The sequence below is a fragment of the Tyto alba genome, unplaced genomic scaffold (genome assembly GCF_018691265.1).
Source record: "Tyto alba isolate M040663 unplaced genomic scaffold, T.alba_DEE_v4.0 Super-Scaffold_18, whole genome shotgun sequence".
In the NCBI taxonomy this organism is placed as follows: domain Eukaryota; kingdom Metazoa; phylum Chordata; class Aves; order Strigiformes; family Tytonidae; genus Tyto; species Tyto alba.
Genome location: NW_024881280.1, coordinates 18,867,284 through 18,989,179, shown reverse-complemented (window position 1 = coordinate 18,989,179; position 121,896 = coordinate 18,867,284). Strand labels below are relative to the sequence as shown.

The 121,896-nt window shown below is 36.2% G+C and overlaps 2 protein-coding genes across 4 annotated transcripts; both read right to left on the bottom strand.

Annotated features, from left to right (window-relative positions):
* Window positions 1–1,913: 1,913 nt before the first annotated feature.
* Window positions 1,914–56,667, bottom strand: SCFD1 (sec1 family domain containing 1). Of its 3 annotated transcripts, none has more exons than XM_042790803.1 (26): window positions 56,600–56,663; window positions 52,279–52,349; window positions 51,319–51,407; window positions 50,240–50,330; window positions 49,288–49,410; window positions 48,598–48,685; window positions 43,839–43,928; window positions 42,606–42,661; window positions 41,546–41,631; window positions 39,629–39,728; window positions 36,098–36,237; window positions 35,672–35,762; window positions 35,246–35,319; window positions 32,792–32,873; window positions 25,679–25,775; window positions 22,397–22,467; window positions 21,404–21,483; window positions 20,779–20,841; window positions 19,665–19,740; window positions 17,424–17,477; window positions 12,643–12,695; window positions 10,251–10,284; window positions 8,953–9,018; window positions 8,406–8,483; window positions 4,907–4,975; window positions 1,914–3,968 (listed from the first exon to the last, which is right to left on the bottom strand). In XM_042790803.1, the coding sequence occupies exons 1-26, from the start codon at window positions 56,628–56,630 to the stop codon at window positions 3,945–3,947; spliced, it is 1,977 nt and encodes a 658-aa protein (XP_042646737.1). In that variant the 5' UTR covers window positions 56,631–56,663; the 3' UTR covers window positions 1,914–3,944. The 3 variants fall into 3 exon arrangements, with proteins under 3 accessions (XP_042646737.1, XP_042646738.1, XP_042646739.1); XM_042790804.1 differs by having other exon boundaries at window positions 22,397–22,464; XM_042790805.1 differs by lacking the exon at window positions 8,406–8,483 and having other exon boundaries at window positions 56,600–56,667.
* Window positions 56,668–57,338: 671 nt separating this feature from the next.
* G2E3 (G2/M-phase specific E3 ubiquitin protein ligase) lies at window positions 57,339–80,820 on the bottom strand. The gene is made up of 16 exons (XM_042791089.1): window positions 80,605–80,820; window positions 77,841–77,892; window positions 76,702–76,799; window positions 74,571–74,672; window positions 73,845–73,969; window positions 71,953–72,118; window positions 71,193–71,299; window positions 70,042–70,158; window positions 68,641–68,765; window positions 68,405–68,537; window positions 67,583–67,708; window positions 66,141–66,451; window positions 65,291–65,472; window positions 64,940–65,112; window positions 62,441–62,640; window positions 57,339–61,853 (listed from the first exon to the last, which is right to left on the bottom strand). The coding sequence occupies exons 2-16, from the start codon at window positions 77,875–77,877 to the stop codon at window positions 61,621–61,623; spliced, it is 2,235 nt and encodes a 744-aa protein (XP_042647023.1). The 5' UTR covers window positions 77,878–77,892; window positions 80,605–80,820; the 3' UTR covers window positions 57,339–61,620.
* Window positions 80,821–121,896: the final 41,076 nt, after the last annotated feature.

The following is a 121,896-nucleotide window of genomic DNA, read 5'->3' as shown; positions in this document are numbered from 1 at the left end:
ATGTGTCAGCTTTTGCAGGATAAAGATCACTTCTCCACTGCCAAACCAAGAAAGCCAACCTATGTAATTATGAGAAGCTGGGATAAGTTCAATACAATATTTTTAAAATGTAAAATTTGGTCCTGCTTGGTTTTCAGAAGGGGAAGGACCCTGGCAGACAAAGCGAAAACTACAAAGTTCATAATTAGAATTTCAAATTTTTGTGGCAGTTGAACTACCTAAGGGTTTTTAATTTTAGAAAAAAATTATGATGTGTTGGTAAATTAAACATGCAGATTTTTGGATGCCTTTGAAGAAGGGTATGTGTGTCTCTGACATGTGACCGCATTAAGGAACAGAATGTATTTGAATGTTGCTGAAAACGACTGAGGTGTCTACAGGGAGTAGGGTCACTAAACCATTTCTGAACAAACCAGAAGTGGGTCAAATCATCTACTGAGTCACTGCAAGAAAATTATTAACATTTTCTCTGAAGTTACAGAGAAACCATTGCCACTGTGGCTAATTTTTCTATAACACTCGAATGCTGACCAAGCTTGACTTTCTATGTGCCAGAGCTGTCTGTCAGCAACGAGTAACAACTAACGGATCGCTGAACCCAAAGACAGTGAGTAGGTCTCCCCACGGACTGTCAGTAAACAAGGTATAGGAGGTTGTTTTCATCCAAAATCTTTTAAGACCTGAAGAACTTCTGATAGTTTTGTAGTTCCTATGTACCTACTTATAAACCTTTTCCTCTTAAGATTGCTCCAGTCAACACACTGGACTCTAAGCATTAAGCAATTCCATTTTGGACTATAACATTTAAGTGAAAAGATAAGTGCTGCACTTCTTTCAGCTCTAATTGTGGAGTTCCATATGCATAGCAGTGTTGGCTCTGTACCTCTGGATTACAGCAGCGTTCCTATTATCTGAAGTACTGCTGTGTTTTGGGGAAAAAGTGCTATTTTACACTCCATTCAAATCGATGTAAACACCATCAATCTTAGCAAAATTTTCCTCTAACACATGAAAGAAATATTAATTTGTATCAGATAGTGTTATACTACTAAGGGCATTTAAATCAAGTGGTGATCTCCACAGGTTTCTTTTCCTCATTCTGATTGTTTCCTTGCTTTGTTATTTTTTCTTTTAAGTGTCTAATTCTGAAAAACAGAGGCATTAAATGAATCATTAATTCATAAAATATCCATCTAAATATTCTAAAACCTTCAAATTAAAACAAGAAAACAAGCAAAGGGTTATCATTTCAAACTATGAATTAATTCTGAAGTGACAAGCATATGCAGCCGTTTGTAAGATATGTCTACAGTTCCTGAAAGACAGATGTGCTTATTTTCCACAGCTGAAGACCTGACTGCTTGTTTTCTTCCTGAGAACAAGTACAGCACTTGAAACTCAGCCTTGTGCTGCTGCTTTTGTTTACCTAAAGGGGAAGGTAGATCCCAAAGGAGAATCGCCAGTCCCGTCGGGGAAGCTGGAGCTGCTCTGCCGGAGGCAGGCCTTGCTGTCAGCGCTGCCCTGCCAGCCAGCCCTGCCCGAGGTTAATTAACAAAGAGGCTAGAGAAATTCTAAAACTCCCTGGTCCCCCATGCAGCCACCTAAAATAGTTATTAGCAACGTGAATGCTGCCCATGCCGTTTTACTTAAGACTCACTGAGCCAGGCATAACCTCCAAGCACAGACCTTTGAGGTTGTGATGGGCATAGCGACTGGCTATAAATTGAATTAACTTGCCAGAGCCAGCTTACTTGTAAGTTTGTCTCTAGGTTAACCATGCAGACTTCATGTACAACCAACCTTCTACGTTCCTAATTCCATGAGAGGTATTCAGTGAAAAGGGCCACATAACAAAAACCAGCATGGTCTAACTTGGGTTGTGTCAGAAGGGAAGAAGCAAAAAGCGTACGCTGTGAGTGGTAAATCTGAGATTTTAATGGCAAGAGAGCTTTAGGACTACTAATACACCAAAACCAGAAAACTAGTTTGGAGAGGAAAGAAAATACTAACATTGCATTTACTAATTTTTTAAAAAACCCAAAACCTGAACTGACCAGTGCGTGCTCACACAACAGACCTGAAGATCCAGCTATAAAGCTGTGCACAAATGGAACCTGTCTCCAGAGGCATTGTAAGGACTGCAGGTTAAGTTTCAGAACACAGCCACCGAAGTAATTTCTGATATCTTCCCACAGTTTTCTGAAACAGCAAATTTTGTAAGCTGTGATTTAGGAGCACTCCTGGTTTAAATGAGCAGGGGCCATCGTATCACAGGCTGCCACACGATCAGGACAAAAAGCAGTCAGCAGATTTTTCAGAAGTTGGTTGTCAGCTGCCAGGTTAAAACTCATTGCAAAGGAAGCACAATTCTCTTGGGGATGAGTTATTTCAAGCTCCTGGAATGAACTCCCACTGGAAGCAATAAACACCTTAAATGTCATTTTCTTTTTCCAAACACAGTTGGACCTTGTTTTTACTAACAAATATAGTATATGTAGGGAATCAGAGTAACAGACTGCATTTCACACTGTAAATCCTTGCTGACTGAAGTATGGGAGAATGCTCACACACAACAACTATCATTAACATGATGATAAATATATTTAGTGACTTGGCAAAGGTAGAACTTTATAGTAGTAGTGTGGAGTAGCTTACAACACTCAGCTGAGATAATTAATTAACTGTATTACTTTTTGATAACGTGGTTTTTACTGTGATACTTTTAAGGAATAGATCAACTGCATTTCTTGTATAGATGTTCTGAAAGAAATCTGAGGAAAAAGTATTGCATTTAGAGCAAAAATAACATTCGACTTTGAAGAACAGTGCAAAAACATTGCTGAAAGATTTTACAGTAAACCAGTAATTCTTCCAATCTCATGGTTTGTTAATAAATCCACAAGTGTTTTCTTTTCACTTTTTGAGTGTATTAGGCCTCATTTGCAAGCTGTAGTATTGCTTCACCAGTAGCAGTGCTGTCTCCAGAGAGGCCATTTCTAGAGGCAGAGATGTACATATATATAGAAATTTCATTACCTTCTCTCAATTCCCGTATGTGCTCTCCAGCTCTGTCATTACTGGCAAAACTTATTTGTATCATGAGATTCTCTAAACTACTAAACCACCCCTACCTAATGCAACTGTTAAAAACTGTATTTCAAATAGGTGCTAATAAAACAGTTAAGAGCTATTCTGTGAGTATGACTTGTTTTTTTTTTTCCCCAAACATAACAGCCAAAGCAATAAAAGTTACAATAAAAAGTGCAGAGAAAATTATTAAAGATTTCACAGTTTTACCATTTGAAACTGTGACTGTGTAGGAAAGCAGTTTTCTCTTAAGAGAAAAACTGAATTACTGTATCAGAAACTTGTACTGAAGGTATCTTCAAGTACATCTTTGGACCATCAAGCAAAGACTGCACAAATTTAAGTACATGTATGATGACTGTGGTAAAATAAAAGGGTAAGAACCAGAAGCAGTAGTACTCTTGCACTAAGGCTGTTTGTCTGTGGTCCTAAAAGGCAGTTTTGTCCTTCCCAGTTCTGTTAAATACAGATAGTCTGGTTTTCAGGAAGAACGCATCTCCTAAAGACAGACTTGACCTTTTCTTCAAGCTGTTGCTTTGTTTACTGTAACAGAAACTATATATAAGAACTTGAAAATGCAAGTTTTCAGCTGGCTCTGTCATATACCACAGCTAATACTGCATTTAGAATGTAGTAATGTGAAACTGACCCCCACCAAAAATATAGCAGGTTTTAAGGTTTATTTCCGAAATGTTGATATACACCGTAGTAATTACAGATCTTTTTTTAAAGGTTATCATATTAATGAAATGGGTTAAAGTTTTAATATAATGACAGAATTATAGGTATGATGATGGCTGAATGTTGTTAACAATTCTCTGTTGTCACGTTGCTGTCCAGGTAACGGTGTTTCAGTCTTATTTCTGGCCAAGTTGGGACAGCTAGACACAAAGAGAGAGAAAACCATTAGGTTGCTAATCTTACTCTTTCAGTCAAACTAATATCCAGTTCACACAGTAAATATTTCTGCCCTATAAGCTTTGTTTATCTCTTACAACCAAAAGTATGCTGGTAATAGACTATTTAATGTATACCCTCACAGGACAGCAGCTGTGCTTAAGATTTGAAGATTTGAATAAATCTCAGAGGTGAAGGTGCAGCATATACTGTCAAGTCAGCAAAAAAGTTAAGCTGACTGAGGAGTTATAAGCTGATAGGTACCAACTGTCTCCTTCAAGTGCAGCAAGATTTAAGTTAGTTCTTTAAAATGTAGTGTTGATGAACAATTTATTCTCATCGTAGTAGGAAGTAAAACCATCAGTGGTGACAGCTACTGACGGGCTGCTATTTGCTGACCACTGTGAATAGTTTTTAGTTTGCATTTGTATTGGAATGAGGCATAGAGAAGTAATGGTGATGGTAATGTTTTTAACAGCACTAAAAGATTGATTTTAGTCCAGGTATGGACAGCATCAAGCTCCCACTAGGCCACGATTTATAAATAGCAAAGTTTAGGACAACGTTTTAAAGATCACAGTTGAATAACAGTTTTTAACTTGTAAAAGTCACTAGGATAGCCTGGAAAGACATGCGGTTTGTGAAAGTATCAAGAACTGAGTCATTGTTTTCATTAGGATTTATGTTAAAGCAATTACGAAGTGAACTCACACTGACAATACAGGCCTTCAAAAGGTAAAGAAAAATAGGTACTTCAAACACCCATTTCAATCAAGTGAAAACAGATAACAAGAATCTGTATTAATCTTTCAAAAATTAATTTGATTTTTTTGTAAGAAACCATGTAGAGATGTAAAGGTAAATAAGGCAACACACAGTTACAGAAGTAATAAATACTACCGAGGTTATCAAAAGCACCTACCTGTTTTATAAACTGTGTAGCATTAAAAAGTTCACTGCAGCCATACAGGACGTGTTTGCCTTGTTTACCCTAAAAGAACACAAGACAGGAAGAAATCAAGTGTTTAACAGCGGAGAATAAGTGGCTTAAACTAAATGTATATTAAAAAATTCTGATGATTTTGAAGTCTTACACTTTTGGCTGGAAAAATAATAGTTGTTTCACGAGAGGACAAAAACTCGTAACTAAATTGAAGTGGAAAACAAGAGACCAGAGACAGAAAGAAAGTGGTAAAAATGGGGCACTCCACACATTTAAAGTCACTAGAATGCCAAATTCTCTGACATATCTCTGAATGGCTTGGGGAAGCTAACTGGAGCAAACCCTAGCACCTAAAATAACCTGGCACTGAGCTAACAGCAACATCATCTTTACTGTTTCTGTTGTGTTAGAGCCTGAAAATGTCAATCTGTAATTTATTTCCATGTGAGGGTGATAATGTTAAAAACAGCATTTTTTTTTTTTTTTGTAAAGGGATTCTGAAACAAAATGTTGATTTCAATCCGGTGCATAATAAATCTAGTGTTCCCTTGATAGGGAGGCTACCCAAGTGCTATGTTAGCACTTTGGAAGTGAAAATTAGTTTAATACATACATAGCTTCAGATTGAATTTATTTGCAGTGTTGGGCTACTAATCCCATGGTTCCTCAAAGTTCAAGCTGTTCAATCTGTTTCACTGTTAAATTATTTTGCATTTTCCCCTATTAGTCAGGTAAAGCTTACTTTTTAAAGAGCAATAGAAACATAAGGCTTGACAAAATCAAAATGGTTTTGTTTCATATATATATTACCAATTGTGCTGTTTCAGCAGAAAGTAACAGAACCATATTTGAACAGTGCTTAGCTGGTGGTCACACACTAATTGGGGAGATGGTAATCCTGGTTCAGATCCTCATCTTTATTAATGTTGAGTGGTTTGCGGCAAGAAGCTATTCTTGTCGCTGAGCAGCATCTTGAGTTTTCAGCTTCTCACAGTTCAGGCCAGTTTTTTTAATCCTGATGCCCAAACAGGTCTGGTTTTGATCTAAACTGGTGTTTTGACAGATTCCACTTTCAGTAGTATGACTGAGTATCATTTGTTTCTGCCTAGTACCAAAACAAAATTTTTACCTATACAACTAATTGTGAAATGGGACTGTTGCCTTTCAGGCAGCTCTAAAATACATTAATGTACACTTCCAGTTTGTCTAGTATATTCTTCTAAAAGTGTAATTTTTAAAATGCATGCTTTTACTTAATTCAAACAAGGAGCTGTATCTCCAAATAATTACTGAAGCCAAGTCGGAACTGCCTAACATCTAAAAAACCCAAGACCTCACTACTTTTCAAAGCCCAGTATTTTATAATGACTAAAAAACTCTTCTGGATTTCACAGGTAGATTGGAACAGATTATCAAGCAGTACCTTTCTAACCATCTACAAAGGAACTGAAAGGACATGCTATAAATTCTTTCGTACAAAGCAGTATGCCAGTCTTCTCTTGGAGGCTCCCTACGGTTTGCAATTTTGATGACACATTTTCGGCATGTTGAACTGAACTTGGCCAATATATCTCTATTTTAAGGCACAATCTGCCTTACTGACATTGTAAGTATTTGCTTTTTGATGATGAAAATAGTCCATTTTAGCACAGAACTGCAAATAATTGGATTTGAGGGTTCCTCTTAATTCTACAAAAAACCCCCCAGAATGTGAAAGCTGCATGAACATTGCTTCCTGTTTTAGAAAGTTTTAAAATACTTTCTCTGTACTTTCAGAGGCAAACTGGCAAAACAGTTAGTGCTTACAAAAATAAAGCAGTGAATAAAATCTTTGTGGTATCTGCTTGCAAGAACGGAGCTGTTGATTTTTTTTCTTTTTCATTCTGGAGGAAGACTGAATATTATAGAATAATTAATAAACTACATGTTGTTTTAACTGATGTTGGAAGTGTACTGCATGATAGAGTGAATTTTTATTGCATATGCCAGGAAGAGTCACCCGGGAGAGGCAGACAAGTCTCTGGGGGGTGGGAGGTGGAATTAAGGCTTTCATTAACCTTTCTTGTTTTTTCACGAGCAAACGGCTAAGTGGAATAACACTGAAGGAGTCTGCCCCTTGGAGGAGGTCATCTCCCACTGCCCAAGTACACAGGGCCACTGGAGAAGCAGACAGCACCCTTCAGCTGTGACGACTGATGATGAAGAAACTTCTGTCCACAGGATCCAGAAGAAAAACTACGTCCAACTTCTGACTCTCTGTAAGATCTAACGTTACCATTCCTGTAGTTTCCAGTTCCTTCTGTCCTTCCCCTCTGTTTACCAGATGACCTCCTGTTTGCCCTCTTATGCCTCAGAAACTTCAGCTTCCTGCCTCTCTGTATGAAGTGTTGAGCATTTAACTTAGCATACAAATGCTCTGTATATACACATATATATGCATACGCAGCAAACTTCAGCTCTGTCACTACACAGCTACGTATCCGAGAAGCGTATTAGCCTCTAGGGGATTCAGAGTTTTGTTTTTAGTAGGAAGTAACAAATACACATCACAAATACAAATGTTGCTGGGAATCTTTTGAATTGATATGGCACCTGAAGTGGCTTTGGGTAAAGTAAAGAGTAAGCCAAATGTTTGACAATGCACTCTGCTACAGGCAGATGCATCACTGAATGCTGTGATTAGTTACCAAGAATAGTGGTAAGTGCTAAGCTGAGCCTAAATAACTTAACTTACATTCTTCTTCCTCTCCTATCCCCTATCCAGCCTGGCTCTATTCCAAAACGACTGCTTGTTAGAGGGGGAAAACAACTTGGCACACATGTTCTGACTTCGCATTCTTCAAGATTCACCTGGGCATACAACTCCTATGTGCTTGTTTTGTGGAAGAAGTGCTTTTCAGTGACTAAGGCTCCATATTGAGACTTTTAACACAAAATAAATCCAGTCCACCCCAGGACAGGACAATTGTACCATGAACAAGGTTAAGATCAGGAAGAAAGAAAGGTATGCTGCTGCTCTTAAATAACTTATTATCTGCTTCAAACTTTTATCAAGGTTCCTTCTTTTTTTATTCCTGGAAAGTGCTTGAATCCCACCCTTGCCCCCCAAGAACTCTAATGATTTAGTTCCTTTTCTCTATCCACTGATTTTTGGTATACATGTGTTCTGCTAGGCTGGCCAACTGGAACCAGAATAATTAAATCTCTTACACCATCATTATGTAGTTGTTTACATGTTTTCTTCCTCGTGCACTTAACATTTCTTATGATTTCTACAGACTCAAATGATGCAGCACATGAAGAATGAGCTTCCGTTAACTGACTGGCAAAAACCTCTAAATGTGGGAAAATAAGCACTCAGATATTGATCCACTCTGATCATTGCTTTGACAGATAGCATAGTATTTGCATTATGTTGGCTTCTGAAACAACACACATTACGCTCAAGGAAGATTGTTGTAGATTAAGATACTGTTACCTGTAGGCCTTGTTTTGAACTGACTTCATATTGCCAAGTTACATATGCAAAAGCACTGTAGTATCTCTTTTGTGAGATCTATGAAAAATAGACAATTCTAAGCAGTTCCTTACTTTCAAGGCTATGATATGCTACAGCTGCTTTATTTAACAATAGCAAACAAAAACTAGTAGCAGAACTCTCAAACAATATGGACAGCCAAACTGACAGCATTTGATGTATCACTAACAGAAGACAGGTTAATTCAGTTCGCTACATCTGCTGACAATTTTCTACCATGTGAGGGTGTATGAAGATAAACTAAAGCAGAACGCAGTTTATTTACGCAATTCAAAAGTGCAACATGACCAGAAATACCAGAAACAGTAACTCTTTGTTGGTCTGAATTAATAATCCACATTTTCTATTGATTTCTTACATGCTTTTTCGCATATAATAAGGATGGCAAGGCTAATTTAATGGACTTAATACTAAATGTTACGGAAAACCCACTAAAACTGGTTTCTATCAGTAAGTTATAGACTATAATCGACAGAAGTGCACGTACCTTTATGTAGTCAATAAGATTTTGATATTCAATATAGTTGCCACCTCCAACTACAAATACTATTGCCTAAAAGACAACACACACATCATCAGAGTATGCATTCAAATTCTTAATATTGCAGTAGTAAAATATACACCAAATCATTAAATCTACAGCAATTCATGCTAATCACACTGCAGTCTAATAAGAACTGTATACAGAAGCACTAGCTTCCTGCCTGAAATAAGGTAATAGAAGAATTTTATTAGGATGCAGAACTGCAAGCTGAGAGCTTTTAACATGTCACCATTTTCTACTAACAAGTACTTGAAACATAAGTTTCAACGTGTTACTTTTTTGTACAGAGATGTCTCTAGTGTCCATAGGAACAGTTAAAATATTTCCATGGTTGCTTAAGTATTACTTTGGGACACAAATAAAATACTTCTGTTATAAAGGAATATACTGTTTCATTATTTTTCCCCCCCTCCCAGTTACTACTGGTAATAATCTGTAAGATTACAGGTAAAGGCCATCAGTATTTTCTGGACTATGTTTAAAAGAGAACAATTAATGAACAGAAAAAGGAGACTTAAATGTTGCATCATTTTTGTTAATGTTCACTATCCAAAATTGTTTGACTACACTGTAGGAATTTTATACAGACGTTATGTTATTTCTGACATTGTTGCTCTGACACCACACAGCATTTCTTGTGTTCAGGAGGATAATTAGGACATTTCAAGAGAAATCTGAGACATTTGTATATTCCCAAGGCAAAGATTTTGCTTATGAAACGTGGTAGTAAGATCTGATAAGCAAGACTTCTATTATTTGCTAATATTTACATTGAAAAATACTGAAAGTTACTGGCATTTGTATAAAATGACAACATTTGTTATTTTGCTTTTTTCCTTTAATTACAGAGACTTTAAAATCCTGTCACTTAAATCAGTGGTCAACACTGCTGTTTAAGGCTGAAGAAAGGATTAAATTTAGAGAGCATTCTACTGGTATAAAAATGGGGGTTTGAAACTGTTGAGTACGCAATTATGATATTAATAAATCCCACTAATTACCTCTGGAAGACTTTGAGATTTTTTTTTTCTCCAGTATTAGTTAATGCTTACGCAGTCCTTTGAAGATGAAAAGACTTCTTCAGAAAAACAGCTAATTGTAATTAATACTAGATATAATTAAGTGGTTTTTGCAAACATGACCTCTCATTTTCTTAATCATGATCATAAAAAATGACTGGTACTTTTTTTTTTTTTTATTTAAACACAGGAACATTGAAACATAATTTCTACACGACTTACCTCCTGGAATGGATTTTTGTTTCTTGGAACTGAGCTAGAAGAAGAAACAAATAAACTACAACTTAAATTTTAGTAGACATTACTATATGCAAAGTACCATGTACACATCACGTTTATGGAATACTACATAGACAGAGATACAAAACAGAACAATAACTGCCCTTCTGCATTCATTTTCCAAGTATTTTATTTAAATGATTTGCTATAGAAAATCACTCATTCTACAGGACTGAGTATAGGAGTAAACAGGAGTTTAACTTCATCAGTTTTAAGGTTGCTGTTTGAATCATAAGCTTTCTGACAACACTTCTAGATGTTCAAAGTTCTACCTATAGTGCTGCTTCCCTAGCAGCAAATGCAATGAGTAAAAAATCTCACCAGTATCAGCACAGTTCATGGCACTGACAAATCGGCCTACTGGAATCTTAGCTAGGTAAGCCACTCGGTTTGCAGTGCCTGTACATGTACTTCCTGATGGTTCAAAATCTCAAAGACTGTACTATAGGCAGCAGGTATCAGCAACAACATTTAAGTTACAGTTTGGGTGGTACAGACTCTTCCTCGCCATTTGAAGACACAGTTCTAGCCCCGGGGAAAGGGAGAGAAACCCTTTTCCTGCATCACCTCACACCTTCAGGAAGAAGGGAAAAGGCAAAGGGAAAGCTCTGAAGGGTCAGCCTGCTCTCCTGCCCCTGGCTCATACACTACCACGACCTTCCTGCCCCATACTGGCCTGCAGCCCCAGGTAGTCAAATACATCTTCTGTTCTAACACAGACAAAAAGCATTGCATCTTTTGCTTCAACTTACCTTCCCCCAAATTTCAAGAAGGTTTCTGAGTGACCAATAGCAGCTGGCTCAACACACATTCCAGTGTATCAGAAAAACTGGTTTTAAGAGGGCATGGTGCTAATATGTTGTTTTGGTCTGTCATGAATGATACAGGCTCCCCATAAGTATACATGTTAGCCCAATTCTCTCATCATTTGAATATGATATGCCAAATGCACATATATTTTGTGCCATCCTTTCAGAGGGCAAGGCCTGTTTATACTTGCATAGGCTTTACACAGAATATAAAGATACTGTTTTGCTAAGACTGAATTACGGTAAAGCAGTTCCTACTCTATTTAAAAAATATGTAGAAACGCCAGTACTTCTTAAAACAGGAGTAGGTTAGAAAATAAAATTAGTCACTTTCTAATGTTATTCCATTAATTATACTAGTTGATATTGTTATTTTAAACTAGCAATATTTTCTCAAGCCTTTTGTCAAACCAATGTTTTTTTATCATCTACATAAATATATGAAGGGAGAATCAGACAAACCTGTATATGGTTATACTACAGTTTTGTTGTTAGGCTCAAATATGATTTAAGGAATATAACTTGAGTTTTCATACAAAACCCAAACAAACCCCAAACCAGAAGTTAAATTTTTCCCTGTGATTATTATTATAGCTACACAGAGTGGCACATTTATGAACTGCTGTAAATGCATATCTTTTCACTGTTTAAAGCAACATCAGAACTACATGGAGTGAGTAAAAACGCACATTTAAGTGCGAAAAACCCTTTGGCTTTAATAAAACAAATGGTTGCATTTTTGCACAAAATCCTCCAAAAATTCTATAAAAGCATAACAACAATGGACATTGCAATTAAAAAGAAACATAAAATACTGGCAATTAAGTATCTTTGTTTCTAGGATATTAGAGGTGAGATTATCAGCCACAGTTATTGGTCAAAGATATAAAGCAAAAGATAGACATTTATAAATTTTTATAACTTTATACAAGTTAGGAGTTTATACAATTCTAGTGTAATTCCTCTTCTTTTATTGGCAAAATACATCCAACCTTCCCTTCATATGCATGTAAATATAAAATGTGCTCCTGCCTACACAAGAGCAAATGTGTTCAATTTTTAATTATTTTTTGGCGTTGTTATTAGCAAATTACTAAAGAAGGGGGTGTATTCAAATTAAAATTTTAGTTTGTTACGAAGTGATAAAGAAATTTTCGTGCGCTATCCAATGACTTTTTAATTTAACAGTGAAAAACCACAAAGTTTTCAAGCTGCCAAGCAGTACAACTGTAAAGAATTTTAGAATGTATTATTGCTAACTATTAGTACACATTCCTGTGACTGAACCGATGTACGTGTTAGCAGCCTCTTCAGTTGCTGGAACAAAAGATTTTTTTTGGCAGTGTTATAAAAATTTATCTGGTTGATCCAAATTCCCATCATGATTTTCTTCAACACCAACTGTCTTGACTTAGAATTAATGATTAAAATTAATTACCGTTAGTCAGCAAGTAAAATAAAACTGGATTTCTTGTTAGCCTTTTCATAGGGTACAAGGAAAGAAGCAAAATTCAGAGTAAACTCACCTGTCACTGCCTCGTAGCATCTTGGGGTCAAAATACCGGTAGTCATCTGTTTCCTGTTAAAAAGCATGTTTTTATCTCAAAAGATGGCTTATGAAATTTTGTTTGTATCTATTACATTAAACATCATTCAAACCAATGTAATTTCCCATTTAGCAATCACATAATTCAAAATTAACTGTGGTGTCCAGTAATATTGATAGCTTTTGTACATAACTGAACCAGTACACCAACAACAGTGAAAGAGCTGTGAAGGGTGCTATTGAGCTTTCTGTTTCTGGTTCATCTAAAATTGACTATTACACACTTTCCAAAAAATACGTTGGTTGCATAATAAATACCAACAGAAAGGCAGTATGCAGAAATTAAAATTAAGGTGTTACCAGTTTCAGAGGAACATCACATGGTTAGTTATAAATGCTAACATTTTCTAGGTTACAGAGATCTGCTATTGATTTAATATTATAAAACAAAGCACTTCTATGGCAATGAATGCTAAATACAAGATAGATCAAAATCTGCTACTGTTATGTAACTTACCCTTTTCGTTTCATGATTTATGACTACTATTAAACCAAAATTAAGCTCTTGAAAAATAAATGAGTTCCACAAGAATTTGAAAAGTCTGTCTAAACCATACAAAAAAAATTTTTCTTCACACAGACCACTGAGGCACTTCCAATATTTTTACTGGCAACAAGCAAGATTTTTGCCAATTATTATGGATGGAAAACAAAACTTCCTTGTAACTCCTTCTGACAACTACTTGGCTTGCTTCTGTTTCTATACTACGTTTTCATTCAGGTACTGTGAAGTTTAGTTTGTGGATAAACTGCATGCAGGACTACAGCTGATTTCATCTGGGTGCTTACATGCAAGATCTCTGTGTTTTGATGATTCTGTAGAGCAGAAGTAATTCTTGAATAGTACACAGATTATCTGGGGAATTTATTACAGCTCACAAAGCACAACTATCTCTAATACTACAAAATATTTAGTATACATGTGGTGGTTGTATACACAGAAAATAAATCTATTTGATATTAAGGACTTTAATGTAATTACATTAAATAAGTCTCTTATCCTCAAGTTTGGCTTTTTAAAAAAATTAATTTAGATCTCATTCCACACTGAATCTCTGTAAAATGCTTTTATATGCTCCACTGGGAATTTCAACTGCATTTGTTGCATTTCTAAAGTCTGCAGCACTCGTGATTTTGGCAGCCTCGTACATAAAGATAGTATAGCAACTTTGAAGTAATGAGAGAGCTGGGAATGGACAGATTCTGCTAGTCTAAAACTGAGAGGTATTTCAGAAACCTCTAAGTTGGATAAAGAGCTGCAGCTTCCCTGCTTGTTAGAATGAATTACAGATTAATGCCAGAACTACAATCATAGTTTAAAAAAAACAGCATTACAGACATTTCCTCCTGAATGTATTACTGCTGTGTTTTTTCACTGTGGGCTTGTGTAGGTAGACATATGAAAAGTGGTCAAGTAATAGAAACGTGACAAGCTAGTTTATTTTTGTTGTTGTTTAAATACACCATTCCTGCTGAAGTCAGTTCTGAGGGTGCAGGGAAAGAAACCCTACTAGATTGTATTTGCTTTAAGAAATAGTTAGTCTGCCAATAAAAACAACTGTATAGCAGTTTCCTTGCACACAACTGAATTTGTGACTTCCCTAAGCAATTCAAGAATAAAATTAATACTTTAAAATTTTAAACCTAATTTTCGAGATTTCAATTTAAACTGGAAAAGACCCATGGAAATACCTTTGACTTTCAGTCTGCATCTGTTTTTCTGCAGAAGCTAACATGATTAGTTTGGATTAAGGAAATATCCTCCCTTTTTAGAATTTTTCATTGTGATGCATGAAAGGTAATCATACAGTATAGCCTAAGCTCGAAAGATATCACGTTCACTGAAAGAGATGATATTAACCAAAATACAGTTCCATTCATATATGTCACAAGTAAGATTTATCTACCTCTTCAGTCACTACAAATGTACATACTGTATTATTGACAGAGGCTAAACCCCTTTGGGACTTTGTCATAAAAATATTAAGGGTGTTCTTATCAAAGATTGTCCTTACTAAAGAATCAAACCATTTTGTGGAAGATACTTAAAAGAGCCCCCATAATTCTATAGCAAGTGGTGGTTGATTTCCTATCTACGGGTTAAAATTTGTGTATACCTGACAATGATTTTTTTGTGTTAGTAATATTTGTGACTTTAATTAATCTCTATTTAGTGATACCAAAATAAAGCAACTATGTTATTTATGAACATTTCTTTATGAAAACACAATCCCAGAAGCAATTGCTTAAAAACCTGTTTTGACTGATAAATGTTACTATTAAAAACAACAAAAAAACCCCAAACACACCCCACAAAAAAACCAAACCAAACCAAACCAAAACAACCTCCCAAAACAAACAAAAACCCACAAGTAATGGATTACTTCAAGGTCTTCAATGAATGTTTCTGAATGAGTATTTCAAGAAAAAGTGTAACTATAGGTTAAACAATCTAGGCAAATTTTTTAAATTACAGGATGGTATTATTGCCCATAACAACTGTTCTACCTGTTCCTGCTTCTGAAAAAACTTGGAAGCACAGGTGTAGACTCATTTGTCCTTCCTGGTAGCTGTCCTTGTGAGACAAAAGCAGCAGCAGGGACAAGTAACACACAAAGTGATTTACAGACAACCCTACAGAGTTTTGCACAGCATTATCATCCTGAATAGGTTTAAAATTTTAACTGACAATCATATTTGCAAATGTTGGTGGTACAAGTTGTACATTTCATATACTTAGAAAATAATTTAAATGATTTACATTCATTTTAATAACTGACTTCTCAATAACCTGTTATAATTTTGCATTACAACTTGTATCTGTATGTACCCTTCACACAATGATCATTGTGGTTAGTAAGATTGAATGAACTACAAAGGAGTTTTCTGTGTTGTAAAAAAATAAAATAAAATCTTAAGCTTTTTTTCCTCTCCCTTTGCACATTGTCTGCAGTGCAAGAGTCTTCTATTCTGGGGGACAGAAAAGGACCTCAAACATCAGAATTTAAACAGAGGCCACAGTGGTGTATTTCTACACATTGACCTTTTCCAGACACAATTTCACGTCTGCTGATGGTACAGCAAGTCTGAACCTATTCCACAGTAACTCCCTGGCTTGCTTCTGTTAGCTGAAACTTACTCAAAAAGTTGCTGTCAATTTTCCTGCAGGTTAGGAGAATCATTCCTTGGGGCTTGCCTGGTCTCCTATGACTTGAAAAGTAGGACTCCCTGGTTTGGGCCATGAATTCAAGTCTCTGACATGGCAGTGAAACATGAAGCTGCTGACAGACTGGCTCAATCTCTCCTTTTTCAAGTGAGAAGATCAATGTTTTCTCCAAATTATCAAAGTGATCATGGCTGTTTTCTACTAAGTGAAATGTGACAATATCTAGTCAGCAAAAAAAAAGCCGTGTGACTTGTAAACTTTTCCAAATCAATTCCTAAAGTTGTAGCCCAAGGATGCTAGTGTATATTTAACAAAAAAAAATTGTTTCATTTTTCACCTACTTGTAAGTTATCTGTAGTTTTTAATTTCAGCTTTCTGTATTAACTGTTCTGAGTGACCTCTACTGGTTGATTAGATAAAATGAGCCCTGTACATCTTTTCTAAGTTTTGCAAATAGGGACAACAGTCCACTGCCACTGAAAACAGTACCAGCTTCTATGTCCCTTAAGAGAAAGCAAATTTTCTGCTAACAGTCATGATATATATTGTCTGTGAAGTACAGCTTAAGAACAGGCAGGATTACTTACATGTTGATAATTTTAATATTTTACCATTATTAGTTTCCCTTTGCGTATAGTTAATACCTGAAGGTGAAAGTGGACTAAAAATGTTTTAAATCTAGTAACCAGTTTGAGATATTGCAATTGTGTGTGTCTGTCTGATGCTGATGCCACTGAAAAAGGAAGACTGATATGATGTAGCAAACATACTAAAGCTTTCTAAATGACTCTGAACGGGTGATTTTGCCAGAACAAGATTGTGCACAGGATGGTCCTATGTAAGAGTTCTGAAGGAATGAAATACACAGCAAGAAAAAAAGACTGCTTTGACTATACACTAAGTATGGAAAGACTTATGGCTGTTTTTAGCTGTAAGTTCTAACAAATGTCTTGACTATCTAGCTAACATTTAAGTGTTTCAAAAATTTGTAACTTATGGAAGTCTGAGTAAATTTTCACAGAAACAAGGGGGAAAGAGGACTTTTCTGACACAAAACCAACTCTCCTTGCAAACTGAAGACTCCTTGAGCACTAAAATATTTTCCTTTAAATAGCAAAGCTTTAAAGATGAGGGAAACAATTTTTTCTCCAACATACCTCTCTAACTATTTTACTTCTGAAATTGTGCTCCTAAAAAAAAAAATAATCACCTTGATGCAAAGAAAATTTCAGCCCACAGTTTAACTTTTAGAAATCTAGGAGCAATAGAAACTCCATAAAGCACAAGTGTGATGAAGCTCAGAACAGACAAAAAACCCCCAAAACATGAGTTCCAATGAGACACAATAAATTGTTACTGTTTAGAAACTATTTTTATGCAAAAAATCTTATTAACTAGTTATGAAAGTGGTTCTATTATTGAGATACAGCATGATTAGATTTAATTGCATTATCATGAAAAAAAGTATCTATGGCACATTACGTATCACAGCCTCAAGATTTCATTTGTTCCACCTCTTTCCATGTTGTACTCACAGGGTTTGACTTCATCTCCATCAGATTGTCCAATATACGTGTGACTGGTAGATTCTGTAAAACATAATGTGAAATTAATGGCATGCTAAAATTCTTACTAAGAATTATCCACAGACACACTATTATTTATGAAACAGTTTAAGAGCATTTGAAACACTACTTTAAACAGTTTTCCTCTGGTATTTTGTAAAGTTTGAGCATTTTTATCATCACCTATATTACCTTTCTGTACATAAAATGCAAGCATCTGAGGAGCACACAGCTAAGGGAAAAACAGAAAGCGCAAAAAAAGTGTGAAGATAGGAATAGAGTTGTATTTAGGTATTATCAATATATGCAAGTAGGTAAAGGTATATCAAATCTTATTTTTAAAATACTTTGCACTTTAAAAAAATAATTTTAAAGCTGAAGATGAGAGTTAAGGGTATGATTCTAAAAAAGAACTAACGTTGTCAAAAAAATGGGTAAAAAAAGCATCCAAACAAATGTTTGGATGAACTGGAAAGGAATAAACTGAGGCGAGAGTCAAGATGACTACTCCTTATTTATGATGGGAAATGGTAGCTTGTACAAAAGATCTAAAGTATTAGTGAAACCACTTTTGTTATAATAAACTGAGGGAGAGTTTACATAGCAACGGAATTGGAAATGTGTCTTGTTGACAGAATGTATCAAAAAAGGACATTCCAAAGGATGATCTACAAATAACACTGAAAAATGCTTAGTAAAAAACCAGTGTGAATCCCTGAACGACCAAACAAGAAATAAAAAGTTAACTTTAATAGAAATACCACAGACCTACATCAGGCTTGAAAATATGAGGAAGAACAGCATTTTACTTGGCTGCCCCAAAACACCTGGAGAAGGAATTAAAAGCCAGAAAAAAAATATCCTGAAAACATCAGTATTGTGGCTTTTTACTCAGAACCCAAAACAAAGCAAGGCATTTTGTCAAGAATAATACTAACTTTTAAAGCCACACATGTTAAAAGAAGTGACAAAATGTTTACTACAAGAAGAACAGGAACTCTCACTTAGAATATATTTATTATCTATTGTTACAAGTAACAGTTTATCTGAAGATTTCTCTAAAAGATAACCTATAGGCAAGATGCAAATTTAAGTTTACTCTATTTCATGACATACCAGTGATTTGTAACTGTACAATGCAACTTACTGTATCTAGGCATAGTGAAATCCCCACAGAACTAATTTCACTGACTACCCTACAAATGCCACAATTTTTTAAAACTTTTATGATAGCTGACACTTTTCATGCATAAACTATGTGTATGACAGGATAACTAAACAAACGACAGCTATGATAAGATTAACTATGTCAAAAAGGTGATAATTTAATTAGAGGTAAGATATCATTTTATTTAGTTTTGATATGCTGTATTTATAAATTAAATTATGATTCTTTCACTAAGAATTATATGATGAGCGATCTTTTTCTTAGAAATCCTGATGTCAAAACAGTACAGAACATTTAACTATAATTATTTCTTTATTGCCATATGACAAAACTGCATATTGGAAAAAATACTGTTTCCTTAACAGGGCAGCAGATTTCTAGGAACCACAATTCAAAATTTCAGCTGTGAGTTATACAACTAGTGTCTTTTTTTCGTCATTTGTTTTCTTTTGGGGGGTGTACACTGAAATTTGCATGCAAGTTATTCTCAGGAATATTTTCTAAAGTTAAGTGAATATGTGAAGGTGGCCATGTCATTACAAATACACTTTGATTTTCAAGTACATTTCAAGACTATGGTTGCTGTACATTACTTATGTGGGAAAACCAGAAATGTCTGAATTGTAACTGAACAGAGAACGAACACTTTCAGCCTTTCAATCACTCTGGAATAGATGCATTTAATACATGCTGTTCTAGGTAAAGACATAGACAGGCTTTTTTGTTTATGAAGGTCTAGTCTATTTTGGGTACTCCACAGCTGATCTTTTTATAATGATGAAATAAGTCTTAATTGTACATACTGGAATCTAATTCCTCACAAATGGAAGTATTCAAAGAAAATTTGAGCATTATTATTCATAACTTGTCTAAAAACTGGAAGTTGCAAAGGGAGAGATCTAACCACCAGAAGAGGATGATGTTTTTTTTACTGTACAACTATTTTTATTAATATGACAGAGATATTGAAAGTTGTTTTTCTAAATGTTCACAATGCTCATGTGATAGAGGTTTTTTATTTTTTAATTGATTTTCAAACTTACTTGTTGCTTCAGTACCAAGTTCTTCACTCCTTCCATTACAAACTGTGATCCTGTATTCATAACACGTGAAAACAGACTGAAAAACAAAATAAAGATGATGTGTAAGTCTTTATTTTTTTTAATTTGCATTCTTAAGCTTTACGCTGACATCCAAATCCCATTAACACTGATGGGACTTAAGTACCTAGTCAATGAATTTGTCATGAAATATATTCTTCAAACCACATGACAAACAAGTGCATGGGAATACACCTATAATCTAGCAGTTAGACCCTCACCTATCAATAGGAGTCTTGAGTTCTAGTCTTTAATCCACTGAACAGTTTATTTTACTATTTCAGGAATGCAAGGATCTGAGTGCTCCTTTCAAGTGGGTGGGTATCCCAATCACCAGAGTTAACAGAGATGCTCAGTCTCCAACCAACCACACTAATTTTTCTAAGTGAGGCAGGACCGAAATTCTCTCTAACCATATTGAGCCACAGTTTCCTCATGACAGTGCCAGTGTACTACTGCAAGTGAAGTTGGCAATGAGGATTCAAGTCCTCTCAAGCATGGAAAGACCCAAGTTTCATACCCTGTATGGGATATATGTACCCTTAGCATAGTCATTCTCTTTTCTTTTCCTGTCTTGAAATAACTAACTGTACCTTTCAAGTGGACAGACATCCAGGCCAGGACATCCTAATGAAAAAGCAGTGTGTTCTTGCATCCCTGTTCTTGCAGCCCTGGAGAGAATCAGTTTTGAATACACAGGGCTGTTCTTATCTTCTGCCATTTGACTAAATAAGGCTTAAAATGATGGTTGTCGTGGATCCATGTCCTGGTACCAAATTCTTCCATTGTGAGAGTGCATTTAATATGCAGGTGCAGACATCACTGTATTACGTTACTTTGTGGATTTAGTCACAGATCCTTTTATTTTCCTGTGTGTAAATCCTATGTACTGTTAAGGGGAGATGAGTGGTTGTAACTGTCTATAACTTAAAACTTCTTACAAATAGGGAAATGTTTTATTCTGGGCCTTGTATAGCACTAATTAATCACACTTTCAGTACTACTAAACTAAGCTAAAAGAATCCAAAGGCTTGCAGAAAATTAATCAAGAGCATACCCCAAAGGTTTAGGCGTAGTGTTTCCATAGCTGGTTGGAGCTGAAGCCATCTTAGTGAAAGCCCTGTGAAAGCAGGGATAGAAATCAAATGCTTATCTCATGGCACATACTGCTGTAGAATGTTCCACTCTGGTCATCTGAAAGCGAAAAAACTTCTGCTTCTCAGACTCTTTCAGGAAGTAACTATTTATTACATGCATCTCTTTTGTCTAGAAATAAAACAGCTAAGGAACTGAAAGGAATTAGATTTTATACTTGAAAGACAAAGACTTTATTCTGATACCATGTTAAACTAGAATACCTGATAGGCACCATGACCCTTTGGTATGAACAAAAAAATTTGGAGTCTGAACTATCACAACTTTTCGTTTAATTCAGTAAGCTGTTTCTGTCTTGGATCATGAAATACACTACTGTGTGTCATGCTCAATAGTGTTCTGGCATTACTGGAGTTTAGATTTAAAATAAGATTTGCGTGTATTACCATAACAACGACAGTGAAAAATTATGCCAGAACAAATGCTTAAGGAAAGAAGTAACACGTAATTCTTTGATAACAATGCTGCCGAGTTCTGTAAAATTACCCAGCTATAGCCTCACATAGGAGAAAAAAGAAATTACTTACTTCCATTGTTTTATGTAGCTCAAAGGAGCAAGATTACAACCTGCATCCATCAATGCTTTTTTATACTGCTCCAAATCAATCTGAAATTATGAAGTGGAGAGTTGCAAAAGGTTGAAATTGCTCTTAACTCTCTTTATGTGGAAAGACAAGATACCATTATCTAAATATTAAATTAGCAGTGTAAAGTTATGGCATTAATCAAAGTTAAAAACTGCGAGTCTTAATCCCATCTCTTAGCAAGTATGAAAATATAACTTAAAGTGCAATTTTCTATGAGCAGCTCTCATTAAACTTAACAGTATTTGTGGAATTAAATCCTGTGCATTTTCAGATATTCGTAACAGTCTTTTATACCAGCATCTTTAAAAAAACCTGACAGAATACTGTTTATTGTAAAATGTTACAATAGCAAATAATAAAAATGAAGAGGAATTAATATACATTTCTAATAACACTTTCTCTTTGCCTAACCTAACATATTTTTTCTACCACATAATATTTCTACAGTGTAATGAAAATACTCCTTGAAATGAATCATAATAAGTTCAAAAGAAATATTAAGAAATTGTTTTCGGAATTATTCAGATATTGGCACAAGAGGTATTTCTCCTTTTTTCATCTGCTAGTCAACAGACTCTTGAATATACATGGACAGAGTGAAAAAAGTCAGATTAACATTTTGGTTTATCTACTTCTATTGAACAGTGGAGCACAATAACAGAAAGCATGCTAAGATGTGTCTTGCAGTAACTCTGAACTAAATATTTCAAAAGATAATCCTCCTTACTAGTCATTCATATCCTTTGAAATGGTGGCTAAAGCTTTGTGAGCAGATTCTCTGATAATACTACCAAATTTATTTAAAGTTTTAACATTTCCTTGGCATTTCATACTTTGCTTCAAAGAAAAGCAGAAACACCTTTGTGCTGAAACAACACAGAAGAATCCTGTGTGGTAGGATTTGGTGCTGGAAGCTGTAAAGAACGTACATACCTCTGAAGGTGCCTGAGCTGAGCTTATGTAATAGATAAGAAATAACCGCATTTTGTCTTCTGGAGTTCCTGCTGCAGTGAAAAAAAAACAAAACAAAACAAAACAAAACCAACAACTACAATTGTAACTATGCTGCTATGTTAATTGCTCTTCACTAATAATATACACGTACATCCAGACCTTTAGTTATGACAATAACTGCTATCTATAACCATGGCCTCGTTCAGTGTATAAAATGGTAGACAGACATTTAGCAATTTTATTAAAAGCTGGGTCAGACTAGCTCACTGTTTCTGGAAGTTTACTTACACTTACCCCTTTTGCTTATAGCAAATATTTTTCAAATAACATACTAAGTTACACAGTGTCATTATGTCTTATTTTATGCAGGGATTGCATGCATTAGCAGGGAGTGAATCCATGAAAGGGAAGACTAAAGAAAAATCATAGAAGTAAAAGCCACAGCGTATTATTTTTAGCTCTACAATTTGTTTATGGAGCTCTACAGTTGACTGTACTGAAACACTTGAGGGCTGCAAAATCACTTATGCAAACTTCTGGTCAGCAAAAAAATCCTGGACTTCCAAAATGCCTTCAGGAAGGATCCCACCTCCTGAATCATCTTTTGTCACACCACTTGTTGGAGAAAAACACTGCTACAAATTACTGGGAATCATTATCAAAAGCAATCCAAATTAATCTTTGCCAGATCAAAACAATGATGTTTTGGTCCTGTGTTACTTAGGCTATAACCTACTACAGCAGATTCTGAACACCATCTACTTTTTTCTACAAGAGAACCACTATTAGTAAAGAGCACAGTTTCAAATGAAGATTTCAGAAGTATAACTTCTCAAACATTTCAAATTTGTAATCTAATACTTCATTGAAAAATCTTGATACCTTTATATATAATACAATATTTTAGCAAAATGCACTTTCTTGTACTTCTGTGAAAAATAATTTTTCCTGCTTTTTTTTTTTTTTCCTTTTTTCCCCCTACTATGGAATGTGGGTCATGTCAGCAGGGGATCATCTAATCTAATCTGCAACTTTTGTTTATATGTGAGCATATATTTAGTTTGGCAGAAGTTAAGAGTAAGCACTGTCATAATGAACATTTATGACTTGGTAAAATTTTTCTGGGAAATAAGTTTTATTAATGTTTACCAAATGCCAGGAATCCAGAAGATCAAGAACTGAAGAGACTTTGTATTATCTAAATCAAGTCAGCTTTCAAGCTAGACATCCACTTGGAGTTCACTTGGGTAAAAAAAGCACTGAAACATTCTAAATATACAGTGTAACTGAGTTTGGTTTCCTTAAGTGACTCAGAGAGGGTTTCAGCTTGCCAGTTTACAGCTTGTTTCAGTACTTCGCCGATCGCTAAGTTTCAGTTTAACTGGGGCACTGGATAGCATTTTCTTTGCTGTGCCTATTGATCATGTTTACAAAACTCCTAGAAGGTTTGTGCTCACGGAAGTGTAAGTGGTCTCACTTACACATGAGCGTAACTGATATTTTGTCTTACTAAAAGATAATAAATGTAAAGAAAACTGTTATTGTATTGTGTACACTTTACTAAATCTTAGGAAAACTACTTGTGTTTGGCAAAAGTACTTTACTCTTGATATACTACTGATGTAAATCACAGCTGTGATAAACAGCTATAAGACCCATGTCAGCTGTCTGTAAAATGTTCCCTATTTTTTTCTAGGCTATGGCCTGTGACAACATACAGAGGGGGGAGTGTCAAATGTTCGGAAGAAAATTTAACTTGATAAACCTAGAACAGAACAATTTTATTTTCCACTCAAAAACCAGCAGGCAGCCTTTAGGGCTACTGATTAACTACCAGAGCAAAGCAAAACCAGTAACTCCTATTTTATCACTACTCCAGGATATAATAATATCCACTGAACTGGGAGGCAGCTAATAGCCTTGAGTGGGAGATTAGCACAACATAATAAGAAATGGGAGCCTGAAGCTGTCAAGTGGTAAACTCTAAGTGCTCCTGTGAAGAGCTCTGCAGATACTGTTGTCCATAGGGCAAGTATCCCCACAGATAATGCAAAGAAGTAGTTCACCACTGAAAGCATTGGAAGAATTGACACATTGTTCCTTCAAAATATTTTCTACCGTTATTTCTCAGTGAAACATACAATAGAAAGCTGGCCAGTTTTACAAGATAGCATGCCTGGAAATAATCGCTGTGAACTAACATAAATCCTTTTTTTATATAAACTTACCTTAAACCTAGACAACATATAGGAAACGCTAACATGCCACTGTGAACACCTGAATACTTAGCTTATGAAGGAAAAATCTAGCTTGGAAATCTAATCTTTCTCTTACATAAAACCTAGGAACTTTACTAATAGGAATGTTGATATGATACATCAGGCTTGGAAAACAATATGCTTATACTGCAATCCAAAACTGCATAGAAAATATGGTTTCAGGTAAAAAGTAATCGATCCAGTAGGAAATACTAGCAAGCATAATAATTTCTGTTTTCATATATAAGTTCATGCAAACATATAAGCTGAAAAAAAATAGTACATGAACAGTTAATTCTGCACATGGAAAAAGTACAATTCTTTTTAGCTTCATTTTAACAATGAATGTATGTATTGAATTACAGATTGATGCCTGACATGAGATTTTCTGAAAATCTTAGTTTCTAAACTTGATCCAACATGAGATCTGTAAAATCCTATCTCAGACTTCTCCCAGCTGTGTACTATTTCTTCCACTGCCTTTTGATTCTATAACACAGACACTAATAAATTTTTTTTAAAAAGTCAGCAGGATTTATATATACTCTTTCTATAAATATGAATGATTATACAAACTCCAAGCAGACATTATGTCCAGTATGTAGCTACAAGACTACACACTTAAGCATGCAGTAACAAAACATTTTCTTAAAGAGCATACTGGGAAAAGAGCAGGAACCCCGTGTCTCTAAATGCTCGAGGTTTGCCAGTGTATTTGCCAATATGCAGACAGGCCAGTGGTCATAACTTAAGTTTTACAATCTTGCTCTGCAGGGTATTTTGTTCCAGCCAACTTGTATCAGATCGTACCGAAATACATCAGAGGGTTGGGACATACCTCAGGTTGTGAGAGGCTGAAATGAGAGTTGATGCTATGATAAGCTGAGAACAAGTCTTGCACAGGTTGCACATAAGATCTTTACCAACCCTGAAGTCGCAGAAGGTACAAATTTATTATCTATCTTAACAAATGTTATAACAAGTTCAGATTTAAAGTACTCACCATCTGGGTCAGAAATCATGTCCAGAAGAGATTTATCCAGAGTGGATTTGCTCATTATTTTTTCCTCATATTCAAAATACACATCCAGCTTCCGACTCTGTTTAAGAGTAAGTGTTAGGGTTAACATCTTAACACTGTGAAAGAATATTTATTTCCTCTTTGAAAAGGTATATAGTTTTTGTTATCAAGACTGTTTTTAAAATTTTATTTTAAAATAAATTATCTGTAAAAATAATTAATGATTGCATTATTCTTCAGAAAACTGACGCTTATGTAATTCTCATATTAAAAGTGAAAATCAAGTTAGGCAAGGGATGTCTGACATGCAAATATTAAACCGGAAGAGGAGCTTTGTTTTCAACTATGGTTTTGCCATAGCTGAAAACTACATGCCATTATAGGTAGTGTTATGCTTTAATAGATAAAAATAATGGTCAAGTGAATAATATGTCCAATTTATGCTGAAACTCAAGTCTCTTGGTCAACAAGGAAACTAGTCAATGCAGATAAACGTAAGAAATTCCTAAATACATTAAGGCATCATCCCAGAGAAAAGCTGGCAACTGCCAACTTGGGTTGGTACTAACTACCTCAGATCAAAGGCTTGCAATAATTCATTTACACTAAAGATGGAGGACTTCATAATCAGGTTATCTTGCTAACACTGGAAAAGAAGTCTCTCATTATACAATGACACATGTAGATCAAGTTGTGAAACTCCTTTTTTAGGGAAGATGGCACAGGGACTGCACAAAATCAGTGAGGCTAAAGTTTTATGGAAGACATGACATAGCCATGAAACTAATGACTGTATTGCAATACATCTGCATAAACAGCCAGGCTTTGCACTTCTTAACCATCATATCACAAACTTACAACCTAAAGATAGAGAAATACATTCAAAAATTTATTTTAAAAGCTTCTGTTATGTAACAGATTGTTATGAGCATTTGAACATGAAAATGTAGCATCACAACAGATGTTACAACTACTTAGTTTACAAAACCTTAGTATCAGGTAACTAACTAAAGCCTGGTGTTTGGACAAATTCAGCTATTTATGGGCTCAAATAGGAGATAGTTAGAGGGGTTGTCCACCTTGTTGCCTTGGAAGTGATTCAGCTCCATCCTGTTGGAAGACTGAAATGATAGTGCCAGAGTGAGGCAAGAGTCGCCAGGGCTTTTCTTGGGTGAAGAGATTCTGGAAATTTTGCCTGGTAATGCCAAGGCATGCAAAACTGCTATGGTACTTTTTAACCCAGTGCAGTGGTTGTGGTAATGACAGCAACATAAACACTTTAGAAGTCTGGTTTTCACATGTTTTTGATTTCTACTAAAAATATTCTTGAGATCACAAATAAGGAAATGGATTTTTAAAAACACAGTTATTTCACCACCCCACCAAAAAAGGGAAAAATAGAAGGAGGAGTTATAAAAAAAAGGTACTTCTCTAGCCTAAAGATATTAGGATATTTCACCTTCTGAGTATTTTAAGTTCATCAAAAAGGAGTTAGAGAATATAAAATAAAGGAAGAGGTAAATCACCAGAATATTTTTATATTGAAAGTCTTTGGCAACCAGTTGATGATGCAGATAACTACATTACATTTCTATTTCTCATTCAGCATCTACTGAACTCATCGAAAAGAGCAGTTACTTGCAGAACAGTAACTGAAAGCCTTTGTGGACACTTGTAATTACAGCCTATAAAATGCCATGAGGAATGCTCAAAAAATGACCACTCCCACTTTTAGGGGCAGAAGGAGGTCTTCTGTTGTTTGTCATAGTGACTATGACTACATATAAGGTATATGAAGTGACCAAAAAAACCCCAAGGAGAGCTAGAGCTTCTTTCAAGCTGTATCTACCGTGAGCTCATGTTAGAAAAGTAGTCGCAGCCAAATTTTGGTAGTTACACTACTGTAAACCTTTGATTAATCCTGTATTTAGTCCAAGTTAAAGTGATTATTGGTGGTTACATTGTTACAATAGTGTAAAGTCCAAATACAACTGAACTATCAGCCTTTTTCAAGACCTTACTTCAGATGCATTTTCGTATCTGGCACCAAATACCCAGTATCAGACATGTTCTGTAACTTCAATTCTACAGCATCTTGGAGACTATCTGCGCTACAGTTTCCTTAACTCTCTCTAGAGAGATAAAACAACTGCAAAGGAACTATCACAATTTTTCTACTATTTTCATTACATTCAATGACTTTTTGTGTTTTAACTACATTTGTATTTTCTTACATGGGGCTAAATTCAACATCTTTTAAGTTTAAAATATTTTTCCCAGACAAAAAGTATGCAACAAACAAAGCATTGTCTTGAAATGCGGAAATTTAGTCTTATTAAGGTAAATATATTGTTGTTGAATTTGGCAATGCCCGTATTATCTTAGCTGGTGGTCTGTTTAAGACAAATTTATTCAGGTGGTATGTAAAAATGTACAACATAAAACCAAGATTCACTAATTCACTGTATTTGTTTACAAATCAACTTTTAAATAAAATTATATAATTCAAACATGAGATACTTCCAACTGCTAAGAACAGATTTACAGCTGTTAACTTACTTGGAGCATAAACTAGGTAAAATTCTTCTCAACCATGTGAACTTTATGACTGACTCAGACTGCCAAACAAAACAGACTAACCACAGCACAGAAAACTCACTGGTTGCATATATTTACTATACTTTGAGCCTAACTGAAACACTAATGGTCCATGTACACTCACTCTCTTCAAAGATTTTGCATAATTACTTTTGAAGTGTGAACTTAGCACTCTCTGGGGAAAAAAAAACCCACAAACTGAAAATCCTAAAGCTTCAAGTTCTTCATTTCTATCCACAATAGGGACATCAGAGTTAAGCAGCAATATAAAATTTTCAAGATTCTTTCTGATGTGACAAAAGCACAAACTAAACAGATGGATCAATATGGTGAGTCTATTCAGATGCTTTTTCACTAGATAACTAATGAAGGTTACTAGCAAAGATGCTAATTAGGGCAATATTTTTCTTACACTGGTTTGCTAGGAATCAGATGGACACCTAATCAAATTTCATACAGGTTACTGAATAGCCTTAAACACTACTAGTTACCTTTTGACAGATTTCCCAGATATGCCACATCAATGAGACAGTTACTTCCTGAAGAGCCAACTTGTCTAAGAAGCGCTGATAAGAAGCAGATGTCCCATTTAATTTATGTGCAATTTTGCTTGCTCAATGACAAATGCACAGACATGCCAAAAGGAAAGGTGGGGAATAGGAACTAAAAAATCCTGTAGATTCAATAAAAAAAGGCAGCAAAGAAGAGGTTCTTATGGCTGCCAAACTGGCAAGCAAGGTGAAGAAAAATAATAATAAAAACCAATAATAAAATCAAGACGCATTTACATTTACAGTTATTCCCTTTCTACCTCCTGCTCTTGATTTCCTACTATGACATCTTGTTCCACACAAACCTCACTCAGGAGACCTTTTTGGCTGCCAATTCACAGATAGGATCTGTATTGCAGTTAAAGTGATACACTTCAGCTTGCTTTGTCTTTTTTATTTTTTTAATACATTTGTAAAATCTTTCAACTTAGCACCTTTAGAAACAGGCTGTTTGTAAGCCAAAACTTATTTCAGGGAAGATTACTGAAGCACATGGGAATGTCTACCTGAGCACTACTCCAAAATGAAAACAAAATTCCTTCTCTTTTTAAGCAAGGAAGTGGAAGCAGGACCCACTGAAATCTCTTAGAGGGTCATTCTGGTAAGGACTTGTAGGAGGCTCTCCTACCCTCTTTACAGTACAAAGGTTCTTCCATTTAGAGAGAGACAGAACACTGAAGAGAAGAAATTTTCTAAGAAATTAATGGGAAGAGTTTCTCGAAGATACTGGCAGAAAACAACCAGAAGTAACAGCCCCCAGAATGAGTGAGGTTGGGCAGGTAATTATAGTGTGCTCCTATCAAGAGGAAGAGAAACTCTGAGAAGGCTGAAAGTGGCAGTTCTCTTCGGCTGAACTGCACAGAATAATGCCAGAAAGGTCACTGTATCCAAACTCAGAAAAAGCTGTTTTTTACTGGAAAGTTACTCAATTATCAGTTCTGAACTACAGAAAAACAGCCTGGACCACTGTGACATATATATTTCACAAACACACACTATTTCTGTTCGCATGATAAGACAAAAATGTAACCTCATTTAAAACAGAATAGTTAAAATAGTGGAATTCCTCTATAAAAATACGAATTCGATAATTTGAAAGGCTATTTGCAATCGCAATAATGGAGTCATTCAAAGTACCAATTCCTGAGATCAAGCAAAACTGGAGATACATGACAGAAAACTGTGTAGGAATAAAAAAAAAAACCTTAAACCAAACAAGTAATCTAAGACACATAATTCACATAAAAATCTGCCACTTAAATTCACATGTACAGAATTCTAGCAAGATGTTATCTAATCTGCCTGTTTCAATTAATCATTTTAGAAAAGTGTATACGTACACCTTTCTGTATGCCATGATTTAACATACTCCAGTAATCCTAGCATTCATGTTAGAAGAACATGTAAAGATAAACATTACTTGAAACTCTAAAGCAGCTAGAAAGATACCCATAATTCTAGTCCTAAATCTGTTATCTGTTGGATGCAGTCCTTCAGTCACCAGCTTCTTCAGAGAAAAAACAATCAACGCAAAACAAGGATGCATTTGTTCTAAGCACTGACATTAAATACTTGATGGCTCACTTAGTGAAAAGAGTGATGCATTCTTCCCATCATTTCACTAAACACTTAGATATGCCAGAAAACTGCCAGAAGCCCTAAGTATGTGATTAATTTCTGGTTTCCTCTTGCTGTGTCTCAGAAAATGATCCAAGAGAATGTGGAAAGCAGCTGTAAACTGAACACTAAAATACGACCACAAGAAAAATTAAAATCACTTAGTATATCTAAAGCAGGTCTCGAAGCATTCTTTGATACATGCAGTGAAGAAAAATGCTCCAATACTTAATGTAGTAAAAATCATAATGGACAATGCAAACAGTCTATTTCAAAGTATGAATGTGCTTCCAGATTATTTTAAAGTGAAAATATAGTAACCTAAGAAGAGCATGGTGGCTCACTAGTTCCTCATGACGTGGGTACTTCCCCGAAAAATTCTCTCTTATCCTAATCTGGTTTAATTATTTAACTGTATACAAAACCTATTAACCATAGCCTCAAGGTGCCATCAGAATTTCTTTTAAAAGTACTGGCTGAGATACTGACTTTTTTGAGAGTATTTTTCAGGAATCCATTAGGTAGCATATCATCCCACACAAAATTCCACAGCTTGAGATACAAAGATACTTTTTGTAACACAGGAGAGTGAAGAGGGGAGAAAATGGACAGGACAAAGCAGTCAGAATAAACTTTACATTCATTAAGTGAAAAGACTTTAGTGTAGGTATATTCCAACAGAAAAAAACATGTGCATCTGCATTAGTTTGAGCCTAAGATAGTTTCCTAAATATCCAGAGATGAAGCAAGTGATTCTTTCTAAATCAAAAGAATCATCAATATATTGAAGAAACTGCATGCCTATTTGTCTCACAATCTTCTTTGACAGCTCTGCAGTAAGAAGGTAAAGAGCCTGAGCACTTCACAATACCGGCATTAAGAATCATTTATAGAGAAATGGATCTTCACTCCCTGGGAACTCTCTAATAGCAGGCTCTCTGTCAGAGGAAAGAGCCTAAGGGCTAGTGGAGTGCTGCAGCAGAGGGACCCTAAGGTAATTCCTTCCATCTCTAGGCAACAGAAAATTATGTAACTATCACCTAGTGGAGCATGAACAAGTGCACCTGACTCCAGTCCACTGCCAACAGGACATGGGCGATCAAAACTGAGGCTGTTACCATATCACATCTTGCTCTGAAACCTGGCTTCCGTCCAACAAGTAATACAGAAAACACTACCGGGGTAAGGCCTGCCATTACCATCTCAGTATCTTTCTAAGAAAAGTGAATTTACAGACAAGACATCAAATAAAATACTGACATGGTCAACTTTTTTTTTTTTTGAATGGTATGAATGTACTGCTTTTAAATTGCCATACATAAAAATTGACAAGCCTAAGGCTGCAAAAGTCCCTACAGTAATGAGCCAAACACAGAGACACACTTATATCTCTTCCCCAATTTTATAAAAATGTAAACTTAATTCATTAAAATTCAGAAATAATCCTTTGCTCATTTATAGCACTTACTTTAAAAAAAATCAGTATCAGTAATAACTGAGGACAGATTTTACGTACTTTACAAATGTTAAAGTTAGCTTCAAAACACACTGCCTTCAATGAGTTATAAATAGCAAAGAGTAAAATTTTCTAACTACTGATTGTCAGTAAGACTTGGTACTTGAATTACTTTCAAAAACAGAATTTCAGTTATTTCTGAAAGCCTCATCCACAATTTCTGTTCTCATACGGTGAAAACAGATCTATCTTCCAAGTTATCCTAGTAGTAACCATGGTCTTTACTTGATACTGAAACCATCTGCAAGCTCTCTGATACAAGAGCAGCAGACTTAAACAGAAAAGGGGACAAGCATCCTTCTGAAGTGCTTAAATTACGCACAAGATATCTAACACAGACCCTGCTGGGAAGACCAGTTTTGTAATTTGCATCATTATTGCCACACTGCTGGGTATCATTTTCATTTGTGAACAGTAAACAGTACCCTTCTGAAAAACACATACCAAACAGCAAATTGCTTAGACTGAAGTCATAACTTGCCATGACACATCTCTAAAGTAAATGAAACATTTCCATCATAAGCTTATTTTAGAAAGACTTCAACCCACAATAAAGGTTGTGACCACTGTAAAAAAAGATGAGAGCATACTAGTAAATTCTGACGAGAAAAAAATTCTTATGTTTACTTAGCTTCCCATGCATAGGCATTCAAAATTCATTCCCTCTCACCCTTCAACACTAAGTAATGTTATACTGTGATTTCTGTAAAAGGTAGCACAATTCACTTTCTTATCTTACTTCACCTGCTCAAGTGTATTTTTCCAAGTAAAGAGCACTACTGATAGAAAACTGAAGTTGAAGAGCAATTATACCTTTATATGCTCCAAAACGGCTGTTGCAACATTTGTATGAAGATCAATGAGCCTCTTCTTTTCCAGAAGTTCTGGAAGAGAGCTGAAGAGATTAAATACAAACTAACCTGCTGAGTTGCACGCTTAGTTGAATGGTGTATTGTATACAGTTGGTAGAAAAAATTTATAGAATCATAAAACAGTTTGGGTTGGAAGGGACCTTTAAAGATTATTAAAATCTAAAATTATAGAACACAGTAGGATTTGAACTAAATAACTACAAAGTATAGACGCAATGATTCTATAACAGAAGGATTTTATCCACATGTAATGTAGTAAAACAGGTTTTTACCTTGACTAGCAAAAAATACATGCAATGTGGGTAACTGTTGAAAGCTTGTGATCTACAAGATATGTGCCCATCTTACCTAAACAAATAATCTACTAGAATTGTCTTATATAATGAACATTTAGTTCATGTGTGATACATATAGAAGTGTCAACATCTGCCAAATAATAATATCTGCCAAAAATATCAAATAATAATAATGATAATAATGATAATAATGATAATAATGATAATAATAATAATAATAATAATAATAATAATAATAATAATATCATCATCTGTTAAATAAACACAGAACCTCTGGATGTCCTGGAATTTGTCACAGGTGCTTCTGCATAGAACACAATTCTCTATGATGCAGGATTCATGACTGAAATCTTTTATTTTGTGAAATGGGAAACTGAATAGTTGAGCTTACTTAGGCAGAAAATTTGTTACTTAAGGTGTTGTGATCTACAAGACTTTCACTGCTGGCACTTGGGATTCACATGTATAAAAGCCTGCTCAGGGTATATACGCTTTCACATCCAAAAGTATTACAGTCAGTGTCTTACTCAGTTTAATAATGAGCAGATGAGAGGACACTTAATGACACTGATTGCATGTCCTGAAGAACCATGAAGTAAAGTAACCATACTTTCTTTCCTCCTTTAAGCAATTATAAAATCAATGTTACCTAGGACGATTGGCCATTAATGACTTTATAGGTGGAAGGAGATTAGTACTGCCTTTGTAAAGGACTGCATTTAAAAAAAAAGGAAGAAAAAAGAAGACAGCAGATCCTCTATGTAAGAAACTATAAACCTCTGGTTTTTAATTATTAATAATTATTCCAGAGTTTTCTAAATATTTTAAAGCCTAAGACTTAAACAAAGATTTGCTGTTTTGTTGTCCATCATCTGTCAGCAGGAAGAAGATCCACTTCATGTGACGGTCAACAAAACAGCAAAGCCTAGTTTAATTCTTCCAGCAGAAACATGCCTAAATGGAAGATCTTAACGGTATCTGGACTTCTCAGCATAATCCTAAAGATTAGAGCTGAAACACTGCAATAGGAGAGTTTACTATGTTATACGTATTTCTAAAGGGAGACAAGATTTTCCTTAATAATGCCAGATTACAGAAAACAGTCATATAGAGGCTAACTGAACAGTTAAACTTCCTGATGAAGCTTTATTTATATGATTTATTTTTTGCTATAAGTTTAAAGCTTTTTTATGCTTGTCCCTTTCATACCTTTTTTTGCCTTAACCTAAAACCCAGCATCCTGAGAAGTACAAAACTTCAATACTTTATTGGGGGAGCTTGGAAACATCTGCTCGCTTTTTTGAAACTGCCTGATCCATCACACATTCTTTGTAATTCCAATCAAATTCTAACCAGGACATAACATACAAAACAGCTTTTGAAGCTTTCGAAGAGGCAACTAACGCAGACACGTGCTGAATTTCACACCACACTGGAAATATCATCCCATCTATCCTCAAAGTAATTATCATTCCTTCCTCCTTCTGAATGGGCAGCAAACTGAACATCTCCCTTTGCCAAGGCATCAGTGGACTGAAAACCAGATTTACAATGAGGAACAAGTCTGAATCTCAGACTTTCAGTGTCATCCATGATGGCTAGGTCTCCAAAGCAGGAGAGTAAAGTTCCCATGCAGAGTTCTTAATTACTATAATATTGCCAACAGATGTTACAGTAACTACATTAATCAAAGCGTGATTAATTACACACCGTGCAAAGCATGCAGATGTTTCAGGAAGTGGGTTTTGCTAACAGGTTTTTTTTAAGGAAGGAATGGAGAGATAGGTAGCTGTTTTCTTCTGGTGGAAGAGTGTAAGCAACTCTATGATGCACTTAAGATTATTCCAATTTGCTGAGGAAACACTCCAAAGATGTGTAGAGGGCTCACACACATACACTGTGCAAGTTACATGTGCAAACACTTGACAAGGACACTGCGTCAAACTTTATCAGAATTATAAAGCATTTAAACTCCATTATTGAGTCGAATAGCCTACTTTTGAAGTTATTTATTTCAAAGGATATTAAATGTGAAATGACAGAAAGAATTAGAAATAGTTCCAAATTAATTAAACAATAATGCATTATTGGTTACTTACCTGACAGCCGAAGTTAGCTTAGCTGTATTATCAGAAAGCATACTTATTGCTCCTTCATCCTCCCCTTCTATACCCTGGGTTTTGGGAAAGGGTTTGGAAAGATGAACAGAAATAGTCATCATAAATACAAAGATCCCACATGCAAATATAGTCAGTACATTTAGAATCTATTTTCTCATAATGGTATTAAAGTCTGGATTGTTGTTTACAGTTATTATGGCAGTTATATAAATGTAATGCCAACAAACACAAGAAACTGAACCTTCTCATGCAATATGATACTTCTAGTCCTACTTTTAAGTTCGTATTATGCCTAAAATTCAGCATGTGCTGATAATTTTTGTGTGTGGGGTGACAGAGTGGGCTAAGCATCTCTACAACTCCTATTATGCTTTACAGAAAGCACACAGAGGTGATAAAACTTACCATGATACTTTTAAGTCTTTTGACTTCATCTTCTTGGGCTCTGTAGGATTCCAGTTCTTGCTGAACAGACTCGGCTACCTCTGGAAAAGGACTAATGCAATACTCTGTGTTAGGCTTAGTTAAATCAACAAATTGAAACACTAGAGCCAGACAGGTTGCGTGATCAAGATGATCAGGGAAACACTTTCAGAAATACCAATACACAAATCATGCTGCAGTATCAAATCAGTGAAAATAGTAACATCTTACTGTAGGTTTACTTAAACTTTTGAAGATACATTCACTGTTTCCACTGTTTTTATATAATTAAAAAACAACTTCAAAAATATTTTCAGAGAAGCTTAAAAATAGAACTATGATAATAAGAATAATACTTAGAATTTCTATTGACTAAATTAATATAAAATCTGCACCTATACAGCTTACCTGCCCTTATGTTTTTGCCAGAATTTATCAGATGTAGTTAAATCATAGGACTTCTTATTCTTTTTCTTAGGTCTAGCACCTGCTGGGGAACTTTCCATTCCTGTTGATTCTTCCAAGTTAACTCTATTCAAATGGAAATCCTAAAAAAAGAAGAATCTTATGTAAACATTTGACAGGTTTTAATTATTTAATCCATCTTTTATACTCAACCGATTGTGTTCTAGAGTATTTTGTGAAAAAAAAAAATATTAACACACTATTTATTAGAATTTCATAAGAGGGTAGGAAACAGTTTACTAACTAGATAATAACAACAGCAACATAAGAACTCCAAAATTACTCACACTTATTGAAAAAACACCAAACAGGGCAATAAATGTTAAGCAACGATGTCTGATTGCCTTACATGCAAGCAATCTTCTGATACTGAACTCTGAACACTGTTTTCTGTATGGAAAATACATTATTTAGCAATAACTGAGCTCTAACAACTGGCCAAAACTTTAAAGTATAAAAGCTTTTGTATTGCAGACAGTAAGTGTTTCTAAGGGTGAATTTCACTTACACAACTACAGTAAATATATCAAAGCTGCAAAGAAGCTCATGACATCAACAACAGAAATATCCACTCTGAGGACTATTTAGCTACACTTTCACAGCTTTTTCCCTATTTTTTTAAACACTAGTTAAATTGTGAGTGTAAGATAAAGCAATAGTTTGCAACAACACTGCTATTTCTCCATATAGCTTTTTTCCACAGATGCATGAACCTAGAAACTACATCTTTTTGTTAGATGACACAGTTATGCTCATATAATATGTCACCACACTGCTCCCTGTATGTCTTCTGGTTCTTTCCCCCATTACTTTTGCCAAGGACAGCTCTGTATTTTCTGCAGCATATATATTCTCCCTGCTTTTCAGCAAAGATTAACAAGTAGTTCACCTGCTGACTTTATTCTAACTCTTTTCAAGAACATTTAAAATTTCAACGGTGCTCTTTGCTTGGCAAATAATGATAAAGAGAGTCAAATCTTCAACAATACAGAATCTGCTATGAATATTTTAGAATAGATATTTTTTACAGAAATAATACTCCACTTTATTATGTTCATTACAGTGTACAGAACTAGATCACTGTAAGTGAAATTGTCAAATAAAATTTTAAAATGTTTCTAGTTATCCTTTGGCAGAGTTCACACTTAAAATATTATAAATGATCCATGCCAGAATAGAAACAAAATCAAGTAGCTGCTCAAAGGAAGCACACTTAGTCAATGAGCACAAACCTCATCTTACAAGACGTGTTTAATGTTTCAGCGAAGAAAGAGTATTTTTCAAGTACATATGTTCAACAAATATTTAAAGAAAAAAAATAATGTGATTGCAAATTCAGCTCTAATTTTTAATGGAGATCTATGTTTTGGTTCAATTTAACTCACCAGTGACCTGAGTTCCAAGTTAGTTTTGGCATTTACAAGCTGTTTTATCAAAATGATTCTTATTGATTAGTGTTCCTCCTTTCACCTCCCCATTTTGTCTTTATAAGGCTTTCTATCCATGCATCCCATTTTGCTGTATCCACTCCTGAAAGGTTTTTTATTTGGAAATGGGAATCTCTTCATACAAGCCTGTTTATGTGTAGAAACACCACGATTATAATCTCAACGGACGCAGTATACAACTTTGTGGCTGGGTTAGCATTTAGTTTAACAGCCCACAGAATTCCTGGACTGTAACTGAGAGCTTAAATGAAAAACAATTTAGTTGAAAGTACAGTTTACATAATCATCACCTTGGTAACACTTGCACAGTTACAATTTATGGCCTTTTAAAAGGCTACTGTGGTTATTTCATGAAATATGCTCAGTATGTGAAGAACCTGGCATGCTTGCCTTTAAGGTGAATAACTTGACTGGTTTTGAAATTAAACTTTTGCCCTCGACATGGAATCACAGGCCGTTTGGTTACAATTTCACTAGACAAATTCATAATCCTATCAACTCAGTCAAAATTTATATGCAACATGCAACATTTAACAAGTTGTTCCAGAGAAACTACTGAAGCCTGATGCAGTACAGATAAATATCCGACAACCCTCAAATCATTCTTCTAGTGTTATTCTAATACCCCTCCATATTTGTAGTACTAGTTGTCCTCAGCTTCTACTACATCTTTGATCCCTCTGCATCTCGATGTACCAAAGTCCTACCCCAACACATGCCTGAGGCCTCTCGACTCTACTTTCTCTACCCAGCAGCTGAGCAGGAGGCAAGTACGTGGAGCTTTGCATGGACTTACTATCTAGTAAATGAGCTTCTGCTGACTAAACAGTTGGCAGGTAACAAACCGAAGTAAGTGTAGACTTTGTGCAACAGCGTTTACCCCTCTAAAAATTCAAATTCAGGTTTTCATCTCCTACCCTTTCACTGATTTTTAAAAGAAACAGGTAGAAATTCAGTACTTCTATTTGCAAGTCTCTAGTCTGTTGAACACTGGAGAAAACACAGTGCAAACTTTTTTTTGTGTATGCATTTCCTAAGGAAACGAGGCAAAAAATTGTTTATTTGTAAAAATCACCCTTAAGATGAAGGAACCTTTCGAAAGGTTTCGAATGCATAAAATAAAATCTAAGTCTGTCCTAAAACATCTCATTAGTGCTAAAATATTTTCAAAATAGCAATGCAAGTTTCTGGACAACACTGTATTTATGACTATACAGTTCAGAACCAACTCTGTATATAAACACATATGTGCATGTGCCTATTTTACATATTCCTCTAACAGTCTCACAATAATAAAACCAAAATATTTCTCAAAGCTAGACACTGAAATGATTTGCGTAACTAACTCTACAGGATAAAAAAAGCATCCAGACAGTAATTATTCTTACTCATATAATCTTTCATTATTTACTCTGTAACTATATACAAAATGCCTAAGTCTGAAAGCAAATACTATTCACCTAATTCAAGTACGTTTCTACTACTGGTTTTATAAAATAAACTTGAGGAAACAGAAGCGGTTTAAGGCTATCTAATTTCCAAAAAATTACTAAAAAAAAAAAAAATCTATTTTAGATTTCTCACAGTAGGGTCATATGCCACTTGGTACCTCTATACTGAACACCTACACCACCTTGTGGAGAAAATCAGAAATAGGTATTTTTTAGAAATTCAAAGTAGTACTAAAATCAGTTTAAACACTCATTAACAGCACTTATTTTTCAATACTGAATTGTACTTTACAGAGTTTGCAGTTTACATAACATAAAAGATCATGAACTACTGAAGAAAAAGCTAGGATTGATGAATTACCTATCTTTTGATATCAAGATTTCAACCTTTAACCATTTTAGAAGTTATTGCTAAATAAACCTTCTACAGAAAATTTTTCACGTTGTTTTTTAATAAGGAACTTCCAAATAAACTAGACAGAACAGATTTTGGATTAAGATAGAATTTGGTGTTAAGTTTAATAACAAACTGAGTGAAAAAATAATTTTGGTAATAAAAGCAGATTTATTCTTACCAGAACATCATGCACTAAAGCTTGGTATGTCCAAGTATGATGTAGAGGAGTTGCTAAATCTATGTTTCTGTCAACAAGGACTAATAGGGGCCTTTGGAAGCTGAAAAGATGACACTGTATTAGTACTTCTTTAAACATGTTTAGAGCACCCCAGTAACATCCTGACTGATATCAGCCACCTTCTACATCATATTTCAAGTTAAAAGCCAAACTGGCTACTGCAGAGTTCCTCCAGACTTCCCCAAATCATCTGGGGCTGATCACTGCCAGAAATTCCATGAATCACTGTCTTAGTAACGATAAAAAGATTATTTTATTTTGTACTAAGTGAAATTACCAATGCATAAATATTGAGCAGAAGTCAAAACACTAAACAGTAACTTGCCTTTTAAGCATTAACTAATATCTCTTTGTGTGGATACACATTTGAGTTCCAAACAAATGTCGGAGTGGGTAGTATTTGACCTTAATTCTCATTATGAACCTCAAATATAAAATGTCTCTTTCAAGTGTTTTTGATTTCATTTTTCTCTTTGCTTATGTATGAAGTCCATAAAGAAAAAATTATGAATTTCTAAGACGCACTGTGGCAATTCCATCAATACTCAATTTTGTGGAAAAAGAATGCAGACATGCCTAAATGTCTTGGGTTATGGCTACATGAAAAATTTTTAGTGAAGATAGGAAGGCTGTGAATTGACAGAACATTATTGCAAACATTTCCCTTAAGCACACTAACCCTACAGTAAATGTGATGACTAAATTACAGTGTATTTGAACAGAGTAAAAGCACATTAATCCCATGCTCTGTATTTCCTTGCAGTATTTTCACATAGATATATAATCAAGAGCCTCAGTCATCTGATTCTGAAAACGAAACTAAAGATCTGAACCCATTTAACTGGTTAAAAGTTCCCATATTTCCCTTTCCTTGCATTTTGAGTTTCTGAGGGTAATGATGCTATACTACCAGCAAAACAAGCCACCACTCTGAAGGAAAAACAGTGGTTACAATCCAGTTCCTGTGAAAATGAGGGAACTGGTATTTCAGAGTTATTCTTTCTCCTAACACCTTTCTAACTTGTTCCATTTTGCCACCTTTGATGTTTTTTCTATCTTTTATCCAAGTTCTACTCTTGAGATAAAAATATGACTATTTCATATCCACTTAGGACATCATAACCATTTCCTTCAGCTAGTCTTCCCAATACGTCTCCTCATCTTTTCATGTACAGTATAAACTCCTGTAACACACTTCCCTAATGCAGCCTGCGGTGTATTGAACTATCTGTGGGCAACAGCATAAGCAGGAGGCTACTGAGAACACATTATTAGATGCATGCAACCATCCATAATGTCTTTTCTCACCCCTTTTTCCACTCAAAATATTCAAATGGTCATGACTTAACAGTCCTTAACTATATAATTATCCAAGTAGTAGTTCTTAAGCAGTCCTCCTCTGGTAGATGTAGGGCTCAGCAGAGAAACACTTGTTTTTGACATAACTACAACTGTTAACAGTGCTTACAAGTGAGAAAATGAGTATTTCTTTCTTTTTAATGGACTAAAGGTTGCTAACAGATATGTTCACACATCCAACTGCTATTGTAGTCCTGTAAACTGAGTGTATTTGCAGGAGCTTGGTTTTTGCTGGGTTAAGAGGGTGATCAAAATTACCTGGTTTGTTAAATAATTTCTGTCCTAGGACTGCACACTTATTAGCTACAAAAGTTTTCAAACTGGTTATGCTAAGAGATTGGGAAACTCTCTTAAGAGTATTTAAATTCTTTTAGTATAGAATTTGAACAAAATTCTTGTAAATACAGTTTTCAGTACAGCGGTAACTTATGCTAATGAGGTATTTCAGACAACTGAAATATGAAAAATAAAAATACATAGTTGTCATTAGCATCATACCTGAACTGGCCAGCTCCAAGTGTGTCACCTGTAAAAAGACTGTTTCTGGCATCTCTTAGATTCTCTCTGAGCTTCTTATCTAATTTCTGAGGGGGGAAAAACAAACCAGTTTTTAACAAACCATTGGTTCCCTAAGGTCTTCATATGATCACAATTTACAGATCTGTTGTGCTGTTTTTGTAGTATATAAATGGCTTAACTGCAGGAAGTCTAGGTCCATTGCACACGAGAAAGAAAGAAATCTCTTCCTTCTATTTTCTCCCTCCAGCATTTATACCAATATTCAGGACTACACAGAAGATGTTCCCTTTATGTCCACTAACCTCCTCTCAGGCACTCATCACCCTCTCACTGAATATCTGAATAGAAAATACCAGTAGGAGGCACCAAGAGGGAACCACAGCAGAAGCAGCAAATTGGGCTGTCAGACACTGCCGCACTGTTTCATAAAAATGAGATTACCCTCAATATGAATGCATGCACACCAAATGCTTAGGTTTTATCAGTATTAAGGCTTCACTGACAGAGATGTGAGGAAAATGGAAGTAATGAAGCACAGTGACTTCTAATGAAGACAGTGCTGTAGAGATTTTAAATTGTGATTTAGTTTGGTAATTTCATCCCTGATTGATGATCAAGTTCTATGTCAATTTAGTTGAATATAGAAAAAGTGTCTTGTACTTACAGGGTTTCCCAGTAAGATAGATAAATTCTCACTAAAACACATAGAAAAACCCAGGCCAGACAGACACTTTTAAAACTGTGTATATATAACTTAATTTATAATGCCTGTCAGAAAGTCTTGATAAACTCTAGATTAGGAACAATTATTCATGTTTAAGTTCCTCATCAGTTGATTCTGCAATATTACAAGTTCTACAGATGAATTCCATGGAACTGAAATCAGAAAGTAAAACTGGTATATATCCTTTTCAGTTTTATTTCCTTCATAAGGAAAAGGATACAAGGACACTAGATCCCTGCCTAGCCTTGAGAAAAATAAACAAGGTGTTAGGAAAGTTTTACAACAATGATACTTGTTTAGAAAACGGTTTCTTACCACTGCCACCATTTCAGCTGCAGTTCCTCTTGAGCATCTGATTATAGGAATAGCTCCTAATAAAAGATATATTGACTTCTACTTGCATTATAATTTTCAGATTATAAGGTAGTATACTTTTCATAAAACAAATTTTTGGTAACATTCTGAGATTAAATATTTCAAGTGGACAATACAAACATTAAATTTTTCTCTTGTAGTCTCTATGAAACAAAAAATGCCATATAGAAATGCTTAATAAAGTTTTACAAAAGTGAATACCTCATACAGAAATTTACGAGAAGTATCGTGTACACTAGAAAGATAGCTAATGTACCATGGAGGGGACAAATTATATCATATAGAAGCATTAAAAGTTAGTTTCAAAAGGTTAGAAGTCCCTTGAAAACAATAATTGGTACTATAACACCACCACCACCACCCCAATGTATCAGTTACAACTCACTGCAGGGTAACGTCATTTTCAAAAGCACATTTTCCATTGGCTTTCAGGATTCAGGTTTCAAAACCTTTAGTTATTGTTTCTCACTTATCTACATTAATACTAAAATTCCAATACCATATTCTGTGTAATTGACTGAATAAAAGAGATTTAATTTGTATCATGCTAACACTTGAAAGAACTCAATAGGTCCAAGGGAATCTCCCTTGACTGGACTGCCCCATAGTGATCCCCAGCTCCTCTTTTAGGAATGCTATCTCCAATTGATTGATTTCTGTGAGAACTTAGATTAAATGTCATTACTATGAAAAATGTATGAGCCAAGCATCAAGAAAATTCACAACAAAGTAAATTTGATATATCTTCCTATTCATGAGTTATTTCAGTTAGATCTTTGCAGGGTTTATGTGAGGGGGATTTTTTCTCTTTTTTTTTTTTTTTTGAGCGCTACAATTTCAAACTCAAAGCACTATTGATCTTCATTGCAAATTAGTATTTTGTAAAAACAGTGAATACAAATGTTTGCATTTCAGAATTTTTCTTCCATTGATACGGAAGACTAAGACTCAACTCCCATGTAGGACAGCCTTTATTGTCTTTTGCAGTGATGTACAGCAATAATTTGAGCAAGATCATTAACCCACTCCATGAACTATTAAGAATTCTGTCACAGATCTAATTCTGCCTTTAACTTGCTATAGGAAATCATTAAACTTCTAGGTATCTCACTGAACATGGATCTTTTCTAAAAGGAAAACATATGGAAAATACGCTAGAATTTGAAAACTTACCAAGTGTAACAAAAAAACAGAAGAGACTATCAACAATAGTGTCCATTATAGTTTCCATTTCTGTGTCTGTTATATCTGGTCTGTTAATGGCTAAAACAGTGTGAAAAAGAGTGAAGAACAGGGTTAAAGCAGTTTATGACACTTTAATACTGAGATAGTGATCCTCTTCTTACCTAATGGCTGTTAATAGCCAACAGCTTTTGTTGCAGAAGAGATCAAATTGTGAAATGCCCTCTTTAGCACATGCATTAGATTTTTTCTCCCTTTTTTTTTTTTCTTTTTTTGAGCAAAAATTGGGAGAACTTAATTATTGTTCATTGTATAAGATCAAACAATACACATTTTTTTCCAATTATCTTAGACAATGCATACTGTAACTTCCAGATTGTGTTAGTACTGCATTATTAAAAATCTCCTAGAAAACTATGTTAGAGAACAGAAATGGCCATCCACTTGGAAACCATTTTTCAGATATAAACTCCACAAGAATTACTTGTGTAATTTAAAGAGAATTACAGTATGCAGTTATCTATATTTAAAGATTCTAAATCCCACCTCTTGTAATGGAGATTCCTTTTGTTTTTTTCTTTTTTTTTTTTTTTTTGTAAATAAATTTACTGCCATTCTCTAGGTTAGGGACAATTCCCAAGTTCTAAACCATTTCACACTACAGATAGATTTCCCTCACATATTCACATCAGAAAAAGAGACACACAGCAATATTTCTATTCAATAATTAACACTGACAAGAATGTAATAGCAAACAGGAAACACCAAATCTAATATTATCACAGGTCTCAAGTCAAGCACTATCTGAGGACTCATGCCATAAATCCCACCCTCGTTTGTTTCATTTTACCTTTAAAAAATTCTCACGTAATTATCTGTCTTAATCTCTTTCTTCAAAAATGAACTTCAAAGCTTTGAACATTAATAAGCCTTCCATCTCAAATTTATGCATGGCCAGACATAATCATTCTCTAACTTTAAAGTGCTTTTTTTCCCCAGTTTTTGTCCTCTAAGGACTTCAGAGAGATGGGTTATATTAACGATTTCTATCAGCAGGTATACTTAATAAGTCAAACTTTTTACCAGGCTGCTAGGATGACAGCAACAATAGAAATGCCCTCCTCAGCATTTTTTTTATTCTGAGTTCAAGTTTCTGAAATATCAGCACCAAGAAAGGCAGACTGTTCCCAATATCTGTATTTTTCTGTAATGAAAAGCTTTGAAATTAACTGGGGCTATCATTCTGTAGTTATCTCCAACTAATGGTCTCCCAGTTTACAGGAGGAAAATAATCTTATTTTTACATCCTTGCCTTTCTCAATTTCAAAATTTAATTCCCTCCCTATTACTGTAAGATACAAATTTATGATACTCCAGTAATCTGCATACTGTCAAGTGCCTTCTAATGCTGTGTAACATGCACATTTTATGAGCACATTCCTTTTTTTTTGTACCATAGCAATCAACACAAATGTTCAATATTACTGATCCTTAGGTCAACCTTTGAGAAACTCCATTAATAACCTTTTAGTAAAGTGTTCTATCATGTTTTCTAGATATTCCTCTCTCTGCACTGTAATAAGCCTATGGAGGATGCATCTATTACAGAAAAGTAAGCTTAGGTCTCCTACATTTTTTTGTTGTTTCACAAAATTGATTCAAATTTGGTAAAGAAGCATTCAAATAGCATCAAACAGGATGCCAGGAACATTGACTTTATTCCAGTATTACCCATTTTTTCTTTCTCCTTGTTGTGGTTTAACCCCAGCCAGCAACTAAGCACCATGCAGCTGCTCACTCACTTCTCCCCACTCCCAGTGGGATGGGGAGAATCCGGAAAAAAGTAAAAGTCATAGGTTGAGATAAGAATGGTTTAATAACCAAAATAAAATAATAACAATAAAAATACAATACTAGTAATAGTAATGAAAAGTAACCTTTTCAGAGAGAAATAAAACCCAAGAAAAGGCAAGTGATGCACAGTGCAGTTGCTCATCACTTGCTGATTGACTCGTGAGTGGCAATCCTCCCCCCGTCCCACTCCCCCCAAGTTCCTACACTGAGCATGACAACCTATGGTATGGAATATCCCTTTGGCTAGTTCGGGTCAGCTGTCCTGGCCATGCTCCCTCCCAGCTTCTTGTGCAGCTTCTTGCTGGCCGAGCATGGGAAACTGAAAAAATCCTTGACTTAGGATAAGCACTACTTAACCAAACTAAAACACCAGTGTGTTATCAACATTATTCTCACACTAAATCCAAAACACAGCACTGTAACAGCTGTAACAGGAAGAAATTAACACTATCCCAGCCAAAACCAGGATACTTCTACAGTCATGGAAAAACATAACCAAAGGGAGCCTGAGAAATTATCTAGTCAGTCCTCTTGCCCAAAGATGAGTTAAACACACATTATTTCTGTCTAAATGAATTCCCAAAGCCTCCCAGTCATGTAAGTGCCATAATGTTTATAGGTCATCTATTCTAATACTTCACTATCTGTAATGTTAGAAAGTACTCCTAATATCTGACCAGAAACTTTTCTGTTGTAATTTAAGCTCAACACTTCTTGCCCATTACTACGTGGACAGAGAATATGTGTTATCTCCTTTCCATCTGTGAAAGCCTTTTACATAACTGAAGACTGTTATGCTTATTTACCTTGATGTTACCTCTCTGTAAACACAGTCATATAGTCAGGAATCCAGGAAACTGCAAATTACTTAGTTCACCCATTCAGCTACATGCGTGGCTGCACATGGCAGTGCTGCTGCAAGAGTAACAGCCTTCTTTCATCACTGTCAGATTTACACTGACTTCCGTAGACTATGAAACTACATATAAACTGACAGTTTCCTGCTAAGGTTACTTTCTGAAGGCAAAAGAGATGACTTCTTCACCCCTGCATTCCTACTGCCTGCCCGTGTCAGATCTAGAACTCACACAGTGAGACGGATTGGCTCAGTGTTCTAATGGAAAACTAATTGCTCTCTATGGGAGACGAGATTTCTGTTCGACCAGCTTTTGGAAACAGCCCACTTCTAGACTGGTTTAAACACAGGGTGAGACCACATATCATGTGGCAAATTTCAGCAGCCCAAGAGAGGAAAACAAACCACATAGAATCTGACAGGTGCAAAACATTTTCAGTCATTTTAATTCAAATTCCTTGTTAGCTAACAGGAATCTTACGAAGGCTGGTCAAATATCTTTAGATACACACAAACACATCACAAAACGATTATTACTAAAGCTCTTAACAGTGGGTTTTAGTAAAAAAAATAGAAGTCTGCTTTTCAAACAAAACTGTCCTTAATTTTGACAATGGAATCAATCCCCAGTGTGAGACAGAACTCCCTATTATGGATCCAGTTTTAAAGAAGGGTAATGATTCTGAAAACTGGGCAGGAGAGGAGAAAAATCCCCCCTGCTAAATGTTAGGCATATGGAGACTTCTCATCTCTGCCTGGTCACTAGTGAGTGTTCTGTGTATCCAAATAAAGCAGGAATTAACTGTGTGATACTGACTACATTAAAGTAATGAGGAGCTGTGGCTAAACAGGGGCTATCTTGCCTCTGACTTACACACTTCTGCTGCTTCCCTTCCACTGGATTTGTAGATCACACAAATGAGCTGGTATTTCATATGAAAATCAAGTCAAGTAAACAAACACTCTGCAACTCCAAGATTATTGGTTCTGATGTAAAAGAAGCAGAAGATGAGGGAAACTACAGCAGGGCAGCAAGACAAGCCATCTTGTAATAACTAGTCATTTGAGTAAGAGGGGCAGAACAAGCAGAGTGATATTTCTCTGTTGATTTAGCGTATTAAATAGGCCAGGAGAGCCGAAAAATCAGATCAAAGGAGGGAAGAAAAGCATGTGGACAATTATGACAACTAATATATATGTTGACTTGAGCTGCCATAGCAACACAGCTGTATAGGTAACTGACCTAAGGCAGCCACCTGGTGTTCCTGCTAGGTTCCAAAACAGGTCCAACAGCAGTCTCAAGAAAATAAAAAAAGTGTTCCATGAGGCTAACTTCAATTACAACTCTGATACTTTATGAAGAAGGTCACGTGCTTGCAGAAGCAATCAGCAATTCTTATTTTCTAGAATACCCTTCCCCTGATTCTTCCCTGTGCTACTCCAGCCCTCGATTCTAACCATCTCCCCTTGCACACTGCCACATGCCTTCCTGTCTTGAATAAGAAAAGCAGGTACCCACTAGTCACTGTCTAGAGGATACAAGAAACTCTTATCAGTTAAAGTAATTTTTCTTGCTTTGCATTCCTTACAGTAACTTTGCAATTGACCATTCACATAGAAACAAAATACTTAATTCCTTACCACAGAAGGGATTTGTGGCTAAATAGTGGTGCCTAAACACAGCAGCCACTGGCAGTGTCTGTCTACACGGGTAAACAGTATGAAATTTTTTCTACATTATTGCATGTATAAAAAAGGCCCACTATCCATATAGGTCTATAATGCAGTTTTGCTTTACTAAATTTGTTATTTAAAAATACATAATTATTTTTCAGTATTAAAATATCATGCAGTAAAGATGCTGAAATTAATACCTAAGAACTGCTTCCTTCATGACTTTAAACTACACGTCTAACAGATTATTCTGAGTTCTGAGCAGACCAAAGCAAAATAAAATCATTGCTTGGCATTAGCTGCAACTTCAAAAGTAAATTTCAACTTTAAACGTTCTGGTAAAATTTTTTTTAAAATTGTGCTTACCACGATATGAAACAAGTTCTTTGTTTTGGTTACACAACACAAACATGTCATCTTCTAAAGTAATGAAATTAAGATATTGATCAAACACCTAGAAATCAAAGAGTGAGAAGAAGTGAATGTATTTAAGTATACATGAAAATAATTAGTTAATAATTTGCAGGTTTTGGTACAGGCATTCAACAAAAATAAAAGGATATATACTTGGTACCTGCCTTTAAATCATGAAGTTACAGGAATGTACTGAATAACAGTGTGTATGGTTGAAACATTCACCTCTAAAGTACACTGCCTATCTAAAATCACAACTGCACTCATACTGCACTGTTCATGTACTCAGGAGCTAACAACCTCACCCCACTGTATATGCACTGGATGCACTCCTTGAGCTGATGAGATTGGAAATACTCTGAAACCACTATATTTCCCCTCTTATCATTTAGCACAAAGGTCTTGCAGCACTCAGACTTTCGAATAAGCTGAAGTATAGTACTAAACTGCATGAATGGGATGAGCGTAGATTCCCCTTTTTCCCCCAGTAAATCTATGCCTGACATTGAATCTAGCTAAATGTTTATTTTTTTCATGGTTCAGTCAGAAAAGCTGTGTATAGCACTGAAGTAGCCATGTAAAAACGCAGTGACACCTGTAATGGTAGTATCTTTAACATTAGAGAGTGGAGGATTTTCTTACCTTAGCCACTTGAGTTACTGCATTAGCACCTATGGCAGCATTTGCAATATCTTCCAGTTTACTTCTTGAAATAGCAGAAATAAAGTTTAAATAATAAGATTCATAAAGCTGGTTTCGAAGATCCTAAAAGGAAGGAAAACCACAACCTTTTTCCTGAATAAGTACTAATATATTTCTGACTAATTAAAAAACATTATTTCTTTTACTACGCGATGTTCCAATTATTCACAGTCAAATTAAGTGTTTGGAAGTACTTAGCTGTCTGTTCATACAGCCCTGTATGCAGTGTTTTGACTACATAACTAGATATACCTAACCTAACACAGAACTGCAAAAACTAGGAAATCAGATTTAAGGTACCAGATAATAATTACTACTCCACACATTACCAGCAACCAAAAGTATTCTTTTCTCTTCTTCCTTCCTTTGGTGAAGATGTCAACCTTCCATCAATTCCCCCCAGAGAATGTGAAAAGCTGATGTTAGCCTAATCCAACCCCCCGCCTCAAAGCAGAGGCAAACAGGTGGCTCAGGATTGTGTCCAGTTGAATTCTGAATATCCCCAAGGATGGAGACTCCACAGACTTTCCAGGCAATCTCTTCCAGCATTTCACCACCCTCATTAAAACAGATTTTTCTTCTGTTTAAATGGAATGGCCTATATTTCAATTTGTGCCTACTGCCTCTTGTCTTTTCACTCCCCAAACTCTCCAAAACACAGAAGACATATTTACCCTTCTACTTTCTGGGAAATCGAAGTTTTGCATGTGAAAAATTTGGGTAATATTTTTATGACAAGTATGTGCTCATCTATAGAAAAAGACAAGCAAAGGTGTTCAGACACTCACAGGAACTAGATACAGAACGGTCTCACTCCGGTGAGTGCAGGATTACTTCACGCACTCTACCTCTGTTGCGTCCACTCACTTGAGACATTAAGCAAGCAAGTTACCTGGCACATTCTGTCAATATTTTCTTCTGTTGGCATTACAAAGTAAACAGCTGGAACATCTGGAATAGCATCTCGATCTGAATGCAAAAGCCTGAAAGGATAAGTACATCTCTCATGTGCTCTTCCTCTGATTTGTTTAAAATTATAAAGGTTAAATTATTTATTTATACGGACACATTTAGTTTCCTACAATTTCTCCCTATACCTTTAGCAAGAACAAAACATGAAAAAAATAGCAAAATCATATTTATATAATTTTTGGCTGAGTATGTTAATAGAGGTCTCCGAAGTTCATTCAAAGCTTGAGAAAAGGCTTCACAAATCTTCAAAACCAGATGAATCCATTCAGAGGAAGGCAAAATACTGCACCCACGAAGTTCATATACAATTATTAATTGTTGACACGATAACAAAAACGTGGTATATCTCATACTATTAAACTTGCCTTTCCTGATCATTAAAACAAAGACAAGCAAGGTGCTTACACGTTTCTCTCACTTTTCTGCTGATATGTCAATGTGTTAAACTGTGTTTCTGTTTCTAGCCTTCAATTAGTAAAAGTTAATGAACTTCTAACAAAAATGAACGTATCTTCAGAGATCCTCTATCACTATTACGGCAACTCAGGAATGACAATGAACTTAATAAACATAATGTGGAGAAAAAGAAATGCAAAATCTCTTAAATTAGTATTTAAAGATTCTGTATCTTTGACAAGAGACAATTAAACTCTATGTGCAAAAGAATATGCACAGTCCCATGAAACAGTTCGTGCCAAAATAAATTCAAGATATATGAATACAGAGGGAATTGTACAGACAGATTCCCCAAAAGACCTACTGGATAATTCTTGAGTACGGGCCTTCTCTGCTTAGTACAAAATCCTACCAAATAGTGTTTGGACTGAACTCTCCACCCCCTGATTCTGAATAATATCACCTGATTTTAGAAAAAAGACAGGGTATATTATTTCACTAGTTATTCACCAAATGATTTTCAATGTTTTGTTTGTGATTTGGGGGGGGAACATTAAATAAAGTTATTTTTAGAAAAAAAAAAAAAAATTTTTGTTTACTTACAGATGCAAAGTGATTCCCATATCTCTCAGCTCTTTCACTGACAGCAAAGGGGAAATTATGTCTTGGCCAAATCTGTCATAAATGAGAACCTGAAATAGATACACATCTTTTCACAAAGCGGTATAAAAAGTGGATACATAGAGTACAGGATACAGTGGATACAGGAATTCAGGTTTAAGGGACAATTGTCCTAACCTGAAAAGTGCTAAATATTTAATAATTTATAATATATTATTAATTTGTCATAGACTTCCATTTGTGCTTACTAATATGCCAAAAAAAAAAAAAAAAAAACCAAAAACCAAAAAAACCCTCAATGATAAAGGGAAATAAATTCATCACTTCCATCTCCTGAAAAGGGTCAGTCAAACAGGAATCTGCTGTGAGAAATTTTTTAAGTGCAGAACTTCTCTGACTGAATTTGGGAGGAAGCAAAAGGAGAAGCTGAGAGGAAAAAATGGAACTAGCAAAAAAAAATACAATGGAATGGATGAAGAGACAGAATATATGCTTTGTAGTAGCAAAAACTACCCACAAATTACTTATTTTAAAACTAATAAAGGTACCTTGAGATCAGTAGTTCTAAATTTAAGGCTATCAATAGTTCTTCCCTTTCTACAGGCTTTTTTCTGACTCTGTGAGTTCACCTGTAAGGTATCACTTAAGTTTCTGCCAACAGGTATCAATGAAACCTAAGTATATTTCAAAAATGTCCTCCTCCCTTGCTTATTAAAATATTGCCTAAAGAATCAGTCACTGGGTCATCAAGCAGCCAAGATCTCAAATATGTATTTTTCTAAGCAATTCTAACATTCAATTCTGTATATTTGTAAGACACAGGAAAAAATATTTTGTACAAGTTAATAACACACAGAAGACACTTGAGTCAGTTAAAATTTGAAAATCTGAACTGTTTTGAACACTACACAATCCTCCTATTCTTGTTCAAATAATTCTTACCTTCCATACTGGTTCTCCTGTACTGTTTTTAACAGGAGGAACGTTGAAGTTCAGCATACGTTTCAAAGCCACTAGAAAATAAAGCAGAATAATGCTTTACCCTCTTCACACTTCAAAAATAGAGATTAAACACATGACCAGAATTTTATTATACATTTCAGAGGAAAACCATCATAAAATATAAACACAAGTCATATTTTCATTATTTTTGTGCAGCACTGACTGACAAGTGGCATGTGTCGGCTAGAATTTATGGGCTCCAGAAGACACCGCAAAAAGAAAAGAAGCAAGTCCCAAAATGCGAAGAAAGAATCTCTCTCCTTAGTTATACAGGCTACATTCTGTTGCAGTTTTCCTTAAAAATAATTCTAGCATCCTCCTGGAGGTACATTCTATACAGCAGGGACTAGTTTGCTTTATTCCGCTGATCCGCTTTTCCTACCCCACAGGAACAACAGTATACACACAAGCAAAAAAATACCTTTTCACCTAACTAAAACTGATACACATTTTGAAAATTTTGAGAACTCACAGTAGGAAATTGCTGGTTTAAGTGGTATAAAAATACCCTTAATTTGCAGCAGGAAAACTCTGAAAGAGGAACGAGCTTTCATGTAACTTCCCTTTCAATGCAGAAACCAAAGCAGATTCCTTCACCTATCTGTAACTTCTAAATCTATTAAGTAAGGAGTCCTTCCTCATTTACCCAATTAAACAGTATACTATGTGCTGTTCTCCCATTTTTGACAAGAAGCAAAAGACTATTTGCATCAATATAATTTAGCAACCACTCCAAATTCGTAAAAAAATCATCACAAAACTTTGCAAGCAGGAAAAACTTTCAGAAATCAGGGCAACGTACACCACTGCTCATAAATGGAGAGCAGTATAAATGATTAACGTCTAACTCTTCAGCTGAATGAGGCTTGTGAGTGTACTCGGTGCAGTTCCCCTGCGGTTTACAGGACCACAGGACAGCTCAGGCTGGGAAGGACCTCAGGAGATCTCCAGTCCAACCTCCTGCTCAAGCAGCATCAGCTGTTAGGCCACACCAGGCTGCTCAGGGATTTAACCAGTCTTGAAAACCTCTGGGATAGAGATGCCACAATGACTCTGTGCAACCTGTGGCACTGACTGTCCTTGCGGTGAAAAAGTTCTTCCCTACATCCAGTTTGAATATCTCATTTCAATGAGTTGCTCCTCACCCTCCGGCCATATACCACCCCAAGGAGACTGACTCCATCTTCTCCACGCCCCCCCCCCACCAGGTATTGGGGAGCTGCTGTTAGGTCCCCTTGCAAAGCCACCTTTTCTCCAGGCTGAACAAGCCCTAGTCCTGCAGCCTCACCTCACGGGCCAAGTGCTCCATCCCCTGCATGTTATGGCAGCCTTTTGCTGATCCGCCTTCAACTAACACCTTTCCCTTACTGGTAGCCACAAACTGGACACTGTACCTAGACGTGGTCTCCTGGGGCTGAGTAGGGGAGGGACAATCACTCCCCTTGATCTGTGCTCCTGTGACTATGGCCCAGGATGCTGCTATGTGAGGGCACACTATAGGCTGATGTTCTGCTTGTTGCTCACCGAGAGCCCTTACAGGCCTTTTCAGCAGAGCTGCTCTCCAGTCTGCCAGTCCCCTGCCCACTGCAAGGGGTTCTTCCTTCCCAGGTGCAGGAATTTACATTTGTCCTTGTTGAATTTCAGAAGGTTCCTGGTGGCCCATTCCTCTTGCCCATATAGGTCCCTCTGAGTGGCAGCTCTGCCCTCAAGGATGTTAACCAATTCCCCTTGTCTGATGTCACCTGTACACTTAATGAGAGTGTGCTTTGACACTTCCTCCAGGTCACTGATAAGAGATTTTAAGCAGAACATGTGACAAGACAGACTCAGTTGTTACCAGCCTCCAGGTACAGTATGTCCGATTAATCACAACCCTCTGAGCCTGACCATCCAAACATTTTTTTGCCTATCTAGTTGTCCACCCCTCCGGCCCATGACATCCTAACTTGGATACAGGAATACAGTGTCAAAAGCCTTACTGAAGTCAAGGTAAATGACATACTCTGCACTCCTGTTGCCTACAAATCCAATTTATCACTGAAGGCAATGAGGCTGATCAGGCATGATTTAGCATACAGAAATCCATGCTTCCCTTCTCCTTCACGTGATGGGAAGTATATTCCAAGAGGATTCACTCCACAATTAACTCTGAAGTGCCAAAAAGGCCTAGAAGAATATGTTAGTAAAGGCTGAGGGAAGGAAGGCACTGGGTACCTCAGCCTTATCTGTGTCCATCACCATTAAATGACCAGCTCCATTTACCAGCACCATTTAGCAATGATCCAACATTTTTCCTTATTCATATTTTCACTATTAATGTCGCAGTGGAAGCTCTTCTCATTGCTCTTTACGTAAGCTGCAAGTCTCAACTCCAGTTGAATTTTGGCATTCCTAACGCCATCCATCCATGCACACCCAGGCAATGTTTCTAAAGTCCTCCTTCACAGTCTGTCCCTGCTTCCTTCTCCTCTGGGCTGCTTTTTCAAATCACATTACCAGCAAAAACTTGATCAAGGGAGGAAGCAAGCTAGCAGTAAGTGCTAGTTCTCACTGGAATCCAGCCTTCCACTTGCTCAATACTTTTTTTTTTTTGAAATGTTTTTTTGTTAACACCATGAAGCAATCCTGAAAGTTGATCACAGACTGCTCCTGGAGCTTTTGCTTCCCACTGCCAATGACACCTTCCATACGTTTCAGTTATACGAGCAATTTTGTATAAAGCTGCAGAGTTATCTGTACAGTTATATATTTTGTTACTACTGGATCTGAAGCAGCTTCTTTGTAGAGTTTACCATTTAAACTAAAACTTGGCATAAGGTCTCTACTAAGGAAGACAGCAATCAGACTAGTGATACGCTGTGACAATCATGACAAACATCCAGCAAGTCTCTGGGTTTCTTTTTTGTATTTATATTGCCATTTCACTTACGTTTAGGCTGAATGTTCTCCAGAGGCAAGGATCAGGTTTTTACTGTGCTTGCACAATGATATGCTTTGACTGGTCACAAACCAGGATAAAAGTCACAACAGATGGTGCACATACATAGTAAAACAAAGACTAAAGGATTAGAAATATTTTTTTTTTCTAAGTATCTTTTAGTTGTTCAATCTACCACCTTGCAAATGACCTCCCCAATGGGTTCAGTGGTAAAGACTGACTGAATCAAGTAACAATGTGAAACACAATAGAAAATAATAAAGCTGCATGGAATAAGGGCTCAAAGAGAGTGGGCTTTATCAGAAAGGTAGCAAAGAGAAATAAAGGATTGAAAAGGAACATCAAAAAGCACTATTACTAGTAGAAAGCTACAAGAATGACATTACAGAAAGTAGACTTATGGTACAAAGATGGAGAACACTAGTAAATACTTAAGGTCCACACAGAAGCTCAGACTGAGATTTTTAGGCAGATGATTTTAGACATTGCATCTTAAATGAATGCACTCAGAATCCTCTATACCATCAGAAAGATACTGCAGTTGTCAAGTAGATGGTGACAAGATTACAGCTCAAACTTCTGACAAAAACTTTGGCAAGCAAGGGAAGTAGAGGGCTACGGAGTTGACATGCTTTATGCTTTTATATGTTGAAATGGGTGGCTCTAGGCTCCACAAAGCAGCATCAAGGCAAAGCAGAAAAAGTGAATTCTGGACTTGTAGCAATGTGTAAGGAGGGACCAAATAACTAACCCTTTACCCACAGAAACCCCCCTGCATAACTGGGTGTAAATCTCATTCTCAATTTCTTGAGAGTTAGCACACACTCCGAGGCGCATGTGTTATCTTAACAGGAGCGCCACAACAGCAGCTTTATTTTCGCACCATTAAACGGCATTTCCCATTGATCCTTACCACTAGCAGAGAGAAAGCTGAAACAGAGGAAGGTCTCACGTCCACGGAGGACGAGCACCACTCAATCCCGGCCTCGTGCGAGCCCCTCCGCGGGAGCGATTTCCACACCACGGCAGCGCCTGCGGCCGCGCCCCGGGGGCCCGGGCCTACCGCCGGGTACTTTCGGCAAAAGCTGCGGCCGGAGGCCCCCGGAGCCCCGCTCCGCCGCTGCAGAGGCCGCCGGGGCAGGAGGAGGGAGGAGGCCGTCGTCCCGCGAACCCCCCGGCGGAGGCCAGGTGGGGTGGGGACGCCCACGTCCCCGCCGAGAGAAAAGGGGGGGTGGGGGGGTGGTCGAAGGCAGAAGCCCCGCTTGCAGCGCGAAGCCACCTTGCTCCCGCCCCGCCCCGCCGAGACCGCGGGAAGCTGCTTACCTGTCTGCTTCTCCCGGATGCCGGCCGCCATTTTCCTGCCCCACCAGCCCGGCCGCGGAGCCCCGCCCCCCGCCGCGTACGCAGCCGCCGGACGACGTGGCGGCGCGCGAGGGGCAGGAGGCGGCCCCACACCCAGCCCCGCTTCCTGAGGGAGCGGTAATTAGCAAACTGGAGATCGATTTAAATTTTTTTTCCCCAGCTGAGAACAAAAGTAGTTAGAGATCTTTCAGACAATAGGGGAGTGCTCCTGCCCACACACCCCACACACCCCCCGAGCAAAAAGGCCCATTAAAGTTTTTGCTCCACTCTCAGGCTGAAATTTCAAGAAGGTAACTGAAGCACCCCCTGGTAAAGAGCTTAAATGCAACCAGGGCAGCTCTGAGGTGCTTAGTTTACACGAAAAGGACAGATGTTGCAAAACCAGGCAGCTAGTTGCAAATAAAGTCATCAGGTTTTAGTGAGTTATTGAAAACAGTAGAAGTTTGCTTGTGTCTGTCTCGGGCAGCCTTCCTCCGGCTCTCCATACCTTTGCAACTGTGTCCGTAAAAATCCTACAGCCTAGAGTGGCTCACCCGCCCAAATTCAGTTTTGGATACAAAGGTATCTGGCTAAACATGCTGCAGATGTATGTAAAGGTGGATGCAAGTACGTAAATGAAGCGACAGAAAACAGTAGTAACACTTCTAAGAGCTAAAACCCATTAAACCACCAAAATAAAAGAACTGAAAAAAGTTACATATTTATTCCAACAGAAATTTAACCCTTTATTGCACTTTGAACATATACATGACAGTTATTCCCCTATTTCAACTCTGATGCTACACCTGTCAACAACATTACTTGAAGATGCAACACTGCAGGCACTGATCCTGCACTTCAAGTTAAAGCTAAAAGTATTTACAAAGTTGTAATTTCTTATGTAATACTCTAATTACCATAAGTTTTAAAAGAACATTATTTATGCAATACAAAATCAGAGTGTTGCATTTTTTTTTTTTTTTACAAACATTAGTATTTGGACAATCTTCTGTATAGATATGATTTAACATTTCAGAAGTTTTGCATTTTAATTTCTTGTATCCAACTAGAAATTCCCTTAAATAAAAAACAGTAAAGCTTGAGCTTTAGAATGCTTTACCATATAATACAGAATCGAGATAAACTTTAAAAGCATGTTTTGTAGTCTCCAGAGTTGCATTTCCTTCTATTTGAATGATAATTTTTTGATACTATTTTCCAAATGCACATGCTGAATGTGTCAAATAATGACTCTGCTCTACATTTTAAATACACCTCTCAAAATCCTCAAGTCTTCCAATCACAAGACTGAACATCTTAATGAAAGCTGCAGCACACGATTAAGATCTTAAAGATAAACTGATATTAATCACTTCTGACCATATTTCACTCATAAACCAGTTAAAAATACCAACATCTTCTTCTAGTAAGCATCCTTTGCACGGGTGAAAGCAAGTCACAGAAATTTCTTATCCCTTCATCTTTCAGGCATCTAAAATACTTGAGGGTTTGTTTTGTTTTTGTTTTTTCTTTTTTTAAAGTTATATGTGCTTTATTAGACTATACTAACCCCACTAATATTAATCTATTGTCTACTAGCAAATGATCACTCTGTAAAGTAAATAGTTTATTTGATGTGCTAATTCCAGATGGAAGCTTAGGGTTTGATGCAGAAATTGAGGGGTTAAGTTCTTTGGCTAAACAGTCAAAGAGGACTGCACTAGTACTACTGTGGGCCTGACAAATCTTATAAAAGCTGTACCTTCTATGAAAATATCTGATACACAACAGCTTGTGTCTATGCAATTAATCTCCTTGTGTTACAGAAATACTGAAAGTAAGCAACTTCTCTAATTTCCAGATGTGCCTCAACTTAAAAGTTTATGTACAATGAAAACTACCTGATAATATTGCACTTCAGGGACCTGCTACAGCAATTAAAAACCCAATGGTGATTATAGCTACAGATATTGCTGTTTAAGGTTTCTAAACAAGAGAGACCTTTCTGTGTTTCGATGGACTGGCAGACAGCTTCTTCAATGGAATTTTAATGAACAGGTAGAATAAATATAAAATTGGTCTATGTAAATAAATGCTGAAGATAAGCAGAAGAGAAGAAATTTCTCTCCATAGTAGCACTGACGGATGCAACTTGAATATATCAAGGATTATGTTAGAATGTCTAGATAGAGCTGTTCAAACCAACAAGGAAGGAAAGACAACTTGTCCTGAATGTGTACACATCACTACTAGAAAATGGGAACAATCTGTAAGAATAATCTTTTCAAGCAATATTAGAGACTAGAGGATTTTATGAATTCCATGTTTTGATATAGCATTGTATAGCAGGTAGTTCTAAAGTTAACATTTCTTACAGCTGACAAATAGCTTAGTTCTACCTTTATCTAAAACCTATCAATTGCTGAATTCAAAACTAATAAACAACAAAAGGTGTGAACCCTATTTTTATCTCTGATACTTTTTGAAGCATTATATTCACATTACCTTACTATTTCTTTCTCCACTGAAGGTTTAAAAATGCAGTTTATTTTGTTCCAAGTTCTAAACCATTTCCCTTGCCATTGCAGGTACCAGAAGTCCAAGGACTGTCCTTTAAAATTATTCACACACTGCTTGCTACTGCCCATACAGAAAAGTAACGTAGTATTACAGAAGAAATCTATCTAGGCAAAAAACCCCCGAATACTGCACTGGGTAGACCACTAATTTTTAAAATATAATACTCTATCTGCAGGAAATTTCTTCCTATATTTTAAGAATATGAACATGCAATATGAATCTTTATTATGCAAATTTGCAACAAGCCACCTTCCTTATAATGGTAACGGGCCATTCTGAAGGGTAAGAATATAAAGAAGTTATTGGCAGTCTGATGTTCAAAAATGATGCAAAGACATCAAAAACATGGAATATTATTGGAGAAAAATAATCAGAAGAGAATGAGAAAATGCTCAGTATATAAATTAAGTCAAATGTCATTCTCCAAGAGCTCATGCATTTATTTTAAAGGGGACTTTAATATGGCTTTTGGCTATGAACCAGAAAAACATCACTAACCCTGTCTTAATTTCAATTATTCTTAAATTTCTAGTGACAGGACTTTGATGAGATTAGATTGTTTTATGTATTTGTAAGTGAGAAATGCCTGACCTAAGCCTTACAATAACGTACTTAGAGACTTTGAAATTAAAAAAAACCAAAACCACAGAACAGTGGCATACATGCTTTTGTCACCCAGTGATAGAAATAGCTCTGTATTAAATAAGATTAGCAACTCTCCCAAGATCAAGAGAAGCTGTAGGAGCTTAATATTTCAAAATACCTGCATATTATTAAATGAACCATGTAATTTACATACCCACCTGTCTTTGTCTTTAATCCCTTATGGCATGGTCTCAAATTTAGCAAGTCTTGTATGCCACTCCCACAGTTCTTGAGTTGCAGTACACTGCTATGCAATTAGCATTTACTAATACAATTTGTTCATTAGAGAGATACTCGCAAAGAACCATAACTAGAACCTGAAACCAGGTAACGATTTTTTTTTTTGAAGCACCTATCTATCTATAATTTAACTGTGGATGAACTTGCTTGCTAAGGCATTCAAAATTAAAGCAATCCTGCTTGTATTTTCAATTAAAACCAAGCAATATTGATTTTAAAAGTATATGATTACTTTTCAGTATTTTGAAAAATGTGGATATATATGGATATATACACATATCTATCTATATATAGATCTATAGTATAAACTATGTTTGGGACACAGTATAGGTAGGCAAACTGACGGGGGGAAATACTATTTTCAAAAGAGAGGCTGCATATATGTAAAAAACCTGTACTTACATATCTTTTTAAGTTTCATAGTTTTGATATTAGTAACATTAAAGTGTTACCATGTAGGAATTTCACTACTTATCTTTTATGACTTAATGGTATTTATACAAATACTGCAGAATTGAAATATATTTCATATGGTTGAAGTTGCTCAGAATGAACATACATGTGAACTGGGAGAGTTTAGACTAAAAGCTAGAAAGTGTCAGGCACTGACAAGCTTAATGGTAAACTGCCTTTAGTTTAACAAATAGTTTTAATGAATATTCCTATGAAAATACTGACTTGTATGGCAGATGAAGTGACATGTTCTAATGAGCTACAAATTCTTATACTTTCATAATCAACAAGTCTAACTCATATTTCATTCCAAAAGACCACTTCTTGTTGCATATTCAAGATTTACTTCTAGGCTTTACTATTTTGGCTATATGTAGAATTAAAAACTAATGTATAACAGTACAACGCAGAAATGTGTGCAAATGTCAAAGATTTTGTTTAACAACAGAAACACAAGTTCAACCAGATTTTGTTCTTGCACCTTAGTATTTTGCCTTGATTTTCTCCAGACCTTAATTATATTTTAACACACTAACCACAATGACCTCAAAACTCCACATTTCTTAGCTTTTGTAGGTTTGTATGAATCATCAAAACTTAAATGAATCATCAATATAAAAATAATTACTGAAAAATATACATGGAACAACTGAAGAACTGCATCAATTTTACTGGAGAGAAAGCTTTACAGCAGTTATCTTCCAAAATGTACCTGATCTGAGTTTGATAAATAAGTTACTGAAGTATGTAACACAATCAACATACTTACCTATGGGAAATAGCTAGAATATTACAGAGTTTGGTAACATTTCCTGTCTACAGCAAAAGCAGACATTTAAAGTACTTCTGCAAGAGACTGCTGACTCTTAAAACCAACTTCAAACTGAAAGATAATTCAACAGATAAAGTGTATTTTCATTTGAAAATTGTTTTCCATCTTACAAAATTACTACTTTTAGCATACCTTTGGGGGAAAAATGGGAAAAGGCTGAGAGCATGCTGTCTAAGAATACAGTAGCAATTTGCAAGCAGATGCTCCTGCAGAAAATGGAAGTTTCCAACATCCAGTTTAGTAGCAAAAATATTTATTCTCTTTCAACTCTTAGTGTGTTTCTGATGGCGAACTCCATTTTTTTTTTAAACTGTTCATACGTCCTTGTTATAGGAAGCTCTAAGCAATTAAGGAGTCTCTTTCCAACAGGGTAACTTATATGCAAAAATTTAATAGTAGGTTCAGGATCAAAACCAATGGGCGGTATAGAAAAAGAACCTGTTACGAAGAGCAGAATATCCTCCAATGTCACTACAGACTCCCCACCTAAAAAAAATAGGATTAGATTGTATCATTTATTGCCTATTATCCATAAACCATTATCCTGCATGTTAAGTGTTAGAGGGAAAAAACCCCCCGAAATCAAGAAACTCCAGATCAATATGCAGAGTAAGAAAAATTTTATCAAGAAAAACCTAATTAGGTTAGTTCTGAAAAAATTTTAGGTGAATATAAAAAAAACCTCTTCTGCAAGAAGAGGCTGCTGTTTTCTATCTTTGAGACACACACTACTTAAGTTCACAGCAAAGCTGCAGAGGGGATTAAAGGATTTTTCTGTACCATTTAGGTGGTTGTTTTGTTAAAAAAAAAAAAAAAAAACAAACCAAAACTCACAGGAGTTCTAGTACCAATCTTTCAGATGTTTACCCCTAAAGTTTGATTATGATTGGGCAACAGTTTCAGAAATTATGATTAGTAAGGAAGAGGGGGGAAAAAGGAACTGACAGGGACCTCAAATCCTCCATTTATTTACCTCACTGAACTCTAAAACCCAAACCCTGTATGTATACCAGCAGAAAAATACACTGAACAGGGAAGGAATTAAAAAAAAAAAAACAACCCAAAACACTTACTTTCCACATCTTGCAAATAACCCATCCAAAATTCAGCACCTTCACCTTTATTTACATTTGATGAGGAATGGATTGTAAAGAGATCACAAATGGTTTCTGCTGAAAGTCTTTCAGGTTTGTGGCATAATATACTAGAGAATGCATCCGGATACATTTGCATCTTCTCTAGCACACCAAGAGTTTTCAAGCCTTGCCTAAAACTAGAAGGGGAAAAAAAATAAAAAGCGAGCATGCATCAGAAAGCCAGTAGGTAACCAATTGCACTTTGCATTTTACAAAGGTTTAAGACTGGCCATAATAAAGTTTCCCCAACTACAGTCTCCAAGTCTTGTCAATAAGGTGTACATAGTAGTCCCATTTTATTTTATTCTTGGAAAATGTGTTTAATTCTCATTTTAACAATCTATGTGTTTCTGCAGAGCTTTAGGCAGATGAAAAAATACCACTGATATGCAGAAGTTAACTATTTCCTGATACTTGACTGCATGAGCATGGTTTACTTTTAATTTTTATGTAAGAACATACTGAATTTCCTTCTTACAAATATCCCTTTAGAAAACAAGTTTAAATTCCTTGTCCTAGGCAAAATAAGATGTCTTAAAAAGATAGCCTTCACTTGGCTTCCACAGTCTATATGTGTTTACATGCTGTTATTTCTCCCTGTAGGAATGCCGATAACAGTATCCTGGGCTACATTAAGAATTATGGTGCCAGGTCAGGGGAGGTGATCCTTTCCCTCTGCTCAGCACTAGTAACACTTGGACTGCTGTGTCCAGTTCTGGGCTACCCAATACAAGAGATAAGGACACACTGGAGAGCGCTCAACTGAGGGCCACTGGGATGATTAAGGAATTGGAGCATAACACTAGGAGAAGAAGCTGAGAGAGCTGGGACTGTTCAGCCTCAACAAGAGAAAGCTCAGGTGGAATCTCAATGTGTATAAGTATTTGAAAGGAGTGTGCAATGAAGGCGGAATTAGGCTCTTTCCACCAGTGCCAGAATCAGAAGCAGTGGGCACACACTGAAACATAGGAGATTCCCTCTGAACATGAGGAAACACTTTTTTACTGTGAGGGTGACAGTAACTGGCACAGCTTGCCTGAAGAGGTTGTAGAGTCTCCACCCTTGGAGATATTCAAAAGCTGGCTAGACAGTGTCCTAGACAACTGGTTCTAGGTAGGCTGGCTTGAGCAGGGGGTGGTGGACAAAATGACTTCCAGAAGTCCCTTCCAACCTACACACTAACCTGATACTGTGGTGGTTTTTTTCTGTTGTGTTTTTTTGTTTTTTTTTTTTTTTTTTTTTTAAAACCACAGCTCTGCAGGTTGAAAAAGATTTCACTACTTGCTGTGTACCGGATAAGAACATAAGCAACTGGCTTTACAATTTAATCACTATGTTAAATCAGATTTAAGTTTCACTTGTTTACTTATCATTTCTTAATTTTGATAGGCTGAATCAGTAAGATACAGAACAAACGTTGGAAATGTACAGTCAGCGGTGTAGAACATTAACAACTAAAATGACCCACTCTTACTCTCAGTCCTTGATATTGACAAGCAAATTCTTGGTCTATTCACTTTTGCACACTTTAAGACCAGCTCCAAAAATGCACAAACCCCACATTTTCCCATAAACAAATAGGCTACTTACTACCTTTCACTTTAACTGACTAGTTTTAGAATATGATAGATTGGTCAAATATGCCAGAGGGCCTTGACTGAAAGACTAATTACTTTTAACTTTGTTAAAATCCTCACATTCAAAATTAGTTTTCATAGCTTTTGGATATTCAGTTGATTCAAATTTGTCAAAGATAACACCAGAAATATGTTACATATAAACCCAGCTATACTTGTTGGAAAAATTAGCATCCAATGCCCTCTTACTGAGCAGATGAAGAATGCAAATTGGAAGTAAGGTCAGAGACCAAGCAAAAAATAGTCAACAGCTGCAACTTCCCCAGCTATTTGAAGTCATCACTACCTCATGTAAACACCAATACAATGCTTACATTTTAAGTAGGCCAACTTAGACTTGTGCACATCGTTGCCCTCCCAATAGCACACATGAACTCCCTAATTAGAACTCTGGAAAGCTCATTTAAATTCTAAACATATGTTTAACAGTTCTCAAATTTAAAGATTCTAAATTCAAGTAATTCTGAATTAAAAATTAACATAAACTAGGGAAATATTTAGTGCAAAGGTCTTTGTCATGCTATAGACTAAAACTGTGCATCTGCCCTCTTCATAAGGTTGAAAAAGGAATATGACCAAGGAAAAGTGGAACAGAACAGATATGTAGGAGAAATAATTTCAGTTTTTCAGTTTAACTAACTAGTTAACAGTTGCTACTTAATCCACTGAAAATTACATTACATTTTTCTGGTTTAAATGGAGAATAAGTAAGAACATGTGAAAGTTAGTTTTAGTAACATATTTAGTATTTCAGTGAGGAAAACAACCCAGCAAGTTTGAAAGCTCAAACAAAACAAACCTTTCTAAGGGTGAAATAATTCTCTTGATTACATGATGGAACAATATGTCATTCACCAGCATATTCTTATCACACAAAGCTGTTATAGGTCTCAAGCATCCAGCAGCAGCAAGGAATTCGTAACACTCATGTATTGCAGACTGTAGGCTGGACAGACTAGTTGCATATTTTATCTGTATCAGAAGATAAAAGTTAGGAATTTGTTTATTACGTGCATGTGTGTGTGTATATATATGTATATATATATATAAAATAAGCTTCTTTATTTGAACTAAAGTTATATTCAATAAGCCCTTTATCTCCAAATATAGTATTGAACAAGAATTTGCCAGTAAATTTAGTTTTATTTACCATTTTTATTGTTTGTGCTACATCAACATCACCAACATCTTCCAGTGCTGGCTTCACGTTCTCTGGACCATAAACAAGACAATTGAACAGTGTTTTGGAAAAGAAACCAGGAGATGGGCCACCGTGAACCAGAGAAACTGCAATCATTTTACCAGCTTCAAAATAAAGATTCTCTTTTAAAGCTGCAATTAAAAAAAAAAAAAAAGCATACAAGTCATTTGTGAACCTCATTTTTTTTTTTAATAGAAAAATCTCATAATGCAATTCCTTCTTACATTAGGAGATGCAACAAATGAGGTTTGCCATCTCCTGCTGGTTGAAACAATAGGACCAGTACTTTTTACATGGGAGTACCACATTCTTTTAGTCCAACTATTCAGCTGCTATCAAGGTTTTGGAGGAGATGTAACTTCCTCTTCCACTTTGTACTCAATGCACATTTAATTCTGAAGCGTAAGAACTCAAAAGAAGCTAACTTTGCGTCTTTAGGGAGCATGTTAGCACAGATAATGTTCTAGAAATTTGAGGAAAGAAAAATAAGTAACAAAGTGAGTCAGGAAGAAAGAAGTTCACTTGCAGAGAACAAATACATTAATGAAAAAGTTCCAAGTCTAATTATATGCTGTATTTTTCCTTGTTTGTCATCAGCTTTTCCAACGTAACTGAATTTTTATTCTGTTATTACAAATCTGCACCCCATCTCCCTTTAGAATTGAAAAGAAAAAAAAAATTAAAAACCAATTTCTATCCATCACAACAACTGTGAACTAACAATCATACTGGCTGAAGTTTTAAAAACCTTTCAAGTTACACAGTTTTTAATGCATTTTTGAACAAAGAATTTAATTACCTTGAAAATCAAGGGACAAGTTCTTTGCAGAAGAGCCCTCAAACAATGATGAATTCTGCAGGTGAAGCATTAATAATTGGAAGAAATGGTGTTTTGATGCAGCCGAAGTATTGGTCTTTGATTTATTTTTGCAGTTTGTGAACTTTATTTCTATGGTGTTTGTAGGACTGAAGTTGCGCTGTCTAAATCCTTTTAAAGCACTATTCCAGATACTTTCTGCATTGATGTTAAGCCTCGTAGTTTTTGTATTAACTTGTAGTTTTAACTCCTTCAGTACATTAGAAGCTTCCCTTCTTTGCTTTCTTAAATGCCTACAAGAAAATTGAATGTATTTTCAGATGAAATCTATGATTCATAATTAATGACAGTTATACAGGAAACATCCTAAAAATCTATTACGAAAAACACCTCTTTGAACACTTTGGTACATTTAGGTATTGTCTAAATTACACCAGTAAAATATTTGGTATAGATTTTAACTCTGTAGCAGCAAATTTTAAAGGAACTCAAAGAACTAAAAAAAAAAAAAAAAAGAGGTAGAAATCATTACCTTGGCATAAAATGAAGTTATTTTCTTAATTCAATTACACCAGCATAGCGCCAAACAATTATCACACCATCATTCTACATGCGAACCACGTGAAACAAGTGAGAAGTTGAAGAAGAACTTACCATGTCTGTTAGAGACGTTTTGCAACCAAATTAGAATACACTGTCAACTATTCACTAATATTTAATCTGTCACTATAATCAAAAATACATTTGAGTAGGGAGAAATGTTGTAGTTCTCATTTAAAAAAAAAGACGACCAGTCCAAAATAAGACTTCTTTGTTTTCTACCTTGCAACCAAAATTATTTCAAATACCCTATCTGCTAGAAGTAACTAATTCCCTCCTCAGAATTTTTAGCACCTCTTACAGGTAGAATTCTTATTTTAAAGTACTCACAACAAGAGAAAGAATTTTGTATCCTTCAACTAAATATTCTATATTAAAACATGTTCTTTTGCAACTGATTTTAGCATAATCATGAGTTATGGTACAAAAGCAAAAACATTGAAAGTTTAGGACATGTCTAATCTGAAGAAGTACTTAGGATTCTTTTTATTCCTCCTTTTCTAAAGAACAGCTTGCCAGGCTTCAGTAAGGAAAAATAGAGGTTTTGATCCCTGCACTACCTAACCTAAAAATTCTCAGTATCATTCTTTTCTCCTTACTCCCTTCTAGCATTTTGAAACAGCAGAAGCCTTCATCAGATGACTTCAGCTCTAGCTCTTCAGTGTACTTATTCAGTTTTTCCAGTAAGTATATACACACACACAAATATATATATAGCCACTATATATATATACACACACACAGACACACACCGTGTTCCGTAGGAAATATGGTATAAATCTATGTGCTAAATCACTCTTCAACATAAGAATAGAATAAATTACTTTTTCCTCAAGCACCAGCTCCTGTTAGACATCAGTGGAGATAAGGACATCGTCACTCTGTTGGATGCTGAAAGTTCTAGGTGCGAGCAGGGTGACAAGTTGTTCTGGCACATTATCTTTGGTGATCTAGAAGCCAAACCAGTATTTTAAGGAGATACAACTGAAGAATACATAAACACTTCTTATTTGAAGGTAGCAATATAATTTCCCCCCTATTTCAGTAGGGAGTCTCATTTGTATGTTCATTTACATGAAGACCATCAGTGCCTGAACTACAATTTTAAAAATAATAATTCAGTATGTTATTATGTGGTAGTTTTAGGATCTGTTTTTAGTTGCATCCCAGATGTGAGATGGAAGTCCTGACTGACACAATGAATAAAAACTGAAAGTATTAGTTTTTACAGACTTGAAAAGTTTTTACTACAGCGGAGGAAAACATTATTTATATAAATATCTCTCTAAGCTAGATTTCTAGTGCACTATTAATCTGGAAAAAAAAATACAGATAAGCAACCTTAGCTTTAAGTTTTGCCATTTATACATCTGAAGTTACCTCTAAATTTTTAGGATTCCTTTTATAAGGATCTATTTTTAATGAAACTAAAAAGTGGTTTACATTCCACTAAATGCAAATAATAGCAAATTTGCTGAGTTCACTGCTTACTCAGTAAACTTCAATCACTAAACTTCACTGCAATTTTATTCAATTTGTAATTTAGTGTAAGAAGTTTCTCCTACGGAATAAGCCATCATCTCCTCATGTTTAAATACTATTTTATGTTAGAATCAGTTTCTGCTTGAAAACAGAAAATTACGCACTGGAGAAGAAAACTGCATTGAGATCCAGATGACTGCCGAGGGCGCTTTGGAGATGGCTCTTCCAGCAAACAAGCTGTCCCATTTACCTTTTCGGAGGTAGCCAAAGAATGCTTTTTCTGTTTGCTATAGTTCCCTGTATGATTAAATTATATTAACATAGTGAATTTGCTCACTGTAAAATACATAGTAATAAAATTTATCATTTTAAGAAGTCACTATCACATCCATAACTTTACCTGATTTTGCAAAGATACTTCTGCATTCCATGCACTCCCAGTTTTGCTCCCATGACTTCATAGATGAACAGGCCAAATGAGTTCCACGGGAGCCACAACACTGACAACGCTTTATTTCCCATTTACTAAAATTAAAAACTTATGAATTTAGAATTAGACAGAAAAATTAGGCTAGTTAAACAGTGAGTGTAATCTAGACACTAAATTAAAAAAGCCTAATTTTTATCAGCCTGATAAGATTGTATATAATCAAAGGGAACTTTCTTCAGACAAGACGTACTCACAATTCCTGTCTGTACTCACAATTCCTGTCCGCGACAAAGGGGAAAAAAAAAACCACCCACATTCCAGCACCTTGTACTGGAAGTCAGTAGCCTGCAGCTGATATCTTCTCATGTTGCTAGCCAGCAACATCCTCTGTATTTTATGGGTATCCACCATTCAGCTTTTCCAAATGGTATTTTTTTTCAAGGAGCCTATCTTATCATTCTTACACATTCCGAATAAGACTCTTCATTAGTTACAGTGTTTAAGTATCTGTTAGGTCGTTGTCTAGACTTCTTCAATTTTGCTTAAACATATAATGGAACAATGTGACATAGTAGTTCAAATATTGGAAGCCTAAGGTACAACTCTTAAAGGCAACGTAAATCCTGAGGTGCACACACACCATGAATGAACCAAGCAGTGTTTGGTCCAGTCTGAACAAAGAAAAGTTAATGTCTACAGTGAGTGACCTACCACAGTAATACAGAAACAAGTCTTCAAAGTAGAGGCTTGGAGTATACTCATGCCCATGGAAGACAAATTTCAGAAGCACACAAATAAACTTGTTAAAATTCAAGCAAGTTGTAGAGCAGAATAAAGCCTTTTGCATGATCACTCAAGCCTCTCATTAAGCTATCAGCAATATTGTAGCTTCCACTTGCATTCAGGATAGATTGACTTTAGACAACTAGTTAAATTTTCAGCTACGTCTAGTACACTAATGAATTTATTGTAAAGGTGTTAAGTATTCTAAACATTATTAAATTGTTGAATTAAGCTTTGAATGAAAGAAACATTAGTTTAGGTACATGCTATTCTATGTGTTATGGGGATGTACAAACTCTATTTCAGCTCCATATCACATGAGAACAAGGACAAGATAACTGATAATCAATTGGTTTGATTTTCTTAGCTTTTACAACCTGATTAAATCAGAGAAAACTAGTACTGAAGTATTTATTATTATAGGGAGTAAGCCTATAATAATAGGCCAAAATTTTATTTGAACTTAGACGTTAAAACTTGTTGCTGAAAAGTATTTAAACATTTAAATACAGAAAAAAACCCAAACAAACCAAACACCCCAAAGAACTATCCCATCCTAGGTTATAACTTCCTGAAAAAGTGTCATACCTATCAGGTTCATGATAGTCTCTTCCTTTCTTGCAGAGACATCTTTTAATGTCACAGTGTTGATAACATTGCAGTAGTTCTTGATATGCATTCTCTTCAAGTTCCCAAGATGCATCCCTATAAGCAAGACAGAAGATGTGTTATTACAGCTGTATTTCTGACAGTTTAAATGGGCTACTCTGTCTTTGGAAAATATATATATGATAACCACATGAAGATATTTCAATCACGTAACATTCTAGACAACAGCTAGACAACTGAGAGGGGGAAGAAAAAAATCTAGGAACAAAAGTACACAGACATTTTCTTCTGTACAGTTACTTTGATTAAAGTATATATTATTTTTCGTATGACCTCAGTGCATGTTTGCTCTGTTTCGTATTATTCTGCTTTCTCTCTCACAACAGGCATGGATATTTGCTTTGGCAGTCTAATCAAGTTACCACTGAAAATGGTCTCACGAAAAGTAACTCAGAATTTTCCAGGCCAGTATGGCAAAGATCATCAAGTATTTTGACTCTTCTTTCTCTCCAAAAATCTTGAGCTTCTGTCTCCAGAGGGAAATCTCTGAAGAGACTAATAGTTAATTAAAAAATACTACTTCTAACAAAGAAACATCATTCTGATCGCTTTCTGTCTTATTCTGGACCCCATCAAATGGTGGAAACTTATGAAAAACTATTCAGAATTTTAGAAGCAGTTGTTATACTAAACATATCCTTAGCAATCCCTTGGGAGAAGATGGATGCTGTATGGCTGAGTAATCAGTCGATTATAATACTGTCTGGACAGAAATTCAGATAATTTAAAATCTTGGGCACAGAAAATACACTTAACCACCTCTACATTAATGTGAAATTCCTGTATTTAAGTGTTTTGATCTTTTAAATAGGTCCCTGTTGATTCATGGCATTAAAAATTACTTTTCAGGGCTTCCTGCTTTAGGTTTAACATTATTAATTTAGCCTTGGACAATTTTTATGCATAAATAAAAGGAAACAGGCTACTCCTTACCAAACCAAACAACTCCATTGAAGGCAGAACTGAGGTTTCACACATCAATACATGCAGTTCCATAGAATAAATAAAAAATGCTTTTAATATCCTACCAAAGTTTTTACAGAAGCGTGATTATTTACAAAATTACTTACTTTTCTGGTATGTGTATGCCCATTCTTAACATTTCTTTCTGAAATTCGTCCTTGTTATTACATACTGTGCACCTGAAGAAAAATATCCCAGCACTCAAAGCTTGATACTGTGTCAAGAAAAAGAAGCACAGCAAAAACCCAAACCAATTATTGAGTTACTATCAACCTTAGGATGCCAATAAATAATGACTTAATACCTATAACCATTACATTCATTGATACTGATCTCACATGGATGTTAAAGCTGACATCAATCACATCACTTAACATTGAAGCAAATGGTGAGCATTTTCTCTTCCTTTAAAGGACAAGAGCTCACATGCTAGAATCAGGTTCACAAACAAAAGCACAATCCTTTTCAGTCAATCTCTCCACATCTAGAATGAGCTTACAGCTTTTTCTAGCTCTGAACTTAGGCAAAGAGAACTGGTAACTGACATTTTTGGCATTTAGATACATAATGATTTGTAAGGTGGAAACTACCTAGGTTAGACTTCAGTTCCTAAAAAGAACTAAAGGCATTAAGTATATCACACATGCAGGAAGATTGGGGGTGGGGGAAACTAATAGCTTAAAAAAAAAAGACACTAGTTGCCAAAACACATTTTAGCACTGTCCTTCAAACCTAGCGTATTTCCATACCTACTGCCTACTTAAAATTCCGTAAAATTTTTAGGGTTAAGAAACTGTTCTATTGTTTTAAACACAACAGAAATGTGATCTATGTGGATGTAATGAGAAAAGGGAGAACCTGTGTTACCTGCAAGCATTCTCGATGAAACCAAGCGTTTTTACAGCAAGGACTTTTCAATACAGTGTACAGTGGAAGCCGTTCAACCAAATCCAGGCATATTGTACACTGTGAAGTTCCTCTAGATTCTTTATCCAGAAACTTTTGGACTGGTTTATGTTCCCAACAGTAAGATCTAAAAATAATAATTTAAGGTTCCCTTATCAAAACACCTTTGTCATAAAATTTGAAGATAACAAAATGACTTCCCGATTACATCTGTTTTTCATGAATAAACACTGTGCAACAACAAGCTAAAAAAGGCAGACACGTACTGGTTTTGGCTGGGATAGAGTCAATTTTCTTCATAGTAGCTTGTATGGTGCTATGTTTTGGATTTGTGAAGAAAACAGTGTTGATAACACAGGGATGTTTTAGTTACTGCTGAGCAGTGCTTATATATCATCAAGGCCTTTTCCATTTCTCACCACACCAGCAAGCGGGCTGGGGGTGCACAAGGAAGTGGGAGGGGACACAGCTGGGACAACTGGCCCCAGCTGACCAAAGTGATATTCCACACCATGATGTCAAGCTCAGCAAGAAAACTGGGGGAAGAAGGAGGAAGTTTGGAGTTATGGCATTTGTCTTCCCAAGTAACTGTTACCCGTGATGAAGCCTTGCTTTCCTGGAAATAGCTGAACATCTGGACTGCTGATGAGAAGCAGTAAATTCCTTATTTTGCTCTGCTTGCACATGCAGCTTTTGATTTACTTATTAAACTGTCTTTATCTCAACCCGAGTTTTCTCACTGTTACCCTTCTGATTCTCTCCCCATCCCACTGCAGGTAGTGAACAAGTGGCTATGTGGTGCTCTGCTGCCTATCAGGGTTAAACTACAACACACGTGTAAACAATTATGTATCTAACAGAGCAAGTAAACAGAACAATAGTAAGGAAGATGCGTATTGCCAACTGATGCTCTGTAAATTAGAGATCATATACCCACCGCCATCCCCCCCCACCTCAAAACTTCTTTTGGTCCAAATAATGCATTTCCTGTCCTCAGAACCTCAAGTTCTTCCTGTATTTCAACGTCACCATGATGTCAGAGGAGCAATTTTGAATCTGCATATTGATTCTGCAGAGTCTAGGTAGCATGATAAATTTTATAATTTATAATATTTTCAAAGAAATAAGACAGCCAACAAATACAGCTGTAGAAGAAACCTTTCTGAAAATGCATTAGTCTTACATGTACTGGACTTCGCAGAAGTTGTTTATTTGAGAAGTTGAAGTGCCTGCCAGACTTCAATCCACCCACCCTGCAAACTCAGCTCACAGTTGACAGAATACAGCTGTTCTCAAATGCACTAACGAGTATTTTGACTACATCCAAGATGCTGGATAGGTGATAGTAAAAGAAAATAAGATGTTTAGACATTTTATATTAAACCCATTTATCCTGCAGTCCACCTCTAATAAGATCTAGAAGTCTCGAGCTTTGAAACACAACGGAATGGCATACAGTGTATTTTGGCTGCTGAGAGAGATAGGCAGCTAACCCATTGCCATTTCAATAAAGGCACGAGGTAGACAGACAAAAGACCAAACACAAACACTCTGCAGTTTATTTCAGAGTTTAGGATTTAATGCTCAATTTTATAAATAATTTAACTACTTGTAGAAGCATTAAATGATATCTTTAGAAGCGTCAAGAATTTAGTTTATAGGTGCTAGGTAAGCAATATAACTGCTTGGCCTTCATGTTTTCCACAAATCAGGTATTTTTTTAGATAATCCACATACCCTTTATAATTAACAGCCTATGCAATGACAACCCATTAAAAAAAAAGAAAATAGATCTCCTCCTGTATAAATATAATGAATTGAAAATGGAAAAGCAACAAAACCCCAGAACTCACCTGAATTCTTCCATGAACTGGAAAATACACTCCTTTTGTATCCCGCAAGGAAAATGGTAGCTTCGTTTGCATTTGGGAGCTACACATCCAATTGAAGCACCCTTTTTCTTACAGATATTACATTTCTAAAAATAATTTGGTTTAGAAATTGGTTTTAGAAATAACAGACTATTAGCATCTAAAGTCCAAGTAAAATAACTGGAGTTAAACCAGTAGAAAAATTATGAAGTGTGTAACAAAAACCACCAGCCAATAGATTGTAACTGTGAAAAGACTACTGTTTCAGCTCTATTTCAAAGAATAAAGATACATAGTTATTTCAGACTTTGATTATGTATTGTTTTAGATGCATGTTGACTTGTGACACAAGCCAAAATACAACTTATTTTACCAGTACCTATACTTTAGTCGCATCTATAAAATTACATAATGGAAGTTTGAGGCTCAGCATAATGTCACGAGGCATTATGCATGTGTAATTTGCTCTTATTCATTTATCTGCAACATATCCAGGAAATAAAAATTTTAGCAAATTTCTGCAGGTTTTATTGCCCCTTGTGGCTTCTACAAACACAATATACTTGTTACTTAAATCTAAGATTCAGATGCTTGAATGGGGTCAGCACATTTTTCATTAGACCAAAAAAAAAAACCCAACCCACAGGTGATGCTAAGAGCACTCAGAAGTTTTTTTCCCCTTGTAAATACCAAAGGCTTCATTCTTACCAGTTTTGCAGCTCTATTTACTTCTTTTCTGATATCCTTGATTAAGAATCCATATACACCTTCACTTTCTTCCCCTCTCTGCCAAATGCCACTTGACATTAACTAAGAAAACAAATAAGTATTTTAAAGCATCCATCTGCCTAAAGAGTTCAAATTACCTATACTGCATTTGTCAAGTAAGAGAGAAGTTTAGTCTAACAGAACTTGTTTTTAATCACTAAAATATTTGCAAGACTGATTCAAAACATCTGTATATTTGTCTGATAAGACACAATAAGAAATAGTAACCAATAACATGAAAATAAATATTTTATAGCACCAAAGTCTTATATGATACTGTAGAGCACATGATGCTGTATTTTACCTTCTTTTCTTAAGTATATGGACTATTTAGATAATTGTCAAACAATTACTTGCAGCATATAAAGCTTCAGAGGAAGTAAAATTAAATTAATGTGAATGGCAATTGTGCTGTGGAGATAATGAAGCACAGTAGGAAGTATATGTACTGAAGTGTAAGCTAATGGGAAAAGTAATTCAATTCAGAAGACAATGAAATAAAACCAGAATCAAGTAACTAGGCAAGTCAGAAAAGCCTGATGAAAATGTATATAAAAGTTATTTAGTAAGGCAGTTACATCACAAACTTCAACAAAATAGTTTCACAACTGGATGCCTCCTATATTCTTTACGATCTCGTGTTTCAGTTCTCATTGTAGAATTTCAACACAGTACCATTTTCTAACTAGAGTTTTATCAATTTTAGTTGAATAAATGTAAAATTTTATACCAAAACCAGTTCAGAATATATTTTTTCCAATGTGAAACATTTGGTAAAGAAAAATGAAACTGCACCACTAACTGGCCTCTTTCTAGAACTCTTTTCTTATATAATATTCACTACATTTTAAGTTAAATCACAGGGGTTTGTTTGTTTTTTAAAAAATGCAGGGACAAAAACCTAAAAGACGGCAGCAGGAAGATCATCACAGTAAAATACCTTATAAATCATAAGGCTCTGTGGTGCAAGCATGCCCTTTCCTAGCTGTTCTGCTTCATCAGGAAAGGGATTTTTCTTACCATTTCATATGGCCTTATGTGTAAGACAAAATTATCACAAACAGACCTAAATTTCCTTCCAGCTGCATAAAATTAAGAAAAAAACCCCAATTCTATGTTTATGTGACTTCAGAAAACCTCTACTCTGTCTAGTCTTTAAAGTATTCAGTATCTAACCTATTAAATCATCAGCAAACAACACAATCTGTAAAGAACTGGTTGAGAAAACAAACAAACAAACCCCCCCAAATTGTTCCTGATGTTCTTGAGACCGTTTTTAAACTTGGGAAAAAATTTTGAACCGTGTTTATTAACAAACAAAATTAACCTGATTTTTTTTTTTTTAAGCAGTCATTATTTAAAGACCTGCAAAAATTTAGAATTTGGAAGATAGTTTAAGTGTACCTCTAAGAATATGAATCTTGGAAAGTGTCAAGTGTGATAATAAAAGATACTCAGCTGTAGTTTATATCCATAGTTTTGTTCAAATTATAAGCACTTGGTGATCTATTTTTATTTATCACTCAACAGTGATACTGTAACTGCATATGATCAGTAAAGTACATATTAAACTGAAAAGGACTATTTCTTAAGTGTTACAATGTCCTATGGAATATCGGAGAATAGTTCGCAGTCAGACAAGAACTAATGAGAAAAAAAAGACTATTTTTCTCTACTTTTTCCACAAAGGGTGGAATTTTCACATTCTAAATTTTGAAACTACTCTTATAGAAGCGAATATGTAGGTACGAACTGTTCCTTTGCTCTTAAGGAACAGTTGCTTTCATTGCTATGATAGGTTGGGAGAAATAACTAAGCAATTCATTTAAATGGATCATGAACAGAATTTAGCTTTGAATAAAGGCTTGTTGGGATTTATTTATTTCATCTACTGCACCTGACAAGCACAAGCCCTCAAGGCTACACATTAAAGCTGACATTTCAAGCTTTACAACAGAAAAAAGGTTACAACTGTTTGGACAGGTTATTAGTATTTAATACTTGTTGCCTCCCCTCCCCATCCCTTTTTTTCTGTTGTTACAACAGACAAGATTCAATACCACATACTTACCAAACAGTAATAATGAACTGTGAGACCATATTCCACATAGGTCCTTTTTTCTCCATACTTTTCAGGGCAGTCATCTGTCCGTCCACAGAGAACACAGACTAAAACACAGAATCATGTTTATAACCATAGTGAACATACTAGAATTACTGTGAATCAGCTACGCAGCAGAAACTTTCATCTCTTTTAATCACATGCATCTTGAAATAGATTACTAGATAAAGGAAAGTCCCTCTCTCCTTAATGTTGAATTCCATAGTAAATACAGAAGAGGGTCCTATTTGTTCCTTCTCTAGTTCCTAAAAACAAAATACTTCACCAGTTCCACCTGCCTGCTGATTCAGGAGAGGGCTACCACCCAAACTAAACTCACAAGCCAATCATGCTCCCAACTGAAATGTTCTTCCCAAAAGACTCTAACAATTATTAATTGGCCAACAATGTCCACATGCATGTGAAATGTCATCTAATTGTTTTTAGTACCATACATAAAGACATCACCATATCAGAATCCATGAAGCAACTTAACTGTTTCATCGTATACCTATGTGATAACCTTTATGAAAGCATATGAATGGGACCCTGACTGTATCAAATCACATTACCAGTGCTTTCAAAATGTATGCTAGTTTCAAAACTTTCAAGGATCTCTCAGACAACATTGGAGTCAACTAAAACCTCGAGGATTTCCCCATTTCTGCAGTTCCTAGCCCACTAACATACCTCCACAGACATTTAATATCTTCCCTTCAATTCTCAATAGATATACAACATATATTTTCAATATTCTGACATCAAGAACAGTCAAGAATAGTGATAAGAATAGAGGTACTGCTTCAACCTAAGAAAGTCTTGAATTATACACCTCAAACACAGTTGTATATGATATGGCAACTGAATTCCCAAGGTTACTTTCTTAAAACATCTGCAGGAAAGACTATTTTTAAATATTCCAGTTACACCAAACAAACCCAAGAAAGTTTATAACTTATTTCTTTTTCATTCCCCAAGACAAGTGGTTCCAACACAATTTGATTACTGAAAATCCACCTGTTCTTTGAACTCAAATAAAGCAAGTTATATTTGATACTCTATAAGCAGTCGAAAGGTTTCTGTAACTATTTAATAAAAACCTTACTTACATGGACTCTGAATGTCAAAGTTACTGTTTTCACTCATCCTGAGTTCTTATGGCTGTCATGAAAAAGACACAAGGTGTTAAATACATCTAGTGCATTAACAATGATCATTATATACTGCTTTTACATTTTATTTTAAATTGAAAAAAACCCCAAACTCAGTAAAGTAAAAATGGGATCAAGAGCAGAACAATATTATAATTCAAGTGTTATTGTGAGAGATAGGAGCTCAGGAAGCAGGATGCAACTGTTCAGAAAGAATATTCCCAGACCAATAAAACATGTAGCAACTTTTAACTCGTTCCCCAAACTATCAAACAAGACAATTTATTTTTTAAGGAGAAAATGAAGTCCAACGCAACAGCTAGTTATGTATATACTTAATTGCACAGAGTTTGCATAAACATCAAAAATAATGATCCAAGGACAACCAAGGAAGTAGCAGCAACTCCTGCTCAAATAAAGATAAGATTGTATTAACATGACAAACTTGGAAGAAAAAATTAGCTGGGTAGAATAGTGACGTAACTATGAAGATAGTCTCCATTGTTTGGAGAAAATGCAAGATCCTGGCCTAGTCAAAGAAATCCTAATCTAAAACACAAAAACTCCCCAAACAATCAAAAGCGTGAAGAATCCAAAACAGAGACATGCATACAGGGGAATTCACACCATTTAGAACTATGTATTTTACATTCTGAAGTGGAAAGTGATTTATTTAGAAACACTGATCTAACCCCCGTTTCTTTCAAACATTACATGCACCTAAAAATTAGATCCCCAAGATATATTAACATGGATATACCGGGAGGTAGCCTCTACTGTGTGCCACACCATGCAACCCAGCCCACCTTGGAGAAAAATAAAAGCACATTTCTTCACCACAGCACTAGGATGATTATTCTTTCTCTAGCGCAAAGTAGAGCCCTTACAGGAACATATCTGTAGATCTTTGACCTGCCTGCTCCTAGGAAGCTGGAGAAAGCATCACGTAAGTTTTGCAAGACAAGAATCTCGCGTGACTGCCCGCGGGTCGTGCTCGACCTCTGCGGAGGGTGGCCAGCTTCGCCCCGGCTAGAGCCGCGACCGGCTCCCCGCGGCCGCTGCTGTGGGATTCACCGCTGAGATGACCGGCAGGTACAGGCTTCAGGAACAGACCTTAGGCAAATCCAAACTACCGCAAATAAGTCCTGCAGCCATTTTACTGGAGGAGTTTTAGGAAGGGAGTTGTACTGAGAAAGAAGAAAACGTAAGGCAACTGGTCTACACCATTGCACTTTGTTAGAGAACCAGAGCAGTTCTACACAAAATACCTTTGCCAGAAAACGGTCTAAAAGGAAAAACAAAACAAAAAAACAATGCAACCAAATTAGGTCAAGAGGCTCTTAAAAACACACACTGCACCTACAGTCAGATGAAATAACCGGTTCTAGGTTCCAGTTTTCCCAGAAACACACTTCCCTCTTTCTAAAGTACAAACTAATAAATATACTTAATCAGGTACAGAGGGAGCAAAAGGCAAGCACACAGCTCACACACATTCCCTTCTCTTCGGGATTTCCCAACAACAGTCACTGCCAGTTTTTCAGTCCTGAACCTACCAGGACACTACAACAAAGACACTATCTACAGATAACCTCACAAGACCAGATTTTCACCTCAGTGCGTTGCAAAAACCCCTACCAGGTGGAAAAAGTACACATGTAGCTGGAAACAAGAAAAGCACCTTCCTATCTTTCCCTGGCTCCAGGAAAAAAAAAAAAAAATCGCTACCCTCCCCCACTAAATTCCTTCCAGTTTTCTCAAACTCAGGGAAATGAACCCAGAATTCAAATTTGCAAGTTAAAAGATACGCGAGAACATTGAGGCTCCCTGCCTAAGTCCTACAGGGCTCTCTACAGGGACAAAGCAATTCCGTTTTCGCCTATTTGCAAGACAAGAACACATTATCACCCAGTGTCTATAAAAACCGAATTGTAAATAAAGTGTATCTACTTTGCCCAAACAGGCTAAAAAAGCCCTCAGAGTGGATACTTAGGTTTTTGTAAGTTCTGTAACTCTTTACAGCTCCAGAACGTAAGATGTTTTAATGTAAGAGTTTTTTAACTAGAGGATAGTAAGAGAAAAAACCAAAAAACCTACCCCCAGAGGCACGGGGTTTCATGTACATGTTTTTTTCAGCACACGAACAAAGGAGCCCTCCCAGACCCTCTCAGTCCAAGCCGTGTGTCCCCAATTTACATGACAGGGCCTCCCGTTCACCTCGCGGGCAGAGCACCACAGCGTGCCCTGGCAGAAGCCCACCCCTCGGCCACCACGCCCTGGAGAGCCCCCGCCGCGTCTGGAGAAGCCCCCGCTGCTCCTCAAGCCCCGGGCCACCCCCGCCGCGGCCGCACGGAGCGGGCCCCCTCCCGATAGCTTTCCTCCCAGATGTGGGATAGCAAGGGGCAAATTTTCCTCATTAATTAGTTATTCCCGCTCCCTCCTGCCTCCGGACGGGCGGCGGGGCCCAGGCACCGCTGGTTGCCCAGAGCACGGCCTGGGAAGGCGTTGAGCGGGGCTCCCCCGCCCGGCTGCCCTCAGGGAGAAGCGAGGGCTCCCGCTCCCCTGCCACGGCAGTTTGAGCTGCCCCTTCAGTGACCCGAGGCCGCGCCCGCCCTTCCTCGCCCTCCGTAAGGCGGCACTCGCCCCCTCACCCGCGGGCTCAGCCACCCCCAAGGCCAGAGGCAGCAGAACAAAACCTCGGCCCGCTTAAGGCGTTACTCACGCGAAAGGCCACCGAGCCGCCAGCGCTAACCGACAGGCAATTCAAACGCCAACATCCGCCGCCCTCCCGGAAGCCGGCAGCCAGCCCCCGCCCCCCGTCGGCCGTTGCATCGGCGCTCGGCCAACTGCCCTTGGCGCGCCGCCGCGGCGGGGGGAGCCCCGCGATCCTGGGGATCAGTACTTGACTGGAGGGGCTGGCGGGCGGCGGCGGGCGGTGCTGGGGGGCCAGGTTTGGCGGGCGGGAGCGGTGGGGGGCGGGGCCAGGGCGGGGCCGGGGCGTGTCGGCAGGCTGGCCGGTCTTCATCAGTCAACTCTCTGTCCTGGCAAGGTGCAGGTTTTCCACAAACTGTGTACCCTCAGCCCGTGCAAACTCCATCGTACCAGGCAGCCTATTTTAGGAAGCCTGTTTTGGAGTATTTCCCTAAGGAAACGATAAGTTTTTTTCCGAGGAATCTACTTTTGTTTGTTATGTTACTATCTTTGCAGCTTGTTCTCAGGGGGCCTGAGCTATCCTGTACAGCCACAGTGCTGCCCTGTTTTTCCCACAGCTGGTGGGAAACCCACTTGGACACAGTGACATTTGCTACAGTAGAACAGAGTTTCTCAGCTAAAGCTCTGTATTTGATGTTCACCCTCATGTTTTGTCATCTGATACCACTGTAATGGTGGGCAGTGTCAAAAGGAAGCCCAGACCAGTGGGCTTTGGGACGTTGGTGAGCTTTTCTTCCCAGTCCCAAGGCCCAGCCGGAGGGAATGCTGAGCAGCCCTCGGCAGAGCACCCACCCACCCACCCACCCACCCTCCCTCCCTCCCATCAGTGTCGGTAGCTGATCTCCCACCCCATCCCCCTACCCAGGCGGGTCTCGCCACTACCTGGTCCAAACCTATATTCCCCCTGGTAACTTGACTGTCAAACCTGGAGTCTCTGCAGTACCTGACACCCAGAACCAAGCTCTCTCCAGTAGCTAGGTCCCAGACCACTTACCCTGTTTACAGCTGCCCTCCTTGAAGTTCACTGGTGGCACACACAGACAGAACAGGGAGCTTGCACAGGAATATGATGAAGGAATTGGCAAGTGTGCTGACCAGCAGCTTATTTTCATACAACTGGCCCCTGTTGTCCCACTGCCTCTCTGTTTTCCTGTGCATGTTCATCCTCAAGGTACCTTCATCCCACACTTTCTCCATCTTTGGCCTTTCCCCTAAAAAACCCATGACGCATTTTACATAATCATACAATCACCCTAAAATATCCCATAACGAGTTCTTCTCTGAGAGACTTGTGATAATCTTCCTTCCCCCTCATCAGAAGAAAGTTCCAGTTAAATCTCCTCAAGGCTTTGAATGATTCTGTCAATAGCCCATCAGTGGCCTGAGATTTCTGGTCTTTGGCATTGTCTCCCTTACCTCCTGGGTTTGTGTATTTGGAGCTTAATTACTTCTCCTCTCTGTTGTCCAAGTCTTGTATGTTGAATAGATGTTAATCAGATATCCTCAGAAAAAAATTATTCCACAGATTCTTACAACATGTACTTCTGAAAAAGGAGGGTATCTCTAGATGTGGAACAGGACAAAAGGTAGAGACAATTATAGGTAATTACTGGTTTGATTTTTAAAAAGTGATTTTTAACAAATTACACTGGTTTTCCTAAATGTGCCTCAGTATGGTGGGGGTCCCATTTTATCCAATAACTGAGCGCCAACTTGCTATATGAAAAATCCAGAATAGATTCCATCTTGCTACGTGGACTTGAGTCTACATTTTCAAGAAATGCAGAGTATCATTCTTGTCTGTACCCTCTCTGTCTTGCTGACAATTCTAACATATAAAAGGAAGTGTCACACTGCCAATTGGAATGATGAGCTTTAATGTTGTCTTTTGAGAGCTGGAGATCAAACCCCGGTTTGCCACATTCTCGATAAATGTCCCAAGTAATGGTCTACTGAATAAAGAAAGAATGTGGTTATTATTTTACTATCTCCATCTTTTGTAATATGTACCATTACTTCCTTTGCTGTATGCTGATAATTTCCAGCTATGGTATATTCCATTTTGGGTCAGCTAATATATTCTGTTTTTTTTTTTTTTTATTATTATCAGTCAGAAAAAACCTCAACATTTTTGTTTTCTTTCTGTCTTTATCAGTCATTCATGTAGTCCTACCCAGAAGGGAGAAAAAGCTCTAGAGGATAAATTAACATTTGAATGTATCTGTCTGTTCTGCTGTTTTTTATGGATTTATTTTTTTTTAATGAGACAGCCTCAAACATTTTTCTATATTTATGTAAAGCTCTGACAAGCAATAGCATCCTCCTCTAAACATCTGAAGTATGGTGGGCTGTCTAGAATTCCAAATCACATATGGAGATGCTCAGTCATGGCATAACTTGTTCAGTTTATAGGACCTAATCATGATGGCAGCATTTTATACTCAATTTGCATAGTTATATATTAATAAAATTACAATAATACCTAATCAGATCCTTATTCTTTAATTGTTTTTAGGCAAAAGGTGGCCAGCTTACCGTATTTTTTTTCTTTTTTTTTTAAATATAATGGACTTTCTTTGTTCCTTTGCTTTCACATAACCCTTTGAAAAGTACTAGCTCACTGTCTACCACAAAATGCAAGTTTTTTTTTCCCTAGTTCTCCCCTATTATCTTTTCTGGTCCTTGTTTGAATGTTTTGATCTGAAATCACTTCTGACTGTTCTCGATGTCTTTTGAACTCAAACATACCACCTCTTGGCAGCAGGAATTTCCTCACAAAACATCAATTTCAGGTCTCCTGGTACCAGGTTGCTCAGATAATAAGCAGGTCTGTGGGCAGCAATGGTTAGGGGTGATATTTCTCCTGCTGTGAGATGGTGTGGCTTTACCCCGCAGAGATCATCTACTGCCTGCATTGCTGTGTTCATTCTGGGTCAGGAGCTTAATGTGCCTCTATTAGTGCAATACCGCTCTGTTCCACTCCTTGGCCTTTCAGACAGGACATAAACTAAATTGCTTATAATTTTTCCTTCCCAAGCTAAAAGTTTAAATGGTGCTTCTCTTCTGATGTATTTGAACACTGTGATCCAGTATCAGCACTCTGCCGAGGCCAAGGCAACTGTGTTGCATAGATGAACCCTGGGGGAACAACTGAGATACCAAAGTGAAAGTGATTGCACACCTTGTATCTCTTACCCCTCCTGAAGTTTAGAAAGAGCTTAAAAGTACCTTTCTACAGTTGTAGTTTATGTATCTGTTTTTTTTTCTTGCTTGTTTATTGAGATTTTAGGTTAATTTAAAAACTTAGAAAGTTTTTCCTTTTTCACCCTGGAAATAAGAGGCAGGAAAACTTCTACTTATCATCTCCCAAACCAAATGAACAAACTCTAGCCTGTAAATGTGCTGTTTTGCTTGAATAGCTTATGTTTTATGTTTGAAAGTTATATTTAAATGTCAGCTAATACTTACCTTGCAGAAAGCATTTTGTAGTCATTAATTGCAGATTGTGGGACATGCTGATGATATTTGATGAAGTATTTATTTAACATGCAAACAGCCAGCAACAATATCTTTTCAAAGAGTAAGATGCATCCTGTTATTTAAAGGACAGGTGAACAGTTAAGTCTTAAAGAGAAGTGGCCTCGTATAGCTTCTTCAGCACTCTGAATTCACTTCTGTAAAGAGAAATACTTTTGGTTCAGAGTTTTTAAAAATATTCCAAAAGAAAATTGTATCTTTTTTGTATAGTAAGTAACTATAAGGAAAATAGGTAGTTGGGAAATTTTTTTTATATTCTAATGCCACTTAGTTCTTTGAATATTGAAGTCTTCCATTATTTCTTAAATATTTAAAACAGGTTAAGATTTTTTGAGGTGTTCATTTGAACATACAAATATTTTATGTAATTTGGCAGATAGGTAGCCTTGCTTATGAAATCCCTAACCCACCTCAGGCAAGAATCTTATCTGCAAAGATTAAGTAGAATATGAAACATTTTCTTGAAGCATTTAAATAAAATACTTATTTGAAAGGTGAGCAGGAGTTGTTCCTTTAAGGGCTGGTATGTTCTGTTTAGTTTACTATGGAAATCTTAAAGTTTTTATAAATAAGCGGCAGTAGGCAAACTTAGCGGAAATCTGTTGAACCAAAATACTTCAGTCAGATAGACTATAGTCAGCTTACTTACCAAGTCATAACTAAACAAGTCCATGTCAGTGCAGAGTGAAACAGGTTACGTTAAACCATCCAGGAAGACTCAGATGCGGGAGCAGTCAGTGCATGCCCAAACAGAAATTTCTCAAGCATCTCACAATAAACCAAAATTATACATCAGGTTATGGCTTTTTTTGTTTGAAGAAAGTTTCTGTCCCCTCCTTACCATGTTTCTTCTGCTGAAAGCTCATGGAGAACCCTACTGGAGGGGTGATGAGTGCCTGTTGTTCTTTCTTAATAAAATAGGACTTGTTTTGCTGATCTTTAATGAGGATGTCAGAAAGAGCCCTAGGTTTTGGAAACCATGGGAACACATCTCTGAATTGTTATTGAGGGTTGGCCATCATTTAGACTTGACTTTAAATTCCTTTCACCTAATATCCAGTCAATCACATTTTCTTTTCCTTTGATATTGATGCTTGGAACATCATTCACAACTAAGATGGAAAAGACCCTTATAATTTTAACAGATACAGGGACAAAGCTTCTCACACCAAAAAGGAAGCTGCCCTGACAAAAAATAGGTTGTTGGTTTATTTAAATACATGTTTTTTAAAGACCTTTGCTTTAACTGTGACAATCAAGATGCTAATTTTGGCTTCTCAGTGGTAGATCATCCTTCAGCCCACCCTGAAAACCCTTTGTTTTCATCAGATCCAGATAAGACAGAAACACAGGTCCCACTCCCAAGTGAAACTGTGAAACCTGTGGTGTACCTGGAGGCAGTACATCATTGTTCTGTGCTGCACAAACACCTTTGAATTACATATGAATTAAGATCCCAGCTCCAAGATCCAGAATGCCTGTTGCAATTTTGTTGGTTTGTAACACTTAATCTTGTTTCAAAAGATTTAGATGCTAATATAAGAATTTTACCATGAAAGATTAGTTCTAAAGTCTCACAAAAGCAGAAGAAAAATGGTGAAGGCCTCAATGAACTCTCTGCTGAGGTACTTCACTTAAGTAAAAAGCAGGAAGGTGTTAGGGGATTATAATATTTACATTTTGTTTGCTGTGATAAAGAATCTGGGAGGGAAGGGCCTATCCATGGCTCTCATGAAGTTCGTGAATAGATGTAAGGAAAATACCAGATGAGCTAACACCAGCCAAGGAAGCTTTATTCATTGGTGACAAATGAGTATGAGTCTTGATTTTTGTATTTGTTACCAATGATTTATTTTGTATTTACAGAGAAGAGAAATTTGATCTTAAACCTCTTTATTATTTCTTCTCGAGTGCTGAGATAAGGTTAAAGTCTCAGCTCTGAAATGGCTAGACTATCTGAAATCTTGATTGTTTTAATGATTATGATATATTCAGCACCTGAATTCAGCTGTGGTACCCTTAAGTAAGCATCCTGTATTTAATTTACTATCCTCCCATTCTACTGAGCAAGACCTTATTTGGTTGAGATTATTTCTCACAAGTGTTATCTCACTGCAGAAATTTAGAGCTGAAACTCACTACAATAATCCATGATTATCCAGACTTCTCACATTCTGCAAATTGCCCAAGATCTGAAAATTAGCTAGACAAAAGATTAAAAATAGCAGGAGATTATTTAGTTCCTTGAATACATTATTTTACTGTATCACTATTGAGGGGATACAGCTTTTATTCTTTTCAAATATGCAAATAGTTACAAATAAAGAATTTTATTATAAAATTGATAGTTTTTAAACTAGAAGCATGGAAAATTATTCCTATTAAAAAGTCTATTCTACTGTTTAGGCATTTTCTCTGAGGTTTGAGTGTTATAGGAGAAGAAGGTTCTGATATACAGATACAAGACCACAGTATTAGAACTGTGCACTGGGGAGCAGCTCTGGGGGTATAATTTAAAAGGCAGATAGAAAAGTGCCAGCACCTGACATTGGCCTTTTAAATATATTAGTAAATCTGTGTTTCTTATAACTATTTGCTGCATCACTTACTATGAAAAAGATAGTACTGTATTTGTGTCAAGTTCTGCATTTGTTGTGTTGATCTACATTTTATTTATGAACAGTCAGAAGAGAAGTGAACTCTTACTCATATCAAACTACTCATACCAAATTGCTAGTTAGATGCTGTAGAGGGTGTAATATATCCTAAATTACTATCTCTTGCTAGGTTGCAGTTGGCTCATATATGAAGACCTGTAGTCATGCAATATCTCCATCAATTGGAAAAGATGAACTTTTCCTCTAATTTTTGTTTCGATAACCATGTCTGAGGGATAAGTTTCCTATGAAATACTAGCATTTTTAAACTGTTTAGCTACTGAGTCACTCTCAGTTGTCTGGAGAATTATTTAAAGGTGCTCTCATTCATCCATAGGTGTTGACAAGGACATCATGTAGAATACTACTTTGTCCTGGAAGCAGTGTACTGAACATGAATAACGGCTTGGGAGAATGAGTGCTAGTAGCTTAGAATTCCTTCAATCCAGTGAATTTTCATTAGGACTACTGTCAAAGGAAGATAAGTTTCAGTAGGAGAGGGCTTAGCTGTACAAATTCTATGAATCAACTGTGGTTGATTAAAACCAGAAGAGGGTGAGTGGGCTTCTTCATTGACATGTACTATTCACACTGCTTTTAGGTTCGTCAAGTTCAGTCACTCTTAATAATCTGGATAATTTCACCAGTGAATGCTTTCAACATTCAAATTTTACCTCTGAAAGCACAGTTCACGATAGTGCTAATCCTTTGCTCAATGTCCTAGGTGTTAAGATTGTGCAGACCACGACTGACAAGATAGTGATAGTCAGCTAGTGTTCAATCTAGAGTTCAAACTAGATCAAGCTAGAGTTGAGCCCCAGTCATCCTCCTTATGGAATGATGTTGAATTATATCAGTAACTGATATTTTTCTCATAGCTGTGGACCGGTTCACAGTTTATTGATAGCTTTCCAAATTATTACTTGGGAAGTGTTATGTATTTGACTTTACATTGAATAGAACAATATTTGGGACAGTTTTCTTGCCTTGTCATGAAAAATTTGTAGGTGAATACTGGGTCCCCTTCCTGAGGTCCACCGTATCACTTGAACAGTATTGTTGTAAAAATAGAAATAAAAATTAACCTTTTTGATGTCCACACTCCCCCAAAGTCCCAAACCTTCACAATGTTAAAATCACTATTGTCTCTAGTTCCTTAGATTCCGATCACTATGGACTTAATTTTCCTTCCAATGGCTCTGAATAAACATGTGGCAGCCTGGTGCATACTGCTTTCCAAGTCTCTCAAGCTTCACAAGCAGACTTACATGTCAGTTGTTATGTAAGTAAGAATATATGAAATTACTTTATCTGGATTAAATACTTTTGAAAAATGATAGTTATTGCCCTGGGGACTTGATCTCTTTGTTTTTTTTCCTATGGAATAAGGTAGATCGCTGGGGAGTAGCAGTGTAGAATTCTTCATGCCATGCTGACACTTTGATTCAGTTGTACACTCATGGGGACTGCAGATCACATTCTGAAGTCTGAGTCTTTATATCACCTCAGGAGGCTGCAAATGTGGTTACTTGTAATGGCTAAGGTGGTAGCTGCAGTGATATGGCTCCTTCCTCTAAGTTATAAAAAGAAAAAATACCATTTCATTTTATATGTCATTACAGAGTATCAGTCACCACTAGTCTGGTGTTGCTCTGAGCCAAAGACATTCAAGAAGAAAGACTGGCTCCCTTGTCCTGGTTCTCTTCGGGACAACCCTGAGCCAAGTGACTGGGGAGGCTGACATTTGTTTCCACCTTCTGGCACTGGCCAAAATTGCTTCATTTTTCCCTGTCTCAGCTTCCCAAGCTGTAGTGTATGAAAAATGATGTTGACTTTCTTTGCAAGATATTTTGAGCACTTCTCTTCAAAGACATGAGGGCATTATTGCCAATTGATTTTCCTAAGATTAAAATTTATACACTTAACCATAGGTTTTGAAACTGATTTACTTATCTACTATAAAAAGTCATATACATCAATATATTTTATATATATCATATATTTCTGATATCAATCGAGTGGATTGCTGTTGTTATCTGTTGTTTCTTGAAGTGTAACAAAAGCAAAGCTTGGAATAGAGTTCCCTTCTGAAGCAGGGTTGCAAGTGAAAATTACAGAAAATCACCACTAGATGGAGTCAATGATTTTCTAAATTATTCTTCATAGCTCCCTGTAATAGAGTTGCAAAATTAGTATGATCACTGAGTTGTTAAGTGGAATATGATGATTTAAGTAGCTCACCTGTATCTTGTTATAATTGCATTATCTGTTCTTTAAGCTTTACAATTCTATGATTTTTCACCTCATCTAAAAATATTTTTTACATTTTGATGCTGAATAACAATATTTTAATAGAATTCTTTATCAGACTTACAACATCCTGTATCAGTGTTCGCATTCCCTATTCAGGTCTCTAAGCTGTACTTATGATTCTCTTCAATCCTGTAATTTCAAAAGGTATATTCAATTCTAGTGGTTTCATCCTTTTTAGTAATTATAAATTTATAAACAGGGTGAATTGCCATACTTATAATTTTTAGTTAGTATTTAAATAAAAATACTGTTATACACTGTTCTGAAAAGCAGCTTGGAAATCATCAACAACCATGAAATCACAGTTGTTAGAAGTAAGCTGTGCTAAATTTACAAGCACAAAGATTTTTTTGTCAGGATCTGCAAACTTCACCTTAGACCAGGATTATTTTCATTTCAAGTGTCATCCAAGTGAAACTGTAATAATTTTTTCATGTTGCCTTACTTAGAATAGTCTAGTTTCCTCATCCAAAGATAGCTAGCCAGCCAAAAATTTAATTAATGTTTATTCCATAAAATATAACTTGTTTTCACCAAAGAGTTGTCCAGATGTGCCAGCTTTCTTCCCATGGGCCATTACTAACATGTAATTTCTGAAATTATGCAGCATATGCAACTGTTCTCAACTTCTTCATTTTCAGAGATTTTTGCTCTGCAGGCAGACCTGTTGTGGTTGTCTTTTGTACAAAACAAAACAAGAAAAAAATATTTCCCTTTAGCAACATTGCTGTTCTTGGACTACAAGTACCGGGCAGATTTTTTGTAATTTGTTGAAGAAAACCACTTGATTTCTGGCAAAACAAGCACGTGGCTGTACTTAAAAGGAACTCTTTCACTATTTAGCATATATAATCACTAGTTCAGAACTCTTTTACCAGTGCTAGATGTCTTCTAACACAGCTCTTACCTTCTTTTTTTTCTTCTGTTAATAACAAGAAAAAAAGTAATAAAAAGAAATATCTCATCTTACACTTTTACATGTTTCTATTACTAGGCAAATTGCCTTCAAAATATTACTCTTACCCAACCTCTTGGAATATTCATTCATGATGATAAAGGAATCATTAATGATACTGAAAATAGAACATAGCAATTTTGGATATGTATACTACATTGTGAAAAAAACACACAAACAGAAATATGTATATTATTTAAATACTATAGGAAAAACAATGAGAAAAGTATAACTTTAAAATCTATTGTTGGCTGTAACTTTACAAAATTATAACTATTTAAAGAAAGCAGATGACTTGCATCTTATTTTTAATTGTCCTCAAAAAGCGATACTGAAAAGAAATTAAGAGAGTTAGTAAATCCCTTCCTAGCGTGCTTTTTGTCATCTTGTGTTTAATGAAAAACATAAACAAAACTGATGAGGAAGAAAAGAAAAACAGACTTTTTTTGAGCCAAAAGCCTGTGCTTTGTAGTATATCCAAAACCTGAGCCCTATTATTGCTGTATAATATTACTGTAGAACTCACAGTCATATTCAAGCCTATCTATAGGTAGCTTTTTCTATGCAGGTTGCTGAAAGCCAGACCGAGAATTTATCCAAATTCTGCTAATTATTTTTGATAAAGTATTGTCCAAAGCACAATTATTTTGCAGATTAATTTCATGTTCTTTTAATCAACTATTGCTGCAGGGCCATAGGTTTAAAAATACACAGTGCAATTACTTTCATACATAGTGATGTAGCTAAGACTTTAATAGTTTGTGGTGTCTTTTCACATCTAAACAAGTAAATGGGTTTATGCAACGATTGTGTTGAATAAAGGTCACATACTAACAAATGAAATGGAACACATTAGAATAAGCAATTTATATATCAGCTTAATTTTATAACGTTTACGAAGATTATTTTTAAACCATATGTAGGTTCAGAGTCAGCTGTATTGTGTATCTGATGATATAGTCATCTCTTGGAATAGTTTGTTTCACTATCCAATTAATTTCAGAATTATACCGTATGGATTTGACGTGTTTGCTTTATGCATTCATAGCTGTTATCAAGAACTTTAATGGCTTACTAACCCCCACCTATGAATAAAGCTTTTTCCTTTGTAAAACTGGAAGGATGTGGCAGAATAGAAGCAAGAAGAGTTTTTACACCTCCTCTTGTCAGTCTGAATGATTCACTAGTCATGGTAGTCTGTATGCTCTATATCAATACAATTAAATAATCAGTACCTGTAAGTTAAATCACTTCTTACACCCACTAGTAAAAATATGACAATAAAGCTATTCCCATTATAGTTTTCTTTTTTCATTGAAAGTAATTGCATATAGTTTAGAAACTGGAACTACAAGACATAAAAAGATACCTAAAACTTCTTCTCTGTAGGTAATAAACTAAACAGAAGAAAAGATACATTTCTGTAGACGTACAGTGCATAATTTTTTTCTGGGGACAAGACACTGAAAGATGGTAAGGTATCTTTTGTTTATTTAATTGTAGGCCCTGGAGATGTCATTAGGATCCTAGACAAACTACATTTTTGACTTGAGAATTAACTGCATGATGCACTAGTTATAAAACAAACATAGAAAACATTTTTTGAAAAAGTCAAGCATTGGTTTAACACTTAAACTCATTCATTAGAAAGAAGGTGCCTATTCTTATGGTGAATTCCATGGCTAGGACTTCTAATAACCTGCGTTGGGTCTTGACAGCTCAAAAGCTCTGCTAATTCCATGTAAAACCCGTGGTCCCTGTATTAGATTGCCATTAGAAACACAGGTGGTAACGAAAGTTTTTGCTGCCTGTTCACAGGGTTCTTTATCTAAAATGAAGTTGTTATCAATGTGGTAACTATAGTGTAAAAAATATCATTATGATTAATAATAATTAGTATCTCTGAACTTGTGACTGGTTTAATCTACTCTGAACTATATCCAGGCACCGTGAAAAGTGCAGGTCACTGTAATTTTAACACTGCCTTAAAGAAATAGTGAGAAAACAATAAAGTTAATCGCTACAGGTTTGTGTTCTACAAGGATTCATGCTCTAGAAGTGTACAGGCCAACCTTGGGCTCTCTACATCTTAGAAATGCAGATAAAAGATAAGTCCTTCCTTTTGTTGTGTTTGAGCAATGAGTACCTAAATAATGTAGCTGAGCTATTTTTGGCACTGTCAACACCATCTTACAAACCAAAACATTTCAGGGAAGCTCTAGGTATGAAATGTAGGTGTTCAGTCTAGACAGATAGTACAATCAAGCATTAGTATTTTGAGGCTGCATGTAGTATTCAGGATGCATGAAGGGAGGCTATGTATATTATGCGCTTTCTTTTGGTAACTTAAGTTGTCATTTTAATGGAGGGAGGATAACGAAAACTTAGAAGTGATGCAACCAGCCATCAATGAAGACAGGATAGAAGAGGAAGCATCTCAAGGCATTTTTTTGCAGGAAGGTCTCATTTTGCCTTTTAAACTCTTGTATATACCGTCGTCACCCTGGAACTCTACTCTTTTACTATAAGAAAAGATTTCAAGTCTTCTTTAGGGAAAGAATTTTCTTTTGGCCTTTTACATTTTCTGTCCTTTTAGAATGAGCATAAATGTCTAATGAAAAGGCAGATGAGTTTCTGTCTCAATAAGAATTCATATTGAAGTTTCTCAAGCAGGGAAAGTATTATATGAAGAAGATACAGGTCAGAGCAAGCAATTTTGAGGAATACCTCTTGCCAGACTCATTTTGTTGGTTTGCAGTGAAATGGACTGCAGACTTCATGTACTGAAGTTTGAAAATAAACTTAATTTGGCAATTACCACAAAACTTAGGAAAGTTATGTTTATTTTATAGTATAATGCAATGTCATTTTAGAATGCACAATATGTCTTCACTATTGATAAAGTCACAGGAAGGGGGGTGGCCACACTGGAAGCTTTTGGGACAGACAACATTATTAATATTGATACATTATGGGAGATGTACTTGGACTGCAGGAAGTTTTGGGTTGTTATTTTTTTTTTGTTGGCTGGTCACCTAAGGCAACAGCAAAAGTTAGAGCTGATGTTAAAACTGGCACTTTTATTACAGAGATTATAGCTAATCTTAAATGAATAGGCAGAGTTAACATATCTAATAATTACTGCTTGAGGATGCCTGCAGACTAGCCAGATAGTGCAGCACTGGTTACGCCAAGACTGCAAAATGCCCCCCCTGCCTTCCCCCCTCACATTTTCTGCTACACAATTCTGTTATGTGTCTTTTAGCAAAATATATGAGCCAACTAGTCCACAACCATAATGCCTTCTGAGATTCTGTTAAGGGTCAGGCCATTCATATGCACACTGAAGGTCTTCAATATGCCCTCGACCCCTTCCTAAGCCCTCAAAGTCCTGTGACATACCATGCAAATACAGGTATGCTGAAGCAGCTTTTGTTCCTCTGTACATGCATGTATAGTGTTCTGTAGTACAGGTCAGTGCAGAGATGGTAGAAAGGGACAGAGAAGAAGGAGAATGCTGAAGATTTCTGTTCACATCTATCACAAAAGATCCCTGGTGGTATTTCAGAATTCTCTCTGATGAGTTTCTCACCTGTGCTTCCAGGCTAGCAGTGAGATTCACAGGAGTTTTATGTCATCTGCTGTGCACTGATGATACTAATTGGGATAAAAGGTCTTGAGATGAACAGACCCATGAGAAAGTGAGGGATGGCCTGCGAAGCCACAGAGAAGGCTATTCCCACAGCTGAAAGCTGCTTCTGACTTTTTCCTGTCTTTTTTTGTGTGTGTGTGGTAAAAAGTGCTTTTCCCAAAATTGAATATGATGGTTAGGCTGCCCCTTGACACACCCTGGCAGAAGGCAGGGAAAAGAGATCTGCTCAGTTTGTCAGCTATTACCTTGCAGAGTAGCTTAACAGGTACAAATTGTACTTGAAAGTTGTGCAATTAACCCTGACTAATAAAGTCTACTGTGATTGGGTAGTGGTGTACAAGAGATTGTTAAAACGGGTTGGTTAGAAATGCTGGCGAGATTTGCTGGCTCCAGAGGGTTGTGGGTAGGGGGCATGCCACCTTTCGAAGCCACAGTCTGGAGGAGGATATGAGTTGCAGCTACAGTGATCCATTCAGGTCATGCATGTGAAAGTTTGCCAGGCCCACTTCCAGGCCTGAGCATATATTTTTCTTTCATTTCAATACTGAATTCTGCACTGATGCGGTGCTTCCCCCCAGCAGGTGTATTACAGCTGTGTCAGCATGGGTAGTCCAGGGAACCAGTCTGAAAAACACAACACAGGCAAGATAATGGACTGTAATTAGTAAATTTTGTTAATGCAATATTACAAGCTGGGCAAATAGCAGCAGGTATCTGTTCCCTTTATTTGGGCAGATCTCTGTAATGTCTCATTTCCTGGAGTGGCTTAAATTGAACTTTGGTCCTGGGACAGTTTTTTAAACATTTGTCGTGATTTTTCCAGTATTAGGTGTGAGCCACATTTACATCAGTACGTGACATATCAATTATTAGATCCTTATTCACACAGCTTAGTGATCACTCTGCTTGTAATATTTAAGTCAACTATTTCCTTTCTGAGACAGAAAAAGTACTGTGGATAACTCTGCTATGCAATTTGTGATTCTGTTATGTAGGTCTTTGAAGTAATTCTTCTGCTTTATTTATATATCAGATATTTCTCGGGATGCTTGCCAAAACTCAAGGTATGTTCTTATATGTTTGAGCCACATTTTGTATATACCTCTTTGCCTTTTGTTTATTCAACAGTTAAGGTAGGCAGAAGGATATGAATTAAGTTTTTATCTGAGTGCTGACTGATTAGTTTTCCAAAAGACATCAATGGTATTATATATGGTTTTAAGATGCACAGCACTGGTGATATTTATGAACACATGGTAGGTGTGCATAAATGAGTATGTTTGTGTGCATGTAAAGTGGCATTTTATTGAAGAATCTGAGGTGGGTTGTCATGGAGATTAAAAGCTTTGAAATGTTATTCATTGGTATTGGTTGTGTTTGTTGGGCATAAGGATATTCCTTCTGCTACTTTGAAACTTTCACTGTGAAAACAGTTACACTTTTACCTGTGTTGCAAAGGCTATTCTAGCAGGCTAAGTAAATAAAGACCCAATGAGCACATTCAATTTAAGGAAAATAAACTGTGATCTATTTTTGATCAACATTACAATTTTAGTTACTAAGGGATTAAGATGCTTGTCTTATAAATGTGTAGTGTTTCAGGCTATTTATATGGTGGCAGAAAATTGTCAACACCCACAAACCGCCCTACCCCATACCATGAAAAAAAAGAAAGTTCTGGTCACTGGTAAATGAAAATATTTTCTTTAGATGGAAAGAATATAGAAATGAAAAACATCAAATATGTTTTGCTAGCATTTGGTTTTACAGTATTACATACATTTTCAGCTTTCTCTGTGTAAAAAGCTAGGAAATTTCTGGTGCTTTTTCCTTAAGTATTTAGAAGAAAAACTTATAGATAAGTTTGCTTTTGAAGAGCATTGTTTTCTGCATGAGATCATTGATGTATTGCAGTTAGTATGGTTGTTTTTTTAACCAATAAATCAATGGAAATGCTGCAACAAATGCTGCATATATACACAACATCACACACACTTTGAATGAGTAATACAGTTTTCATAACAGACTTGAAGTGATGATTATTAACTAGAATTATATATATTTATATTTAAACTGACACTACAGAATTCTTTTGAGTCTTGACAGATATGTGGAATATATAAATGGAGTAATTGTAGTTACCAGACCTCCTGGGATTAACCTGATGGAAAGAAAGTGACATTTTGCAAAGAGAAAAATGAATTTATAATGTAGAAAAAAGCTAAAAATGTGGTTATGGTGTGCCTGTTTATAACCATTCAGGAGGAAAATATGTTTACATGGAGTCACTAATACGCTGTAGCAATATACTTCACTTACACTTAATTACAGAGGGGTTTTGAATATAATTTATTGGGCTCTGTGTTTCCTGAAATAGAATAAACCATACTGAAAGGAAACTTATCAGTTATTTTATTTTTGGAGCATTCATGTTTAGGAGTTGATTCTGTGCTATTTATATTTTCACCAGGAGTAACTCTACTAAATTCAACATGCTCTATGCCTGTATAGGAAAAATACATCCAAAAGAAAACAATACCAACCTGTCCCTCTGTGGCAAACTACTTTTGGATAAATCACACCCTTTAACTTATGAGGGACCTGTTCTCTTAGGCATACTCAGACTTTCAATTAGAGTAGTTTCTTCAATGACAAACACTGTTTGCCGAGCTCTCCTGAGCTGGAGTTGAGTAGAATCACAGAATCACCACATGATTTAGGTTGGAAGAGACCTTCTGACATCATTTGGCCCCACTCAAAGCAGGACCAACTTAAATAGGTTACTCAGTACCTTGCCCAATTGAGTTTTGAGTAGTGGTGATGCCATAACTTCTCTGGGAAACCTGTTCTGCTCTTTGACTATGGTTAAAATATTTTTCCTAATATCTAACTGGAATTTCCCATGTTGCAGTTTGTATCCACCACCTCTTATCCCATCATTGTGCACCCTAGAAGAAGCTTGGCTCTGTTCTTCCATACCTTCCTAGTAGGTAGTTGAAGGCAGCAATAAGATCAATAAGATCTTCCCCTTGCTTATTCTTCTTAAGGCTGAATGAACCCACTTCTTTCAGCCCCTTCTTGTACACCATCTGGCCTGTGGGCTGGCTGGTACAGACAGCCAGTCTACATGGAGATTGTTGTTTACTGCTAAGAGCAGAACTAGAAAAAATCAGGGTTAAGTGGAAAGAGGTTGTTTCAGAAGAAGGAAGTGACTAGGAGAGAGATCAACTGTTCCTTTAGGGACTTGTGAAGACCTTAATGTCAAGTGTGTATCTAATGCAACCATGAGCTGGCAAGTGGCAACTGAGCACCATGCAGATGCTGACTTCCCCCTTCCCACCCAGCACCGAGAAGGAGAAAATAAGCAGAAGGCTCGGGATTTTAGATGAGGACAGGGAGGAATGACTCAGCCATTACAGTCATGGGTAAAAGACAGACTTGTTAGAGGAAGGAAAAAAAAGAACATAAATTTAATACAAACACTAACAACACTTAGCAGACAGAGCAGGACAGTGAGAAGCATTACCACATCTTGAAAATACCTCTCCCCACCCCTCCCTTCTTCTCGGGCTCAGCTCTACTCCCAATTTCTTTACCTCCTCCCCACAGTGGTGCAGGGGCAGGGAATGGGGGTGCAATCAGTGCTGCCACTTCATCCATCTTTGGTGGGGGGAACTGCTGGTGTTCTCCCCCCTGCTCCAGTGTGGTCCTCCCCTCACAGGAGACAGTCCTCTGCAAGCTTTCTCTGACTGGAGTCCCTCCCGTGGGGCACAGCTGTTACTGAGCCACTCCGGTGTGGGACACCCCCGCATGCTGCAATCCTCCCAGCGCTGAACTACAACAGTTCTTCCCACAGAATCCCAGCCTCCTTTAAGCACAGTCACCTGAGATGGTGTGGGGCCCCCCACAGACTGCAGGTCGGCATCTGTTCCACTGTAGCCCTCCATGGGTGTCAGGGAGGCGGGGGGGCGGCTCTGCCGCCTCACCACAGGATACAATGGGGGGCCTCTGCTCCAGAACACCTCCACCACTCTTCCCTCCTCAGTTCTTCCACTGACCTTGGTGCTTACATAGATGTCACAACTCCTCCTCACAACACCAGCTCCTTCTTCCAGGTCACTTCTTAAATACGTTATTGCAGAGGTGCAGCTGATTGGCTTGGCCTTGGTGCAGAGGTGGGTCTGACTTGGAGCTGGGGGAGCTTCGAGAAGCTTCTCCCAGGGGGTCACCTTTATAGCCCCCTCCCATGCTACCAGAAAACCCCACCACTCACTCAAACCCAGGACAGCGAGGAAAACTGATCTGTAAGAACCTCTGAAATTATAGTTTAAGAGAAACATTATATTCATGGGTTTTGAAGTGACCTTAACTCATGATCTACCTATTTACTATGATATTATCTATAGCATAAATAAAAGTGAGGCATGGTGTATGACAACTGTATCTTCCTATATTATAGAATTTTCATTTCATCGCAACTTTTACATTATATACAATAAATATAACGTATTTTTGATTAATTTAACATATTTATCATATTTTCTCATCATCCTTCGATCAGTCAGGACACCATAAGTAATTTTCTTATCCTAAGAGCTCCAGGCTAATAAATTGATAATGCATGACTAAGGTGAGGTGAAACTCACACGACCTTCCTTTTCTTTCTGTTACATGCCATTTCGCAGCTAAAACCTGAATTTACTACCATTGCTTTTTCTGTAACTACGGTTATTAATTAACTTCAACTGCTATTACTAGGACAAAAAATGCTGTCACTAGTCTCCTTTTAGCAGCAAAAATTCATCCTGTTTTTCCCATAGCACAGTCATTCAGCCTTTACCGACAGCTGCACTTGCCCAGAAACAGTACTTGCTGCTATGTTCTTTGGTCTTTTTCTCCCCTTGACCAGGCAGCAAAAGAGATTTCCAAAAAATATATCTATACTACAAATTGCTACAATGAACCATACAGCTTGTTAACTAAATACAAGCATTTATTTGCAAAACATTTGGCCAAGTATTTATTGATGGTAATCACAATTCCAATTACAGAATGATTACCCCTTCCCTGAGAAGTAACCATGGTAAATGAAGAGTAAATAAAGGAAAAAAAAAAAACAAACATGCAAAGCACCCTTTAAAATATTTTATTCTTCTATCTTTATCAGGGTAGTGTCGGCACCTTGTAGTTGTGCATTAAGCTAACTGTATAATGAGTGGTTCTTTCTCTTTCTTAGCTTCTCCTCAGGGGAAGAATTAAATGTGCACTCATATATCCTGTTTTGGTGGAGTTTTATTTCTTAATTTTTTTAGAAGATTTATGCAAAAGGTGCCTTAACTGCCGAAAGTTGTCAGAATGAAGGACTCAGGGGACAGAGAATTAGAGAGCAGAACATTATTACGTATCCTAGTAACTATTCTTTTAATCTTGTCTCAGCCTATACAAACACAAAGGGGCAGAAGGAGAAGTTCCCTTATTTCCCAAATCTGTGTATGATTCTACAAAGCAAGGCAAGCCTTGAAATGCTTAAATATTGGGAGCTCTGCTGGACAGTGGGATCTTCCCGGGCTTGTGGAGGAGGATTGGTAGTGTCATCCCACTCACAAGCTGTCCTAGGGGATTTCTTTTCAGGAGCCACACACAGTAGAGCCAAGCCATTTTGGAAGAGGGTCTGCAACTTAAGTATTTTTCTATTCAAGGAGAATGTACTACCTACCAAACAAGAGGTTACAGGTGTGTTTCTGAGTTCCTCTTCTTTGAGGCCACTTTGCACTGATATGACTTTTTCATTGGAGATGAGAAGCTGGGCAAGTATGGGAGTCAAAGGGTTGAAGGTTTCATATAGTTCTGCAAAATGTATACATTTTGCCCAACACCTATATATTAAGGAATTTTTTCTAAGATTTCTGTCTTTTTCTGTATTCTGTATTTTCTCTATTTTTGTCTTTTGGATTGTCACTGTGAAGGAAAGGTAACTTTGTAGCAAAACCAAACAAAATCTTTAGATAAAACTTAATAGATGTCTTCTTTTTCCCTCTTTGTTCTTTCATGTTTTGCTGAATATTGGGAGAATAAAAGGACAAGGAAGAAAGGGAAATATTTGCCTAATATGAAAGAGAGAGTTACAAAATGAGCATTCAACTTGAAGAGAATGTCAGGGAACAACAGTACCTTATACTGCACTCTGAAAAATGGTAAAAAGTACAAAGGTTCATAACATATTGTAAAGAAAATTCTTTAGAAATTGCTCTGTTATCTTGGAGGTAACAGACACACCATATGCTGTGTCTGGCAGTTGCTATGGCAACTACCTTTAAAATTTAAGCATGGGGAAACTATTGCCTAAAATCTCCATGACTTGGGGCCAAATCTTGCATGATGCTGAGCATCAAGGGAGAGTAAAAAAAGAAATAAAGGAAATCTTAAAATATCTTTCTTCTTAGCTTTTGAAATTTTGTCTTGAAATACTTCTTATTTGTTTCAGGAGATTGCAAGCCCTGGAATCCTGAGAACATTGAGAAAAGAATGAATGGCATGATTGCAATATCTTAAATTTAATACCATGCAAGCTAATTGGAATGAAAAATAGAAAAAACCCTACTTATTCATAGAGGCATTTTACATAAAAGTTATGATATTTATCCAAATGTCATCTTGTTGTCCCTGTTTTATGTGCTTGGGAGTTCTTGCCTAGAAGTCAAAGAATAGTAAAATTATTGAAGGAAATAGATGGGAAGGTAATACATCTTAATAAACTGCTAGTACTTATTAAAAATTAGCATATGCAGATTTGTTTCTGTGGAAAAGTAGTTTCAAGCTTTGAATAATCTTTGCACTATTCCACCAGCAGCCTGCATAAGGTACTTCTGAGGCAGAAGAGGATTAAAATATCAAATAATGATGCTTCTAAGGAAAAATCAGTGCAAATAAAATTAAGAAAATTTTACTCATCTTCCCCTAAAAAGGTCTATTAGACCATGGTTCATTAAATGCTGTTATAAAAAAGTTCAGCACCTAAATAACTGGATTTCTCTGATCATGCTGCATCATAAATTCTATCTTGCTCGCATGGCTTCTACAGTGCCTCCTAGAGGAGTCTGCAAAGGTGGGACATAATTTAGCTAGAATACAATAGTTGTGTACTGTAGCTCTTAACAAAACTACCCACATAAATTGCACAATGTGACCTGGAGTTGTTCAGTAATGGTCTGATCCAAAGTCACTGAAATTGGTGGGATTCTCTATAGACATCCCCAGGTTTATACTGATACATATCAGATTAATCATTACCAAAAATGTCTCATGTTTTGATCATATATCATGCAACACTGTTTTTTTAAAAGTAAACTAGTATTTTTTTAAAAAACATTTTTTAAAATCTTAGATTATATGAGATCACTGAAAGAAAGTTTAATTGGTTTTAAGGGCATTTATCTCATGCCCAACTTTCTCTAAGTTCTGCCTCCAAAATAATGTATCCTGAAAGCCATTATCCTGTGATTCTAGCTCTCATAAGCTGCCACAAAATTGCCAGTGCTATTATTCACCCGAGAAAGGGTTTCAGCTTCAAAGCTAATGTAGGAACTAGTCCACTCAGAGCTCTTGGAATGAATTAAATTATTTACATTGTAAAGAAAAATATATGTTTTAAATGCACCATGTTTAACTACACGCATCATTATTCTGTCTTCCTCACTGTGCTACTCATTAACAAAGGCACCTTAATTTAACTTCTTGAAAAACTCTTTGGTGGTCTGAAGCAATGGAAAAGGTTAAACTGACTTGCAAATAATGTGATATTGACTAGATTATGAAACTGAAAATACTTTCCTATCTGAGAAATTATTAATATGTAGGGATCTGAAATGAGTAGCAGAGGGTGGAAGAAAGTGAGGAAAAGGCTTTTCTTGTCTACCAATCCCTTTTAAGTTTTGGACAGGGAATTGTAAAAGGATCAGGACTGTACTGAAGGAGATTGAATTTAGTCTATCAGAATCAGCTGTTAAAATCACAACTGGTTTCTGGATGTGCTATGAACAAGGGTTTTAGTATGTTTTGTTCTCTGTTGCTACTTCCTCTCTGGGGAAATGGTGACCAGCTCCTTCTCTGTTCCCTTGTCTACCCAGGTTTGGACCTGAAAGTCACTGCCTCGTCTGTGAGAAAGACAATCCTTGCTGACTTGTTCCTGTCCCCCTCCTCTAGCTCTATCCCTGCACCATCTGGCCTTCTAGAAATGTCTAATATTTGCTTGGCAACCCATTTCTGAAGGGGATATACATGATTTTGCCACAGATGTGACAATTCTGGATACCACGTTAAGGTATTTGCTTGCAAAAGCCGACCTACTGCTGAGCTCCGATGTTCACAGTATAGCTGATAGCTGGTGGAAATGAAATAATCTGTATTGACACATTTGGAAGTTTCACATCTTTTTCCACTTAACATGCTAAAGTGATAATTGCTAGACTGATGATTTTTCCAGTGACATGTCTCCTTTTGTCAATATTTAGACCTGTGTATAGAAAGCTTATCTATCACACCTGGCTAATTTTCACTTAATTTAAAAATAAATGGAACATGTTTAGTTTGCAGGGTTAGCAAAACAAAAAGAGGTTTTTATAAACATTTTTCTTGAAACATTCTTTGAAGGATAGGAAAAGATAACGGCAAAAAGACAGAAAATCTGGCTCAAATTAAGCTAGATTCCATGAAACAGTCAATTATTCTAATGCTTAAATAAGACTAATTGAACATTGAAGTTGAGACTTCATTTTGCTTACCATTTAATGCAAATGAAAAGAAAATATAATGCCAAATAAAAATAGCAATAAATACCCCATAAAATTACTCAGTAGCACACTCCGGAAGACAGATAAATTTTTAGCTGAAGTGATGCTGTTCCACCGTACTTTTGTTCATAGGGCTTAAATACTGAACCCCAGGGCTTTATTATCCAAACAATTAATTCAGCTAGGCTTCTATTGTAGTGTTTCTTGTAAGTGTAATGATTTTTTCTATTAGTGATTAGGTAAGAATTTGTCAGTGAAGGAACATAGGCTGTAGTTTTTTGAGTATCCCAAAAGATCTGGAAAATTGTATCAGCCTTAGTTTTCTTTAGCTTCTGTGCTTTTTGCAGGACTGATCCTCAGGAATTAGTGTGACCAGAGCGATCTGCAAGAATAGCTATCATGACCATGGAATGAATCACTTAACCATTACTTTGAAAGGTTGAAGTCACAACATTTCTTCTATGTGCAGTTGTCATTCTTGACATAGCTCTGTTTTCACACCAGTGTCTTGCAACTGTGTTCTACCTATTGAGGTGGAAGGTTTATTCTCTTATCTTTAACAGCAGCACTTCTGTTGAGAGGAATTTTGTTCACCTACTTAAAATTCTTATTCTATAATAGCTCTTAAATAGTTTTGCTTTATCGTGGTAAGCACTGATGTTCCAGTCACATGATGGAGAATTCAATCATGATCAGCTTTTACTTAGTCTGAATTGTTATGAGATCTTACATATAATACAGGTGTTTCACAAGTTTTCCAGTATAATACCTATGATATATTGTAACTTTTGGATGTAGTTAGGTTAGTTAGGTTTTTTTCTTCCACCTTTTTCTTCAGATAATGAGAGCCCACCTTTGGGTTTTGCATTTGGAAACATTGTCTCACAATCTGAAGGGTGCCTAGTATTCTAGAAATATGCCACGGAATTTGCAACATGCTCCTACATATAAAAGAGGCATAATTCATACTTTTTTCCACCATGTTGTTATCATTCCTGATCCTTCTTTAGTGTTAATTTGTTTCCAATATCACAAATAAATAATCTGAAAAAAACGTTCTTCTTGTTCATTTTTGTGAGATTCAAGAAAGAATCTTTTTCTGCATGACCATGGTCATCACAACAGCTTTGTCTCCTAGTTATATGCTTATTAACACACTTCTTTTCTTTGCATTGTGTGGTGCAACTTATGCTGAAATATGGAAACTGACTGCTTTCACTGCATGTCTGACAGTGCTGCTTTGCTGAAAATCTCTGAAATAGTTTCCATGTGTCTTAGGAACAAATCTGGTCTTTGCCATTTGACTATATTCACAGTCTCTTTTAATGTCCATTTATTAAGTTTTATTTAACAGACATTATTTCACGTATTGTCTCTCAGTAGATGGTTTTAATTTATCCTTCAAATAGTTGTGGTTTCTTATGAAATTTCTTGAATAGCTTGTCTTTGATCATATATCTGGGATTCTGTATGCAGCTTTTACTGTTTTTTCAGCTCCATATACTTCACTATTATTGTGCAGGCCTTTAAAATCAGAAATGTGTGTAAGTGGAAAGAAAATGTGCTTTTGCAATCAATAGTCTTGTTAGAAATATTATGAATTATTCTGTCATGCAAGCCGTGCAAAGGACTTTGCAAGTCTGTCTCATTCTGCTGAAAGATTATGTCTTAGCTTTCTATAACCTGCAGACACAGATGAATATCTAATTTCCTGAGTGGTAGTGCTTTTGTCCACAAAAATCTGGAAATATTGCCTTCATTTCTTTCAATTCTCATGTTCCTATCCAGACTAAGAGATTCAGATGACTTATTTTTTTTTCCAGAAAAAAAAGATAATTCACCCAATCCCATAAATTAGAAGTGTCAGAACACTTGAAGAATGCCAGTTATTTGAAAAGATCAGGATTATGATAGGTTTGTACCCTTTCACGTGAACAGTACCCATACACTTCTGGAGCAATAAAACTAAACTGCAGCCCATGGATCCAACATTATTGTCTTTCAGGTTTTATCACAGTCTTGTGATACGTGGTGCATTTCTGTATGTTTCAGCTGATAAAATTATTTGGATAGAGGGGAATCTGAGGATTTATTTTAATAAAAATATAAATTTCTAAACTTCATGTTTCTCAGAATTTAACACATGATTTAGATTTGCACAAGAGCTTTAAAAATGAAAAGTAAATGAAATTCAAAAGTGTATTTTTAAATGCATATTTTAAAATTATTATAATTCTGGTCCCAAAGCAAAGGACAGGGAATGCTTGAATGCTTTTGGTTGATAATGTTGTGAACTAGGGCAGGATTTTGCCAAATCCATGCCATTTTTGGAACGACCAATTTTCTGTATGGGTTTGTTCTGCTGTAGATATATTTGCACAGAAGGGGAACATTAAGCCTCTGTTAGGGAAATACATAAAACCAGTAGAGACTAGCTTTGCCTTAAGACTAGACAGTGTTATAATCACCCTCCACAGCTTTGGGAAACAAGAGTCTTGGTTTTGCATTTAAATCTGTTTGGCAATATGCACTATGTCTCCCAGCCACTTGGCTATTTGTAGAATTTGCTGCATTCAGGGGGTTTGAAATACTTTAAAACAAATTGAGCTGAATGGGGATCTTAAACCATTTCCTGATTGGTATGTCTTCTAGCCCCTAATGTGCCTTTCTAGGTCTTAGTTATTTCCTTTTCATAAAAAAATAATTGCTCTTAAAAATGTCTGGTTGGATTTCTTTTGTAAAGAGGGCCGAACTGAGGAGCTCTAGGCAGATTAACTGGACTGCTTCGTTTAGTAGGCTCTCTGAGCTTTGAAGAACGCTTCAAAAGTATGGAATAAAGCTCTTTTTCTTCCTATTTTTACATGGGCTAACAACTTCCCAGTCTTTTAATTTGCTGTCCTGTTGCATTAGAGTTCATTATCTTTGTGTTACAGTTTAGTAATTCTGTCTGAGTTTCTATCCTTTCTCTCTTCTGAGTCCCTGCTGAAAATGGCAATACAAGTAACACAGCAGAAGCTTGTATACAGACAGAAGATATAATGAGAATAGCACTTCTTGTGGGAATTAAATGCTGCATCACAGGGTTTCATTTGCAAATATCTGCAATGGAAAAGCATGTTTAAAAGTGCATTCAGATTCACTGTTTGGAGTCTCTTCTCTTCTGTACTGTGCCTGCACTGTTCACATTGTAAAACAAGGGATGCAGTTTGAGGTTGGTTGAGGGTTAGATATGTAAATTTGGAGGAAACAAAGTCAGAACATGGTTTTAAGGTACACTAAAGACAAAAATTACTTTAAACCTACCACAGAAGCACAAAGCAATTTGCAAGTATTGGTTGATACTATCTTTATTTTACAAATGAGATATTCAAAGAACAAAGACTTCAATTGACCTATCTAGTGTTGTTTGGTCAGATGGTGTCAAAATACAGGTCTTCAAATGACAGTTCCCATGTGCTGACTTCTCAGGGAGATTATCACATTGGCTTTGAACACACAGATTATGTTCTGAGTGGAAAACCTTGCACTAGTCCAGAAGTTTTTTACAATATAATGTAAGTTGAGGAGAATGGATATGGATAGTTCACACATGGAACTGCTAATTCAGTTGAACGACTAGCTGTTGTCATAACTATATGTAGTTACAGTTACTAACAGGAAAAAAAGAAAGGATATACTATGTGGAAAAAATTATGGTGGCTCTTGTATGAGATTTGTTCCCCTTGGCCTTCAAAGGATCTTCCATCAACTCCTTTACTTTTTCAATATGAAACTTGGAAAAAACTTAAAATGTCAATGTAGGTATTTTTTCTTTTAATGACAAAGAATGCAAAACTTCCAGAAAGATAATCTTGACTTTCAAAGAGATCTTGTCAGTTCTGTTGATGTCACTATCAAAAGAAGTTAATAATTATCTGAAGAAAACACATTTCTTTTAGTTGCTTTCTTTCTCATACAAAATTTCTCAGGTTAATCACAGCCACAGATCTGCAAGGGTATGTACTGTGCACCTTCACTTTTGCAGCACATTGTCTAAATGCTACCAAGATTCATACAGGCAATTATAGCATTATACCTTCTCTGGCATGACTAAACTTATGTTTGATAGGCTGCAAAGAGAAAAACCTAGTAGTTATCTTGAACGTATATTTCTTGTACAGTATAATTATCCCAAAGGAGTGGGTTGCCTTTTTGCTATCTATAGGTCACATGTTTGGCCATGTTGTATATCATTTAAAGGGGACTATAGCAGGTGTTGAAGGTGAACAAGTAATTTATGGAAAACTGTGAGTGAATTTCACTTCTGTATGATTAATGTTTTTTTGAGACAAATAAATCTCATCATTATTATTAAATGTCATGAGTTTTTCAGCCAAAACAGGCTCTATTCTGTAGAGTATTGGTCCTGATTTTGAACTGTACACCACTTCTGAAAGAGTGTTAACTTGTGAAGACACTGGAGGACTTCCAGATGAGAGTTTAATTCTAACTGAATTGCTATCTAGATCAGTTTTGAAAATCATCTAGATGAAAGAAATAAAAATGCCTTACTGCAAACAAAGCAGTGATCATTCTTTCTTTTCTATAAGGAATAAAAGAAATCCTAATACAGTAGTGGTCTTTGGATTCTCTTTAAAATTTCCTTCAGAATGCAATAGGATAATCCCGTCTACAACTTCCTTTGGTAGGGATTATGCAGAATGATTCAGATGATGACATCCTCAGTTCTGCTCAACAGGAGTTATCAGCAGAATAGTGCGCAGCAGCATTCAGTCATTTATTTATTTTGTTACATTTAAAAGAAATTTTTAAGGTCTTATAGCTTAAAAAGGCATGTCTTTTGCCCATTATGTTTCTTTCAAAGCTGCAACCATGAAAAGTAAAAGGAACTTGAAAATGCTAGAAATTCAAAATTTTTCACATACTAATTTGCTCTCCTTTGGATTTTTCATAAAGACAAATCAGGCAGCACATTTTTGTGCCTTAGTTTCCTCAGCTGGAGAAGGAAGGGAAAAAAAAGAAGCTGTGCTAACTCCCACATATACTGGGAGGATAAATGCATTTGATAGGCTTGAATGGAAAGCTTTGCATGAGGATATTTACAACCACCAATGCTTTATTTTGTCTGGCCTCTCATCAAAAGAAACACAGGGTTAATTCTTGAAGCTAATTCTTGGAGTTATGCTGTTGCATAAATCTAACCTTAGTATTATTCAGTGCTATGTTCTGTAAAACACCACACTTTTTTTTCTCTCTCTCTCTCTCTTTTTTTTTTTTTTTTTTTTTTTTTTTCAAATAGAACTGCACCATAATTACAATTGCCATAGTGGCAGGAGCTAAGCAATTAAATTCCCCATAGGTGTCGCATGTAATTGTTCCTAGCGAATCAGAAGATTAAACATGGCAACAATGCACAGCACAAGATAGCCTAAACTCAGTTTTTCCTGCAGAACTGCAAATAGTAGCAAATCAAAAGACTGTTCTCCTTAATTACCACTGTATGAGGCATCAAGCTAAAAGCAGGCTCACTCTGTAATGTTTTCTATACAACTACAGTATGTACATACAATGCAAGCCTTTATGCACCACAGAACAGACAATATTATACACACAATTATTGCTAACTTCCATTTTACAGGGAGAAATCACTGGTGAGCCTACGACACTGGCCTCTCAGCTTCCCCAGCAAGCCATGTGTTGACTAAACTAAGGGAACAGTTTTACTTCCTGAAGCCAGTAGAGACTATTTATACTTAAACACATTTCTTCACAACTTACAGCATGTTGTATTAGGTGAGAGTTTGAGATCTGGATGGGCTGCAATCTCAATGAGATTTGCAAGCTGGAGCTTGTGGAGCACTTCGCCAAGTTTACACATTTTCTCTCTCTATTCTGAAATCAGCTACCCTGCTGATCAGAAGTCCGTTTTGGGACTTGAACTCAAGTCATCAAGAGTCAAAGAGCTGAAACAATAAAAACAATGTGGGGTTTTGGGGAAGAAATTGTACATTAATGTAATATGTAGCAGTCTGATCAATGTGGGTTTTTTGTTGTTCTGAGCCAAAATACGTATTGGTGCAAGCTGAAATATCTGTCATTATACTCCCTACTGCTTTTGCCAGGATTTTATATAGTTTTGTGTCATTATTTCTTTAATCAGCTTTTCAAGTGCTGTAAGGCAGCAAGCTATCCCAGTAATGAGTTTCTTCCTATTGTAGGTTAACTGCTTGTTCAGATTTCCATTCAGTTGGAGAAACCATCTTGCTCTCTGACATGTTTTTACTGATTATCAGGGTTACTGGATACACTGTGCACTGAATTTTAATTGGCATCAAGCTATATATTTTTAGTGAGAAAAATGGGAAGCACTTTTAATGAAATCCTTGGGAATTCAAGTTCTGTCTTTGAGGAGAAACTGATTCATAAGCTTTACTGATTCACACATTAGAAGCAGATTATAAATCAACCTTCCCATTTATTAGATGCTCACCTGAGGCATAAACAAAGGAAAGGAAATAGTGAAAATCCTTATTTAAATATACAGTTATTCATGTTCTTATAGCAAGTATTATTTTAATTACTGTACAAGGTCACCAGATGGCAAGTGGATTTTAACTTCCAGTATATTAACCTGTTTTTATGTATGAATGGAAATAATTCAATTGTACTAAAAAATAACTCTAAACAGTTACATTTCATAAGAGTTTATTTTAGCAATATTAGTATATCAGATAACAGTTGTTGGAGTTTTCTTGCTGTTGTTTTGTTTGTTTGTTTTTTTTTTTTTTACAGTAATAAAATGCAATTTTGGAGAAACAAAAGTGGGAGAAATTAATTTATTAGCAAATTGCCTGAAGAATGGAAAGTGAAATAAGCCCAGGTAAGCAGATTTGCACTATTTTTAATACCAGTAATCACAGAGATGCACAGTTTTAAATTTTATAACAAGTGAGTCAGAAAGAAATACACTTAAGAGTACATTAAACATTTGTTAATTATGGCACAATAGACGATCCCATCCATCTAGGAAGCCTAGGTACTATCTTTCTAGCACATAGTTATGAACTCCATTACTTCATCTTCTTGAAAAGACAGAAAATATTGTGTATTCCCTCAAATCATCACAGTCCAGCCAGGTTGGAGGGAGAAAAATGAACTCTCTAAAGCAGCTTGTAATTCCACATATTTGCCACCAGTTAATTAAAAGGTAATGTCAGTAATCCATATTTTCATTAGTAAAAGGCAGGTAAAAGGATAAAGAGAATCATTAAGGAAAAGAGAATCATTAAGAAATACTGTAGCCAAGGTAACACCATGTTTTTATGGAGATGAGATACTCACCTTTTGAAACCATTTTACTAGTGATGATTACACAAACCAAAAAAAAATCATTATATGTATTAGCAAAGAATTTAATCTATATTTATTATTTTAGAAATGTTTTAAACACTGCAGAATGAACCAACCTAAAGATGAAATGCAATGTAGATTTTTTTTCTGATTTGCATGAGGTGATAAGCTACTGTTAAGCTACAAATAATGGAAAGAAAGGAATCGAAAAATATACTAATGAACATATTGCAATGAAAATCTCTCAACAACTGTCTCAGTGCCTCAGTCTATTTTCCTTCAATCATGGCCTGATTTGTAGTTGTTTGCACAGTTATTAATAGTTTAATTTTATTAGTTCACTGCAGAATACCTGATTTACATCTTGTGCAATTAAGTGATGAGTCAGACTCAATCATACTAATCTCGATTACTCTAATGCAACACTGAAGGTGACCTCAATATGGTTTTGACATTGAACTTACAAGAAGCATTCTAAACCCCAAAATTTTATATTGTGTCTTGAGAAAAGTAGACCCTCAAAGACAGAACTTCACTGCCTCTTTCAAAATTGACGAGGTGACTAAATTCTGATTCCAGTGACAACATAATTAATGAACTTCTGGTTTTACACTGTTGTAAATTTTAGAAATGTAGCCTGTAGCCATCTGGTGAAAAAGGTAATCTTGCAAATACAGAAAGAATATTTTAGGATGGGAAATAGTCTAACTTGTGTGCTGAATAGCTATGTGGGAATTTGCTGCAGTAATTACCCTCCTATCATTAGTGACAAGTAATTGCTATAGCAACCCCACTGCCACCTGTCTCACACACTCTTTCTCTCTTTCAAACACAGACACACACACACACTCTCTCACACACTCTCACTCTCTCACTACATATTCATAGTATTGAAACAAAAGCAGAAAAGCCAGTAGCTTAATGTCATTTATTGAATCACTGTTTTTTCTAATCAACAAAATATAACCTCTTCCTACCCTGCTAACTCCTCATAAATATTTATTAAAAATAAAATATTTGTGTTGTAGAAAATAGTGCTGTTCAACCAAAGTATCTCTATTTAACACTAGTTCTCTGAGGGAGAGAAAAGAGAACTCTCACAGCTTGATTTCTTTTTTACTTTATTGCATACTCTGGGCCTGAGACTGATTTCACAGATATGGATGTGAATTCTAACAAAGGCAACCATCTAACATATGTAAAACTGGTTTGATATTCACAACCAAGGCAGCTGAGATTCATTCTCTTTCATTTAGACACATCTAAACCCACCATGTTTTCTGCAGCTTTCTGTCAGCACCAGGTATTGTTTTATCGCATACAAGGACTTACAATTTGTACACCATATTTTTATCTTGTTGGCAGTGGGTGGAGACTGAAGAACACGCTGGCTATCAAGGTTTCACTCTGGCATCATCTAACCCTGGTTCTAGTCTTCTATTTTGCTTCCACTCTTGACAATATCAGTGGAACTTGACTTTCAAATTTTAAAATAATTTACAAGAATAACAGATCCTTTGTATTTGAAAGTACCAGAAATTTGTTGTTCCCTATGATTAGACAGTGAAAGAAGAGAACTGTTGTTGAGTCTTTTCTTCTGCAGCTATGAAATGCCAGCCTTGCACCCACAGTTACAAGCATTCTTCATAAAGCGATGACCCTGTTTCATCAGCATAGGCCATAAAATCAGCTAACAGCTTTGTCACCACTAGATGTCATTAAAATACCAATAAACAGGGTTTAGATGTGCAAATTTAAAAACACTAGATCCCTCTAGCACTATCACTCAGCATGTTCTAATGTGAAGATGAAATAAACCAGCATTTGAAATATGAAAGAACAGTAAGGAAATGTAGGAACAGCACGCTTTGACATAAGCTATTTGTGTCCCACATGCTTATTCCACCTCTTTTGATCAAAAGAGACTATTCATATTTAGTTCTTAATATATATATTTTTTCCTAAATAAGACACAGATTTTCTCACTCCGCTCACTGCACCTAAAAATAATTATGTCCTACCATTTTTCATGCTGCTGAAGAAGAGGAGGGAAATGTCTAATTAAGTACAATGGTATTCAACTTTTTCAGATAAACAAATTGTGCAGAATGTTATTCCAAATAAAACATTGGATACAGAAAGTAAATCTATGTAATATTTTTAATCCTACTACTTTCATTGTTTTGTTGAGTAAAAAACTGATTTAAAAATTTCAGATCAGCTGAGTAGTAGTTTTAATCTTAAAATGATGCTACAGACTTCTAATAAGAGCACTAAAAACTATGTGCCTCCTTAAATCCATAGAACAACTCACTGCATCTGCTAGCAATCTGAATGTTTTATTTATTTGGTTTGTAAACTAACTGGAAGAAAACTGCTTCCAATCAGCTCACTGTTTAGTGTGGAATGGTTGGCTGGTCATGTGAAGCATGGGTAGACTTCAGCTTTCAAGAAGGAAATCCATGCACTGTCCCTTATACTATTTGTCTCATCTATTTCTGATTAAATTATTCATTCTTTTTCTGATGTTCTTTCTCAAGACAATATGGCCTGTCAAAATACAGGGTTTGGAAGCAGAAAGTAGTATTCATTTCTCAGACATGTGTAGTCCTTCTGTGCTAAATCTTTAAGCAGTATACATTGATCCAAGTGATTTGTTGGTAAATTATGTCCTATATTTTGTCACCCATATGTCTTGAATTGTTCCACATATTTGAGGATTAAAGGGCCATATATATTGTTAATGGGAAGTTTCTGCCTGTTAACAACTGTGAATAATTTAAAGACAAATTAACAACAAAAAAGAAAACTCTGTAAACATGTGAAACATGAAATGCTGTCTCAAAAACTTTATAGTAAGAGCTATCTAATAGCTTATGATGAAGAGGAGACATTTTTTTTTAATGTCCCTCAGAAATAATACTGTACTATAGATGATTTGCAGGAGTTGCAGTGCTTTCCTCAAAAGTGTCAGGGGTGCATTCAGCCAGTGCCCAATACGATGACATGCTAACAGCTTCTTGTAACTCTGCTCTACTGTACATTGAAACTGTTTAATGTTTTACAGAAAATACTGGTCTTACAGATTCAGGTCCCTATTCTGAGTCCCTTAGAAAAAAAGAATTCCAGAGATTTCCCTGAAGCTTACTCTTAGAAATGAACAATTCACTCCGTTATTTCTCTGCTCAGCTCAGCCAAACAAATAAATTAATTTTACTTTCAGTGACAAAGAGGTGCTTGTACAATTTACCTCCTGAACATCAGTGCACAACTAAAGACAAAAACCTGTGATGGTGAGTATTAAAATCCAGTAAGTGCTCAAGTCTCAAGTGTTTAATAGCACATGAACTTCTTATTTCTGCCCTTAAACTTATTAGCCTGACCTCCTCCTGGTCCTACCCATGTCACAGGTCCTCCAGAGGAGGAGGCAGATCTTCCTGGGGGTTGTTCTAGGAAATTGTACTCTCATAGATTGGTTGATGCCTGTAAGAAAACCCGCAACAGTGCCTTCATATTTACCAATGGAAATAGTATGCACAGCACTTAAGTCCATGGGTAGCAAGGCTGATTATTTCTCTAATGTAATAGAAATAAGAGAAGAAAATACCCAGTTCACACCTGACTGTGGGTTCTGCAGACCTAAGGATCATTCTATTAAAGTCAAACCCCATTAGCAATGTGTAAACAACATCTTAGACACTGACTGTTCATGTTGAATATATTTTTAAATGTTTTCAGTTCTCATTCAAGGCAGAAATGTCAACACTTTTGCCAGACAGTAAAGGGCAGACATTAAAGGGTGCTACAATCTTGAGGCTGCCATCTGGTATCCTTGAGTGCCAGTCCTGATGGAAAGGAGAGGTGATACTTAAGAAGGATGACAACGGAGAGGCAGTGGGAGGGATTGAAGGGGGAGAGGCTTTGTCAGGAATTTCTGTTTCTCTTTCACATTGACTTTTCACTAAAATCTTGCACATAAATGATTTTTTTTTTTTTTTTTTTGTTCTGGAGATGAAAACTGCTGTCCTCTCAAAATCTGCTTAGTATCTTATGAAATCTCAGTGCCTTATACATGTGATTCAAATACAAATAAAGGATTGATGGCATTTATAACGTCTTCTACAGAAGGCATATTGATGGGGATTCATGAGTCACAAACAAATTGCACATGTGAAAGCAAACTGTATTGGAACACATTGCACTTCCATCCAGAGGCTGTTTTAGGAAGCTAAATACTACAGCTTACTCATTATGGGGGAAAACTGCTTTTTAAATTGTAGTGAAATATATTCTCTGACACAAAGGGATGAGGAAAGTTCTTTTCCTTTTCCTCTGTTGCCAAAAAGTGGGAGAAGTACCATCATCCTAGTAGGATAGTAAATGTTTGAGGATCCAAGAGAATGCAGATTGTGTTGTTTCCTCCCCATTGGACTTATGCTGAAAAGGCATTCCCAAGTCATTCTCAGATAAGTGGTGATGAGGAAGTCAGAGTCTATTTTATCTTTTCTGTCAAAATCAAGGGTTTTATTTCCCTTTCCAACCAATCTCTTCAATCCTTAAAACATCAAATCTACATTTACATCCAGAGACTCCAGGTGAGATTCTAGAGTTCTATCTGTGATGACAGATATGTAGAATCACATTGCCTGAAAATCAGTAATTATTTGTCAAACAGGTATAATAAATATTCAATCAGCTAATGAATGTGGATGGTTACCAAAAGACTAACCGCATTCTAGAAAGTTAGTGTGCATTTTGAACATCTATTGTCCTTCATGATATGGCAGACCAAAAGTCAGAATAAATAGTACTTCAGTAGACTGAGATGCTTAACTGTATACTAGTATATTTACACTGTTGTAGCTGAAATCTGAAAAACATTGGACAAAAATGTTACTCAGATCAAAAGTATAAGACTGCCTGGTGCTGCAAAATCAACTATTAAAGACTGAGATTTCCATTCAGAAGCATCACTCACAATGAGAGTTAAAATATCTCCAAAGATAGGTCATGTGGAAAATGATGCCAAAATAACTGGTAAGTCAGTAGCAATCTGCAGATTCTTTCTATCTCCTTGCAGACTGATCATATTTTTAAAGTGAAAAACTGGGGTGTTGTGTTCAGGGGTTCTCAGGGAAACTTTCTGGCATAGGGAAAGGGAAGCTGGCCAGGAATTCAGAAAAAAAAGGGGGGTGAGGCACTCTTCATCTCACTTTCAGTGCTAAAACAGAAAACTGGGACATTTTGTAGTAAGGACAGGTTGGGATAAATTTTTATCACTGTGTCACCTCTTCCCTTTCTCCACTCTCAATTTCATTCATTCAAATCTAGCTAGCTCAAGTCTCGCCCTCTTATGTCAACACGCACACTACCAATTCTTTGCATGACTTATTTTACTTTTTCTGCACTCAGTTTCAACAATGCAATTCAACCATTTTTACTTAGATCAGAATCTCCCATAATTTTCCAGTCATTAACTTAAGATGTCTAAGAGAACTTAAGCTCTCTCTTCAGAAATACTTCTCCCATTTCATGTTATGATTTCCTCTTCCTCCTGTTTGATCATTTTGCACTCAGGACCAACACTTCAGCACTGAAACTTCCATCACCTGACCCTTTAAGGCTCAGGGTACCACTGCTCTCTCTTTCCTTTCCTACATTCCCTTCCAAGAGCAAATCTTTTCCTTTGGTTGAAAACTCATTTTCCTTTATAATAAAGTCCAGACTTCAACATACCCCTACACCTCACACATGCATGTCCCTTGTCCTGTACTACCTCTTATTGACTGAAAATTCTGAGCCTATAGCTATAAAGGCAATGATGTATTTTATATGCAGGGAGAATATCTGTGTTAGTTACAAACAGTTCTTCATTATCCCCAATCATTGGCTGAACTATTGCAATATCTTTTACAATATTCCATCAGAATCAATAATTCTCAGATTTATAGGAAGAACATACAATTCATTACCAAATTTCAATATGTTCTTGAGCAAAAGGTAGTAAGCTATAACAAAAGAATTATCCTTCAGGAAACCTGCCTAGAACAATAATGGAAGAGGAATGTCAAACAGTTTCCCCAATGATAAATTGGAAAATATATTGGACTTTAAAAAGAAAGTAACTGGCAACCCATTGCAGTAACAAAAATACCATCAATTTATAAGTGGTAATACATTATAACTACTTAAAAGTTTGATTCTCAAGAAGAACAGATGATACTCAACAAATCTGCAGAAAACATTGATTCTCAGACCACAAACACCAACTCTTCTACAATGGTGGAACAACCATATGTGTCCTGAAACATGGAAACTTTGCAACATGAAAAACTTAAATGGTTTGAAATTCAATGGAGATAAAATACATTCAATTTAAGCATGCATTACATCTTTACAGGTTCAGCGCCTGAGTAGAAAATGCAGACCATACAGTTTAAATCTGTAGAGTGGATGAAAAGCTGTAAAAACAGGGACTGAATTCAGTTAAAATCATTATGACTTTAATTCTGTAAGATTTGATCTGCTTCTTCTATTATTTGATAGGATTATCAGATTTGGAAGGTACTGTGTTTAATTTGCATTCAATTTAAGAAAGCAGTTGTCCTAGAAGTAGGTTAGAGTTTGATGAAAATTGATGTATATACATCCCTGTTATGTTATAATGGTATAAACATTTATCAGTGAGGACTTTTAGGCAATTCAAGAAGGAAATAAAATGTAGATATAAATATAAGCTAACTTGAATACAGGTGTGTTAGTATGGTGAGGTTGTGTAGTCTCTGTCTGTGGAGATAATTAGCAACTGACTGGACATTCTCCTGAGCAACCTGCTCTAGTTCACCCTACCTGATCAAGGGGTGGAACTAATGACCTTCTAACCTCAAACATCCTGTCATTCTATGATCTTTCCAGCCTAATTTCTTCCACTAGCTAGAAATAGCCATGTTTTCCTACTAAAACTCTGCTGTTGCAAAGTAAGATATACAGGATATATCCTGTTTATAAATATGATCTTGTTACCACCAGGAAATAAACTATCAGTTAATTTAATTAATTCAATAAAATATAAGCACATCTTAGATGAAAGCTAGCTTGGAAGTAGCCCAGAGGTCAGAAACTGAAATTTTTGATGTAAGCTTTATTATCTCAGTCTTCAACATATGTCCTTGCATGGTGCTGTCTGTAAGTTTCTGAAAATGATGAAGACACTCCACATTTCCAGTGGGTGTAGGAACAGTGAAAACAAGCAAGGAAGTGAACTTCCTGGATAATGCCATGGAAATTGAATATCTATGCCCATCTGAAACTTCACTTAACCAGCTAAGGTTTACAGTCAGCCTAACATTACAGTGCTAAATTCATTCAGAGGATAATTGGTTTATTGCAAGTGAAGACAGTATTGCAAGCATTAATGTAATTTCTGAATTTGACACTGGGCATAGATACTTTGGTAGAATATAGGTCATTTGGGTCTGGGCATTTAAGTCTACCTATGTAAGCTACATCAAAACAACAAAAAATTCTGTATTAAAACCGTAAGATGATTAAAAGCTCAAGAACTTGTAAAATAAGTCTGTCAGTATTAAGAAAGTCTGTATAAGAAATTAAAGCTTTGAAAGAAATTAAAATGATCAAGTTTTCAATATTTCACTAATTTTAAAGAGTTTGGGTCTGATTTTTCAGAGCATTTTAAATAACAAGCATAGATCCAACTCGTTTCAGTCACAGCTGTGATCACTTGGCACTTCTATGTATCTGCCAAGGATGACTCAAATAGGTACCCAGAAAATGTGGCCATTTTTAGCAGCCATTAGCAACCATATGTGAAAATTTTGGTTTAAGTATCTCGATTACCATCACATTAGAACTTTGTGGTAGATTCACTTCTCACTCGCACAATTCAAATCCCTCATCCTTCACCTCCCATTTCCAGACATATCCTGCTCCTACAGACTTTCCTAGTTACATGACGGATGAATCAGTTTTCTTTTGGTCATTAATCTCCCCCACAGTTTATCCTTGATACGCTTCCAGAACATAGTGTAGTCTATTCAATTAGGCAAAATACGAAAAAATTATTTCAAGAACAGATAAATAAGGACTACAGGCTAAAACATAGTGTGAGGGCTGAATTAACATTGCTGAAACCAGGACACTAAATCAACCTTAACTCTTGGATTTCCTGCGTTTTGAGTTTCTAAGTTAGAAATTTAACATTCTTGCACTGCAATACATACAATGTATGATTTTTTTGCAAGAAAACAAATAGAAAAAAATAGCTGCATAGTAACCATTTTGATTCTTGTATATAATCACCAGCACAGATCTTTAGTAATATATCTGGAAACATAGCTGTTAAGTAGTAGGTTACTATCTTTAAGTTAATGTTGCAGTCATTTTCCCATCATACTTAACAGGTACTTTTCTCACAGCAGAACCATTCTGGAGCAATTAAACAGGAAATAGTATAGTTATGTTGGCAGATTGCTGCCCTGTAGCTAATGAGCCTGTGGTCTTAGGTTTATTAGAATGGATGCAGTTTAATGCTGTCATGCCTAAATCAATTATTGACTTGACCTAGTCTCCTTAAATTAGAGTACATCGCACTGTATGGGCCCGTAGGCTGCTGGGTAGTTGAAGGATGTCTAGTGCACATAGTGTCATGCACTACTGAGCTAAGTATGCTCAGGAAATGATATTGCTCAATTCTAAAAGCCTCTTACTAAAATCTAGTATGTGATATTCCACAGTACAAGATGAACTCTGATATCTAAAAGTTCATAACTTGGCTGTATTAGGCTGGACAATATTGAGGTTTCTGCTCCAAAGCATGCATGGGTTAAGAATTCTTTATGAAAGGGTTTTATAGTACTAGCAAATTTTTGAAAAATATTCAGCATCCAACACCTGACATGAGAATTTCAATCCAGAGTTTGAAAATTTAACAAATTTAAATGCAAGTCAAAATTGAATATTAAAATGGTAGAGTGTTAGACAACCTTAAGTCTAGACATTTTTTAAAATCAATGTCTTTTATGTGTAGAAGCATGTGTAAAATGATAATATAAAATTACCCTTTTTATTATCCTATTCCTTATCTTCTTCCAAACAAATTAAAAAGCACAATGCATCTTCTACAATCCTAGATTATTTTCTCCCCTGTATCTTTAAATATGTGTAAGTTAGTTTTCATAAGGCCTCTCCAGAAGGAAAATTGCTGTTTGCATCTGTTTTCTGTGGTGGCATGTCTGTGACTAAATACTGTCAAGAGTGTATAAACTTGTACAAGTAACTTCAACAGAATATTAACTGAAAGATAATGCTGATACTTCTCAATGTTTCTGGTGGAATAGATACATATTCTTCATCAGAGAAACAATATTCTCTGTTAGCAACATCATTATTGTGACTTTCTGAGCTGATGACTAAACCAAAGACTGGGGAAGAAGTTTAGTATGGTTGTCTTTCATGATATTACTAATATTTTATAATACATGGCAGTGATGCATAACCTTTCATGTATGTTTACAAATTAATGACATAATTGTTCATGCTTGCATGATAATTAAATGTGTTGATGTTTACAATTAGATGTAATAACATAAAGATGGTCTGAACATTTGCCAATGTATCTTCTATCTGGATCTTTTAAAAAATAATATACAGTAGCAACTAATTAGGTGACTAATCTTTATGGCAATTTGCAAATGGTCTGTATGATATACATACAAGCAGACACAGATACACACAATTACATTCCTACATATCTAAACATAATTAGGTGGATATAGACAGTACAATTTTAGTGTAAGTGCCTTACTTCGGTCTAAGGCATATTATCCTTACAGAACACCTGACTGGATTTAAATTGAAATATAATACATGTAATTGTGAAGTATTTTGTAATAAAGTTTACATTATCTGACACTATGAAAAGGAATTTTTCTTAGTGCTGTGATTTGTATGTATATTTTAGACTAGTAGCATGAATCAATCAACTCCTGTAGAGGAATGACAAAAAACGGTCATTTATATGTCTGACATAGAATTTGCATAAGAATAGATGTTTTTTGTATTTCGATAAAGGTGTTTCTTGTTCACTACAACTGAAAACCTTGAATGATTTTTTTCTTGCAGTGACATTATAAAGGACAAAATTCTATAAGTATTGTTGCTTCAGAAAAATATACAACACAATCTTTAACCATTTAAATTAACCACAATTTCCTTACAGAAAAAGGATAAATCACGGGCTATTTAAATATCCATAAATGAATGCTAATATGTTTCTCTTTTCAAAAATTCTTAGGGAAACCTTGGTTTAAGTTTTAAGAACTGGGGATTAATGTGGTCACTGTACATTTCTGAAGAAACAAACAGTTTATTAAAACTGACCGGTAGGAAACTTAAACACAGCAGGAACTTAATAACTTTTGTTCATTGCAGCTTTACAGAACCTAGAAAAGGGGATAGTGCATAAGTACTTCTTAACACATTTGATATGTTACAGTTGTAAAACTGTAACCATGAGCAGCTAATCTAATTTAAAAAAAATCAGAAGTGATTATTAAGCTTCAAGGGAGCTGTGAACAAGTGTTAGTGATTGAAGAATATGTGGGACTTCCATTCAAACAGTCAAATTAAGTGATCAGCCCCTATTTAGGAGCCTTTTCAATATATTTTATACCCCAGGGAATCTAGATCCAACCAAGAGCCATGGCCTGTGGTTGTTCTGCCTACATTTGCAACAGCTTGAGGTATGCCATCTCACATGGTTTAGGGAAATTGCTGCCAGCATAAACCAAATAATTCCCTCCCTCTGGTCCTCGAGAATAGCTGGAAAGTGTAATCTCTCATTATCAAACCTTCTGCTTTATTCTGTCCTGCTGTAGCTCAGTGTCACTGGCCTTGTTCACAGTCATCTCATCTTTGTCATAGATACATTTTTTTAATGTGACAGAACTGCATTTAGTAGTCATGAGCTTGACAGATATGTATCTATAAAAGAAAAAATATAGAGGGTAAATTTGGAAAGGTTTCATCAGTTTAATGCAAAGATGTATACATTTTTGCCCATGTAGATTCACACATTTCAGCTGAACAGATAAAGCCTTGATTATTACATAACCATATATATTTTTCATTTAAATCATAAAGTTGTCATCCTGCTTGAAGATTCCTTGTGTTCACTGTTCATTATCTCTATTCCAATAATTCCTTCAAACATATTTGTTTCAGTAGTTTCAAATCTAATCTGTGAAATCAAACCTTGAATTTTAGATTTTTCAGGAGCATTACTCAATAGCTTTCTTATATGTAGGTAAGTCTATCAGTGTAAACAAATTTCACTATGGATAAATAAGTGAGTGCTCATTTGCCACTGTCATAAATGAGCCCCAAGGTACAATTTTACCATTTATACACTCAAACTGTTGCATATTTTTCCAGCCAAGAACTTTCAGATATAATTACTTTACCTTACTGAAATTACTTCACCTGCCTCTAATTAGCAACAGGGACGCCCTGTCTCGCAACATGTAAGCCATGTGAAAACATTAGGCTTCAGGCTTTTTCTCCTGTCATATAATCATGTAATTTATCAATTTGTAGATTAAAATCTGGGTTATTCCTCTGGATTCACTGCAGACCAAGTTAGGAATCTTGTGGACAACATGCAAAGTATTGTGGAATGATGGGTGTGAATGTTTTTTATGAAGGTTTGTAAAGTTAGTATTAAGTAGAAAGATTGGACTGCTGAACTGAAAGCATGAAATAACTACAGAATATTTGAGAAACTTCTGAGGGATGTTGTAATCTACCCAAGTTATGGCTATCACTGCTGAATAATAATATTCAGTGCTGAAGTTTTGCTATTGCTCAAACGGACAAGGCAAGCCTACAAACAGCTGAAAGCCTCATGCTCTTTTGTTGACTGCAAAAGCTCTCAAGCAGATCTCATTCCCTTCTGGTCTGTAGGAATATACTATATTAGTGTAATCAGTAGAAACAGGATCTTCCTTTCTTGGTAGTAGGGAAAAAGGCAGAG

Excerpts from the sequence above, each read along its gene's own strand:
- SCFD1 (XM_042790803.1), bottom strand. The coding sequence starts at position 56,630 with ATGGCGGCCGGCATCCGGGAGAAGCAGACAG. Across the intron at positions 52,350-56,599 it reads CATCCGGGAGAAGCAGACAG|TGGCTTTGAAACGTATGCTG; the intron begins GTAAGCAGCTTC and ends TTTATTTTCTAG. Across the intron at positions 9,019-10,250 it reads ACAAAAATCCATTCCAGGAG|GCAATAGTATTTGTAGTTGG; the intron begins GTAAGTCGTGTA and ends GTTGTCTTTTAG.
- G2E3 (XM_042791089.1), bottom strand. The coding sequence starts at position 77,877 with ATGAGTGAAAACAGTAACTTTGACATTCAGAGTCCAT. Across the intron at positions 67,709-68,404 it reads CAATGCAGTTTTCTTCTCCA|ATCACCAAAGATAATGTGCC; the intron begins GTGCGTAATTTT and ends TTTGGCTTCTAG. Across the intron at positions 66,452-67,582 it reads AGCTGGTGCTTGAGGAAAAA|GCATTTAAGAAAGCAAAGAA; the intron begins GTAATTTATTCT and ends ATTTTCTTGTAG.